The sequence below is a fragment of the Nothobranchius furzeri genome, chromosome 2, assembly GCF_043380555.1.
Source record: "Nothobranchius furzeri strain GRZ-AD chromosome 2, NfurGRZ-RIMD1, whole genome shotgun sequence".
In the NCBI taxonomy this organism is placed as follows: Eukaryota; Metazoa; Chordata; class Actinopteri; order Cyprinodontiformes; family Nothobranchiidae; genus Nothobranchius; species Nothobranchius furzeri.
In genome coordinates this window covers 89,265,292-89,375,158 of record NC_091742.1, presented here as the reverse complement: position 1 = coordinate 89,375,158, position 109,867 = coordinate 89,265,292, and the positions used below count along the sequence as shown (strand labels likewise).

Genomic DNA, 109,867 nt, shown 5'->3' with positions numbered 1-109,867 from the left:
TGCGCATAGCGGGTTTCTGTATCTGTCAGCGACCAAGATGAGAACGCTACAGGATGACTGTCTTGAGTGAGCACTGCACCAAGCCCATAGCTGCTTGCATCACAGTAGATTTCCACCAGCTGCACCGGTGTTCTGACTATCCGTGCTCCCCGTCGAAATGTGCTACTTTGGGGAAATGCACAGGCCGATTATTGCGTCACAGGCTGTTTACATGTCGAGACGCACTACCTGTGCAAGTTTACGTTTAATCTCGTCACTTATCTAGTTACTTTCAACTTGTCGAAGGTCACAGTAAGTATTTCTTTAAGTTGTTTTATTATTATTATTATTAATATATCATCTTGTTATCTTTTAGGAGACGTCTATGTTATTTCCCAACAAACAACAACTTGCTGGTTGAATAAAAGTAAGTATGTCAAAATTTGCAAGGGGTAGTAATAATTATGGGCAGCACTGTATATTAACAATAAAGTGAAAGCGTCTGCAGATACGATTCGATACAGTTTATCTCTGCTGACTTTTCATTTATGATTTGAACACGATTTTCGTTTCGATGCAATTCATGATGCAATTTTAAACAATTCCCACATCTGTTTTTTAAACATCATTACAGTTATTTTACCCTCTCCTCAATATTATCACTATTATTTATTAATCAATAAATAAACATGAAAAGAAAATACTCTTCATCGGTGATGTTTACATATTATATATATTTTTATTTCTACAATACTGAGTTGAATTAGAAGGGTTGAAATGAGGTTTAGACACTCTGCTCAGAAAATAAACCAACATAATTAGAAAATTATTAGAGTTCATCTCAGAAATTATTACAAAATAGCATAAGCATATGAAAATATTTCTAAATATTTTATTGATCCATATGGGGAAATATTAAAAGCTGTTACTGTCCGACCCTCGAAAGGGTTGAACTCTGGGAACCGGTAATGGTTGTACCCCATGTGCAGCAGTACCGTGACCAGAGTGAATAGGGTGTGTATGGGGAGCATGAGTGGGTGTCCGGCGTGCATTTTTGTAAGTCTTTGGTTGTATGTGTATATGTGAGCATGAGGGAGGGAGTGTGTGACTGTGTTTGTGTATGACTGTATATGTCAGGTGAGGCCTTTGACTCCTCCCTTCTCCTGGGACTTCTTTTGATGATATAGATCTTCGACTCCTCTCTCCCTGCCACACCTGGTGTGGAGGGCGGTGCCTTGGTCTGCCTGGGTCGTGGCTCCCGGGTCAGGGAGTTTAAGATTTTTGGCATCTGCCTGACCAATTCTGGTGGCTGCCTGTTGGGGTCTGGGTCCCTGGGCTCTGCTGGGTCCCCGGCAGGGCCGGTCGCCCCTGGGTCCCGGGCTCGGCCGGCTAGGGGGTGGGAGGCTGCGGGCGGGCCTGTGGGCTTGCCGCCAATATCTCCCGGGACTCTGCCGGCTGCTGGTTGTGGCCCCCCGGGGGGATCCTCTGCGCCTCTCGAGGGGGGTGGGGGCTTTTCTGGTCGCAGTCTCCCTGGGGTTCCTGTGTTCTGGGGCAGCTCCTGGATCTCTGGGATTTGGAGCTCCCTCCGTCTCCTACGCATCTTTGGGGGGCAGATCTGTGGCCCCTCACAGTCTCTACTGGACGCTCTTATAGAGAAACCTTACATAAACAAGCGTGTGTACACACACAGGTGCTCACATGGTGCTCTCATAAGTATGGACTTGGGCATGTTCAACATAGGTCTCAAGCAGTAGCTCAGGTGGTAGAGCGGGTTGCCTCATGATCGGAGGGTCATGGGTTCGATTCCAGCTCCCCCCAGGGGTATCCTGCTGTTGTGTCCTTGGGCAAGACACTGCACCCAACTTGCCTGTGTTAGTGGTGGTCAGAGGGACCGACAGCGCCAAATGGCAACCTCGCCTCTGCCAGACCTCCCCAGGGCGGCTGTGGCTACAAGTAGCTTACCATCACTAGCAGTGTGTGAATGTGAGAGTGTGTGAAAGCGTCTTTGGGTGTCTAGAAAAGCGCTATATAAGTTCAATGCATTATTATTATTATTAAGGCTATGGTGGGCACTTAATGCACTGTGATTTATTATCGTGTGATTGTTCAGTTAAACAATGTTGATTATTTATTTCTTCATCAAGTTAACACAGTGATAACTGGATCTTGTTGTAGCGTCCCATTTTTTTTGTTTTTCTTTCTTTCTGCAGGTCTAGAAGCAGACTCTTGTTCATTATTGTTTATTTTAGTGGAACCCCCCCCCCCCCCCCAGTAGATATTCTATTTGATAAGAGATACATACTGTATTATTGTCTTTATCTAAGCAAGGCTATAATTAATTCAACAGTTTAACTAGTAAATTAAAGAGTTGGACAATATTGGATATTGGTAAAAAAGCCAATGTTTAGCATCATGTAAATTAGGAAAAGGACTCCCAGTTTATTACCTTAGATCACTCTGGATCGACTTAGATGTGCATTTAAACACATTGAGTTACAGCTAGGGGCCCTCGATAGGCATGTTTCTACTGCTGGAACTTCTGTGTAAAATTTACCAGAAATTCTTGGTATGTGTTACGATCCCAGTTAATTGATTCTTCCATAATTGGTTTAATGTTCAAACGTTAGGGGAAACATTTACAAAAGTATCCTTTATTTAGGAGTAGAAAAAGGAGGATGTAGCACTCAGGTCAAATCAAGTATTTTTAATTCGTGCAAGTAAAAATAAAACAAAAGTTTTGACACTGCGGACTTCGTCAGATTTATTTATTTTGCAAAAGAAAGCAGTAGAAATCACTCATAGGGTTGGATATACGAACCAAACAAACATTCAAAATGTATTAAATTAAAATAATGAACAATGGAGTTACATAAACTATAACTAGAAGACTTAAGAACTGAAGAACATCCGGGGCTTAACACACGCGCACGCACACACACACGTGACACGCACTAGTCAACATCATATATGTCTTGTACCAGCGCCGGCGCTCCGCACACGCACACCACGCACAGCGCGTAGGGCACCACGCCGGGGAAGGGGCACCAAACGCAAGCTTATGAAATATAATATATATGATAAAGACAGATTTCAATTAGAAGATGTGCAAAGCAAGTTAACAGCATGTTTACAGAGAGAAAACAATACAAAAAGGAAAGGAGATGGACCGTGCCCACTTTTCACTCTCTGTCCGGACGTCCGGACTGGGGGTTCTTATATTGATGAAAATGTCCGGCTTTTCATCCAGGAGCAGGGATGGGGGAGCTGTATATCCTACACATCCAGGGGACCCGGAAGAAAGTTTTCTACCTATATTACATCATTTATGGACTCTTATGAGCAGAGAACACAGAGAGCGACACAGCGCTGCGTTGATGCGCAGCGATTCAGGCTGCTGCGTCCAGCGCACGGTCCATTCTCAAAGTGGCGCAGCCAAAAAACTATAATTAACCCACGATCGTTCAAGTCCGCTCATGTTCTCGACTTTCTGTCTTATTTGTGCCTGGCGCTCTGCTACTGCAGAGCTCATCACCTGTGCTGCGGTGATTTCACCTCACTGACGCAGCATCGAATCGCGCTCTCCGCTTTACGGTCAGGAGATCCCTTTGATCTGCTCAGAAGTAACTGATGAGGTGAAAAAGTAAGAATCCAGGCAACAGGTTTTCTGGAGAGTTTAGAGGAGATGCAGGAAGATGAGAGACAGACAGGACAGGAAATAGTTAAATAAAAACAAGAAAACAAAACAAAGTGTTGAAAAGTAAAATGTAGGTAGATTTATCTCCACTATGTGTTTCTACCTGTATAAAACAATAAGTTACACACATGTAATATTTATACATTTGATACAATTCAGATCACCTTCAAAACTCAGTCACACACCCAGGGCCATTTCAAGACATTTTGGGGGCCAAGGCAAAATGACCCCCCACCCCCCCACCCACCCCCCCACCCCCGCCCACACACACACACACACACACACACACACACACACTAAATATCAATCCTACTTTTTGGAAAATAATAAGCAGTTTGTGCATACAAGAGAATTAAAGAAAATTTAAGGTGTAGCGCTTGCACATACTGTGTTATTGTGTTGTTTTTTCTGTATGTGTGTGTGTGTGGGGGGGGGGGGGGGGGGGACCACGAAGCCTTTGTGTTTAGGGCACCAAAATAGCTAGCAACAGCCCTGTCTTGTACCACATAATTTTTAATCTGAAGCTACATATTAAGCATTTTCAGGGCAGAGTATTGTTCCTGTTAGTGTTTAGTGTGAGATGATAGTAAATATTCCCTTTCTTTCCCCAACCACTTTACCTGATAAGCTAACTTTAGGCAAACCAGCAGCACAACAAATATTTTCAAATAAGACTCACAAACCTGAGTCAGCACCAGTCTCATCAAAGCTGGGGTTCTGTCATTGTACTTTTTGTCTAAAAAACGTCCTTATGTCCATCGTCACACATGCGTTTCAGGCAGAGACTGCAGAAGAAGCCAGCTGCTGAAGGGCTTCTTCTTCAGTGGTGGAGGCTCAGGCAGGCTGTATACAAACTACTGCCAGCTGCTCCCTCTCTGTTGGACTTTGGTACTGCATGTTACTTCCGCGATTTAGATCCGGGGCTTTCCATGAAAGATCCGGGGCTTCAGCCCAAGTAGCCGGGCCTATCGCCGCGCCTGGTCAGGAGACTAAAACAAGGCAGTGAAGCTGGTACAACGAACTACAGAAAACATTGATGTCTAAGAGTAAAACCTAACAGAAATTCAATACTTTGCATAGCTAAAAATGCTAACAAGGAATTACTAAGTGTGAGATGACTATAACATGACTATATATGACTATAAGTAAGGCAGTGAAAACTGAAATATAATACAGAAAAACAGTTTAAAACTGACAGAATTTCAGTGCTTTGAATAGGTTGGAGGACTAGCCTAGAATTTACAATGAACTGCAAAAAAAAAAACCCTGTAAGGGACAGAGGCTACAGCATGATGGGGGAATTTAAATTTAGAACATAGGATTTACGCACAACCAATAAAATATTTTGCATTTCAGTTTGTGGGGTTAAGTTATGGAATTGTTTGGACGAAATGCTCGGGGAATGGCTTCTGTATATTCATTCTGTGTGTTGATTCATAATCATCTTCTTACTGCACTGTGACAAAAAAGAAAAAAAGATGATTATGCTCAGGGAATGTCCAAATACACTCAACAAAACTATAAAAGCAACACCTTTGTTTCTGCTCCGATTTTTCATGAGATGGGACTTAAAGATCTAAAATTCATTCCAGATACACAATATTACCATTTCTCTCAAACAATGTTCACAAATCAGTCTAAATGTGTTACAGTGAGCACCTGTGCTTTGCTGAGATAATCCATCCCACCTCACAGGTGTGCCACATCAAGATGCCGACCTGACATCATGAGTAGTGCACAGGTGTACCTTATACTGCCCACAATAAAAGGCCACCCTGGAATGTGCAGTTTTTTCCTTTATTGGGGGTCTGGGGACTCAGAACCGGTCAGTATCTGGTGTGACCACCATTTGCCTCATGCAGTGCAACACATCTTCTTCACATAGAGTTTATCAGATTGTCAATTGTGGCCTGTGGAATGTTGATCCACTCCTCTTCAATGGCTGTGCGAAGTTGTTGGATATTAGTGGGAACTGGTACACACCGTCGTATACGCCGGTCAAGCATATCCCAAACATGCTCAACGAGTGACATGTCCGGTGAGTATGCTGGCCATGCAAGAACTGGGACATTTTCAGCTTCCAAGAATTGTGTACAGATCCTTGCAACATGGGGCCGTGCATTATCTTGCTGAAACATGAGGTGATGTTCATGGATGTACGGCACAACAATGGACCTCGGGATCTCATCACGGCATCTCTGTGCATTCAAAATGCCATCAATAAAATGCACCTGTGTTCTTCGTCCATAACAGATGCCTGCCCATACCATAACCCCACCACCACCATGGGCCACTCGATCTGCAACATTGACATCAGCAAAGCGCTCACCCACACAACGCCACACACGCTGTCTGCCATCTGCCCTGAACAATGAAAACCGAGATTCATCCGTGAAGAAAACACCTCTCCAACGTGGTGGCCAGATGCCATCGAATGTGAGCATTTGCCCACTCAAGTCTGCTACGGCGACGAGCTGGAGTCAGGTCAAGACCCCGATGAGGAAGACGAGCCTACAGTTGAGCTTCCCTGAGAGGGTTTCTGACAGTTTGTGCAGAAATTGTTTGGTTATGCAAACCAATTGTTTCAGCAGCTGTCTTAGTGGCTGGTCTCAGACGATCTTGGAGGTGAACCTGCTGGATGGATGTGGAGGTCCTGGGCTGGTGTGGTTACACGTCGTCTGCAGTTGTGAGGCCGTTTGGATGTACTGCCATATTCTCTGAAACGCCTTTGGAGACAGCTTATGGTGGAGAAATGAACATTCAATGCATGAGCAACGGATCTGGTTGACATTCCTGCTGTCAGCATGCCAATTGCACACTCCCTCAATGCTTGTGGCATCTGTGGCATTTTGCTGTGAGATAAAACTGCACATTCCAGGGTGGCCTTTTATTGTGGGCAGTATAAGGTACACCTGTGCACTACTCATGTCGGATCAGCATCTTGATGTGGCACACCTGTGAGGTGGGATGGATTATCTCAGCAAAGCAGAAGTGCTCACTATCACACATTTAGACTGATTTGTGAACCATGTTTGAGAGAAATGGTAATATTGTGTATCTGGAATGAATTTTAGATCTTTAAGTCCATCTCATGAAAAATCGGAGCAGAAACAAAGGTGTTGAGTTTATATTTTTGTTGAGTGTATTAGACGGTTTGGTAAATGATAGGAAATTCTTTTTACGCTTTATAGAAATGATGAAGATGCATGCTTTAGAGTCGAAATTCATAAATTGTTGTAATTACTGTATGTTAACTGGTACAGTGGAGCATTCTTGGTGGTGTTATATGATTGATTATATGTTATATAAAGTGTAATGTTGCTATTAATAATTATTGCATTATTGATTGGAAACAAGATTGGATAATTATAGTTCATTAATAAAAATGGTGTTTGTCACTGTTTTTTTACTTTATCCCACTCCTTTTTGTATTTGTAAATTGATGAATTTGAAGTATGATTTCTTACTTTATTAATTAAATTACCCAATCCTTTTTTATTTCATTTTTTAATTCATTTGAATGTTTTCATTATTAAGTGTTTGCTTTTTATTTTCTTATTACATGTTTGAAAAACCATGTTCAATTCCATTTCAGTTCAACATTTATAATATAAAAACTAAAAACATAATTTTTGGTATTCTTGTAGTTAAATGACATTCTTATGTCCTGTGTGGGTGCTTATGACTGTTTAAATGTCTTTTGGCTAAATCTTTGTCCACAAGGTTCACAGTCAAAAGGCTTCTGTCCTGTGTGGACTCTCTTGTGATCGTTTAAATTGGTCCTTTGGCAAAAATTTTATTCACAGAGCTCCTAGGTAAAAGGATTACAACCTGTGTGGACAGTTATGTGGCTCTTTAACTGTACCTTTTAACTAAATGTTTGTCCACAGAACTCACAGACAAAAGGTTTCTGTCCTGTGTGGACTCTCATGTGATTGTTTAAAGTTTTCTTACTCACAGACAAAGGGCTTCTCTCCTGTGTGGACTCTCATGTGTTTTTTAAAATATATCTTTAGCCAAAAATTTTGTCAACAGAGCTCACAAGCAAAAGTTTTTGGTCTCTGTATGGACTCTCATGTGACTGTTTAAAGATGTTTATGAGTATATATTTGTCCACACAACTCACAGGTAAAAGGCTTCTGTCCTGTATGGGCTCTCATGTGACTGTTTAAAAGTTGTCTTTTGACTAAATCTTTGTCCACACAGCTCACAGATAAAAGGTTTTTGTCCAGTGTGGACTCTTATGTGAGTGTTTAAAGCTGACTTATCTCCAAATCTTTGTTCACAGAACTTACATGCAAAAGGTTTCTGTCCTGTGTGGATTCTCATGTGACTGTTTAAAATTGTTTTTTGGCTAAGGGTGTGTCCACAGAGCTCAGCGGCAAAGGGTTTGTGTCCTTGGTGGATGCTCAGGTGATTGTTCAAAGTTGACTAATGAGTAAATTTTTGTCTACAGAGCTCACAGGCAAAAGGCTTCTGTCCTGTGTGGACTTTCATATGCCTGATTAAATTAGATTTTTTACATTTCTAGGTAGAGTGTGATTTATAAAGCGGAGATTGTGTGAAGCTGTGCGTACTCCATGCTTTATAGGTCACAAACTTGTACTTGGCGTAAGTACATTATTTTGCTGAGCTTAAGTACGGTTTTAGCAAGGATTCAACGCAATGTTTTATAAATGAGACCCCAGGTGAGCTTCTGCAGAGCTTGATGAGCTGCTGATTATGAGAAAAGAGCTGCTGATTATGAGAAAAGCTTTTCTGATTCTGAAGCTCCGATTGTCACGAAGACCGCAGCATATCTTCTCTGGTTCTGGAAAGAACTCCACCAAGTTGTTGAAGAGGAGAAGAAAGTTTCCACAGCCTGGTGAGAAGATTTCTGCAGCAGCAGCAGTTAGTCGCTTTAGCGCTGAGAGGCACCTGGCTGCAGACCTCCACTGTCAGACTGCTTCCGGTGGAGGCTCCACTGTCAGGACGACCGCCACTGTCAGGACGGTCAGGACAGGAAATGCACGGGATACATTACAAAATAAAACGGCAAACGTACTTAAGGAAAACGGCAAACATACTTACGCTTGTAATTGATAGGTTTCAATATAAAATATTACGTAAAATCTATCAATTATTTCTCTATAGTTCATATGTAGTTGTCATTTAACATACTTACGGTTGTAATTTTTCACAATGAATTAACGAATGGTTTCAACATAAAATGCTAACATACGCTAACATACTTCCGGCCGTCACATTTCTGAATAAAATCCCAATTGCTGTTTCGGTTGAATCGCTCTCCTCAGAAACGCATTCATTTTTTAATATTACCTCTTAGATTATGACAGAATATATCATAATGACTACGTTGTGCAACACTAAACGAAAACACACAACAAAAATGACAAACAAAACTAAGGTTTACTAAATAAATGACAACTATATATGAACTATAGAGAAATAATTGATAGATTTTACGTAATATTAAAAAATAAATGCGTTTGTGAAGAGAGCGATTCAACCGTTGAAACCTATCCCAGCCATTCGTTAATTCATTTAGAAAAATTACAACCGTAAGTTTGTTAAATGACAACTACATATGAACAATAGAGAAATTATTGATAGATTTTACGTAATATTTTATATTGAAACCTATCATTTACAAGCGTAAGTATGTTTGCTGTTTTCCATAAGTATGTTTGCCATTTTATTTTGTAATGTATCCCGTGCATTTCCCGTCATGACAGTGACGGTCGTCCTGACAGTGGAGCCTCCACCCGAAGCAGCCTGACAGTGGAGGTCTGCAGCCAGGTGCTCTTGGATGGGCCAGGCGATACAGAGACTCTGAAGCTTGCAATGTCAAACTGAAGCAATGTGTTATGGAGCAGGAGCCGGAGGCGTGATTTTGAATCATAGGATGCCCCAGAGAGAGTGCTTTTAGAGTTTTAAAACAGATGTGGGACACATTTGCGTCGGTACTGATGGGGGAGGATAGCGTAGACATTTCTGCAGTAAAATGGTGGTGTTGCTGGAAATTTTGCTTAGTTTCATGGCTTTTTGTCTGACTCCGAACCAGGAAATGCAGTTATCTGTTTTAAATGAATGAAACCACTTTTAAATGGGAAACCATGAGTCTTTTTTTACACAGTTATTTAAAGTACTTTTAGAATTGGAGCTTTGTGTTTTTAAAATCCTTTTTTATAATAAAATCTGTTTGGATTTTTACCATCTTGCACACACACCTGTATGTTACACATTCGTCCTTCATTTTTAACATCAGCATGGGTCGTAACAAGGGTCAAGGAAATAACATAACTGAAAAAAGTAATAAGATTACTGGAATTGAAAGTCTAGAGAAAAAAAATGAAACTATGAAGCTGGGGACTGGACTGATGAATGTAAAAGAAGTAGTATATCTATATAGCACTTTTCACAGACACAAGTCACCAAGTGCTTCACAGACAAAAACAAACATATAATAAAAAACAAAACATTAATCCGGCTCAACCCTTTGCGTCCGTTTCACTGCCATGGGAGCGAGGAAGGGGGAAATAGTGCGCGGAACGCTTCAGTGCCGTGTGTCAACTGTGAGGGCGGGGGTGTTGGGGAGGGGCTTGATTTCATAGCTGCAGCACTAGAATTTCAGGTGTGGCGCAGTAGGGGAAACACTGCTTGTAGTTACAAGTTACTTCTGTCCTACGTGGACTCTCATGTGACTGTTTAAATGTGTCTTTCGGCTAAATCTTTGTGCACAGAGCTCACAAGCAAAAGATTTCTGTCCTGTGTGGATTCTTGTGTGATCATTTAAACTGGTCTTATGGCTAAATCTTTGTCCACAGAGTTCACAGACAAAAGGTTTCTGTCCTGTGTGGACTCTCATGTGACTGTTTAAATATGTCTTTCGGCTAAATCGTTGTGCACAGAGCTCACAGGCAAAAGGTTTCTGCCCTGTGTGGACTCTTGTGTGATTGGTTAAAGTGCTCTTATGGCTAAATCTTTGTCCACAGAGATCACAGGCAAAAGGTTTCTGTCCTGTGTGGACTGTCATGTGGTTGTTTAAATGTGTCTTTCGGCTAAATCGTTGTGCACAGAGCTCACAGGCAAAAGGTTTCTGCCCTGTGTGGACTCTTGTGTGATTGGCTAAAGTGCTCTTATGGCTAAATCTTTGTCCACAGAGATCACAGGCAAAAGGTTTCTGCCCTGTGTGGACTGTCATGTGGTTGTTTAAACTGGTCTTACGGCTAAATCTTTGTCCACAGAGCTCACAAACAAATGGCTTCTGGCCTGTGTGGATTGTCGTGTGGTTGTTTAAACTGGCCTTATGGCTAAATCTTTGTCCACAGTGTTCACAGGCAAAAGGTTTATGTCTTGTGTGGATTCTCATGTGACTATTTACATATGCCTTTTGTCTAAATCTTAGTCCACAGAGTTCACAGGCAAAAGGTTTCTGTCCTGTGTGGACTGTCATGTGGTTGTTTAAACTGGTCTTACGGCTAAATTTTTGTCCACAGAGCTCACAAACAAATGGCTTCTGGCCTGTGTGGATTGTCATGTGGTTGTTTAAACTGGTCTTACGGCTAAATCTTTGTCCACAGAGCTCACAAACAAATGGCTTCTGGCCTGTGTGGATTGTCATGTGGTTGTTTAAACTGGTCTTATGGCTAAATCTTTGTCCACAGTGTTCACAGGCAAAAGGTTTATGTCTTGTGTGGATTCTCATGTGATGATTTACATATGCCTTTTGTCTGAATCTTAGTCCACAGAGTTCACAGGCAAAAGGTTTCTGTCCTGTGTGGACTGTCATGTGGTTGTTTAAACTGGTCTTACGGCTAAATTTTTGTCCACAGAGCTCACAAACAAATGGCTTCTGGCCTGTGTGGATTGTCGTGTGGTTGTTTAAACTGGTCTTATGGCTAAATCTTTGTCCACAGTGTTCACAGGCAAAAGGTTTATGTCTTGTGTGGATTCTCATGTGACTATTTACATACGCCTTTTGTCTAAATCTTAGTCCACAGAGCTTACAGGCAAAAGGTTTGTGTCCAGTGTGGACACTCATGTGACGGTTTAAACTCTTCTTATTGCTAAATCTTTTTCCACAGTGCTCACAGGCAAGAGGGTTTTGTTCCATGTGGACGATCATGTGTCTCTTTAAGTGTGTATTTCTTCTAAATGTTTGTTCACAGAGCTCACATGCAAAAGGCTTCTGAAATGTGAGGACTGCCATGTGCTTTTTTAAATTTGCCTTAAGTCCAAAGCTTTTTCCACAGAGTTCACAGGCAAAAGAATTCTGTGCAGTGTGGATGATCATGTGTCTGTTTAAATGTGTCTTTTGCCTAAAACTTCTACCACAAAGCTCACAAGCAAAAGGCTTCTGTCCTGTGTGGACTCTCATGTGTATGTTTAAATATGTTCTTGTACCAAATCTTTTTTCACAGTCCTCACAACTGAATGTTTTTGGTTCTTTTTGGATTTTCCCGCTTGAATCTGTATGTTGCTTCACTCTAACATAGTTATTTTTAACCAAACAGCCTGAAGACCTTGCTGAATGACTTGTGACTCTCACATGTTTCTGGAGAGAACAACTTTTGAGAAAATGTTTACCATACTCAAGGCTGCTACAAGATTCGTTTGGAGTCTTAACATCTGACTCAGAACACCTGATCTCATTGCTGTCATTGTCTCCGCCTCTAGTTCCATACCTAGAGTATGACAAGCCAGAGTCTAGAGTCAAGTCAACATCTTCATCTCCACTAACGTCAGTCTCTGAAGAATTGGATGTCTGTTTATGATGGTTCAGATCTTGGTTCCCAACTGTTTCTGGTGTGATCTGATCAGCGGAGCTGCTGGTGTAGCACTTCTCTTCAACATCCTCACTCTTTATAGAAACTGCAGTGACTAGGAACCTGGCAACATCAATCTTCTCCTTCAAATGGAGAGGCTCTCTCTCCAAACTAGTCCAGAGTTCCTCCCGTTTCTCTTTTATTTGGTGGTAGTCCTGCTGGTCCATACCAGCACCTTGTTCTTCAGGAGCTTCTTCTTTAGCCACCACCATCTGTTGAACATCTGTAGGAAACACAGAAACACATTATACAAGATACTGGTTGGTTGCTTGCAGTCTCTCCTGCATAATTTAATTGACTACCTGGATCTTTGACCTTTTGATTTGGTACTTGAATTTAAGTTCTTTTTTGAAGGAGTGGAGAATAAAGTGAATTACTAAGCCATATTACTGATAAAAATGCCTCCTAAGCGCCAGCAGAAAGATCAAACGAAGGGCTCTGACGACGATGCTGCTGACGTGTCACTGGAAATCCTGAACAAGGAGACTCGGGAGTCTACTCTTCAAAAGTTTTTTGACAAAGCAGAAAAACATGCCAAGGATCGGTTTGATAGTCTTGATTCTCAACTTGACTCAATTCGATCTACACTTGACAAGCACACACAAGAGCTTGAAACTCAAAAGCAAATCACTACCTTACTCCAAAAAAAGGGTGCGGTGCATGGAGGACGCTTCCGTGGCTCAGAGCACAGACCTGCAGAAACTTCAGAGGAAGATTACTGCCCTCGATGATCAAAGTAGAAGGAATAATATCTGGATACTCAATTTAAAAGAGGGGATTGAGCTTAACAATGCTCTATCCTATCTTAGGAGCAACTTGTTGGTGTGGTTCCCAGAGCTGGCGGGATCTCCTCCTGATTTAACTCGGGCGGGTTGGACAACCCGGCGCGTCAGGATCTCCTCGGACCTTGGTGGTCTGTTTTCTACGAGCGAATGACAGAGATCGGATCCTGGCTCTGGCAAGGAAGTCTGAGGTATTGGTGGCTGGTAAATCAGTTCGATTTGCTGCAGATTTCAGTGATGAAACAGCTCGTCGGAGACGCCGCTGCTTCCCGGTTTTGAGCCGGGCTCGCGCCTTGGGACTACAAGCTTTTCTTCTTTATCCTGCAAACATCAAGATAATCTCTGATGGTGATCATCTGCTTTTTACAGACCCAGTGGCTGCTGAAAGTCACTTGGACTCTTTGGGTTGAGATGCCCTGAGATGCTTTGGGTGCACAAGCACCTGCGGAGGGCGGATTTATGACTTTCCTCTTTCTTTTATTATTAGATTCTGGCTCTTCCGCAGAGCAGGTAATTCCTTTTATTTTTTTTTTTTTTTTTTTTTTTTTTTTTTTTTTTGCTTCTCCTCTTGTTCAGTGAAGAAGTCAAACTTTGTCTAAGGTCCAATTATTCTTACTTTATTCTTATTTACTTATATTGATAAAATCCAGCCACCGTGTTGAGTTATGGCAATTTTATTAGTTTAGGCGGCTGTGCTTTGAGCAGGATGGAGGCCATGGGCTCAGATCTGGGACCTTTGCTCTTTGGACTGAGTGATAACTCATTTAATTTCTGTGTTATTTTATTAAATTTTGTTCTTTTTTTTCTGTTTATCGTTGTTTTAGATTTTTTTCTGTGTCTACCTGCTGTGAGGGTTATTTTTGTACCTCATTTTTCTTATTATGGGTAAAGGGTTACACATAATCCATCTTAATATAAGAAGCTTATTTCCTAAAACTGATTTATTAAAAGCATGGCTTGGTTATAATGAACCAAAAATAATTACGTTGTCTGAGACATGGTTGAATGAAAATATTTCTGACAATGATATTTCTCTTGACAACTTTGTTTTATATAGAATGGATAGAGGGACAAGTCCTCTAGACTGAAGTCTCAGGTTATTGTTCCGACAGTCAAACCACTTCACTTCGAAGCCATCTTTACTAAAATTTCTTTTAATGGAAATAAGCACATTATAATTGGCAATATCTATCGCCCCCCCCCCCTCCTACCCAAAATTTGAAGCAATACAAAATTTACTAGCTATGGTTGAATCGTTGGGGGACACAATGGAAATGATCTTACTTGGTGACTTCAATCTTAACTGGCTCGATGAATCTACTCTTCCAGAACGTATTCTTTTAAATAGCTCAAATCTGACACAGCTGGTCTCTGAGCCAACTAGGACTTGTTCCACAAACTCTTCTCTCATTGACTGGATATTAGTAACTCACCCAGATAGATTTTCTTATTACGGCGTTTTGCCCAACTGCTTTAGTGATCACGCTTTTATTTATTGTTTCTGTAAAATATCTTTACCTCATACACCAACTAAGACCATCAGAATTCGTGACTTGCATTCTTTTAACACTGATCAGTATTTACAGGAGCTGCATTCTATTAATTGGAATAGATTGTTTCTTATACCTGATGTTAATGATGCTTGGGCATTTTTCCACTCTCAGTTCATGCAGGTTCTTGATAAACATACGCCTTGGGTCAGTGTGAAAATTAAGGGCAGCCATTTGCCTTGGATTTCTCATGAACTAATTGCTTTATTTAAGAAGCGCGACAAAGCGTGGAAAGTTGCAAAACTTAGTAATCTGCATGAGCATTGGACAGTTTATAGAAAACTAAGAAACTTCTGCACTACCCAGACTAGGAATGCTAAAGCTAATTTTTATAAGAATGCTTTGCATAAGGATATCAATAACCCTAAGCACTTCTGGGATAAAATTAAAGACCTGAGGGGGAAAACTAAAATTAAAGTTAAAATCTCACATCTGAATGTTAATGGGAGTCTTATTAATGACCCTGCTGAAATAGCTGAAGCATTCAGTAAGCACTTTGCATCCTCTCCTTTCCTTGCCTCTGCAGGACCTCAAGGGTTACACCTTGCCTCACTGTTGCTCCACTGGATTTTCTTCCTCTGAAATTCGTTCAGAGGGAGTGCTTAAAGTTATTCTGTCTCTTTCTAGTGGGAAAGCTGCAGGTTCTGATGGCATAGAGAGTCGCTTTGTTAGGATAGCTGCTGATGCTCTAGCCTTACCATTATCAATTCTTTTTAATCACTCTGTTAACACATGTTCTGTTCCAAAAGCTTGGAAATGTACTAAAATAATACCACTGTATAAAGGAAATGATACATCTGAACCTAATAACTATAGACCAATTGCTATAATTAATACAGTTGTTAAAATATTTGAAAAACAGTTTTTTATCCAACTATCTAAATACTTAGAGGACAACAACCTACTATCACAGTACCAATCAGGGTTCAGAAAAAACTTCTCGACAACTACAGCACTACTTAAACTTTCTAATGACATCTATTCTGGTTTTGACAATAATTTAATTGGTGGTGCAATTTTTCTTGATTTAACAAAAGCCTTTGACCTCGTCAATCACTATCTACTTTTAGACAAGTTATATGCTTTTGGTCTGTCAAGGCCGTCTCTACTGTGGTTTAGTTATTTTCTTCATCATCGTTCTCAATTTGTTTCCTTTAATGGTTCTGAATCCAACATGCGTGGAGTCATTAGAGGTGTTCCCCAAGGCTCTTCACTTGGGTCGTTATTATTTTCAATTTTTATTAATGATTTACCACGGTGCTGCAGTTCCTGTTCTGTTCAGTTATATGCAGATGACACAGTCTTATACTGTACTAAGTCGTGTAAATCCGAAATACAAGAAGCTCTTCAGCCTAATTTTGACGAGGTGCAGCTCTGGCTAGCTCAGAACAAACTTCTTTTAAATAAATCTAAGACTTACTCCATGCTGTTTCATAGATGTGGTACTCTATCTGATATTGACAGGACTCTTAATCTTTATTTTTTGGATTCCTCGCCGGTACATTCTTCTGTTAAAATGAAATATTTAGGAGTCTGGCTGGAGCCAGAGCTGTCTTTTAAATTTCACATTCACACAACATGTCTTAAGGTCACACGGTGTTTACGAATCCTTTACAACTCAATAAATTGCTTTGAACCTATAGTATGCAAGCGCATTGTCACTCAGCTTCTGTTGCCGATTATTGATTATTCTGATATTTTGTACCAAAACTCAACAGTTTCTAGCCTGCGGTCTCTTGATGTCGTCTACAACAGTTTGTGTCGTTTCATTTTGCAGTGTTCTTTTAACACTCATCACTGTTATATGTATGAACGTCTTGGTTGGCTGCCTTTAAAAGCTAGACGACAATTTCATTGGCTGATATTTATGTTTAAGTGAATTTATTTTGATTTTCCACTTCATCTGAAAACTCTTTTGGTTCCCATTGATTCCTTGTATTCTACCCGTTTAACTACTAACTACTTTTCCATCATTTGTTGTTCCACGTTTTAAAAAGGAGGTGGGTAGACTTGCCTTTTGTGTTAAAGCTCCTCAGGACTGGAATAAATTACCCACTGAATTAAGATCCATCTCTTCAATTCGCCAATTTTCCCGCACTGTTTATGCTTATGTAAAGCCGAGCTGTAGTTGCTTTGTTTAATCTTTGTTATAATGATTTTGTGCATTCACTGGCTAAAATGCTGTTTTTTGTTGCCAATCTTTGTATTCAACTGGGATATTACTCCACTTTTGGTTTAAATACGATGTAATATTTTGTCCTTATTTCTTTTTGAGTGCCTCACAGCAGTTTTATTTAATTTAATTGTGTATATAGGTATTTATATACGTATGTACATGTGTGGGTATCTATGTATCCATGCATATGTGTATTTATTTGTGCGCATGTACGCATATATTCACGTGTGTATATATATATATATTTATACATATCGTTATTTTTACTGTTATTATTTATTTACTTTCCTTCTTTTTTCTTTTTTAAGTCTGTTATAACTTTCCAACTCTGCCACCTTATTTGTTATCGGTTGTGTTGTAGGAGGCCCTGCTCGAAAACGAGATGTTACATCTCAAGCAGTTTATCCTCCTGAAAAAACATAAGTTAAACAAATAAATAAATAAATAATGTGAATTACCAACTGATGTAACTTTCTATTCACACATACAGATGAAATTCAAAAAATGATCGCCTCGTCTCCCAAAGCTCTTAACCTTACCAGAACTAATGAGGTCGGCTGCTTAAACGGCTGTGCCTATACTCACAGAATCTGGAGTTATAATATGTAACCATCCTTCTACACTCACTGGCCACTTTATGGGGTACACCTTGCTAGAGGGGTTGGACCCCATTTTGCCTTCAGAACTGCCTTAATCCTTTGAGGCATAGGTTCAACAAGGTACTGGGAACATTCCTCAAAGATTTTGGTTCATACTGACATGATAGCATCACGCAGTTGCTGCAGATTTGTCAGCTGCACGTCCATGATGCGAATCTCCCATTCCACCACACCCCAAAGGTGTTCCATTGGTTTGAGACCTGGTGACTGCAGAGGCCATTTGAGTACAGTGGACTCTTTGTCATGTTCAAGAAACCACTTTGACATTATTCGAGCTTTATGACATGGTGCATTATCTTGCTGGAAGTAGCCATCAGAAGAAGGGTACACTGTGGTCATATAGGGATGAACATGGTCAGTAACAATACTCAGGTTAGCTATGGCGTTGCAACGATGATCAGTTAGTACAATATTTAACACATAAAGGACTAACTAGTGTTGTCAAAAAAATCGATACCCAGATATAAATCGATACTAAAAGTGGTATCTAAATTAGATATTCCATCCCTGTGGTATCGATATTATGGACTATTATACACAGCCTTCTTCAAGTACACCGACACGCACGACAGCCAGATGCCGTAAAGCAGCCTCCGCCTCCCAGACAAACAGAAGAAGAAGACGCCGCATGGCTACATTGCAATTTCCCACCCGAGTTGTCTCCGATCCAAGTTTTGTCTGCCAAATAAATAAACAAAAACATAAACAGCGAATTTGGGAGGCGCTTCACAGCCCAACTTCATTAGCATACCAAGTCCGACACGTAGTTGTATATTCACGCTTATGTGCTTAAAGGAAACTCCCGTTTATTGCAACCCGGACTTAATTTCTAGCATGCAGTACGTTTGTTTACTCACGCTGACAACTTTGGTGCTACTTGGATTCCCCGGGGTATTTAGATCCATCGGCGAATCGCCATCAGCGTATATCCATATAACGGGTGCGGACGGGCACCCATGGAGCAGCCTCGAAATAAAACATTATCTGCACCAAAACATCTCAATGTCGAAAGGTTTTGTTAGGAATCATTAACGTGATTCCCCTGTTCGTTTGGAGCGGGTCTGGGATTTCTAGGTGTAAACAGACTAGCTGCGGCTAATTAACCAGCACTTTTAATGACGTCACTGCCGTGCGCCAGTCTGTTTTTATTAAGATTACCGGTAGATGTACCTTTGTCCTACTGAGGAGAAATTCGTTTTCTCCCTTTATTGACCAACAGAGTTGTTCAAAAGTACAGAACAAAACATATGGCATTACATCTTATGACAAAAATGCACCTTAAACAGAGTTTAGGCAGCAAAACATCACTCTGCAAATAGTGTATATATAGTGAGACAATTCATGATTTAAAGTGTTAACTTTCGCCAGTTTTTGTATGCACGTTTTAAAAAATGCTGATACTTGAAAGGTTTAAGCACTTTACACACTTAATTCTTAACATTTAATTTTTGCAATATAAATTGAGGAATGTTATTTTTTAAATAAACTTTTTCAATAAATTGGTGTTTTAAAATAATATCGAAATCGAGTATCGATCCCCCCCCCCCCAGTATCGAATCGAGTTTGAAATTTTAATATCGTGACAACCCTAGGACTAACTTATATAAATAGTCCAATAGCCACTGCCTGAGAATACCTAGGCCACCAAATGGTCTAGGACCATCACTGGTCCCTGCACATTGATAGGGAGGTGAAGGGAAGCACAAGATGTGGTAGAAAAAAAGTGTACTAGCAACAGGGATCACTGCACCTTGGAGACAACTGTGCAGCATTTTGTTGGCATGCCTCATGACTGTAAGGTGCTATATAAATAAAGGTAGGGCTGCCACAAATGACTATTTTAGTAGTCGGCTAATCGCCAGTTTGTGGACGATTAGTCGATTTATCGTGTCATTCATAAAAGTTTAGCTTATTGCACCAGGATGCTCTAATATACCCATCATTAGCTATCAAACAACTTTTAATTTACTTTGCAACCTGTTGATACAAATGCTACAGTCAAATAGAGGCAGGCACCTAAAACCAAAAACAAATTTCACACAAAAATGACTTGTGTTCACAAAAGGCATGGTTGCAAAGTTAAAGCGCTTCATTTTCCAATCTAAACTCAGGAAACAGCAGGACACACCAAGGCACGCCTCTGTAGCACAGCTGATCCACACGTCAGTGGTCAGGGGACAATCGACAGCTCTGAGGGTCTGCTTTACCGTAAAGATAAAAGATATTAAAGTTTGCTTATTTACCAGATTAATAATTCTGTTATATCAAATAAAGAAGGTTAAGATTTAACGCAAAGAAATTGTTTTATGCTTTTAAAAATATTAGTTTCTTGATTGCTCAGTCAGCAATGTTTTTATCTCGTCATAAGATGCATTTTATTCTAATGTTTATTTTATTTGTATCCAGAGAGCAACAGAAACAAAGACGCGTCTCACGCGCACACACACACCTTAAAGGTGGTGAAATGGGATCAACCGGGTAGGTAGTTATCGTATCCTGGGTTGAGCTGTTTGATCATCTCTTTGAACCCTTGATCGCTCAGCATGGACAGGAGTCTCGTGACCAACATGCTCACAATGGCCTCGGTCAGGCCATGCTTGCTGAGGTGTGCACGTAACAAACTCGTCCACTGACGAGGTGCACTTTTATTAACACTGTAATGTAGCGGGATGAAATAAATCATTAGCGTTTGTAATTAGAGCAAAAATACGTGACATACAGGTACTAAAGGTAATAAAGTTGCCACAGCTACTGGTGTTGCCACACCTATGTATACAAGTAGCTCTCTGTTGATGTTAGCAGCTAACAAGAGGTAAACTTACTGATTATTTGTTCTCCGCCATGACGTGCTTCCTCTTAAGATGCTCGTGCATCTCCGACGTGCTCCCCTGAAAGGAGTCTCACTTTATATAAAGCTCCCAAACTTTTGAGCTACATTGCCGACTCGCCATGTTTTCTTTCTACTACTACTTTCTACCATTTTATTTGTCAACGTCGTTGTGACGAGCCGACTAATCGTGGCAGCGCTAAATAAAGGATGATGATTAGCGTCATTCTCTATCAGAAACACTGGTAGAAGAAGTAGTTTATTTATAGAGCACTTTTCACAGACAAAAGTCACTAAGTGCTTCACAGACAAAAACAAACAATAAATAACAAAACATAAAATAAAACAGCATTACAATAAACTATCAATTTTCAATGAAAGTGGTAGGTGACTTGTGGTGATCTGGGATTATGGAAAAACTAGGGCTGCACAATATATCGAAAAATTATCATCTGGATAACAGGACGTGCGATAGGCCCATCGCAAAGCACGTCAAAAATGGCGATAAATGTTTGGTTCAAACATTTCCATCCGTGTCATACATCAACTTTTTGTAAACCAGCTCTGTTTTTTACGCGGAAGTATTATTTGACCAATCAAATGTAGCCCTTCTGATATGCGGCGTAGACCCTTAGGATGGAAAGCAACACCTGAACTGAGTTAAGGCTGATTCATGCTTCTCCGTCAGTTCCGCAAGGGACAGACACGCACGGATTGACGGAAGCGTTTTGCTCTCATAATTCTCCGTCTCCTGTGGAGTGTTGCAAAGCAATTCCCCGCCAGGACAACAGAGGGCGTAGCGCTGTTCTGTTGTATCCTGTCATGTATCGGTCCAAGATAGTGTGTTTATATTATGTTTATTGTATATAAGAGACTTTTTAACACGGACACATTTGTCTCTCATTCTCCTCCACCTCTTCATGCACTCGCCACCTCTAAACCCACGTTTCCTGTTATTTCCGTCCACAAATAAAACGCTTGCTGCGTATCTTTTCACTCCTCCAGTCACGGGGGAATTAAACATTCATATTTTAGAGTTTTTTCGCAAGGCATTCTTCAAGCTTCTCCTTGTCTGCCGCTAGTTATCCTCGGCTCTTTATGTTTTTGAGGGCGCACTGGCGGCGGTGTAGACGACAGCGGTGTCCTGACCAATCACAAGCTTGCGTTCTTCATCTCATTCCACGGATGTTTTAAAAAGTGGACTTGCGTGCCTGCCGGCGCCTACGCAAGGACTGATAATGGCATTGCGTGTCTCCGCACTGACGCAGACGGAGAAGCATGAATCAGCCTTTAGCGGCGCCGTTCCCTTGTTCGTCATGCTGGCTCAGAGCAACGAACGCACTTTGTGCTGAGGTTTCTGGATTCAACGCTGCTTTCAAACGTGAACGTGAGTGCGTTCGATGTCGTTAATCATTTTTACCGGGCTGACTCCGACACGTGCAGGTGAACCAACTCACCTCCATGTCGCTAGTGTTCCACCGGGTGGTGATGTTAGCCCCAGGCTCCGGTTAGCTTCCAGCTAAAAGGCTACAGCACTCTCCTCCCAGTCCCACCCTGCTAAAGAGGGCCTGGAAAAGTTCCCCCACATCAAAGTGATTTTTCATTTATGAGCTTCTATAACCTTGTTAATCAGGATAGTTGATTTGCTGCTGCACATAAACTGTCAGTCAGAAGCTCTGCTAGCCGGTTATCTTGAGAGGAGCTAGTTCAATTTGTTAGCTTGTTATCAGAAACATAGTTACAGTTTCATCATCTGAGCTGCTTTTTAAGATCTAGGTAAACTTGTTCAATTTGGGGTTAAAAACAAACGTTTTCACATATTTTCCATGTAGTTTTTTGCCAGTTCCTCTTCTGAAATGTAGACAATTGTTTTTCTCTTTCCCTCAGAAAATCTTAATATTCTCCTAGTTTGGCCCAGCACAGTTCACTTCCCAATTACAGCAACAGCCTTATATCATAACCACATAAGTGGAGAAAATGCTCAGTAGCAATGAGAGAATTTGCTGTTGCATTTAAGTGATGTTAATTATTATTTAACATTTAAACTTATTTTCTGATATTTTTATTTATTGAAAAAACCCTGGTAAGGGATGTTTTTCTGTATTTGGAGCATCAGAAAAAGTTTTATGGTGGAGGTGATGTTTTAAAGTCACTGAGAAACTGCATGCATGCAGTTTGTTGTTTTGCTGCTAATACAGTAGCAGGTGCAGCTGCATGTTTTTCTCAATGAAAATGACTTGAAAAACTCTGTTAGCTTTGGGTAAGCATGTACCTAATGTCCGACTGATCTCCGGCTTCCAGAGAAGGAACCATCAACAATGGCGGACACGAGGATCTTTCACCGGGGTGGACCAGCGAAGCCCGATATCCTCAGACAGCTTATCTAGTTAGGATTTAGTTACCAAGCAGGCTGGAGGCGCCTTTACTTTGGAGTCGCTGCACACAGATGGAATCAGCTTCCTTATGATCTCAAATGTGCCCCAACTCTAGAAACTTTTAAAACAAAATTGAAAACCTTCATGTTTTCATCATCCTATGAATTAATGTTCTTATGCTGCACCTTCTGCACTGCACTTGCTCAACCTTTAACTTTGTTTCTTTTTCATTTTTAAATTGTAATTTCTGTCACATTGATTTTAATGTTCTTGCCAATAGAAAGCACATTGAATTGCCTCTATGTATGAAATGTGCCATTTAAATAAAGCTGCCTTGCCTTGGGTTAGGGTGCGATTTTTGGCCGTCGTACAGGATTGTTCATGTCACACTGTGAGAACTCCAGAGAGGTGGCACACTGTACGGCACAAGATTTCAGTGAGCCAGACTGCACAACGTCTCTCTCCAGCAGGACACGCTGCGTCACGAGCGCACCTCCTGGACACAAATCTAACCAGCAACTTTGACAGCGAGGTCGAGACTGGCTGCCGAAGAACAATCAACGAAACAACCTCCCTGCTGTTTGCACCTAAAACCTGAAGCTGCACCGGGGCTGGATCTTCCTACAAGACAACGACCCTAAACACTGCTCAACATCTACTAAGGCGTTCACGCAAAGGAACAAGTAGAACATTCTGGAATGGGTATCTCAGTCCCCAGACATGAATGTTATTGAAAATCTCTGATGTGAGTTAAAGAGAGCTGTCCGTGCTCGGAAGCGTTACTGAGCCATCTTGTTTGAAATTGTATCAATTTTTTTTTAAATATTGAGATATCACCCAGCCGTAACGTGTGGTTAAATAAATCTTAAATAGCTCATTTTTCTCTCTTGTGTATACAAAGTATTTCTACTTGATGTTAACTTGTACATAGTGTGTATGTGTGTGTGTGTGTGTGTTAGGTATTTTTATTAAATGTTCATTTTGTTTGGTCTGTGAAACTTTGTACTGCCTGAAGAGTCACCGGAATGTGGTAACCATGGTAACCCAGATGGGTCTTGTAACTCTGTAACCTGAGAAGGCTCCGCCTTCTCCATCCTTTGCTGAATAAAGCCCCTGGGAAACTGAGGACACGGGGGAGTGACGTGGGGTCAGCCTCGGAGGAGGTTCCTCTGCGTTAACTCCACATTATTTTGGGGACTCAGGGTAAAATGTCTCCTATTTTGTCATGTGTGTTTATTTCAGGTTCTAGGGTTATGGAGATTAAATATGACCCAATAATTAATTACCGAACAGTGTGTGTACAAGTAAACACACAGAAAGTTAAGTGTTTGCACCATAATGAAAAGGTTGCAGGTTTCAGCCCTGTTCAGTCTGTTGCAGATGTTGTGCCGTTGGGCAATACACTTTACCCACTTTTCCTGCTGGTGGGGGTCAGAGGGGCCGGTGGCTCAGAAGCCTAGCTTCTGTCAGAGAACCCCTGGGCAGCTGTGGCTACATTGTAGCTCATCATCATCATTGTGTAAACAGGTAAATGACTGGCTGTGTTACAAACCACTATTTTAGATATTGCACCTTATAAGAGACATACTCAATTTCTCTGTAAAGTTCCACTACACAGTAACAATTCATCCATCCACCAGTACCTGTGTCCATGCTGTCCAGGTCCAGGTGGTGAAGAACACACGATGAATCAGTCCCAGATCCTGAAGTGGTAGCAGGTTTTCTTTAGCCGTGTTTAGCTAACAGCTGCAATAGAAACAAAGCAGGAGAGCTGATTAAGATGCTGCTTCAGAACAACGCAGGAGATTAAAGATCCAACGCTTTGGTCCTGATCAGCTGAGGACAGATCCAGTCTGGAAAAGAGGACCTTTGCTCACCAGAGTTCACGGAGTAGAGCTAACCGCTTTTTCCTCCAGTCACATTCAGATTCGGGGCTTTTCCGTCGGAGAGTGTGAGCAGGATGGATCAGAGAGCGAGCAGCGATCCTGCATCATGACCAACTCAGAGGAGCGAGTCTGATAGAGGGAACCTCTTCAATCTGATGAAAGCAGCAAAACGAGCGCGTTTCTCAGAGAGGCCAAAGGAACAGCAGCAGATCCAGAGGGCAGGAAGTCTAGAGAAAAGCTTTTCTCACCCACAACCTGATTCTGGAGCTCCGATTGTCACGAAGACCGCAGAATATCTTCTCTGGTTCTGGAAAGAACTCCACCAAGTTGTTGAGGAGGAGAAGAAAGTTTCCACAGCCTGGTGAGAAGATTTCTGCAGCAGCAGCAGTTAGTCGCTTTAGCTGATCAACTCTCCCAGAGACTGAAGTGAAGACATTTTTACTGCAGAGCCTCAAATATTCTCCTCACACACCAGAACAACAAGTTAGCTCGGCTAGCACTTTCTGGTTTCTGCTTCTTCTGGTGGTTGGTGCCCAGCGTAAAGGTGCACTAGCGCCACCTGCTGGACTGGAGTGTGAAAGAGAATGGAGTACTATAAATTCCACCGACATTTGAGTTCAGTGTTAAATAAACCAAACCATGGACGTCGTGAGTTAGGTTTAACATAACTCACGATAACTTCTCTACACAATTACATTAAAGTAAATACAAGTTGTTTTTTCATCTGTTGTAATATTTTTTGTTATTTCCAACCAATTTCTTCAACAGCCCTGAAAAGTCAAACAGACCTTATTCTTTATGATGTTCCATTAAATCTGACCAGTAGTTTGGATGTAAACGTTATGACCTAAAACCAGCTTGAACAAGTTTAGTTGTTTGAAGTTCTACACTCGGGGCAAAGAAAACAAAGTGTTCAAAATTAAATAAAAAAATGAATAAATAATGCGTCATGAAATATGTATCTACATAAATAAATACTAGACAATTATGTAATCTGAAAACAAAATTGTGAAAAACCAGAATGTTATGTACAAATCTAAACTCAATATTTTAACATAGTTTTCATTCTTCTTGTAAAATGTGTTAATATAACACTTTATTTAAGAGGTAATGTTTACATAATACAATACCATAATTCAAATTATTGAGATTTAAAAAAAAATATTTTAATCTTATTGTCAGCAGTCACATCGTCAACGAATACAAGAGAACAAGTTCTATTAGCAGCCATTCATGCCCACATCATGACACTGCCACCATGTTTCACTGATGAGATGATGTTTAGGATCAGTTCCTTTCCTTCTCCATACTCTTCTCTTCCCATCACTCTGGTACGAGTTGATCTTGGTCTCATCTGTCCAGAAGATGTTCCAAGATTGGCAAACTCTAATCTGGCCTTCCTGTTCTTGAGACTTACCAATGGTTTACATTTTGCAATGAACCCTCTTTAAGCACTCTGGTGAAGTCTTCTCTTGATGGTTGACTTTGACACACATACACCTAGCTCCTGGAGAGTGTTCTTGATCTGGTCAACTGTTGAAGTGAAGGGTGTTTTCTTCACCAGGTAAAATTCTTTGGTCACCCACCACAATTGTTACCTGTGGTCTTCTTGGCCTTTTGGTGTTGGGCCACGCCTACTGTTTTAGCTATCTCTCTCATGGGTTTGTTTTATTTTTTCAGCCTAATGATGGTTTGCTTTGAATCTTATCTTAAGAGTTGACAGCGACAGATTCCAAATGTAAATAGCAATCCTGAAATTAACTCTGGACCTTTAATCTACACATTATTTTTAGGATAATGAGGGCATATCACACACCTGGCCATGGAACAGCTGAGAAGCCAATTGTCCCATTGCTTTTGGCCCCTTAAAAAGTGGGAGGCACAAATGCAAACTATTTGTCAGTAAATCTGTTAGACTGTTACTGATAGCAGTTACATTTAAGATTTTTAGTTTCTCTTTTCATTGTGATGCTTCGTGGTTCAGCATGTATGTGTAGATTCTCAGTCAACCAGGACATAAAACTGCTTGACTTTTCTGGTTATCCTGAAGCTGTTTTACCTCTAATCCTAGAGACATCTTCATTTGTAAACCTTGAGTTGTAAGCAGGAGACTTAGTAGTTGAGGTCAAAAACACAAATGTGCTGCAAGCCTTTTTAAAATAAAATCCTGTTTTTGTCTAAATTAATTCAGGCTATTTTAGGTGATGTCATCGGTCATTTATTCCCAGAACATTTATGGCCATCCATGTGGTTGGTATTGGTGAACAAGACTTCTGGAAATCGGTATCGGTGATAAGCGGCAAAAACACTGATCGGCGCATCCCTACTCGCAAACAAATGGCTTCTGTCCTGTGTGGACTCTCGTGTGTTTGAGTAAACACCTCTTTCTGCTATATCTTTTACCGCAAAGCTCACAAACAAAAGGCTTCCATCCAGTGTGGACTCTCATATGACAGTTTAAATTTTCTTTTTGGATGAATTTTTGTCCACAGTGCTCACAGGTAAAGGGTTTTTGTCCTGTGTGGGCTCTCATGTGGTTGTTTAAACTTGCCTTTTGGCTAAATTTTTTTCCACAGAGCTCACAGGTAAAATGTTTCTGTCCTGTGTGGATTCTCATGTGAGTGTTTAAATTTGCCTTCTGACTAAACTGTTGTCCGCAGAGCTCACAAACAAAAGGTTTCAGTCCTGAGTGGACTCTCGTATGTCTGTTTAAATTAGCTTTTTGGCTAAATTTTTGACCACAGAGCACACAGGTAAAAGGTTTCTGTCCTGTGTGGACTCTCGCATGACTGTTTAAATATGTCTTATTGCTAAATTTTTGACCACAGAGCTCACAGGCAAAAGGTTTTTGTTCTGCATGGACACTCATGTGTCTGTTTAAATTAGATTTTCTCCTAAACATTTTTCCACAGAGTTCACAGACAAAAGGCTTCTGTCCTGTGTGGACTCTCATGTGTTTGTTTAAATTTGTCTTTTTGCTAAATCTTTTACTACAAAGCTCACAAACAAAAGGCTTAAATTCTGTGTGGACTTTCATATGACAGTTTAAGTTTTCTTTTTTGCTAAAATTTTGTCCACAGATCTCACAGGTAAAATGTTTCTGTCCTGTGTGGATTCTCATGTGAGTGTTTAAATTTGCCTTCTGACTAAACTGTTGTCCGCAAAACTCACAAATAAAAGGCTTCAGTCCCGTGTGGACTGTCATGTGTCTGTTTATACTTGCTTTTTGGATAAATCTGTGTCCACAGAGCTCACAGGTAAAAGGTTTCTGTCCTGTGTGGACACCTATGTGTCTGTTTAAATATGTCTTATTGCTAAATCTTTGTCCACAGAGCTCACAGGTAAAAGGTTTCTGTCCTGTGTGGACACCTATGTGTCTGTTTAAATATGTCTTATTGCTAAATCTTTGTCCACAGAGCTCACATGTAAAGGGTTTCTGTCCTGTGTGGACACTCATGTGTCTGTTTAAATTGTAATTTCTCTTAAACTTTTTTCCACAGTGATTACAGCTAATTGTTAGTTTTGTCTTGACTTCCCTGCATGCGTCTACATGTTTCTTCTCTCTAACACGTTTCTTATTAACCAAACAGCCTGAAGACTTAATTGCTGAATGATTTGTTGCTCTCACATGTTTTTGGAGAGACTGCTTGTGGAGAAATTGTTTACCACATTCAGGGCAGCTAAAGGATTTGTTCACAGTCTTAACATCTGTCTCAGAAGAACTGCTTCTCCAGTCATTGTCTCCGCCTCCAATTACAGGGTCAGAGTTAAGATTCATATCATCATCCTCTTCTTCACCTACACTAACTTCAGTCTCTGAGGAATCAGGTTCATGAAGGTCTGTGGGTCCTCCGCTAGTTGCTGCTGTCATCTGGTCAGCTGAGCTGCTGGTTAGAAAATCTATGTGTTCTATTTGCTGCTGATCCTCCTCACTCTTTATAAAAACTGACATCAATGGAAACCTGGCTGCATCAGTCTCCTCCTTCAAATGGAGAGGCTCAACCTCTAGATTGATCCAGAGTTCCTCTTTTTCATCTTTTAGGTGAAGACGTTCTGGGTCCTGCTGGTCCACACCAGCACCCTGTTCTTCAGGAGCTTCTTCTTTAACCAGCAGCATCTGTTGAACACCTGTAGTTAAAACAGAAATAAAATGTGGATTACAGAGCACCGTATCTTTATATTAAAATTGTTTTGAACTTCTTTAAATGGTGTTTAAGGCACTGAATGGGTTGGCTCTGCTCCAATCTATTTGACTGAGCCAAGTTTCTGCTCGGGCACGCCGCTTTGAGAACCAGTTGCTCACTTTGGCTCCCAGAGCTCGGCTGAAGACAAGAGGGGACAGGGTGTTCTCAGTACCTGGACTAAAAACTATGGAACGTGCTTCTCTTAACTGTTAGGATCTCTTTAGGGTTGGGCATCGAGCATCGATTGGAACTGGGACCAATTATTAGTTTTTCCTGGGATCATTCAAAGTTTTTTATTTCGATTCCTAGAATGTCGACGGAAGAGGAATCCGCGGCTGATCTCTGTGAAAAATAAAGGTGATCTGCAAACTGTGATCAACACTTTTCAGAGCTGATCACACCAGCTGTCTGTGTGCAGCACCGAGTCCCCCCTCCCCCCACCCGGCACGCAGCGGCCAGATGTAAACAAACGCGTCTGCCGAACTTTTACTCCGTGATGTAAACTTTAACTCCTGCAGCGTAGAGGAAACTTGTTAAAATACATCAACACGGTGGATTTAATAGAAGCTTTAAAGAACAAACTCTGGACGGTGTGAGGTGAGTTTGTCTCACTGCAGAAATAAAAACACACGGAGCGTCAGCAGTCAGACGCAGCTGCTCACCAACGCTCATGTGTGTGTGTGTGTGAGCGTCAGAAGGCTGAACAATGACCTGTAGAATAATTAAAGTCATCATGCTAGAGCAGCTTTCTCTGTGGTGGACCACACCAGCTTCTGCCACAATAAATACTTAGAATAATAATAACAATAAATCACACACAAAGTTGTGAACATTTAAATTTCCTTTCTGAACTATTTTTCTTGAGAGTTTTAATGTTTAAATCTGTTAGATTGTTGCTGACAGCAGCTACGTTTAAGTTCCTGTTCTGACTGAATGCTGCTGCAGCATGGAGGTGTAGTTCTCAGTCATCCTGGACATGATCATCCTGAGAGTTTTAGCTGAAAACAGCTGGACGTTTCTGGATCTGTTGGAGACATTTAGCCTCTCATCCCAGAGGCTTCTTCCAGACTTTGGTTGTGGTCAGAAACAAACACACCGGTTGTGCTGCAAGTCTTTTTCTTTTTTTCTCCAAAACATGTTTTTGTCTAAATGAAGGTGATGCTGTTGTTCATGGAATTAAAATTCATGTTGAAGTTAAGATTATTTCATCAAGTAGGACCTGTGGTTAGCTGGCTCATGTAAAGCATGTCATGTCTTTAAAGAATCGGGAATCGATAGGAACCGGAATCGAAACGAGGAACTGGAATCGGAATTGTTCAAAATCAAAAGATGCCCAACCCTACCAGGGAGTCAACTTCCTGTGCTTAATAACCTTCTTTTTTAAATGGGCAACATCATCTAATGCCACACGTAAAGAAGAAGAAACATTATGAACTAGATCATCAATTTGTGAGGGGTTAGAAATGAAAATATTGCCCTCTGCTACGTTCCTCTGAGATACTGAGGACAGTAAAGATGGAACAGTTGATTTAAAAGATGCGACCGTTGTCAGATAGAGACCCACTATAGTGAAATTTACTTTCATGCCTCGAGACCTCAGTTATAAAAAAACTCAAAGGTTATCAGAAAGTGGTCCGAGAGGACTGGATTATGTGGAAAGATCGTTATTTCCTCACACTCTATGCCACAAGTCAGCACAAGGTCTAATGTATGATGGCAGGAGTGGGTGGAGCTATTCCAACCAAATTATTTAAAGTATGTGGCCAGATGCAAAATTCCTTTGAATGGCATGTGTAAAAAGTATTAATGGCATGTGTAAAAAGTATTAAAACCTCAGATGCAAAAGGTTTTGGGATTTTCACAGCTGGATTTTTAAGAAAATGTGCTGTTTTTGACTACCGCGACAAAAACATAAAACTGTTTCCGGTCTAAGCCCTGGGCAGCTGGTGACGTCTCACAGGGAGCTCTACTCAAACAGGTAAAGTAACCAAATATCCCCAACTCCGATTTATCAGCATTAGCATTAAAGCAGAGGACAATGTTTCATCAGTCAGAAAATCATAAAACCTCTGGTAAGAGGTCAGATTTTTTTTCTTCTCTGGATTACTACGAGGAGAATGGATATCGGAGAGATGCCGCTGTGTCACTCACCCTGTCTGACTTGGAGCCAGAAGCCGGTGTCAGAACACCAGTTAGCCTACGAGGCTAACACACAGCTGGACATAATCAAGACCCAGACGACATGCAGATTGATATGGACGCTGATGGCAAAGCCGACTAGAATGGTAGTGAATGTCTTCAGAACCAAAGTTAGTACCGTTTATTTACTTTTATTGTGTGCGTGATTTATCTCCGATAGGTCAACATAGCAGCTAACTCTGCAAGCCACATCAGGCTGTGCCAAAATATTTCAATAATCTACAGAAAAATAAAACAATTTGCTGCCAGTTTTACTGCTGCATGTACAGTGGAGGAAATAATTATTTGACCCCTCGCTGATTTTGTAAGTTTGTGCTAAAACGTGCGTAAACGTGGTCATCAATTACAAGAAACGTTTGACCTCTGTGCTTTCAAACAAGGGTGTTGCCACCAAGTATTGTCATTCTTCTTGGAGGGTTCAAATACATTTTTCACTCAATGAAATACAAGCCATTTTCTATCTTTTATTTAAAGTTAGGTATTGATGTGATATATGCCTCTGTTAAAAAAAAACTACCACCAAAATGGTACTTTTCTGAGACTTTGTCTTAGGACAAACTTCCAAAATTAGCGAGGGGTCAAATAATTATTTCCTCCACTGTATATAATGCTATACCTTTTTGCTGCAGCTGCACACGCAATTTTCCATAGCCGTTGAGACCACGAAGTTAAACAAAATACAGCTAATCACGAAGTAGCACCAGTGTTTACGAACGCTAATGCCTCCTGTTGTGTCTTTGAGTGACATATGCTAAAGACAGCTCTTCACTGTGTAGACGACAGATTTATGATTTTCTATAACGAAGAAATGGCTCAGGTGCTGATATTGACCTTGGCCCTTTGACCCCCTATGAAAAGAAAATAGTCAGTAATTTGGGGATAAATTTGACTAATCACTTAATCTTGACACTCACGTAAATACAGTGGTGAGGTCCTGTTTTTTTAACCTGAAAAGACTACCCAGGATCAGGCCTCTGCTGTCCAGAGCTCATCTGGAGTCTGTGTTGCATGCTTTCGTCCTGTCCCGTCTGGACTACTGTGACGCTCTGTATGCCGGTCTGGCCCAGTGCACGGTTGCACGGCTCCAATTTGTACAGAACTCAGTGGCTAGGTTCCTGACAGGTACTAGATGTCGAGAGCACATTACCCCAGTGCTGCCTGCTCTGCACTGGCTCCCGGTGCAATATCGAGCTAAATTTAGGATCTTAACTCTTGTTTATAAGGCCCTCCAGGGCAGTGCCCCCTCTTACATTACTGCACTTTTGCACAAGTATGCTCCATCTCGGTCTCTTCGCTCAGCTAAGCAGGGACGTCTGGTGGTCCTCCAGTCGAAATAGCGATCGAGGGGTTATCGTGCTTTTTCTGTTTTGGCTCCAACTCTCTGGAATGAAATGCCATTGAGCATTAGGCAGGCGCCGTCCCTTCAAATCTTTAAGACTCATTTTTATTTGATTGCTTTTCAGCGCTAGGGTTCATTAAATTGCCCTGACATTATGGTTTTTAATAGTTCTTTTTTTTGATCAGGATGCTTGATCTTATTTTGTCCACCATTTGTTTTTAATTGATTAGTCTCATTCCATTACCTCTCTGTATTTGTAATATTGCTTGCTTGTTATTTTATGATTTTATGTTTTTACCTTGCTTTTATGCCCAGGTACTGGGAATGTTTTTTATGATGATGCTGTTCAGCACCTTGGGCTTCTGATAACGTTGTGGAAGGTGCTCTACAAATAAAATTGATTGATTGATTAATGTCTAAATTCCTCAACAAAATAAAAAATAAAACATAGTTGATTTTTATATATCATTAGCAAAGTGTAGTTAAACTGAATTTCTACAATTTTAATGGAGAGTCTGGCTAATACCTTTAAAGAGGCATTTCCTTTGGTTACTGCCCCCATTGTACTGTACATCATGCTGCGTCACTGCCACCTAGGATTGACTGAATAGTGTTTGTTGTTAGCCTCAAGGGCAACCCGCTGGCTTCATTATCACTTGTAAGAATCAGAATCAGCTTTATTGCCAGTGCTCCAGCGTCCCAAAGCATAGGAACTTGACTCCGCAGCACAGCCTGACCAAAGTTACACACACACACATACATGTAGACAAAACAGATACAGGCAGACCACGAGAGCAGCCATAACGGCGCTCATTTCAATTAGATGAAAAAGGAATTACATGAGGATAAAATGGGGGAGGGGAAAAAAGGCATTCCAGAGTTACTCCCGACAGGGCGTAGCTTTGCTATGCAAAAAAACACCTCAAACATATAAGCACGAACATCAACAGTTCACAACATGAGACTCCAGAAGGAAGGAGGGGGGCCTGGGATCCTGTTTCCCCAGCGAGAGCAGCCATCTGAGGCGCTCAGCCACTGTATCCACAGGTGGGAGGGAGATCTTGGGAGGAGCGCAGAACACATTGACACCTGCAGGTTGATGACCTCGCCAGGCTGAAAGTCCACCAATCCGAAGGTGGGGGGTAGGTCGGGATTTCACAGCATCTGTCTGCATTCCTTCATGGGGGTTTGTTGTTAGCAACTCGAAGGCTGTTATGGCGTCAGATTCGGATAACAAGACTTTGTTTGGGTCAGGCTGAGATAATTTTCCTCTCTGCCTTCAGTCTGTAACTGATCATTCAAGTCCTTCAGTGAAGCCAATTTAGGTTTTTAATCTTGTCCATACCATCTGGTGACTCTCTCCGAGATGACATCCATTTTGCGCACTAATACCGGTATCGCAGCTAGAACATTGTCCAGCTCACGATTCACCTCGAGTAGCGTCCCAGTCTGTGAGGTCTCCACACGGACGGTGCTCTCCGTGGGTACGGGTCGCCCTCCAATCGCTCCCATCTTCCCAAATTTCCAGAAAACCAGATATCCTCCCACTCCAATCAGAAGAAATCCAGTGATCATCAGGCCGAACATCCGCATGTCTTCAACGTCCTCAATGGACAGCTGGGAGAGGCATACGATCTTCCACTCCTTCCAGGAATCGAGCATATATCCCGCCGGGTGTGTCCCTTGCGGACATGTGGGAGCCCCCTGCTCCGTCCTCATCGTTGAGAAAATCTTATCAATCGCGTTGAATGACCAATTAATTAAATCCATCATTAAAAAATAGGGTTTTTCAGAAGAAAGGCAGAGAAGCGCTCTGTGGGCAGACAGGACAAAGAGCCTTGGGGAAAAAAGATAAAGGAGCAAAAAGAGAAGCGTCTGTTCTCTGCGAGTGCCAGAAGAGACAAAGTGGCTATGGACAAACATGTCTGCTAAATACATAAACATAAACCCTTGGACATCCTCAGATTTTAGGTGTGCATGTCACACCCATGACCAGAGGCTTTGATTGGTGTGTAAGGAGATGATTTTATCCTGTAACTACAGAAAAGTTCAGCTTTATGAGGAGAGCCTTCACAATGTTGACAGCTGTACGCAGATGAGGAGGTTTCTCTGCAAGCTTGGAAAGTCAGACCCTCCACCTGCCACTAAGTTGGTAAACCATCAGAAAATATCAGTAATTAACACCGGGAAACGGCGGGGAGTTCCACACCGTAAGAAACAACCAAAAACACAAGAAATACAATTTCAAAATGGTTTTATACAGGGTTTGAATTGCAGGGGAGCTAAGGGGAGCCGGCTCCCCCAAATGCGTGACAAGCTCCCCTGGAAGCTCTCAAATTACACACCCAGGGGGAGCCCAAAAAATCCTGGTTCTACTTATTTTACATTATTTATGTGGACTCCACGGATTCTTTTGAGCGGAGAGGACACAGAGCACCGATCGTTGATGCGCTCCAGGTAGGTGCGTCCTGCGCACGGTCACAGTAACCCCGGCTTTCCATAGGAGCCGTCAGCAGCACGTTACTGCAGCAGCACGTCATAGCTGCTGATAGGAACCGCTGTGGTCAACAGAACCTTTTCCACTGGAGCCGTCAGCAGCGCGAGTCGGCCGCGTCTCAGGAGCAGCATGTCGCGGCCTTTACGCGCCGGTTCTATTTTCTACGCGCGACGCCTCTGAAATGGGTCAAGTTCGACATTTTTGGGGAAGGAAAGACAGGAAATCGGACGCGGAAATGGAGAGAAGCTCCCGAGATTTTCAGAATAAAGAAACGTATTGCCTTCCGGTTGCTTTACTTTTAAAAACAGTTACTAACTGTGCGTCCCCGTGAGAAGTTATCACCTAGCTAGCGGTCTCCTTTGTTTTGCAGGTCCGTATTGGCGATTATAAAACGGACAGAACATAAAACACAAACCATGTTGTAGTTTTCTCCTGCTCGTTGTTGTGTTTACTGACGAAGTCACTCGTGTGACTTCGTGCTCTGTCGGTGACAGCTGCTCCCCTGCTGCTTCGCGTCTCGTGGGAAGGGCCAAGCAGCAGCTTACGCGAGCAAGACGTGCTGCTGCAGTAACGTGCTGCTGACGGCTCCCGTGGAAACCCGGGGTAACATTCTCAAACTGTTGCCACCCCCCACCCCTCCCAAAAATAATAAATCAACATGTGATTGTTTATGTCATATACATATACATCCTCTGGTGCTTTATGTTTTTTATTTGTGCCTGATGCACTTCGCTGCTGCGGATAGGAGCGCATCACCTGTTTTCCCCTCCGGTGACTTCACCTAACTGTGCGGCCGGTGCACAGCACATACTCTACTATTTTTGCGGTCAGTAGATTCCTTTAAACTGCTTGGATGAAAGGTAACTCATGAGGTGAAAATATAGGAAGCCAGGCGGCAATTTTTGTGTAGGGTTGAGAGGAGACGCAGGAAGATAAGACAGAAAAGACAGAAAAATTGTCAAATAAAAACGGAAAGACAAAACAAAGTGTTTGAAAATGAAAATGTAGGTAAATTTATCGCACTACACGTATTTAACTCACTAAAGCAATCATTTATAAGAACGTAATATTTATTTATTTGATACAATTTAGATCTCCTTCAAAATTCTGTCCTGCACACAGGGCCGTATCAAGACATTTCGGGGGCCAAGGCAAGAATTTTCTGAGTATCTGATCTGGGGTAGGTACTCAGAATGGCCCAGTTAAGCGAAACCTTGGGTTAACTCACACTGATTGGTTGTAACTCTGTAGGAAATTACGGTAACATTTTATGATGTTTGTTATTAAACATTTAGAAGTCATCATTAACTCATTAACATAACATCTGAAAGGTCTTAGATGATGAAGAACAAATCATTAGAGTGGGTTGTCTAGAAATCGTAAAACTGCAGGTTCAAGCCCAGCCAGACCAAATAATGCTGCCGTTGTGTCCTTGAGCAAGACACAAAGATTGCTCCCCATGGGAGGTACTAATGTCACTGTAATGCCCCACTATACAGTGGTAATAAAATGCATTAATCAGTACCTGTGTCCATGCTGTCCAGGTCCAGGTGGTGAAGAACACACGATGAATCAGTCCCAGATCCTGAAGTGGTAGCAGGGTTTCTTTAGCCGTGTTTAGCTAACAGCTGTAATAGAAACAAAGCAGGAGAGCTGATTAAGATGCTGCTTCAGAACAACGCAGGAGATTAAAGATCCAACGCTTTGGTTCTGATCAGCTGAGGACAGATCCAGTCTGGAAAAGAGGACCTTTGCTCACCAGAGTTCACGGAGTAGAGCTAACCGCTTTTTCCTCCAGAGTCACATTCAGATTCGGGGCTTTTCCGTCGGAGAGTGTGAGCAGGATGGATCAGAGAGCGAGCAGCGATCCTGCATCATGACCAACTCAGATGAGCGAGTCTGATAGAGGGAACCTCTTCAATCTGATGAAAGCAGCAAAACGAGCGCGTTTCTCAGAGAGGCCAAAGGAACAGCAGCAGATCCAGAGGGCAGGAAGTCTAGAGAAAAGCTTTTCTCACCCACAACCTGATTCTGGAGCTCATATTATCACGAAGACCGCAGAATATCTCCTCCGGTTCTGGAAAGAACTCCACCAAGTTGTTGAGGAGGAGAAGAAAGTTTCCACAGCCTGGTGAGAAGATTTCTGCAGCAGCAGCAGTTAGTCGCTTTAGCTGATCAACTCTCCCAGAGACTGAAGTGAAGACATTTTTACTGCAGAGCCTCAAATATTCTCCTCACACACCAGAACAACAAGAAGCTAGCTCTGCTAGCAGCTTCTGGTTTCTGCTTCTTCGGTGATAGCGAGCAGCGTAAAGGTGCATTACCGCCACCTAGTGGACTTGAGTGGAACCGAATAAACACCAAAAACGTGTGTTCAGTAACGTGCGATATCTTACCCAGATAATTAAAGCAAACACAATCAGTTTTTTGTATTTTTACTTAACCAGTTTCTTCAACAGCCCTGAAAAACAAGTCAAATATACTTTTTCCTGTATGATTTTCCATGATCTAAATCTTACTTATTATTATTTTTTTTGCTTTCACTGAAAGTTTTCCGTTACTCACTGTTGAAGTGCAGGTAAACACGTGTCAGAACCATGCTGTGGTTTAAACCAACCTGATTATCTGTAGAAGTGATAGAACCACTTATCCTATCCAGCAGGATTGTCAACCCAACTCAGACTTTATTTGTATTGGCCTTACAGACATGAAACATGGCACCAAGGTGCTTCACATACAAAATAAAATCAATCAAAAACATAAAACCAACACTGGCAGAACAAAAGCAGCAGTATAAATCATGTACTAAAACTCACAATCAGTGGGAAAAGCCAAGTCATAAAAATTAGGTCTTCAGCCTTGTTTTAAAATCCGCCACTGAAGTAGAAGCCATTATGGATGGGGTGACCAGATCCCAACTTGCCAAATGTGGTACAGAGACTACTTAATGTGGGACAACATTAAGTTAATGACCAAAAAATAAATAAAAATAACGTACATTTTAGCCCTAAGATCACTGTTAAATATACATAAAATGATTATTCTTATTATCATCATAAATTTCTTGTATATGTTTTATTTGAATTCAACATGAACAAGCATGGGCTCACCTTACCGTGGTGGAGGGGTTTGAGTGTCTCAATGATCCTAGGAGCTAAGTTGTCTGAGGCTTTCTGCCCCATGGCAAACAGGTCCTAGGTGAGGGATCAGACAAAGAGCAGCCCGAAAACCTCTTATGATGAATTATATAAATGGGAACTGTGTTCCCTCGCCCGGATGTGGGTCACTAGAGCCACCCTCTGGAGCCAGGCCTGGAGGTGGGGCACGTTGGCGAGCGCCTGGTGGCCGGGCTTTCACCCATGGAGCCCGGCCGGGCACAGCCCGAAGAGGAAACGTGGGTCCCCCTTCCCTTGGGCTCACCACTCGTAGGAGGGGCCAAAGGGGTCGGGTGCTGTGTGTGACGGGTGGTAGTTGAGGGCGGGGACCTTGGCGGTCTGATCCTCGGCTACAGAAGCTGGCTCTTGGCACATGGATTGTCAACTCTCTGGTGGGGAAGGAGCCTGAGTTGGTGTGTGAGGTTGAGAGGTTCCGACTAGATATAGTCAGACTCACCTCAACGCATGGCTCTGGCTCTGGAACCAGTTTCCTTGAGACGACTCTTGTTGTGATTTGGCGCTACATAAATAAACTTGAATTGAAATGAACTGAATTGAGAGGGGTTAGACTTTCTACCACTCTGGAGTTGCTCCCACTGAGAGGTGCCGAGCAGGGGTGGGCATACTAGTTGCCCCCCATCTTGGTGCCTGTGTGTTGGGGTTTACCCCAGTGAATGAGAGGGTAGCCTCCCTCTGCCTACGTGTGGGGGGATGGGTTCTGACTGTGGTCTGTGCTTACGCACCAAACTACAGTTCAGACTACCCACCCTTTTTGGAGACCTTAGAGGGGGTGCTGCAAAGTGTTCCTTCTGGTGACTCCCTCATTCTGCTGGGGGACTTTAACGCTCACGTGGGCAACAACAGTAAGACCTGGAGAGGTGTGGTTGGGAGGAACGGCCCCCCTGATCTGATTCTGAGCGGTGTTTTGTTATTGGACTTCTGTACTCGTCATGGATTGTCCATAATGAACACCATGTTCAGACATAAAGGTGTCCACATGTGCTCTTGGCACCAGGATACCTTAGGCCGCAGCTCGATGATCGACTTTGTTGTTGTTTTGTCTGACCTGCGGCCGCATGTCCTGTTCCGTGCCTCCATTGTTGAGGCGTCCGACCGGAGCTGTGGTCGCAGGATCTGTCGTCATGGCAACCCCCGGACCCGCTGGTGGACACCGGCGATTAGGGATGCTGTCAAGGCGAAGAAAGAGTCCTATCAGGTCTTTTTGGCCTGTGGGACTCCAGAGGCAGCTGACGGGTACCGGCAGTCCAAGCGGAACGCGGCTCGGGTGGTTGCCAAGGCAAAAACCCAGGCATGGGAGGAGTTCGGTGAGACCATGGAGCAAGACTTCTGTACAGCTTTGAGGAGATTCTGGTCCACCATCCGGTACCTCAGGGGGGGAAAGCAGTGCGCTACCAACACTATCTATAGTGGGGACGGTGTGCTGCTGACCTCTACTCAGGACGTTGTGGATCGGTGGGCAGAATACTTCGAAGACCTCCTCAATCCCACCGACATGTCTTCCAGTGAGGAGGCAGAGTCTGGGGACTTTGGGTTGGCCTCTCAAATCTCTGGTGCTGAGGTAACTGAGGTGGTTAAAAAGCTCATCTGTGGCAAGGCTCTGGGGGTGGATGAAATCCGCCACCTTGATTCGGAAAAGGGTAGAATGCCTTCTCCGTGTCAGGGATGAGGTCCTGCCCCAAGTGGAGGAGTTTAAGTATCTCGGGGTCTTGTTCACGAGTGAGGGAAAACTGGAGCTTGAGATTGATAGGTGGATTGGTGCTGCATCTGCAGTGATGCAGGCGTTGTACCGGTCTGTCATAGTGAAGAGAGAGCTGAGTCAGAAGACGAAGCTCTCGATTTACCGGTCGATCTACGTTCCTACCCTCACCTATGGTCATGAGCTTTGGGAAGTGACCGAAAGAACGAGATTGCGGATACAAGCGGCCAAAGTTAGTTTTCTCCACAGAGTGGCTGGGCTCTCCCTTAGAGATAGGGTGAGAAGTTTGGTCATTCAGGAGGGGCTCGGAGTAGACCCGCTGCTCCTCCACATCGAGAGGAGCCAGTTGAGGTGGCTCGGGCATCTGGTCAGAATGCCTCCTGGACGCCTCCCTGGTGAGGTTTTCCGGGCACGTCCGGGAGGAGACCTAAAGGTAAACCCAGGACACGGTGGAGGGACTATGTCTCTCAGCTGGCCAGAGAACGCCTTGGGATTCCTCTAGAGGGGCTGGCCCAAGTGGCTGGGGAGAGGGAAGTCTGGGACTCTCACCTTAAGCTACTACCCCCGCGACCTGACTCCGGATAAGCGGATGAAATTGGATGGATGGATGGATGGATGGATGATGGATGAACAAGCATACAGCAAAAGCATTACTATTTCACAGTTCTTCTCAAGTTGCCACAACATAACTCAGGCTCTTTGGGCCTTAAAGTGGCTCTGATCATTTTGATAATACAGATAGGCCCACAGTAATAAAAAATGCAGGTTTAAGCAGCTTTTTCAGAGTTTTCATTGAATGTTTCCCACAACAGAATGACAGTAAAAGTACCAGTAATATATTTTTTTGATCTTTTATGTTTGTTTTTAAATAATTTTCCACTAAAATCAGCATCTCATTTAAAATATCCATAATTTTTGCTATTTTCTTCATTATTCAGAAACAAAACGTTTTTTTTCAACATGACAACAAATCTCTTCTTGATTTTAGGTGAGAGAATAAACATCAGATTATAATCTCTAAAAAATTCAGACCTAATTTAATAATAGTTTCTTAGAGTTACTTTTTGCCTCAAACTTCTGAGAATCAGTGATCAAAGCTTCCATTAATTCTCATTATTTCTTCACTGGGCTCAGCATGTATGCAGGTATCTGAAACCGCAGCATGTGTGACAAGGACAAGATGGCGTTGGTGGGAACCCCCTTTTTTGTTTCAGAATTGTACAGTATAAGAGAAATGGGCGGGCTATGTCCAGAGATATATCCGATCCTAACACACAGATCAGTGTTTTTGCAGAGACGGATTTGAGTCCAGTAGGGGGCGGTAATGAGCCTTTACGCTGGTTGATCACTGCCAAGAGCTTTAACAGAGAAAGGAAAACGGAAGCTATTAGCAAAGGTAGCTTCTTCTTGTTTTGGTGTTCACTTCAGTCTCTGGGAGAGTTGATCAGCTAAAGCGACTAACTGCTGCTGCTTTCTTCTCCTCCTCAACAACTTGGTGGAGTTCTTTCCAGAACCGGAGAAGATATTCCGCGGTCTTCGTGACAATCGGAGCTCCAGAATCAGGTTGTGGGTGAGAAAAGCTTTTCTCTAGACTTCCTGCCTTCTGGATCTGCTGCTGTTCCTTTGGCCTCTCTGAGAAACGCGCTCGTTTTGCTGCTTTCATCAGATTGAAGAGGTTCCCTCTATCAGACTCGCTCATCTGAGTTGGTCATGATGCAGGATCGCTGCTCGCTCTCTGATCCATCCTGCTCACACTCTCCAACGGAAAAGCCCCGAATCTGAATGTGACTCTGGAGGAAAAAGCGGTTAGCTCTACTCCGTGAACTCTGGTGAGCAAAGGTCCTCTTTTCCAGACTGGATCTGTCCTCAGCTGATCAGAACCAAAGCGTTGGATCTTTAATCTCCTGCGTTGTTCTGAAGCAGCATCTTAATCAGCTCTCCTGCTTTGTTTCTATTGCAGCTGTTAGCTAAACACGGCTAAAGAAAACCTGCTACCACTTCAGGATCTGGGACTGATTCATCGTGTGTTCTTCACCACCTGGACCTGGACAGCATGGACACAGGTACTGGTGTGTGTGTGTGTCAGGGCCAGATTAACACTTTGTTGTACCCTGGGTAACAATATTCAAGGGCCCCATCATCACGACCCAAGGATCACCATAATGTGGTCACATACAGAATATATTACTGTAATATGCAGTAAATATACTCAATACTTGAATGCCTGACATCACGTAACCCGCTCAGGTTAACCTTTGACCCACCTCGTGTGGACTGACCAATGAGGAGAGGGTCTTAACTTGAGGCCCTCTCTTCATTGGTCAGTCTGCATGAGACTGACTCTCAACTGACGTTCAGTCGTAGGCAGCGAAGCGTCTCTGTGCAGCGCAAAAGCCCGGGTGGACAGTTTGTTTAATAGGGTGATCATATTTCCATTTCCAAACAAGAGGACAGGGGATCTGTGCCTATGACGTCACACTATGGCAACGCCACACAACGCTGGGACCCATTTTTTGTAAGAACTAAATTAATATCAGATTCTGCCAATAAAAGGGCTCCAAAACAATTCATATGTAAATATTTAGCATATTTATTGCAAAATCTCATTTTTTCTGCTTTAGTGCTGCAACAAGGTTTTATTAATAATAAATTATTATACCTTTTGTTTTACTACAGCATCGGTAAGCTTCCTGTGCACAGATTATTAAGGATGCTTGTTTCAGCTGTGAGATTAGACGATAGAATCAATGAAAAAATAATTTGTCACACACTCCATGGAAACTTTCAGAGAATCCACAAATAGTGGCTTTCAAACGGTTTTGTTACTTTTTACAAGTTTAGAAAAGCAGCAGATGAGACAGCATGTCTGATCATTTAGTTTTTCATCTGATAATATTAGAACATGTCAGTAATGTCTGAGGGGCTTTTACAAACACTGTATAACTAATACTACTGGAGAGGGTATGAATTACACAGAGGCTTCTGGGGAGCCCAGTTATGGGGGGGGTCATTTTGCCATGGCCCCCAAAATGTCTTGAAACGGCCCTGGGTGTGTGACTGAGTTTTGAAGGTGATCTGAATTGTATCAGATGTATAAATATTACATGTGTGTAACTTATTGTTTTATACAGGTAAAAACGTGTAGTGGAGATAAATCTACCCACATTTTACTTTTCAACACTTTGTTTTGTTTTCTTGGTGGATACCTAGGCTGAGGGGGTTCAGCTTTTATTCTGACAGGAACCGTTGCAGCAGTTGGAACAGCAACGAATTTTCCAGCTTGTCGTTGGATCTTTTGGTTGAAGAGGAAAGTTACAGATTGGCCACTCCGACAACTTCTCTAGAACGCTTTGAACTGGCGTTGGAGATGACGTGGCATAGTTATATACTTCGGATGTTATGGTTTATGGTTTATGGTCGAATGAAAAGTTGAAAGACTTACCAAACACCATCAAAACCACGCCTTCGTCACATCTGGCAGATTCTGATTGGATCAGTGAAAGTAATCTGTCATGTCTTTTAACGCTACGTGAGATCAGTCCTATTGGAACATTTAAAGTCATAGTACCTTTATATTCTATAGGATTATAATAAAGTAATTAATATTTTGATTTCACAGATCGGTCACATCTTATTTATTGACTAACACTTCGCTTGATTAGCTTGTTAAACTATAGTTCTTTGATTATTTAAAAGAAGAGTCCATTCTTCATTCTTCTGTTGAGCTGAAAACAAGCAGGTTAGAAGCAAATGCATGAGACCTTGAGGCCATATCTCATGCAGACTAGTTCTGTGCAGAGGAGGGGGAAAACAGTCATTTCATTCTGTTACAGCTCCAAGGTTGTTTAAAGTGGTTGCAGTAACCAAATTTTACCACAGGTTGCCATTTTTACTTAATTTCTACTAGTGTTGTCAAAAAAATCGATACCTAGATATAAATCGATACTAAAAGTGGTATCTAAATTAGATATTCCATCCCTGTGGTATCGATATTATGGACTGTTATACACAGCCTTCTTCAAGTACACCGACACGCACGACAGCCAGATGCCGTAAAGCAGCCTCCGCCTCCCAGACAAACAGAAGAAGAAGACGCCGCATGGCTACATTGCAGTTTCCCACGCGAGTTGTCTCCGATCCAAGTTTTGTCTGCCAAATAAATAAACAAAAACATAAACAGCGAATTTGGGAGGCGCTTCACAGCCCAACTTAATTAGCATACCAAGTCCGACACGTAGTTGTATATTCATGCTTATGTGCTTAAAGGAAACTCCCGTTTATTGCAACTAGAGCTGAAACAACTAATCGATTTAATCGATTATAATCGATTATTAAAATAGTTAACAACTTTTTTAGTCATCGATTAGTTGTTTAATAATCATATTTTACCGCATAAAGTCTATTTTTTACCACAATCTGACATCGGTTACAAGCTGTTAAATTTGCCGCCAGTGTGTGGCAGTAATGAGCCACTGATCTACCAGTGGAGCCGTAGAAGAAGAAATGAGCCAATGGGTGCCCTCGGTTTTCATGACGTATCACGTTACTGACGCTCATCTTGCTGTGAGAGATGGCGGAACAAGAGGAAATACGGAAGAAAAATAGAAGCGACAAAACTGAAGAGAAACCCCGGACAAAAACCTCACGAGTATGGGAGCACATTTGAGACGAAAGCATGTGGGGGCTGATGCAGCAGAGGAAGAGCACCGCGGTCAAGTGAGCCGTCATTTGGAAGAGCCAGCCCGGTAAGTAACAGAAAATAAACAAGCTGGACTTAGTGTTTTAGCTGAGTTCGTTATACTGGATGTTAAACATGTTTTTTTGCCGCGTCAGTTTACGGTGTTCTACTTCTGATTGACTAGATGCAATCGTGAATCTCCTCCGTGTTGTGAACCATGCGCTTGCCAAATTTAGCACGTCTGTTTATAAGAATGTTCTCGTTAAGAGAAAAACGGCACAAACCCATAACTATGTTCCTCATTCAAAAAAGGACAACTCCGCGGAGAAAAATATACAGACAAGCTGTGTCCAGGTGAATATAACGCGGCATAGTTGTACACTTTCAATTTTTAAATACAGGAGAAATTCAGAAAAAGTCATTTTTTACTATTAAAAGGCTGTTTTACTATCTAACGCTGTAAAACGCCTCACAACACATTTTTATCATGTTTCTTAAACAGTATTACACAAAATAAACATTTTTCACATTTCTCTGGCTAATTTAAACACTCCCGACTCAAAGTAAAAACCTCATGAGCTTCTTACTTAGAGCTTTTTAATAGTAAAAATGTTTTACTTTTTTTCTGAATATCTCCTGTTGCGGGCTATTTTGTAGAACGTAACCCTCAAAATAAATGATCACTGTATATTGTTAATTAATTCAAATAATATAATATTGATTTAGTGTTGTAGTGTGTGTGCTGCTTTATTTTATATGTGTACTTATTTCAGTCTATTTGTGTTTCTTATGCAGAAAAAAACAAGCAACGATGGACAACTACATGGGGAAGAAGACACTCACCCCCCAGCAATTCATACCACTTACAAACTCTATTCTAAACATGCTGGTAAAAGACATGAGGCCACTATCCATGGTGGAAGGAGCAGGCTTCCAGCTAATGCTAAAAATTATTCTGGACTGATATTTTGCACTGTTTAGCTCATTTTATACTGCTGACTGTGTTCATGTGCAATAAAATAGATTGCAGTCAACTGCACAATTCTCTTATGTTTTTTTGTTCTTAACTGAAATGCATCCATCACTTGTATAGGTTAAATAGCTAAACAATAACAAACCGATTAATCGATTAATCGAAAAAATAATCGACAGATTAATCGATTATGAAAATAATCGTTAGTTGCAGCCCTAATTGCAACCCGGACTTAATTTCTAGCATGCAGTACGTTTGTTTACTCCCGCTGACAACTTTGGTGCTACTTGGATTCCCCGGGGTATTTAGATCCATCGGCGAATCGCCATCAGCGTATATCCATATAACGGGTGCAGACGGGCACCCATGGTGCAGCCTCGAAATAAGACATTATCTGCACCAAAACATCTCAGTGTCGAAAGGTTTTGTTAGGAATCATTAACGTGATTCCCCTGTTCATTTGGAGCGAGTCTGGGATTTCTAGGTGTAAACAGACTAGCTGCGGCTAATCTAACCGGCGCTTTTAATGAAGTCACTGCCGTGCGCCAATCTGTTTTTATTAAGATTACCGGTAGATGTACCTTTGTCCTACTGTGGAGAAATTCGTTTCTCCCTTTATTGACCAACAGAGTTGTTCAAAAGTACAGAACAAAACATATGGCATTACTTCTTATGACAAAAATGCACCTTAAACAGAGTTTAAGCAGCAAAACATCACTCTGCAAATAGTGTATGTATAGTGAGACAATTCATGATTTAAAGTGTTAACTTTCGCCAGTTTTTGTATGCATGGTTTAAAAAACGCTGATACTTGAAAGGTTTAAGCACTTTATACACTTAATTCGTAACATTTAATTTTTGCAATATAAATTGAGGAATGTTATTTTTTGAATAAACTTGTTCAATAAATTGGTGTTTTTAAATAGTATCGAAATCGAGCATCGAGTTTTTTTCCAGTATCGAATCGAGTTTGAAATTTTAGTATCGTGACAACCCTAATTTCTACATAACGCATCATTAACGGAAATTAACTGGTTAACTATGTACTTCCCCACCATCAAATCCATCAAACCGTCCTCTGTTCTCCGTGAACTGCTGTCTGTCCTCTGCTAGCAGAGCTGTGTGTGTGTGTGTGTGTGTGTGTGTGCGAGCGAGCTGTTGTTAAGCGTTTGCACTACTTATACAGCATAAGGATGAAGCCATCCTTAAACTGACCAAAAAGTAACTGTTATCTTGAGTACATTTTATTTAAGATATTTTTTACTTTTACTTGAGTTCAAATGTAAGCAAATACCTTTTGTTGTACTTGAGAAAAAAAACATTAAATAATTGGTACTTTTAATAGGTAGAAAATTTCAGTACTCTTTCCTCTCCTCTGGTAATTCACATAATGTGTTTCTGTGTTTCCTACAGATGTCCATCAGGTGGTGCTGGTTAAAAAAGAAGTTCTTGATGAACAGAGTGCTGGTGTGGACCAGCAGAACCCAAAACACCTCCATATGAAGGAGGAACAGGAGGAACTCTGGACCAGTGTGGAAGGAGAATATCTCCATTTGAAGGAGGAGACTGATGCTGCCAGGTTTCGGTTCACTGATATTTCTATAAAGAGTGAAGATGATGAAGAGAAACCTCTGTTTTCACAGCTTCATCAGCAGCAAATAGAAGACAGAAATGTTCCAACCACCAGTTCTGCTGACCAGATGACAGCAGACACTGGTGGAGGAGCAGAAACTAGCAGGAACCCAGACCTGAACCCTCATGAACAGATATCCGATTCTTCAGAGACTGAAGTTAGTGGAGATGATGAAGATGATGATGTGAATCTAAACTCTGAGCTGTCAGACTTTGGGGCTGGAACTGGAGATGGAGACGATGACTGGAATGAGAGCAGATCTTCTGTGTCAGATGTTAAGACGATTAACAAATCTTTTAGCTGTCCTGAGTGTGGTGAACAATTTCTCCACAAATGGTCTCTCCAGAAACATGTGAGAGTGACAAGTCATTCAGCAATAAGGTCTTTAGACTGTTTGGTTAAAAAGAAGTGTGTTGGAGCGACACAACAAGTAGAATCATGCAAGAAAGTCCAGACAAAAGTAAAATATTTTAGCTGTGATTTGTGTGGACAGGGATTTAACCAGAAGTCAACTTTAAACAGACACACGAGAGTCCACTCTGGACAGAAACCTTTTGCCTGTGAGTTCTGTGGAAAAATATTTAGCCAAAAGACAAGTTTAAACTATCATACAAGAGTCCACACAGGACAGAAACCTTTTGCCTGTGAGCTCTGTGGACAAAGGTTCAGCCAAAAGACAATTTTAAACATACATATGAGAGTCCACACAGGACAGAAACCTTTTGCCTGTGAGTTCTGTGGTAAAAGATTTAGCCAAAAGACGCATTTAAACTATCATATAAGAGTCCACACAGGACAGAAACCTTTTGCCTGTGAGCTCTGTGGACAAAGGTTCAGCCGAAAGGCAAGTTTAAACATACATATGAGAGTCCACACAGGACAGAAACCTTTTGCCTGTGAGCTCTGTGGACAAAGATTTAGCCATAAGACAACTTTAACCTATCACACAAGAGTCCACACAGGACAAAAACCTTTCGCTTGTGAGCTCTGTGGGCAGAGATTCAGTGGAAAGACAAGTTTAAATAGTCACACGACAATCCACACAGGACAGAAACCTTTTGCTTGTGAGCTCTGTGGGCAGATATTTAACCGAAAGACTAGTTTAAATCGTCACATGAGCATCCACACAAGACATAAACTTTTTACTTGTGAACATTGTGGAAAAATATTTAGCCAAAAGCCACAGTTAAACAGACACATGACAGTCCATACAGGACAGAAGCCCTTAGCTTGTGAGCTCTGTGGACAAAGATTTTACCATAAGACGGATGTAAACAGACACATGATCGTTCACACAGGACAGAAACCTATTGCTTGTGAGCTCTGTGGACAGAGATTTAGCCAAAAGACAAATTTAAACAGACATATGAGAGTCCACACAGAACACAAGGAAAATATTTAACTACAAGTGCTCTCAATTTTTTATGTCTTGCAACCCTCGTTAACTGTCCTTTAATCTAGATCAGGACCTGTGTGTGTGGACATAGCTCAATGAACAAAAAACAAGATAAAAAAAAAAAGTGCTCACAGAACCTCTGTGCCATCCTGGATTATTGCAAACAACGAGCTGAGCTCGCGAGCAGCAGCAGGAAGATTTATTTTGGTAAGCTATCTTAAGTATTTTCTGGAGTTAAATCATTATGTCCATGCAGCTGTAAATTTGGCAGCACATTATTTTTTTATCTGTATATTACTGAATTATATTGGGACAGTATGATGGAGCTAAGACCGGCTGAGAACATGTCAGCTTAGGGTTCCCGGTGGGAGCCCTACAAGCACAGAAATGAAATATTTAAAAGTAAAAAAAACTACTGATTTGGTTTTGAAGGTGAACAGGATCCAAATCAGGTTGCGCCTCTTCTGAGTCAAACGTTCCAAAACATGTCTGCACCTGCGGTATCCAGCTAGCGGGGTCGGAGTTCAGTCAAACTTCACCGGTAATCCAAAATCTGTTCTCGTCACCGTGTACCAGAGAAAATAGCAAATCTGATCGACCAGCAGAGGCTTCAGAAGCTACATCTGACTGACTGACTGACTGATTGACTGACACATTGTTCTCTGCTATAACACTAATTCAGAACCAGAACAGAGTACAGGGTTTCTTTCAATTGCTGATTCTGCAGACTTCCTTGTGAAACAACACCAGATGCCCAGGGCTTAGACCGGAAGCTAGTTTCTGTTTTTCCTGCGCCAGTCAAAAACATCAAATTTTCTTAAAATTCCAGCCGTGAAAATCCAAAAACCATTTTCATCTGAGGTTTTAATACTTATTTACAGATGCCATTCAAATGAATTTAGCCTCTGGCCGATATCTTTAACTTTGTTTCTTTTTAATTAGGCCCGAGCAGCGAAGCGCTGCGAAGGCCTATTGTATCTGCTCCGTTTATTAGGCCCGAGCAGTGAAGCTGCGAAGGCCTATTGTATCTGCTCCGTTTATTATTACGCTTTCTTTCTTTCTTTCTTTTTTCTTCCGCGTCTTTGACTGGCCTTTAGGGGGTCTTAGCATATCCAAAAAGTCACCAAATTCTGGCCCAATATAGAAAGTGCGTGAAATTTACGTATTTCACTGGCGATGTGAAAGTTCATAAAAAAATGGCTGAACAGCGCCCCCTAGAAAGTGAAAAATACCCCTCTCCATAAAGCTTAGTTTATCGTACAGTTATGAAATTTGGTACACTTGTAGAACTCAACAATATGCACAGAAAAGCCTCTTGCATCCATGGTCAATATCAAACAGGAAGTCGGCCATTTTGGACTAAAGTGGCCATTTTGACCCTGTTTCGGCCATTTCTTGGGTCTATATTTGGTTGAACAGTTTGGTCATTTTTCGCACGATCGTCTCAAAAATAGTGTGCGATCGAACAGAAGCGACGGACGATTAAAATGAGACAATAAAATTTACTTTTCGTAAATACTGAAGGGGCGGGACCAGGCCTCAAAGTTCGAGCACTCGCCAAAAAAATTCAAATTGCTATAATTTCATAAATGAAAGAATTACAGATAAAGTAACTTTCTATGGACAATCATCATCGCCCCCCGAAGACAAATGAATGGTCGATTGATGATGTCACATAAGCCCCGCCCCTTCAGGACTTAAAAGGTCAAGTTTTACTAGGAAATTTTCCAAAATTCGCCCTTTCGAATAATCATCCTAAATTTGTATCAGGTAACTGAAGACAAGTTGGGGTTGCTTGGCGTCACTTTATGGGAGTTTTCTGGAGAAGGCGGGGCTGTGGCGGCGCGGCGAACTCAGGCGTACCGCTTAGGCCTTACGTTTGCCTCCCATTTCGTCATTTCTAGAGATATCGCCACGAAACTTCTTGTGAGTGATCCTAGTCCGGCCCCCAAAAAAATCTGATGTGAAATTCCGGTGGGCGTGGTCTATTTTCTGAAATAGCGCCCCCTAGGACCATTAAAACTGACAGCCCCAAGCCATGCTTTGACTGAGGATTACGAAATGTGGTACACTAATGTGGTGTCTCAGGACCTACAAAAAAGTCTCTTGGAGCCAAGTGCAAAGTCGCACAGGAAGTCGGCCATTTTGGTCCAAGTGCGCGATTTAGTGGTTTTCGCACACGTTGTTTGGAGAGTGATGCTCCATCGCCCTTTTCACCAATCGCCTTCACACTTCTGCTATATACTCTTAAGACATAGATGAAAAAATTCAACCGTCGGATTTTAAATAAGTATAGAGGTGTGGGCGTGGCTAAGCCTCAAACTCTGACCTGTCGCCACGCCACTCTTTTTTTCACAGCTCCCTATTGGACTCCTTTTATCCAATCACCACCAAACAGTGGCAAATAGCAGCAGACAAGTTAAGGTCACTTGGTCTATAGTACTGGCAGGTTTCGAATAAAGGCGGAGCTTTGGGAGCATGGCGAAATTCACCATCACGCCATGGAAATACGTTTGTCTCTCATTTCTTCAATCATTGTGACATTGCCACACAATTTCTGATGAGTGATCCTACTCTGACCCCTAATATAACTGGACAGCTGAAGTTTGTGGGCGTGGCCTATTTTCCGAAACAGTGCCCCCTAGGTCCATTAAAACAGTCAGCCCCAAGCCATGCTTTGACTGAGGATCACAAAATTTGGCACACTAATGTAGTGTCTCAGGACCTACAAAAAAGTCTCTTGGAGCCAAGCGCAATGTCGCACAGGAGGTCGGCCATTTTGGTGCAATTACTCAATTTAGTGGTTTTCGCACACGTTATTAGGAGAATTATATCTCCTCGCCCTTTCCACCGATCACCTTCAAACTTCTGCTATATACTCTTAAGACATAGAGGAAAAAATTCAACCGTCGGATTTTAAATAAGTATAAAGGTATGGGCGTGGCTAAGCCTCAAACTTTGACCAGTCGCCATTACTTTATTTGACTTAACAACTCCCATGTGCATGATCAGATCAATTTCATACTTTGTCTGTGTGATCACTGACCACATCTGAAGACAGTGACAATGTGGACAGCTGACATCACCTAAGCCCCGCCCCCTGACTACAGGAAGTCTATTGTTTTATGGTGAACTTCCCATATTTGTCCCCTCTAATTTAGTCAAGATGACACTAAGGTCATGCACTGTCTTCATGATGTTGTAATGACCATTCAGATCTGATAGCTTTTCAGAAAGTGAGGGGCTTTGATGCCATGGCGATTTCTGGCGTGACGCTGTGACCTTACGTTTGACTGTAACTTCCACAAACAGCCTCCGATTTGCCCGAGACTGAACATCACATCACCAGTGTGGTAAAGATAGAGTATCTCCTAGGGGTGAGACATGTAATGGTGGGCTCAGAAGGGATGCTGAGTCAGGGTGAGGTGTGGACGAGGAGGCCTTTCACGGTTTCCGGTGTTGGGGTGGCTGACTTTCTGTTCCGCCAGGCATGCCCTGGTGCCCTCGGCAACCGGCCAGGATGGAAAAGCGCGGAGCCGGGTTTGGAGAGCGTCGGGGATGGAGCGGAGGGGGTGCGGACAGAGGGCGAGCAGCTTCGCTGCGAGGGCCGAACGACGCTGCTTGCAGCTTTAATTAGGCCCGAGCAGTGAAGCTGCGAAGGCCTATTGTATCTGCTCCGTTTATTAGGCCCGAGCAGTGAAGCTGCGAAGGCCTATTGTATCTGCTCCGTTTATTATTTTTTTTTTTCTTTCTTTTTTTTTCTTCCGCGTCTTTGGATGGCCTTTAGGGGGTCTTAGCATATCCAAAAAGTCACCAAATTCTGGCCCAATATAGAAAGTGCGTGAAATTTACGTATTTCACTGGCAACGTGAAAGTTGGTAAAAAAATGTTTCAACAGCGCCCCCTGGAAAATTAAAAATACCCCTCCGCTTTGACCTTTTTTCATAGTAGAGTGATGAAATTTGGTACACTTGTAGAACTCAACAATACGCACAGAAAAGCCTCTTGCACCCATGGTCAATATCAAACAGGAAGTCGGCCATTTTGGACTAAAGTGGCCATTTTGACCCCGTTTTGGCCATTTCTAGGGTCTATATTTGGTTTAACAGTTTGGTCATTTTTCGCACGATCGTCTCAAAAATAGTGTGCGATCGAACAGAAGCGATGGACGATTAAAATGAGACAATAAAATTGACTTTTCGTAAATACTGAAGGGGCGGGACCAGGCCTCAAAGTTCGAGCACTCGCCAAAAAAATTCAAATTGCTATAGATTCATAAATGAAAGAATTACAGTTAAAGAAATGTTCTAAGGACAATCGTCGTCGACCTCCGAAGACAAATGAATGGTCGATTGATGATGTCACATAAGCCCCGCCCCCTCAGGACTTAAAAGGTCAAGATTTACTGGGAAATTTTCCAAAATTCGCCCTTTCCAATAACCACCCCAAATTTGTAGCGGGTAACTGAAGACAAGTTGGGGTTGCTTGGCGTCACTTTATGGGAGTTTTCTCCAGAAGGCGGGGCTGTGGCGGCGCTGCGAAGTCAGGCGTACCGCTTAGGCCTTACGTTTGCCTCCCATTTCGTCATTTCTAGAGATATCGCCACAAAACCTCTTGGGAGTGATCCTAGTTCAGCCCCCCACAAAATGTGATGTGAACATCCGGTGGGCGTGGCCTATTTTCTGAAATAGCGCCCCCTAGGACCATTAAAACTGTCAGCCCCAAGTCATGCTTTGACTGAGGATTATGAAATTTGGCACACTAATGTGGTGTCTCAGGACCTACAAAAAAGTCTCTTGGAGCCAAGTGCAAAGTCGCACAGGAAGTCGGCCATTTTGGTCCAAGTACTCGATTTAGTGGTTTTCGCACACGTTGTTTGGAGAGTGATGCTCCATCGCCCTTTTCACCAATCGCCTTCAAACTTCTGCTATAGACTCTTAAGACATAAAGGAAAAAATTCAACCGTCGGATTTTAAATAAGTATAAAGGTGTGGGCGTGGCTAAGCCTCAAACTTTGACCTGTCACCACGCCACTCTTTTTTTCACAGCTACCTATTGGACTCCTTTTACCCAATCGCCAGCAATCTCTGGCGAATAGCAGCTGACAAGTTGAGGTCACTTAGTCTCCAGTACTGGCAGGTTTTGAAAAAAGGCGGGGCTTTGGGAGCATGGCAAAATTCACCATCACGCCATGGCAATACGTTTGCCTCTCACTTCTTCAATTATCGTGCCATCACCACAAAATGTCTGGTGAGTGATCCTAGTCTGACCCCCAATAGATTTGGACAGCTGTAGTTTGTGGGCGTGGCCTATTTTCTGAAATGGCGCCCTCTAGGACCATTAAAACTGTCAGCCCCTAGCCATGCTTTGACTGAGGAGTACGAAATCTGGTACACTAATGTGGTGTCTCCGGTCCTACAAAAAAGTCTCTTGGAGCCAAGTGCAAAGTCGCACAGGAAGTCGGCCATTTTGGTCCAAGTAGTCGATTTAGTGGTTTTCGCACACGTTGTTTGGAGAGTGTTACACCATTGCCCTTTTCACCAATCACCTTCAAACTTCTGCTATAGACTCTTAAGACAAAGGGGAAAAAATTCAACCTACGGATTTTAAATAAGTATAAAGGTGTGGGCGTGGCTAAGCCTCAAACTTTGACCTGTCGCCACGCCACTCTTTTTTTCACAGCTCCCTATTGGACTCCTTTTAACCAATCACCAGCAATCACTGGCAAATAGCAGCAGACAAGTTGAGGTCACTTGGTCTATAGTACTGGCAGCTTTCGAATAAAGGCGGGGCTTTGGGAGCATGGCGAAATTCGCCATCACGCCATGGAAATACGTTTGTCTCTCATTTCTTCAATCATTGTGACATCGCCACACAATTTCTGATGAGTGATCCTACTCTGACCCCTAATAGAATTGGACAGCTGAAGTTTGTGGGCGTGGCCTATTTTCTGAAATAGCGCCCCCTAGGACCATTAAAACTGTCAGCCCCAAGCCGTGCTTTGACTGAGGATCACGAAATTTGGCACACTAATGTAGTGTCTCAGGACCTACAAAAAAGTCTCTTGGAGCCAAGCGCAATGTCGCACAGGAGGTCGGCCATTTTGGTCCAAGTACTCGATTTAGTGGTTTTCGCACACGTTATTAGGAGAATGATGTCTCGTCGCCCTTTCCACCGATCACCTTCAAACTCTTGCTATATACTCTTAAGACATAGAGGAAAAGATTCAACCGTCGGATTTTAAATAAGTATAAAGGTGTGGGCGTGGCTAAGCCTCAAACTTTGACCAGTCGCCATTACGTTACTTGACTCAATAACTCCCTTGTGCATGATCAGATCAATTTCAAACTTTGTCCGTGTGATCACTGACCACATCTGAAGACAGTGACAATGTGGACAGCTGGCATCACCTAAGCCCCGCCCCCTGACTACAGGAAGTCTTCTGTTTTATGGTGAAATGCCCATATTTGTCCCCTCTAATTTAGTCAACATGACACTAAGGTCATGCACTGTCTTCATGATGTTGTAATGACTATTCAGATCTGATAGCTTTTCAGAAAGGGAGGAGCTTTGATGCCATGGCGATTTCTGGCGTGACGCTGTGACCTTACGTTTGACTGTAACTTCCACAAACAGCCTCCGATTTGCCAGAGACTGAACATCACATCACCAGTGTGGTAAAGATAGAGTATCTCCTAGTGGTGAAATGTGTAATGCTGGGCTCAGAGGGGATGCTGAATCAGGGTGAGGTGTGGACGAGGAGGCCGTTCACGGTTTCTGGTGTCGGGGTGGTTGACTTTCTGTTCTGCCAGACGTGCCCTGGTGCCCCCGGCTGCCGTCCAGGATGGACAAGCGCGGAGCTGGGTTTGGAGAGCGTCGGGGATGGAGCGGAGGGGGTGCGGAAGGAGGGCGAGCAGCTTCGCTGCGAGGGCCGAACGACGCTGCTTGCAGCTTTAATTTTTCTTTTTTTAGGCCCGAGCAGCGAAAGCGCTGCGAAGGCCTCTTGTTTTTGCTCTGATTATTATTATTTTTTGTTATTCCGTGCCCCCTTTGAACAGCTTTTTGGGGACCTTAACATACCCCAAAACTCACAATATTTTGCACACTTGTCAGGCCTGGTGAAAATTTTGATATTTTAAAGGTCCCAAAAAAATCGCAAAGAAAATGGCTGAACAGCGCCCCCTACAAAGTGGAAAAAAAACCCTCTCCATAAAGCTTAGTTTATCGTACAGTTATGAAATTTGGTACACTTGTAGTACTCAACAGTCCGCACAGAAAAGTCTCTTGCAACCATGGTCAATATCAAACAGGAAGTCGGCCATTTTGGGTTGAAATGGCGATTTTTTGCCGTTTTTGCCGTTTTTAGGGTCCGTCTCTGATTGGATTGCTCGATCATTTTTCGCACGATCGTCTCAAAAATTGTGTAAAATTGCTCAGAAGGGATGGGCGAACAAAATGAGATAAGGATTCTGAGTTTTCGTATATGTTGAAGGGGCGGAGCCAGGCCTCAAAGTTTGACTACTCGCCAAAAAAATTTAAATTGCTATAACTTCATAATTGAATGGAATAGAGTTACCAAACTTTCTGTGGTCATTTGTCATCGACCCACAAAGTAAATTGAATGGTCGATTGATGACATCACACAAGCCCCGCCCCCTCAGGACCAAAAAGGTCAAGTTTTACTGTGAAAGGTCCCAAATTGCCCCATTTCACTTAATCACCACAAATTTGGAGCTGGTAACTCAAGGCAAGTGGGGGTTGCTTGGCGTCACTTTATGGGAGTTTTCGGCAGAGGGCGGGGCTGTGGCGGGGCGGCGAAGTAAGGCGTACCGCCGTGGCCTTACGTTTGCCTCCCATTTCTTTATTTCTAAAGATGTCGTCACGAAACTTCTTGTGAGTGATCCTAGTCTGGCCCCCCAAAAAATCTGACGTGAACATCCGGTGGGCGTGGCCAATTTTCTGAAATAGCGCCCCCTAGGACCATTAAAACTGTCAGCCCCAAGCCATGCTTTGACTGAGGATTACGAAATTTGGTACACTAATGTGGTGTCTCAGGACCTACAAAAAAGTCTCTTGGAGCCAAGTGCAAAGTCGCACAGGAAGTCGGCCATTTTGGTCCAAGTGCGCGATTTAGTGGTTTTCACACACGTTGTTTGGAGAGTGATACTCCGTCGCCCTTTTCACCAATCACTTTCAAACTTCTGCTATATAGTCTTAAGACATAGAGGAAAAAATTCAACCGTCGGATTTTAAATAAGTATAAAGGTGTGGGCGTGGCTAAGCCTCAAACTTTGACCTTTCGCCACGCCACTCTTTTTTTCACAGCTCCTTATTGGACTCCTTTTACCCAATCACCAGGAATCTCTGGTAAATAGCAGCAGGCAAGTTGAGGTCACTTGGTCTCCAGTACTGGAAGGTTTTGAAAAAAGGCGGGGCTTTGGGAGCATGACGAAATTCGCCATCACGCCATGGAAATACGTTTGCCTCTCATTTCTTCATTTATCGTGATATCACCTCGACCATTGTTGTGAGTGATCCTAGTCTGACCCCCAATAGAAAAGGTCAGCTTAAGTTTGTGGGCGTGGCCTATTTTCTGTATTAGCGCCCCCTAGGACCATTAAAACTGTCAGCCCCAAGCCATGCTTTGACTGAGGATTACGAAATTTGGTACACTAATGTGGTGTCTCAGGACCTACAAAAAAGTCTCTTGGAGCCAAGTGCAAAGTCGCACAGGAAGTCGACCATTTTGGTCCAAGTGCGCGATTTAGTGGTTTTCACACACGTTGTTTGGAGAGTGATGCTCCGTCGCCCTTTTCACCAATCGCCTTCGAGCTTCTGCTATATACTCTTAAGACATAGAGGAAAAAATTCAACCGTCGGATTTTAAATAAGTATAAAGGTGTGGGTGTGGCTAAGCCTCAAACTTTGACCTTTCGCCACGCCACTCTTTTTTTCACAGCTCCCTATTGGACTCCTTTTACCCAATCACCTGGAATCTCTGGTAAATAGCAGCTGACAAGTTGAGGTCACTTGGTCTACAGTACTGGCAGGTTTTGAAAAAAGGCGAGGCTTTGGGAGCATGGCGAAATTCGCCATCACGTCATGGCAATACGTTTGCCTCTCATTTCTTCAATTATCGTGACATCGCCACAAAATGTCTGGTGAGTGATCCTAGTCTAACCCCCAATAGAAATGGGCATCTGAGATTTGTGGGCGTGGCCTATATTCTGAAATAGCGCCCCCTAGGACCATTAAAACTGTCAGCCCCAAGACAAGGTTTGACTGAGGATTACGAAAATTGGTACACTCATGTAGGGTCTCTGGCCCTACAAAAAAGTCTCTTGGAGCCAAGCGCAATTTCGCACAGGAGGTCGGCCATTTTGGTCCAAGTACTCGATTTAGTGGTTTTCGCACACGTTGTTTGGACATTGATGGCCCGTTGCCCTTTACACCGATCACCTTCAAACTTATGCTATGTACTTTTAAGTCAAAGGGGAAAAAATTCAACCGTCGGATTTTAAATAAGTATAAAGGTGTGGGCGTGGCTAAGCCTCAAACTTTGACCTTTCGCCATGACATTACTTGACTTAATAACTCCCATGTGCATGATCAGATCTAATTCAAACTTTGTCTGTGTGATCACTGACCACATCTCAAGATAACGACAATGTGGACAGCTGACATCACCTAAGCCCCGCCCCCTGACAACAGGAAGTCTATTGTTTTATGGTGAAATGCCTATATTTATCCCCTCTAATTTAATGAAAATGACACTCAGGTCATACAGTGTCTTCATGATGTTTTAAAGACCATTCAGATCTGATAGCTTTCCAGAAAGGGAGGGGCTTTGATGCCATGGTGAATGCTGGCGTGACGCCATGACCTTACATTTGACTGTAACTTCCACAAACGGCCTCCGATTTGCCCGAAACTGAATATGGCAATGAACAATCATGCCCTTTAGCCAATGAGGCACAAACGGTTGGTGAATGTTATATAATGTCACCAAAGCTGACCTCAATGGGACTTTTCTGTAGTTGGTCACAGCGCCACCTAGATAACGTTATCCTTCGATAACTTTAAAAAACATGGTCAGAATAGCATTAAAGTTGGTCACTGTCATCACACCACCAGTGTGGTAAAGATAGAGGATTCCCTAGTGGTGAGACATAAAATATAATGGTGGGCTCAAAGGGGATGCTGAGTCAGGGTGAGTTGCGGACAAGGTGGCCGTTAGCAGTTTCTGGTGTTGGAGTGGTCGACGTTTGTGTTCTGCGGACGTGCCCTGGTGCCCCGGGCTGCCGGCCAGGCCGGAGCGGCGCGGAGCTGCGAGGGCCGAACGACGCTGCTTGCAGCTTTAATTTTCTTTTTTTTTCTTCCGCGTCTTTGGGTGGCATTTAGGGGGTCTTAGCATATCCAAAAAGTCACCAAATTCTGGCCCAATATAGAAAGTGCGTGAAATTTACGTATTTCACTGTCAACATGAAAGTTGGTATAAAAATGTTTCAACAGCGCCCCCTGGAAAATTAAAAATACCCCTCCGCATTGACCTTTTTTCATAGTAGAGTGATGAAATTTGGTACACATGTAGAACTCAACAATACGCACAGAAAAGCCTCTTGCACCCATGGTCAATATCAAACAGGAAGTCAGCCATTTTGGACTAAAGTGGCCATTTTTACCCCGTTTTGGCCATTTCTAGGCTCTATATTTGGTTGAACAGTTTGGTCATTTTTCGCACGATTGTCTCAAAAATAGTGTGCGATCGAACAGAAGCGATGGACGATTAAAATGAGAAAATAAAACTGACTTTTCGTAAATACTGAAGGGGCGGGACCAGGCCTCAAAGTTCGAGCACTCGCCAAAAAAATTCAAATATCTTTAATTTCATAAATAAAAGAATTACATTTAAAGTAATTTTCTATGGACAATCGTCATCGCCCCCCGAAGACAAATGAATGGTTGATTGATGATGTCACATAAGCCCCGCCCCCTCAGGCCTTAAAAGGTCAAGTTTTACTGGGAAATTGTCCAAAATTCGCCCTTTCAACTAATCACCCCATATTTGTAGCAGGTAACTGTAGACAAGTTGGGATTGCTTGGCGTCACTTTATGGGAGTTTTCTCCAGAAGGCGGGGCTGTGGCGGCGCGGCGAAGTCAGGCGTACCGATGTGGCCTTACGTTTGCCTCCCATTTCGTCATTTCTAAAGATATCGCCACAAAACCTCTTGTGAGTGATCCTAGTCCAGCCCCCCAAAAAATTTGATGTGAACATCCGGTGGGCGTGGCCTATTTTATGAAATAGCGCCCCCTAGGACCATTAAAACTGTCAGCCCCAAGCCATGCTTTGACTGAGGATTTCGAAATTTGGTACACTAATGTGGTGTCTCAGGACCTACAAAAAAGTCTCTTGGAGCCAAGTGCAAAGTTGCACAGGAAGTCAGCCATTTTGGTCCAAGTACGTGATTTACTGGTTTTCGCACACGTTGTTTGGAGAGTGATGCTCCATCGCCCTTTTCACCAATCGCCTTCAAACATCTGCTATATACTCTTAAGACATAAAGTAAAAAATTCAACCGTCGGATTTTAAATAAGTATAAAGGTGTGGGCGTGGCTAAGCCTCAAACTTTGACCTGTCGCCACGCCACTCTTTTTTTCACAGCTCCCTATTGGACTCCTTTTACGCAATCACCAGCAATCTCTGGCAAATAAAAGCTGACAAGTTGAGGTCACTTGGTTTACAGTACTGGCAGGTTTTGAAAAAAGGCGGGGCTTTGGGAGCATGGCGAAATTCGCCATCACGCCATGGCAATACGTTTGCCTCTCATTTCTTCAATTATCGTGACATCGCCACAAAATGTCTGGTGAGTGATCCTAGTCTGACCCCCAATAGAATTGGGCAGCTGAGATTTGTGGGCGTGGCCTATATTCTGAAATATCGCCCCCTAGGACCTTTAAAACTGTCAGCCCCAAGACAAGGTTTGACTGAGGATTACGAAAATTGGTACACTCATGTAGGGTCTCTGGACCTACAAAAAAGTCTCTTGGAGCCAAGCGAAATTTCGCACAGGAGGTCGGCCATTTTGGTCCAAGTACTCGATTTAGTGGTTTTCGCTCACGTTGTTTGGACATTGATGGCCCGTCGCCCTTTACACAGATCACCTTCAAACTTATGCTATGTACTTTTAAGTCAAAGGGGAAAAAATTCAACCGTCGGATTTTAAATAAGTATAAAGGTGTGGGCGTGGCTAAGCCTCAAACTTTGACCTTTCGCCATGACATTACTTGACTTAATAACTCCCATGTGCATGATCAGATCTAATTCAAACTTTGTCTGTGTGATCACTGACCACATCTCAAGACAACGACAATGTGGACAGCTGACATCACCTAAGCCCCGCCCCCTGACAACAGGAAGTCTATTGTTTTATGGTGAAATGGCCATATTTGTCCCCTCTAATTTAGTGAAAATGACACTCAGGTCATACATTGTCTTCATGATGTTTTAATGACCATTCAGATCTGATAGCTTTCCAGATAGGGAGGGGCTTTGATGCCATGGTGAATGCTGGCGTGACGCCATGACCTTACATTTGACTGTAACTTCCACAAACGGCCTCCGATTTGCCCGAAACTGAATATGGCAATGAACAATCATGCCCTTTAGCCAATGAGGCACAAACGGTTGGTGAATGTTATATAATGTCACCAAAGCTGACCTCAATGGGACTTTTCTGTAGTTGGTCACAGCGCCACCTAGATAACGTTATCCTTCGATAACTTTAAAAAACATGGTAAGAATAGCATTAAAGTTGGTCACTGTCATCACACCACCAGTGTGGTAAAGATAGAGGATTCCCTAGTGGTGAGACATAAAATGTAATGGTGAGCTCAAAGGGGATGCTGAGTCAGGGTGAGGTGCGGACAAGGTGGCCGTTAGCCGTTTCTGGTGTTGGGGTGGTCGACGTTTGTGTTCTGCGGACGTGCCCTGGTGCCCAGGGCTGCCGGCCAGGCCGGAGCGGCGCGGAGCTGCGAGGGCCGAACGACGCTGCTTGCAGCTTTAATTAGGCCCGAGCAGTGAAGCTGCGAAGGCCTATTGTATCTGCTCCGTTTCTTCTTATTAGGCCCGAGCAGTGAAGCTGCGAAGGCCTATTGTATCTGCTCCGTTTCTTCTTATTAGGCCCGAGCAGTGAAGCTGCGAAGGCCTATTGTATCTGCTCCGTTTATTATTACGCTTTCTTTCTTTCTTTTTTCTTCCGCGTCTTTGACTGGCCTTTAGGGGGTCTTAGCATATCCAAAAAGTCACCAAATTCTGGCCCAATATAGAAAGTGCGTGAAATTTACGTATTTCACTGGCGATGTGAAAGTTCATAAAAAAATGGCTGAACAGCGCCCCCTAGAAAGTGAAAAATACCCCTCTCCATAAAGCTTAGTTTATCGTACAGTTATGAAATTTGGTACACTTGTAGAACTCAACAATATGCACAGAAAAGCCTCTTGCATCCATGGTCAATATCAAACAGGAAGTCGGCCATTTTGGACTAAAGTGGCCATTTTGACCCTGTTTCGGCCATTTCTTGGGTCTATATTTGGTTGAACAGTTTGGTCATTTTTCGCACGATCGTCTCAAAAATAGTGTGCGATCGAACAGAAGCGACAGACGATTAAAATGAGACAATAAAATTGACTTTTCGTAAATACTGAAGGGGCGGGACCAGGCCTCAAAGTTCGAGCACTCGCCAAAAAAATTCAAATTGCTATAATTTCATAAATGAAAGAATTACAGATAAAGTAACTTTCTATGGACAATCATCATCGCCCCCCGAAGACAAATGAATGGTCGATTGATGATGTCACATAAGCCCCGCCCCTTCAGGACTTAAAAGGTCAAGTTTTACTAGGAAATTTTCCAAAATTCGCCCTTTCGAATAATCATCCTAAATTTGTATCAGGTAACTGAAGACAAGTTGGGGTTGCTTGGCGTCACTTTATGGGAGTTTTCTGGAGAAGGCGGGGCTGTGGCGGCGCGGCGAACTCAGGCGTACCGCTTAGGCCTTACGTTTGCCTCCCATTTCGTCATTTCTAGAGATATCGCCACGAAACTTCTTGTGAGTGATCCTAGTCCGGCCCCCAAAAAAATCTGATGTGAAATTCCGGTGGGCGTGGTCTATTTTCTGAAATAGCGCCCCCTAGGACCATTAAAACTGACAGCCCCAAGCCATGCTTTGACTGAGGATTACGAAATGTGGTACACTAATGTGGTGTCTCAGGACCTACAAAAAAGTTTCTTGGAGCCAAGTGCAAAGTCGCACAGGAAGTCGGCCATTTTGGTCCAAGTGCGCGATTTAGTGGTTTTCGCACACGTTGTTTGGAGAGTGATGCTCCGTCGCCCTTTTCACCAATCGCCTTCACACTTCTGCTATATACTCTTAAGACATAGATGAAAAAATTCAACCGTCGGATTTTAAATAAGTATAGAGGTGTGGGCGTGGCTAAGCCTCAAACTCTGACCTGTCGCCACGCCACTCTTTTTTTCACAGCTCCCTATTGGACTCCTTTTATCCAATCACCACCAAACAGTGGCAAATAGCAGCAGACAAGTTAAGGTCACTTCGTCTATAGTACTGGCAGGTTTCGAATAAAGGCGGAGCTTTGGGAGCATGGCGAAATTCACCATCACGCCATGGAAATACGTTTGTCTCTCATTTCTTCAATCATTGTGACATTGCCACACAATTTCTGATGAGTGATCCTACTCTGACCCCTAATATAACTGGACAGCTGAAGTTTGTGGGCGTGGCCTATTTTCCGAAACAGTGCCCCCTAGGACCATTAAAACAGTCAGCCCCAAGCCATGCTTTGACTGAGGATCACACAATTTGGCACACTAATGTAGTGTCTCAGGACCTACAAAAAAGTCTCTTGGAGCCAAGCGCAATGTCGCACAGGAGGTCGGCCATTTTGGTGCAATTACTCAATTTAGTGGTTTTCGCACACGTTATTAGGAGAATTATATCTCCTCGCCCTTTCCACCGATCACCTTCAAACTTCTGCTATATACTCTTAAGACATAGAGGAAAAAATTCAACCGTCGGATTTTAAATAAGTATAAAGGTATGGGCGTGGCTAAGCCTCAAACTTTGACCAGTCGCCATTACTTTATTTGACTTAACAACTCCCATGTGCATGATCAGATCAATTTCATACTTTGTCTGTGTGATCACTGACCACATCTGAAGACAGTGACAATGTGGACAGCTGACATCACCTAAGCCCCGCCCCCTGACTACAGGAAGTCTATTGTTTTATGGTGAACTTCCCATATTTGTCCCCTCTAATTTAGTCAAGATGACACTAAGGTCATGCACTGTCTTCATGATGTTGTAATGACCATTCAGATCTGATAGCTTTTCAGAAAGTGAGGGGCTTTGATGCCATGGCGATTTCTGGCGTGATGCTGTGACCTTACGTTTGACTGTAACTTCCACAAACAGCCTCCGATTTGCCCGAGACTGAACATCACATCACCAGTGTGGTAAAGATAGAGTATCTCCTAGGGGTGAGACATGTAATGGTGGGCTCAGAAGGGATGCTGAGTCAGGGTGAGGTGTGGACGAGGAGGCCTTTCACGGTTTCCGGTGTTGGGGTGGCTGACTTTCTGTTCCGCCAGGCATGCCCTGGTGCCCTCGGCTGCCGGCCAGGATGGAAAAGCGCGGAGCCGGGTTTGGAGAGCGTCGGGGATGGAGCGGAGGGGGTGCGGACAGAGGGCGAGCAGCTTCGCTGCGAGGGCCGAACGACGCTGCTTGCAGCTTTAATTATTATTCTTTTTTCTTCCGCGTCTTTGGGTGGCCTTTAGGGGGTCTTAGCATATCCAAAAAGTCACCAAATTCTGGCTCAATATAGAAAGTGCGTGAAATTTACGTATTTCACTGGCGATGTGAAAGTTCATAAAAAAGTGGCTCGACAGTGCCCCCTAGAAAGTGAAAAATACCCCTCTCCATAAAGCTTAGTTTATCGTACAGTTATGAAATTTGGTATACTGATAATACTCAACAGTCCGCACAGAAAAGCCTCTTGCAACCATGGTCAATATAAAACAGGAAGTCGGCCATTTTGGGTTGAAATGAGGATTTTTAGCCGTTTTGGCCAATTCTAGGGTCTATATTTGGTTGAACAGTTTGGTCATTTTTCGCACCATCGTCTCAAAAATAGTGCGAGATCGAACAGAAGCGATGGACGATTCAAATGAGACAATAAAATTGACTTTTCGTAAATACTGAAGGGGCGGGGCCAGGCCTCAAAGTTCGAGCACTCGCCAAAAAAATTCAAATTGCTATAATTTCACAAATGAAAGAATTACAGTTAAAACAATTTCTAAGGACAATTGCCATCGCCCCCCGAAGACAAATGAATGGTTGATAGATGATGTCACACAAGCCCCGCCCCCTCAGGACTTAAAAGGTCAAGTTTTACTGGGAAATTTTCCAAAATTCGCCCTTTCAAATAATCACCCCAAATTTGTAGCAGGTAACTGAAGACAAGTTGGGGTTGCTTGGCGTCACTTTATGGGAGTTTTCTGCAGAAGGCGGGGCTGTGGCGGCGCGGCGAAGTCAGGCGTACCGCTTAGGCCTTACGTTTGCCTCCCATTTCGTCATTTCTAAAGATATCGCCACAAAACTTCTTGGGAGTGATCCTAGTCCTGCCCCCCAAAAAATGTGATGTGAAAATCCTGTGGGCGTGGCCTATTTTCTGAAATAGCGCCCTCTAGGACCATTAAAACTGTCAGCCCCAAGCCAGACTTTGACTGAGGATTACGAAATTTGGTACACTAATGTGGTGTCTCAGGACCTACAAAAAAGTCTCTTGGAGCCAAGCACCAAGTCGCACAGGAAGTCGGCCATTTTGGTCCAAGTACTCGATTTAGTGGTTTTCGCACACGTTGTTTGGAGAGTGTTGCACCATCGCCCTTTTCACCAATCACCTTCAAACATCTGCTATACACTCTTAAGACATAGATGAAAAAATTCAACCGTCGGATTTTAAATAAGTATAAAGGTGTGGGCGTGGCTAAGCCTCAAACTTTGACCTGTCGCCACGCCACTCTTTTTTTCACAGCTCCCTATTGGACTCCTTTTAACCAATCACCAGCAATCACTGGCAAATAGCAGCAGACAAGTTGAGGTCACTTGGTTTATAGTACTGGCAGGTTTCGAATAAAGGCGGGGCTTTGGGAGCATGGCGAAATTCACCATCACGCCATGGAAATACGTTTGTCTCTCATTTCTTCAATCATTGTGACATCGCCACACAATTTCTGATGAGTGATCCTACTCTGACCCATAATAGAAATGGACAGCTGAAGTTTGTGGGCGTGGCCTATTTTCTGAAATAACGCCCCCTAGGACCATTAAAACTGTCAGCCCCAAGCCATGCTTTCACTGAGGAACACGAAATTTGGCACACTAATGTGGTGTCTCAGGACCTACAAAAAAGTCTCTTGGAGCTAAGTGCAAAGTCGCACAGGAAGTCGGCCATTTTGGTCCAAGTACTCGATTTAGTGGTTTTCGCACACGTTGTTTGGAGAGTGTTGCACCATCGCCCTTTTCACCAATCGCCTTCAAACTTCTGCTACATACTCTTAAGACAAAGGGGGAAAAATTCAACCATCGGATTTCAAATAAGTATAAAGGTGTGGGCGTGGCTAAGCCTCAAACTTTGACCTTTCGCCATTACATTCCTTGACTTAACAACTCCCATGTGCATGATCAGATCTATATCAAACTGTGTCTGTGTGATCATTGACCACATCTCAAGACAATGACAATGTGGACAGCTGACATCACCTAAGCCCCGCCCCCTGACTACAGGAAGTCGATTTTTTCATGGTGAAATGCCCATATTTGTCCCCTCTAATTTAGTGAACATGACACTAAGGTCATGCACTGTCTTCATGATGTTGTAATGACCATTCAGATCTGCTAGCTTTTCAGAAAGGGAGGGGATTTGATGCCATGGCGAATTCTGGCGTGACGCTGTGACCTTACATTTGACTGTAACTTCCACAAACAGCCTCCGATTTGCCCGAGACTGAACATCACATCACCAGTGTGGTAAAGATAGAGTATCTCCTAGTGGTGAGACGTGTAATGGTGGGCTCAGAGGGGATGCTGCGTCAGGGTGAGGTGTGGACGAGGAGGCCGTTCACGGTTTCTGGTGTCGGGGTGGTTGACTTTCTGCTCTGCCAGACGTGACCTGGTGCCCCCGGCTGCCGGACAGGATGGAGAAGCGCGGAGCTGGGTTTGGAGAGGGTCGGGGATGGAGCGGAGGGGGTGCGGAAGGAGGGCGAGCAGCTTCGCTGCGAGGGCCGAACGACGCTGCTTGCAGCTTTAATTAGGCCCGAGCAGTGAAGCTGCGAAGGCCTATTGTATCTGCTCCGTTTATTATTATTATTTATTATTATTATTATTATTTTTTTTCTTCCGCGTCTTTGGGTGGCCTTTAGGGGGTCTTAGCATATCCAAAAACTCACCAAATTCTGGCCCAATATAGAAAGTGCGTGAAATTTACGTATTTCACTGGCGATATGAAAGTTCATAAAAAAGTGGCTGAACAGCGCCCTCTAGAAAGTGAAAAAAACCCCTCTCCATAAAGCTTAGTTTATCGTACAGTTATGAAATTTGGTTTACTTGTAGTACTCAACAGTCCGCACAGAAAAGTCTCTTGCAACCATGATCAATATCAAACAGGAAGTCGGCCATTTTGGGTTGAAATGGAGATTTTTAGCCGTTTTGGCCATTTCTAGGGTCTACATTTGGTTGAACAGTTTGGTCATTTTTCGCACGATTGTCTCAAAAATAGTGTACTATCGAACAGAAGCGATGGACGGTTCAAATGAGAAAATAAAATTGACTTTTCGTAAATACTGAAGGGGCGGGGCCAGACCTCAAAGTTCGAGCACTCGCCAAAAAAATTCAAATTGCTATAATTTCATAAATGAAAGAATTAGAGTTAAAGTAACTTTCTATGGATAATTGTCATCGCCCCCCGAAGACAAATGAATGGTCGATTGATGATGTCACACAAGCCCCGCCCCCTCAGGACTTAAAAGGTCAAGTTTTACTGGGAAATTTTCCAAAATTCGCCCTTTCGAATAATCAGCCCAAATTTGTAGCAGTTAACTGAAGAGAAGGTGCCGTTGCTTGGCGTCACTTTATGGGTGTTTTCTGCAGAAGGCGGGGCAGTGGCGGCGCGGCGAAGTCAGGAGTACCGCTTAGGCCTTACGTTTGCCTCCCATTTCGTCATTTCTAGAGATATCGCCACGACACTTCTTGGGAGACATCCTAGTCCGGCCCCCAAAAGAATCTGATGTGAACATCTGGTGGGCGTGGCCTATTTTCTGAAATAGCGCCCCCTAGGACCATTAAAACTGTCAGCCCCAAGCCATGCTTTGACTGAGGAGTATGAGATTTGGTACACTAATGTGGTGTCTCAGGACCTACAAAAATGTCTCTTGGAGCCAAGTGCAAAGTCGCACAGGAAGTCGGCCATTTTGGTCCAAGTACTCGATTTAGTGGTTTTTGCACACGTTGTTTGGAGAGCGATGCTCCATCACCCTTTTCACCAATCACCTTCAAACATCTGCAATACACTCTTAAGACATAGAAGAAAAAATTCAACCGTCGGATTTTAAATAAGTATAAAGGTGTGGGCGTGGCTAAGCCTCAAACTTTGACTTGTCGCCACGCCACTCTTTTTTTCACAGCTCCCTATTGGACTCCTTTTACTCAATCACCAGCAATCACTGGCACATAGCAGCAGACAAGTTGAGGTCACTTGGTGTATAGTACTGGCAGGTTTCGAATAAAGGCGGGGCTTTGGGAGCATGGCGAAATTCGCCATCACGCCATGGAAATACGTTTGTCTCTCATTTCTTCAATCATTGTGACATCGCCACACAATTTCTGATGAGTGATCCTACTCTGACCCCTAATAGAAAAGGACAGCTGAAGTTTGTGGGCGTGGCCTATTTTCTGAAATAGCGCCCCCTATGACCATTAAAACTGTCAGCCCCAAGCCATGCTTTGACTGAGGAACACGAAATTTGGCACACTAATGTGGTGTCTCAGGACCTACAAAAAAGTCTCTTGGAGCTAAGTGCAAAGTCGCACAGGAAGTCGGCCATTTTGGTCCAAGTACTCGATTTAGTGGTTTTCGCACACATTGTTTGGAGAGTGTTGCACCATCGCCCTTTTCACCAATCGCCTTCAAACTTCTGCTACATACTCTTAAGACAAAGGGGGAAAAATTCAACCATCGGATTTCAAATAAGTATAAAGGTGTGGGCGTGGCTAAGCCTCAAACTTTGACCTTTCGCCATTACATTCCTTGACTTAACAACTCCCATGTGCATGATCAGATCTATATCAAACTGTGTCTGTGTGATCATTGACCACAACTCAAGACAATGACAATGTGGACAGCTGACATCACCTAAGCCCCGCCCCCTGACTACAGGAAGTCGATTTTTTCATGGTGAAATGCCCATATTTGTCCCCTCTAATTTAGTGAACATGACACTAAGGTCATGCACTGTCTTCATGATGTTGTAATGACCATTCAGATCTGCTAGCTTTTCAGAAAGGGAGGGGATTTGATGCCATGGCGAATTCTGGCGTGACGCTGTGACCTTACGTTTGACTGTAACTTCCACAAACAGCCTCCGATTTGCCCGAGACTGAACATCACATCACCAGTGTGGTAAAGATAGAGTATCTCCTAGTGGTGAGACGTGTAATGGTGGGCTCAGAGGGGATGCTGAGTCAGGGTGAGGTGTGGACGAGGAGGCCGTTCACGGTTTCTGGTGTCGGGTTGGTTGACTTTCTGTTCTGCCAGACGTGCCCTGGTGCCCCCGGCTGCCGGACAGGATGGAGAAGCGCGGAGCTGGGTTTGGAGAGGGTCGGGGATGGAGGGTAGGGGGTGCGGAAGGAGGGCGAGCAGCTTCGCTGCGAGGGCCGAACGACGCTGCTTGCAGCTTTAATTAGGCCCGAGCAGTGAAGCTGCGAAGGCCTATTGTATCTGCTCCGTTTCTTCTTATTATTATTCTTTTTTCTTCCGCGTCTTTGAATGGCCTTTAGGGGGTCTTAGCATATCCAAAAAGTCACCAAATTCTGGCCCAATATAGAAAGTGCGTGAAATTTACGTATTTCACTGGCGATGTGAAAGTTCGTCAAAAAGTGACTGAACAGCGCCCCCTAGAAAGTGAAAAATACCCCTCTCCATAAAGCTTAGTTTATCGTACAGTTATGAAATTTGGTATACTTGTAGTACTCAACAGTCCGCACAGAAAAGTCTCTTGCAACCATGGTCAATATCAAACAGGAAGTCGGCCATTTTGGAGTAAAGTGGCCATTTTGACCCCGTTTTGGCCATTTCTAGGGTCTATATTTGGTTGAACAGTTTGGTCATTTTTCGCACCATCATCTCAAAAATTGTGCGAGATCGAACAGAATCGATGGACGATTCAAATGAGACAATAAAATTGACTTTTCGTAAATACTGAAGGGGCGGGGCCAGGCCTCAAAGTTCGAACACTCGCCAAAAAAATTCAAATTGCTATAATTTCATAAATGAAAGAATTACGGTTAAAGAAATGTTCTGTGGACAATTGTCATCGCCCTCCGAAGACAAATGAATGGTCGATTGATGATGTCACATAAGCCCCGCCCCCTCAGGACTTAAAAGGTCAAGTTTTACTGGGAAATTTTCCAAAATTCGCCCTTTCCAATAATCACCCCAAATTTGTAGCGGGTAACTGAAGACAAGTTGGGGTTGCTTGGCTTCACTTTATGGGAGTTTTCTGCAGAAGGCGGGGCTGTGGCGGCACGGCGAATTCAGGCGTACCACTTAGGCCTTACGTTTGCCTCCCATTTCGTCATTTCTAGAGATATCGCCACGAAGCTTCTTGTGAGTGATCCTAGTCTGGCCCCCCAAAAGATCTGATGTGAAATTCCGGTGGGCGTGGTCTATTTTCTGAAATAGCGCCCCCTAGGACCATTAAAACTGACAGCCCCAAGCCATGCTTTGACTGAGGATTACGAAATTTGGTACACTAATGTGGTGTCTCAGGACCTACAAAAAAGTCTCTTGGAGCCAAGTGCATTGTCGCACAGGAAGTCGGCCATTTTGGTCCAAGTGCGCAATTTAGTGGTTTTCGCACACGTTGTTTGGAGAGTGATGCTCCGTCGCCCTTTTCACCAATTGCCTTCACACTTCGGCTACATACTCTTAACACATAGATGAAAAAATTCAACCGTCGGATTTTAAATAAGTATAAAGGTGTGGGCGTGGCTAAGCCTCAAACTTTGACCTGTCGCCACGCCACTCTTTTTTTTCACAGCTCCCTATTGGACTCCTTTTAACCAATCACCACCAAACAGTGGCGAATAGCAGCAGACAAGTTGAGGTCACTTGGTCTATAGTACTGGCAGGTTTCGAATAAAGGCGGGGCTTTGGAAGAATGGCGAAATTCGCCATCACGACATGGAAATACGTTTGTCTCTCATTTCTTCAGTCATTGTGACATCGCCATACAAGTTCTGATGAGTGATCCTACTCTGACCCCTAATAGAATTGGACAGCTGAAGTTTGTGGGCGTGGCCTATTTTCTGAAACAGCGCCCCCTAGGACCATTAAAACAGTCAGCCCCAAGCCATGCTTTGACTGAGGATCACAAAATTTGGCACACTAATGTAGTGTACCAGGACCTACAAAAAAGTCTCTTGGAGCCAAGCACAATGTCGCACAGGAGGTCGGCCATTTTGGTCCAAGTACTCAATTTAGTGGTTTTCGCACACGTTATTAGGAGAATGATATCTCCTCGCCCTTTCCACCGATCACCTTCAAACCTCTGCTATATACTCTTAAGACATAGAGGAAAAAATTCAACCGTCGGATTTTAAATAAGTATAAAGGTGTGGGCGTGGCTAAGCCTCAAACTTTGACCAGTCGCCATTACCTTATTTGACTTAACAACTCCCATGTGCATGATCAGATCAATTTCATACTTTGTCTGTGTGATCACTGACCACATCTGAAGACAGTGACAATGTGGACAGCTGACATCACCTAAGCCCCGCCCCCTGACTACAGGAAGTCAACTGTTTTATGGTGAAATGCCCATATTTGTTCCCTCTAATTTAGTCAAGATGACACTAAGGTCATGCACTGTCTTCATGATGTTGTAATGACCATTCAGATCTGATAGCTTTTCAGAAAGGCAGGGGCTTTGATGCCATGGCGATTTCTGACGTGACACTGTGACCTTACGTTTGACTGTAACTTCCACAAACAGCCTCCGACTTGCCCGAGACTGAACATCGCATCACCAGTGTGGTAAAGATAGAGTATCTCCTAGTGGTGAGACGTGTAATGGTGGGCTCAGAGGGGATGCTGAGTCAGGGTAAGGTGTGGACGAGGAGGCCGTTCACGGTTTCTGGTGTCGGGGTGGTTGACTTTCTGTTCCGCCAGACGTTCCCTGGTGCCCCCGGCTGCCGGCCAGGACGGAGAAGCGCGGAGCTGGGTTTGGAGAGCGTCGGGGATGGAGCGGAGGGGGTGCGGAAGGAGGGCGAGCAGCTTCGCTGCGAGGGCCGAACGACGCTGCTTGCAGCTTTAATTAGGCCCGAGCAGCGAAGCGCTGCGAAGGCCTATTGTATCTGCTCCGTTTATTATTTTTTTTTTTCTTTCTTTTTCTTCCGCGTCTTTGGACGGCCTTTAGGGGGTCTTAGCATATCCAAAAACTCACCAAATTCTGGCCCAATATAGAAAGTGCGTGAAATTTACGTATTTCAATGGCAACGTGAAAGTTGGTAAAAAAATGTTTCAACAGCGCCCCCTGGAAAATTAAAAATACCCCTCCGCTTTGACCTTTTTTCATAGTAGAGTTATGAAATTTGCTACACTTGTAGAACTCAACAATACGCACAGAAAAGCCTCTTGCACCCATGGTCAATATCAAACAGAAAGTCGGCCATTTTGGACTAAAGTGGCCATTTTGACCACGTTTTGGCCATTTCTAGGGTCTATATTTGGTTGAACAGTTTGGTCATTTTTCGCACGATCGTCTCAAAAATAGTGTGCGATCGAACAGAAGCGATGGACGATTAAAATGAGACAATAAAATTGACTTTTCGTAAATACTGAAGGGGCGGGACCAGGCCTCAAAGTTCAAGCACTCGCCAAAAAAATTCAAATTGCTATAATTTCATAAATGAAAGAATTACAGTTAAAGTAACTTTCTATGGACAATCGGCATCGCCCCACGAAGACAAATGAATGGTCGATTGATGATGTCACATAAGCCCCGCCCCCTCAGGACTTAAAAGGTCAAGTTTTACTGGGAAATTTTCAAAAATTCGCCCTTTCAAATAATCATCCCAAATTTGTAGCAGGTAACTGAAGACAAGTTGGGGTTGCTTGGCGTCACTTTATGGGAGTTTTCTGCAGAAGGCGGGGCTGTGACGGCGCGGCGAAGTCAGGCGTACCGATGTGGCCTTACGTTTGCCTCCCATTTCGCCATTTCTAGAGATATCGCCACAAAACCTCTTGGGAGTGATCCTAGTTCGGCCCCCCACAAAATGTGATGTGAACATCCGGTGGGCGTGGCCTATTTTCTGAAATAGCGCCCCCTAGGACCATTAAAACTGTCAGCCCCAAGCCATGCTTTGACTGAGGAGTACAAAATTTGGTACACTAATGTGGTGTCTCAGGACCTAGAAAAAAGTCTCTTGGAGCCAAGTGCAAAGTCGCACAGGAAGTCGGCCATTTTGGTCCAAGGACTCGATTTAGTGGTATTCGCACACGTTGTTTGGAGAGTGTTGCACCATTGCCCTTTTCATCAATCGCCTTCAACCATCTGCTATATACTCTTAAGACATAGATGAAAAAATTCAACCGTCGGATTTTATATAAGTATAAAGGTGTGGGCGTGGCTAAGCCTCAAACTTTGACCTGTCGCCACGCCACTCTTTTTTTCACAGCTCCCTATCGGACTCCTTTTAACCAATCACCAGCAATCACTGTCAAATGGCAGCAGACAAGTTGAGGTCACTTGATCTATAGTACTGGCAGGTTTCGAATAAAGGCGGGGCTTTGGGAGCATGGCGAAATTCGCCATCACGCCATGGAAATACGTTTGTCTCTCATTTCTTCAATCATTGTGACATCGCCACACAATTTCTGATGAGTGATCCTACTCTGACCCCTAATAGAACTGCACAGCTGAAGTTTGTGGGCGTGGCCTATTTAATGAAATAGCGCCCCCTAGGACCATTAAAACTGTCAGCCCCAAGCCATGCTTTGACTGTGGATTACGAAATTTGATACACTAATGTGGGGTCTCAGGACCTACAAAAAAGTCTCTTGGAGCCAAGTGCAAAGTCGCGCAGGAAGTCGGCCATTTTGGTCCAAGTACTCGATTTAGTGGTATTCGCACACGTTGTTTGGAGAGTGTTGCACCATTGCCCTTTTCACCAATCGCCTTCAAACATCTGCTATATACTCTTAAGACATAGATGAAAAAATTCAACCGTCGGATTTTATATAAGTATAAAGGTGTGGGCGTGGCTAAGCCTCAAACTTTGACCTGTCGCCACGCCACTCTTTTTTTCACAGCTCCCTATTGGACTCCTTTTAACCAATCACCAGCAATCACTGGCAAATGGCAGCAGACAAGCTGAGGTCACTTGATCTATAGTACTGGCAGGTTTCGAATAAAGGCGGGGCTTTGGGAGCATGGCGAAATTCGCCATCACGCCATGAAAATACGTTTGTCTCTCATTTCTTCAATCATTGTGACATCACAACAAAATGTCTGATGAGTGATCCTAGTCTGACCCCCAATAGAAATGGACAGCTGAAGTTTGTGGGCGTGGCCTATTTTCTTAAATAGCGCCCCCTAGGACCATTAAAACTGTCAGCCCCAAGCCATGCTTTGACTGAGGATTACGAAATTTGATACACTAATGTGGGGTCTCAGGACCTACAAAAAAGTCTCTTGGAGCCATGTGCAAAGTCGCACAGGAAGTCAGCCATTTTGGTCCAAGTACTCGATTTAGTGGTTTTCGCACACGTTGTTTGGAGAGTGTTGCACCATCGCCCTTTTCACCAATCGCCTTCAAACTTCTGCTATATACTCTTAAGACAAAGGGAGAAAAATTCAACCATCGGATTTTATATAAGTATAAAAGTGTGGGCGTGGCTAAGCCTCAAACTTTGACCTTTCGCCATTACATTACTTGACTTAACTCCCATCTGCATGATCAGATCTATATCAAACTGTGTCTGTGTGATCATTAACCACATCTCAAGACAATGACAATGTGGACAGCTGACATCACCTAAGCCCCGCCCCCTGACTACAGGAAGTCTATTTTTTATGGTGAAATGCCCATATTTGTCCCCTCTAATTTAGTCAACATGACACTAAGGTCATGCACTGTCTTCATGATGTTGTAATGACCATTCAGATCTGCTAGCTTTTCAGAAAGGGAGGGGCTTTGATGCCATGGCGATTTCTTACTCTGACCCCTAATAGAATTGGACAGCTGAAGTTTGTGGGCGTGGCCTTTTTTCTGAAATAGCGCCCCCCTAGGACCATTAAAACTATCAGCCCCAAGCCATGCTTTGACTGAGGATCACGAAATTTGGCACACTAATGTAGTGTCTCAAGACCTACAAAAAAGTCTCTTGGAGCCAAGTACAATGTCGCACAGGAGGTCGGCCATTTTTGTCCAAGTACTCGATTTAGTGGTTTTCGCACACGTTATTAGGAGAATGATGTCTCGTCGTCCTTTCCACCGATCACCTTCAAACTCCTGCTATATACTCTTAAGACATAGAGGAAAAAATTCAACCGTTGGATTTTAAATAAGTATAAAGGTGTGGGCGTGGCTAAGCCTCAAACTTTGACCAGTCGCCATTATGTTACTTGACTTAATAACTCCCATGTGCATGATCAGATCAATTTCAAATTTTGTCTGTGTGATCACTGACCCCATCTGAAGACAGTGACAATGTGGACAGCTGACATCACCTAAGCCCGCCCCATGACTACAGGAAGTCTACTGTTTTATGGTGAAATGTCCATATTTGTCCCCTCTAATTTAGTCAAGATGACACTAAGGTCATGCACTGTCTTCATGATGTTGTAATGACCATTCAGATCTGATACCTTTTCAGAAAGGGGGGGCTTTTATGCCATGGCGATTTCTGGCGTGACGCTGTGACCTTACGTTTGACTGTAACTTCCACAAACAGCCTTCGATATGCTCGAGACTGAACATCACATCACCAGTGTGGTAAAGATAGAGAATCTCCTAGTGGTGAGACGTGTAATGGTGGGCTCAGAGGGGATGCTGAGTCAGGGTGAGGTGTGGACGCGAAGGCCGTTCACGGTTTCTGGTGTCGGGGTGGTTGACTTTCTGTTCTGCCAGACATGCTCTGGTGCCCCCGGCTGCCGGCCAGGATGGAGAAGCGCGGAGCTGGGTTTGGAGAGCGTCGCGGATGGAGCGGAGGGGTTGCGGAAGGAGGGCGAGCAGCTTCGCTGCGAGGGCCGAACGACGCTGCTTGCAGCTTTAATTATTATTCTTTTTTCTTCCGCGTCTTTGAATGGCCTTTAGGGGGTCTTAGCATATCCAAAAAGTCACCAAATTCTGGCCCAATATAGAAAGTGCGTGAAATTTACGTATTTCACTGGCGATGTGAAAGTTCGTCAAAAAGTGACTGAACAGCGCCCCCTAGAAAGTGAAAAATACCCCTCTCCATAAAGCTTAGTTTATCGTACAGTTATGAAATTTGGTATACTTGTAGTACTCAACAGTCCGCACAGAAAAGTCTCTTGCAACCATGGTCAATATCAAACAGGAAGTCGGCCATTTTGGAGTAAAGTGGCCATTTTGACCCCGTTTTGGCCATTTCTAGGGTCTATATTTGGTTGAACAGTTTGGTCATTTTTCGCACCATCGTCTCAAAAATTGTGCGAGATCGAACAGAATCGATGGACGATTCAAATGAGACAATAAAATTGACTTTTCGTAAATACTGAAGGGGCGGGGCCAGGCCTCAAAGTTCGAACACTCGCCAAAAAAATTCAAATTGCTATAATTTCATAAATGAAAGAATTACGGTTAAAGAAATGTTCTGTGGACAATTGTCATTGCCCTCCGAAGACAAATGAATGGTCGATTGATGATGTCACATAAGCCCCGCCCCCTCAGGACTTAAAAGGTCAAGTTTTACTGGGAAATTTTCCAAAATTCGCCCTTTCCAATAATCACCCCAAATTTGTAGCGGGTAACTGAAGACAAGTTGGGGTTGCTTGGCTTCACTTTATGGGAGTTTTCTGCAGAAGGCGGGGCTGTGGCGGCGCGGCGAATTCAGGCGTACCACTTAGGCCTTACGTTTGCCTCCCATTTCGTCATTTCTAGAGATATCGCCACGAAGCTTCTTGTGAGTGATCCTAGTCTGGCCCCCCAAAAGATCTGATGTGAAATTCCGGTGGGCGTGGTCTATTTTCTGAAATAGCGCCCCCTAGGACCATTAAAACTGACAGCCCCAAGCCATGCTTTGACTGAGGATTACGAAATTTGGTACACTAATGTGGTGTCTCAGGACCTACAAAAAAGTCTCTTGGAGCCAAGTGCATTGTCGCACAGGAAGTCGGCCATTTTGGTCCAAGTGCGCAATTTAGTGGTTTTCGCACACGTTGTTTGGAGAGTGATGCTCCGTCGCCCTTTTCACCAATTGCCTTCACACTTCGGCTACATACTCTTAACACATAGATGAAAAAATTCAACCGTCGGATTTTAAATAAGTATAAAGGTGTGGGCGTGGCTAAGCCTCAAACTTTGACCTGTCGCCACGCCACTCTTTTTTTTCACAGCTCCCTATTGGACTCCTTTTAACCAATCACCACCAAACAGTGGCGAATAGCAGCAGACAAGTTGAGGTCACTTGGTCTATAGTACTGGCAGGTTTCGAATAAAGGCGGGGCTTTGGAAGAATGGCGAAATTCGCCATCACGACATGGAAATACGTTTGTCTCTCATTTCTTCAGTCATTGTGACATCGCCATACAAGTTCTGATGAGTGATCCTACTCTGACCCCTAATAGAATTGGACAGCTGAAGTTTGTGGGCGTGGCCTATTTTCTGAAACAGCGCCCCCTAGGACCATTAAAACAGTCAGCCCCAAGCCATGCTTTGACTGAGGATCACAAAATTTGGCACACTAATGTAGTGTACCAGGACCTACAAAAAAGTCTCTTGGAGCCAAGCACAATGTCGCACAGGAGGTCGGCCATTTTGGTCCAAGTACTCAATTTAGTGGTTTTCGCACACGTTATTAGGAGAATGATATCTCCTCGCCCTTTCCACCGATCACCTTCAAACCTCTGCTATATACTCTTAAGACATAGAGGAAAAAATTCAACCGTCGGATTTTAAATAAGTATAAAGGTGTGGGCGTGGCTAAGCCTCAAACTTTGACCAGTCGCCATTACCTTATTTGACTTAACAACTCCCATGTGCATGATCAGATCAATTTCATACTTTGTCTGTGTGATCACTGACCACATCTGAAGACAGTGACAATGTGGACAGCTGACATCACCTAAGCCCCGCCCCCTGACTACAGGAAGTCAACTGTTTTATGGTGAAATGCCCATATTTGTTCCCTCTAATTTAGTCAAGATGACACTAAGGTCATGCACTGTCTTCATGATGTTGTAATGACCATTCAGATCTGATAGCTTTTCAGAAAGGGAGGGGCTTTGATGCCATGGCGATTTCTGGCGTGACGCTGTGACCTTACGTTTGACTGTAACTTCCACAAACAGCCTCCGATTTGCCCGAGACTGAACATCACATCACCAGTGTGGTAAAGATAGAGTATCTCCTAGTGGTGAGACGTGTAATGCTGGGCTCAGAGGGGATGCTGAATCAGGGTGAGGTGTGGACGAGGAGGCCGTTCACGGTTTCTGGTGTCGGGGCGGTTGACTTTCTGTTCTGCCAGACGTGCCCTGGTGCCCCCGGCTGCCGGCCAGGATGGACAAGCGCGGAGCTGGGTTTGGAGAGCGTCGGGGATGGAGCGGAGGGGGTGCGGAAGGAGGGCGAGCAGCTTCGCTGCGAGGGCCGAACGACGCTGCTTGCAGCTTTAATTAGGCCCGAGCAGTGAAGCTGCGAAGGCCTATTGTATCTGCTCCGTTTATTATTATTTTTTTTTTTTTTTTTTTTTTCTTTTTTTTTCTTCCGCGTCTTTGGATGGCCTTTAGGGGGTCTTAGCATATCCAAAAAGTCACCAAATTCTGGCCCAATATAGAAAGTGCGTGAAATTTACGTATTTCACTGGCAACGTGAAAGTTGGTAAAAAATTGTTTCAACAGCGCCCCCTGGAAAATTAAAAATACCCCTCCGCTTTGACCTTTTTTCATAGTAGAGTGATGAAATTTGGTACACTTGTAGAACTCAACAATACGCACAGAAAAGCCTCTTGCACCCATGGTCAATATCAAACAGGAAGTCGGCCATTTTGGACTAAAGTGGCCATTTTGACCCCGTTTTGGCCATTTCTAGGGTCTATATTTGGTTTAACAGTTTGGTCATTTTTCGCACGATCGTCTCAAAAATAGTGTGCGATCGAACAGAAGCGATGGACGATTAAAATGAGACAATAAAATTGACTTTTCGTAAATACTGAAGGGGCGGGACCAGGCCTCAAAGTTCGAGCACTCGCCAAAAAAATTCAAATTGCTATAGATTCATAAATGAAAGAATTACAGTTAAAGAAATGTTCTAAGGACAATCGTCGTCGACCTCCGAAGACAAATGAATGGTCGATTGATGATGTCACATAAGCCCCGCCCCCTCAGGACTTAAAAGGTCAAGATTTACTGGGAAATTTTCCAAAATTCGCCCTTTCCAATAACCACCCCAAATTTGTAGCGGGTAACTGAAGACAAGTTGGGGTTGCTTGGCGTCACTTTATGGGAGTTTTCTCCAGAAGGCGGGGCTGTGGCGGCGCGGCGAAGTCAGGCGTACCGCTTAGGCCTTACGTTTGCCTCCCATTTCGTCATTTCTAGAGATATCGCCACAAAACCTCTTGGGAGTGATCCTAGTTCAGCCCCCCACAAAATGTGATGTGAACATCCGGTGGGCGTGGCCTATTTTCTGAAATAGCGCCCCCTAGGACCATTAAAACTGTCAGCCCCAAGTCATGCTTTGACTGAGGATTATGAAATTTGGCACACTAATGTGGTGTCTCAGGACCTACAAAAAAGTCTCTTGGAGCCAAGTGCAAAGTCGCACAGGAAGTCGGCCATTTTGGTCCAAGTACTCGATTTAGTGGTTTTCGCACACGTTGTTTGGAGAGTGATGCTCCATCGCCCTTTTCACCAATCGCCTTCAAACTTCTGCTATAGACTCTTAAGACATAAAGGAAAAAATTCAACCGTCGGATTTTAAATAAGTATAAAGGTGTGGGCGTGGCTAAGCCTCAAACTTTGACCTGTCACCACGCCACTCTTTTTTTCACAGCTACCTATTGGACTCCTTTTACCCAATCGCCAGCAATCTCTGGCGAATAGCAGCTGACAAGTTGAGGTCACTTAGTCTCCAGTACTGGCAGGTTTTGAAAAAAGGCGGGGCTTTGGGAGCATGGCAAAATTCACCATCACGCCATGGCAATACGTTTGCCTCTCATTTCTTCAATTATCGTGCCATCACCACAAAATGTCTGGTGAGTGATCCTAGTCTGACCCCCAATAGATTTGGACAGCTGTAGTTTGTGGGCGTGGCCTATTTTCTGAAATGGCGCCCTCTAGGACCATTAAAACTGTCAGCCCCTAGCCATGCTTTGACTGAGGATTACGAAATCTGGTACACTAATGTGGTGTCTCCGGTCCTACAAAAAAGTCTCTTGGAGCCAAGTGCAAAGTCGCACAGGAAGTCGGCCATTTTGGTCCAAGTAGTCGATTTAGTGGTTTTCGCACACGTTGTTTGGAGAGTGTTACACCATTGCCCTTTTCACCAATCACCTTCAAACTTCTGCTATAGACTCTTAAGACAAAGGGGAAAAAATTCAACCTACGGATTTTAAATAAGTATAAAGGTGTGGGCGTGGCTAAGCCTCAAACTTTGACCTGTCGCCACGCCACTCTTTTTTTCACAGCTCCCTATTGGACTCCTTTTAACCAATCACCAGCAATCACTGGCAAATAGCAGCAGACAAGTTGAGGTCACTTGGTCTATAGTACTGGCAGCTTTCGAATAAAGGCGGGGCTTTGGGAGCATGGCGAAATTCGCCATCACGCCATGGAAATACGTTTGTCTCTCATTTCTTCAATCATTGTGACATCGCCACACAATTTCTGATGAGTGATCCTACTCTGACCCCTAATAGAATTGGACAGCTGAAGTTTGTGGGCGTGGCCTATTTTCTGAAATAGCGCCCCCTAGGACCATTAAAACTGTCAGCCCCAAGCCGTGCTTTGACTGAGGATCACGAAATTTGGCACACTAATGTAGTGTCTCAGGACCTACAAAAAAGTCTCTTGGAGCCAAGCGCAATGTCGCACAGGAGGTCGGCCATTTTGGTCCAAGTACTCGATTTAGTGGTTTTCGCACACGTTATTAGGAGAATGATGTCTCGTCGCCCTTTCCACCGATCACCTTCAAACTCTTGCTATATACTCTTAAGACATAGAGGAAAAGATTCAACCGTCGGATTTTAAATAAGTATAAAGGTGTGGGCGTGGCTAAGCCTCAAACTTTGACCAGTCGCCATTACGTTACTTGACTCAATAACTCCCTTGTGCATGATCAGATCAATTTCAAACTTTGTCCGTGTGATCACTGACCACATCTGAAGACAGTGACAATGTGGACAGCTGGCATCACCTAAGCCCCGCCCCCTGACTACAGGAAGTCTACTGTTTTATGGTGAAATGCCCATATTTGTCCCCTCTAATTTAGTCAACATGACACTAAGGTCATGCACTGTCTTCATGATGTTCTAATGACTATTCAGATCTGATAGCTTTTCAGAAAGGGAGGAGCTTTGATGCCATGGCGATTTCTGGCGTGACGCTGTGACCTTACGTTTGACTGTAACTTCCACAAACAGCCTCCGATTTGCCAGAGACTGAACATCACATCACCAGTGTGGTAAAGATAGAGTATCTCCTAGTGGTGAGACGTGTAATGCTGGGCTCAGAGGGGATGCTGAATCAGGGTGAGGTGTGGACGAGGAGGCCGTTCACGGTTTCTGGTGTCGGGGTGGTTGACTTTCTGTTCTGCCAGACGTGCCCTGGTGCCCCCGGCTGCCGGCCAGGATGGACAAGCGCGGAGCTGGGTTTGGAGAGCGTCGGGGATGGAGCGGAGGGGGTGCGGAAGGAGGGCGAGCAGCTTCGCTGCGAGGGCCGAACGACGCTGCTTGCAGCTTTAATTTTTCTTTCTTTCTTTTTTTTTCTTTTTTTTTCTTCCGCGTCTTTGGACGGCCTTTAGGGGGTCTTAGCATTTCCAAAAACTCACCAAATTCTGGCCCAATATAGAAAGTGCGTGAAATTTACGTATTTCACTGGCAATGTGAAAGTTGGTATAAAAGTGTTTCAACAGCGCCCCCTGGAAAATTAAAAATACCCCTCCGCATTGACCTTTTTTCATAGTAGAGTGATAAAATTTGGTACACCTGTAGAATTCAACAATACGCACAGAAAAGCCTCTTGCACCCATGGTCAATATCAAACAGGAAGTCGGCCATTTTGGACTAAAGTGGCCATTTTTACCCCATTTTGGCCATTTCTAGGCTCTATATTTGGTTAAACAGTTTGGTCATTTTTCGCACGATTGTCTCAAAAATAATGTGCGATCGAACAGAAGCGATGGATGAATCAAATGAGAAAATAAAATTGACTTTTCGTAAATGCTGAAGGGGCGTGGCCAGGCCTCAAAGTTCGAGCACTCGCCAAAAAAATTCAAATTGCTATAATTTCATAAATGAAAGAATTACAGTTAAAGTCGTTTTCTATGGACAATCGTCATCGCCCCCCGAAGACAAATGAATGGTTGATTGATGATATCACATAAGCCCCGCCCCCTCAGGCCTTAAAAGGTCAAGTTTTTACTGGGAAATTGTCCAAAATTCGCCCTTTCAACTAATCACCCCATATTTGTAGCAGGTAACTGAAGACAAGGTGGGATTGCTTGGCGTCACTTTATGGGAGTTTTCTCCAGAAGGCGGGGCTGTGGCGGTGCGGCGAAGTCAGGCGTACCGATGTGGCCTTACGTTTGCCTCCCATTTCATCATTTCTTGAGATATCGCCACAAAACCTCTTGGGAGTGATCCTAGTCCGGCCCCCCAAAAAATTTGATGTGAACATCCGGTGGGCGTGGCCTATTTTATGAAATAGCGCCACCTAGGATCATTAAAACTGTCAGCCCCAAGCCATGCTTTGACTGAGGATTACGAAATTTGGTACACTAATGTGGTGTCGCAGGACCTACAAAAAAGTCTCTTGGAGCCTAGTGCAAAGTTGCACAGGAAGTCGGCGATTTTGGTCCAAGTACGCGATTTACTGGTTTTCGCACACGTTGTTTTGACAGTGATGCTCCATCGCCCTTTTCACCAATCGCCTTCAAACTTCTTCTATATACTCTTAAGACATAAAGTAAAAAATTCAACCGTCGGATTTTAAATAAGTATAAAGGTGTGGGCGTGGCTAAGCCTCAAACTTTGACCTGTCGCCACGCCACTCTTTTTTTCACAGCTCCCTATTGGACTCCTTTTACCCAATCACCAGCAATCTCTGGCAAATAGCAGCTGACAAGTTGAGGTCACTTGGTCTACAGTACTGGCAGGTTTTGAAAAAAGGCGGGGCTTTGGGAGCATGGTGAAATTCGCCATCACGCCATGGCAATACGTTTGCCTCTCATTTCTTCAATTATCGTGACATCGCCACAAAATGTCTGGTGAGTGATCCTAGTCTGACCCCCAATAGAATTGGGCAGCTGAGATTTGTGGGCGTGGCCTATATTCTGAAATAGCGCCCCCTAGGACCATTAAAACTGTCAGCCCCAAGACAAGGTTTGACTGAGGATTACGAAAATTGGTACACTCATGTAGGGTCTCTGGACCTACAAAAAAGTCTCTTGGAGCCAAGCGCAATTTCGCACAGGAGGTCGGCCATTTTGGTCCAAGTACTCGATTTAGTGGTTTTCGCACACGTTGTTTGGACATTGATGGACCATCGCCCTTTACACCGATCACCTTCAAACTTATGCTATGTACTTTTAAGTCAAAGGGGAAAAAATTCAACCGTCGGATTTTAAATAAGTATAAAGGTGTGGGCGTGGCTAAGCCTCAAACTTTGACCTTTCGCCATGACATTACTTGACTTAATAACTCCCATGTGCATGATCAGATCTAATTCAAACTTTGTCTGTGTGATCACTGACCACATCTCAAGACAACGACAATGTGGACAGCTGACATCACCTAAGCCCCGCCCCCTGACAACAGGAAGTCTATTGTTTTATGGTGAAATGCCCATATTTGTCCCCTCTAATTTAGTGAAAATGACACTCAGGTCATACAGTGTCTTCATGATGTTTTAATGACAATTCAGATCTGATAGCTTTCCAGAAAGGGAGGGGTTTTGATGCCATGGTGAATGCTGGCGTGACGCCATGACCTTACATTTGACTGTAACTTCCACAAACGGCCTCCGATTTGCCCGAAACTGAATATGGCAATGAACAATCATGCCCTTTAGCCAATGAGGCACAAACGGTTGGTGAATGTTATATAATGTCACCAAAGCTGACCTCAATGGGACTTTTCTGTAGTTGGTCACAGCGCCACCTAGATAACGTTATCCTTCGATAACTTTAAAAAACATGGTCAGAATAGCATTAAAGTTGGTCACTGTCATCACACCACCAGTGTGGTAAAGATAGAGGATTCCCTAGTGGTGAGACATAAAATATAATGGAGGGCTCAAAGGGGATGCTGAGTCAGGGTGAGGTGCGGACAAGGTGGCCGTTAGCAGTTTCTGGTGTTGGGGTGGTCGACGTTTGTGTTCTGCGGACGTGCCCTGGTGCCCCGGGCTGCTGGCCAGGCCGGAGCGGCGCGGAGCTGCGAGGGCCGAACGACGCTGCTTGCAGCTTTAATTTCTAAATTGTATTTTCTCCCATGTTGATTTTAATGTTCTTGCTATTCTTACTAAGGTACTACATTGAATTGCCTCTGCGTATCAAATGTGCAATATAAATAAAGCTACCTTGCGTTGTCTAGTGTTTTGTATGACCACTGTGATTTTCAAGGACAGCTCAAAGGACTCATTGAATGAACAAGTTGGCAACATGTTGCAACATCTCTTTTTCCATTCTTCAAGAAGAACCTCTTTTAGAGCCTGGATGCTGGATAGAGAGTACATATATATATATGCTGGATTTTATTTTTTTTACTCACAAATCATGAACTATGTTTTTGGTGTAAACTAATCTAGGTTTCAAGAGCCTAGGTTTTGTGGTTTTATGATGAAAGATTATAGATGTAACAGAAGTGAAAAAATTGGTAAGATTTGCCCTTTCCTAATCAGAAACCAGAAATGGGAACCAACTTCAGCTTTGTCAGAGAGACAAACAGATAAACACCAGCAAAAATATAACCTCCTTGGCAGATTTAATTTGGGATTTTCATCCTTCCATCCATTGTCTGACACTTGTCCAGTGCCGGGTTGCGAGGGCAGTAGCTTAAGCAGAGAGGGCCAAGATGGCGTTGGTGGGAACCCCCTTTTTTGTTTCAGAATTGTACAGTATAAGAGAAATGGGCGGGCTATGTCCAGAGATATAGCCGATCCTAACACACAGATCGGTGTTTTTGCAGAGACGGATTTGAGTCCAGTAGGGGGCGGTAATGAGCCTTTACGCTGGTTGATCACTGCCAAGAGCTTTAACAGAGAAAGGAAAACGGAAGCTATTAGCAAAGGTAGCTTCTTGTTGTTTTGGTGTTCACTTCAGTCTCTGGGAGAGTTGATCAGCTAAAGCGACTAACTGCTGCTGCTTTCTTCTCCTCCTCAACAACTTGGTGGAGTTCTTTCCAGGACCGGAGAAGATATTCTGCGGTCTTCGTGACAATCGGAGCTCCAGAATCAGGTTGTGGGTGAGAAAAGCTTTTCTCTAGACTTCCTGCCCTCTGGATCTGCTGCTGTTCCTTTGGCCTCTCTGAGAAACGCGCTCGTTTTGCTGCTTTCATCAGATTGAAGAGGTTCCCTCTACCAGACTCGCTCATCTGAGTTGGTCATGATGCAGGATCGCTGCTCGCTCTCTGATCCATCCTGCTCACACTCTCCGACGGAAAAGCCCCGAATCTGAATGTGACTCTGGAGGAAAAAGCGGTTAGCTCTACTCCGTGAACTCAGGTGAGCAAAGGTCCTCTTTTCCAGACTGGATCTGTCCTCAGCTGATCAGAACCAAAGCGTTGGATCTTTAATCTCCTGCGTTGTTCTGAAGCAGCATCTTAATCAGCTCTCCTGCTTTGTTTCTATTGCAGCTGTTAGCTAAACACGGCTAAAGAAAACCTGCTACCACTTCAGGATCTGGGACTGATTCATCGTGTGTTCTTCACCACCTGGACCTGGACAGCATGGACACAGGTACTGATGTGTGTGTGTCAGGGCCAGATTAACACTTTGTTGTACCCTGGGCAACAATATTCAAGGGCTCCATCATCACGACCCAAGGATCACCATAATATGGTCACATACAGAATATATTACTGTAATATGCAGTAAATATACTCAATACTTGAATGCCTGACATCACGTAACCCGCTCAGGGTAACCTTTGACCCACCTCGTGTGGACTGACCAATGAGGAGAGGGTCTTAACTTGAGGCCCTCTCTTCATTGGTCAGTCTGCATGAGACTGACTCTCAACTGACGTTCAAAGTCATAGGCAGCGAAGCGTCTCTGTGCAGCGCAAAAGCTCGGGTGGACAGTTTGTTTAACAGGGTGATCATATTTCCATTTCCAAACAAGAGGACAGGGGATCTGTGCCTATGACGTCACACTATGGCAACGCGCCACACAACGCTGGGACCCATTTTTTGTAAGAACTAAATTAATATCAGATTCTGCCAATAAGAGGGCTCTAAAACAATTCATATGCAAATATTTAGCATATTTATTGCAAAATCTCATTTTTTCTGCTTTAGTGCTGCAACAAGGTTTTATTAATAATAAATTATTATACCTTTTGTTTTACTACGGCATCGGTACGCTTCCTGTGCACAGAATATTAAGGATGCTTGTTTCAGCTGTGAGATTAGACGATAGAATCAATGAAAAAATAATTTGTCACACACTCCATGGAAACTTTCAGAGAATCCACAAATAGTGGCTTTCAAATGGTTTTGTTACTTTTAGCAAGTTTAGAAAAGCAGCAGATGAGACGGCATGTCTGATAATTTAGTTTTTCATTTTGTGGCAAGGTGGATAAACAAGGGCCCGGGTGGGATTCGAACCCCAGACTCCCGGGTGAGAGTCATACGCTCTAACCAGTCAGCCAAAGGGACATCCCCTTGGCCAAGTAGCCGGGGCGCATGATCAATCAGGACATTGTGACAGGACACTCACACTGTCACAATCTGATAATATTAGAACATGTCAGTAATGTCTGAGGGGCTTTTACAAACACTGTATAACTAATACTACTGGAGAGGGTATGAATTACACAGAGGCTTCTGGGGAGCCCAGTTATGGGGGGGGGGTCATTTTGCCTTGGCCCCCAAAATGTCTTGAAACGGCCCTGGGTGTGTGACTGAGTTTTGAAGGTGATCTGAATTGTATCAGATGTACAAATATTACTTGTGTAGAACTCATTGTTTTTATACAGGTAAAAACGTGTAGTGGAGATAAATCTACCTACATTTTACTTTTCAACACTTTGTTTTGTTTTCTTGGTGGATACCTAGGCTGAGGGGGTTCAGCTTTTATTCTGACAGGAACCGTTGCAGCAGTTGGAACAGCAACATATTTTATCCAGCTTGTTGTTGGTTCTTTTGGTTGAAGAGGAAAGTTACGGATTGGCCACTGCAACAACTTCTCTAGAACGCTTTGAACTGGCGTTGGAGATGACGTGACATAGTTTTATACTTCGGATGTTATGGTTTATGGTCGAATGAAAAGTTGAAAGACTTACCAAACACCATAAAAACCACGCCTTCGTCAGATCTGGCAGATTCTGATTGGATCAGTGAAAGTAATGTGTCATGTCTTTTAACGCTACATGAGATCAGTCCTATTGGAACATTTAAAGTCATAGTACCTTTATATTCAATAGGATAATAATAAAGTAATTAATATTTTGATTTCACAGATCGGTCACATCTTATTTATTGACTAACACTTTGCTTGATTAGCTTGTTAAACTTGAGTTCTTTGATTATTTAAAAGAAAAGAGTCCATTCTTCATTCTTCTGTTGAGCTGAAAACAAGCAGGTTAGAAGCAAATGCATGAGACCTTGAGGCCATATCTCATGCAGACTAGTTCTGTGCAGAGGAGGGGGAAAACAGTCATTTCATTCTGTTACAGCTCCATGGTTGTTTAAAGTGGTTGCAGTAACCAAATTTTACCACAGGTTGCCATTTTTACTTAATTTCTACTAGTGTTGTCAAAAAAATCGATACCTAGATATAAATCGATACTAAAAGTGGTATCTAAATTAGATATTCCATCCCTGTGGTATCGATATTATGGACTATTATACACAGCCTTCTTCAAGTACACCAACACGCACGACAGCCAGATGCCGTAAAGCAGCCTCCGCCTCCCAGACAAACAGAAGAAGAAGACGCCGCATGGCTACATTGCAGTTTCCCACGCGAGTTGTCTCCGATCCAAGTTTTGTCTGCCAAATAAATAAACAAAAACAGCGAATTTGGGAGGCGCTTCACAGCCCAACTTAATTAGCATACCAAGTCCGACACGTAGTTGTATTCACGCTTATGTGCTTAAAGGAAACTCCCGTTTATTGCAACCCGGACTTAATTTCTAGCATGCAGTACGTTTGTTTACTCACGCTGACAATTTTGGTGCTACTTGGATTCCCCGGGGTATTTACTGTAGATCCATCGGCGAATCGCCATCAGCGTATATCCATATAACGGGTGCGGACGGGCACCCATGGTGCAGCCTCGAAATAAGACATTATCTGCACCAAAACATTTCAATGTCGAAAGGTTTTCTTAGGAATCATTAACATGATTCCCCTGTTTGTTTGGAGCGGGTCTGGGATTTCTAGGTGTAAACAGACTAGCTGCGGCTAATTAACCAGCGCTTTTAATGAAGTCACTGCCGTGCGCCAATCTGTTTTTATTAAGATTACCGGTAGATGTACCTTTGTCCTACTGTGGAGAAATTCGTTTCTCCCTTTATTGACCAACAGAGTTGTTCAAAAGTACAGAACAAAACATATGGCATTACTGCTTATGACAAAAATGCACCTTAAACAGAGTTTAAGCAGCAAAACATCACTCTGCAAATAGTGTATGTATAGTGAGACAATTCATGATTTAAAGTGTTAACTTTCGCCAGTTTTTGTATGCATGTTTTAAAAAATGCTGATACTTGAAAGGTTTAAGCACTTTACACACTTAATTCTTAAAATTTAATTTTTGCAATATAAATTGAGGAATGTTATTTTTTGAATAAACTTGTTCAATAAATTGGTGTTTTTAAAAAGTATCGAAATCGAGTATCGAGGTTTTTCCAGTATCGAATTGAGTTTGAAATTTTAGTATCGTGACAACCCTAATTTCTACATAACGCATCATTAACGGAAATTAACTGGTTAACTATGTACTTCCCCACCATCAAATCCATCAAACCGTCCTCTGTTCTCAGTGAACTGCTGTCTGTCCTCTGCTAGCAGAGCTGTGTGTGTGTGTGTGTGTGCGAGCGAGCTGTTGTTAAGCGTTTGCACTACTTATACAGCATAAGGATGAAGCCATCCTTAAACTGACCAAAAAGTAACTGTTATCTTGAGTACATTTTATTTAAGATATTTTTTACTTTTACTTGAGTTCAAATGTAAGCAAATACCTTTTGTTGTACTTGAGAAAAAAAACATTAAATAATTGGTACTTTTAATAGGTAGAAAATTTCAGTACGCTTTCCTCTCCTCTGGTAATTCACATAATGTGTTTCTGTGTTTCCTACAGATGTCCATCAGGTGGTGCTGGTTAAAAAAGAAGTTCTTGATGAACAGAGTGCTGGTGTGGACCAGCAGAACCCAAAACACCTCCATATGAAGGAGGAACAGGAGGAACTCTGGACCAGTGTGGAAGGAGAATATCTCCATTTGAAGGAGGAGACTGATGCTGCCAGGTTTCGGTTCACTGATATTTCTATAAAGAGTGAAGATGATGAAGAGAAACCTCTGTTTTCACAGCTTCATCAGCAGCAAATAGAAGACAGAAATGTTCCAACCACCAGTTCTGCTGACCAGATGACAGCAGACACTGGTGGAGGAGCAGAAACTAGCAGGAACCCAGACCTGAACCCTCATGAACAGATATCCGATTCTTCAGAGACTGAAGTTAGTGGAGATGATGAAGATGATGATGTGAATCTAAACTCTGAGCTGTCAGACTTTGGGGCTGGAACTGGAGATGGAGACGATGACTGGAATGAGAGCAGATCTTCTGTGTCAGATGTTAAGACGATTAACAAATCTTTTAGCTGTCCTGAGTGTGGTGAACAATTTCTCCACAAATGGTCTCTCCAGAAACATGTGAGCGTGACAAGTCATTCAGCAATAAGGTCTTTAGACTGTTTGGTTAAAAAGAAGTGTGTTGGAGCGACACAACAAGTAGAATCATGCAAGAAAGTCCAGACAAAAGTAAAATCTTTTAGCTGTGATTTGTGTGGACAAGGATTTAGCCAGAAGTCAACTTTAAACAGACACACGAGAGTCCACTCTGGACAGAAACCTTTTGCCTGTGAGTTCTGTGGAAAAAGATTTAGCCAAAAGACAAGTTTAAACTATCATACAAGAGTCCACACAGGACAGAAACCTTTTGCCTGTGAGCTCTGTGGACAAAGGTTCAGCCAAAAGACAATTTTAAACATACATATGAGAGTCCACACAGGACAGAAACCTTTTGCCTGTGAGTTCTGTGGAAAAAGATTTAGCCAAAAGACGCATTTAAACTATCATATAAGAGTACACACAGGACAGAAACCTTTTGCCTGTGAGCTCTGTGGACAAAGGTTCAGCCGAAAGGCAAGTTTAAACATACATATGAGAGTCCACACAGGACAGAAACCTTTTGCCTGTGAGCTCTGTGGACAAAGATTTAGCCATAAGACAACTTTAACCTATCACACAAGAGTCCACACAGGACAAAAACCTTTCGCTTGTGAGCTCTGTGGGCAGAGATTCAGTGGAAAGACAAGTTTAAATAGTCACACGACAATCCACACAGGACAGAAACCTTTTGCTTGTGAGCTCTGTGGGCAGATATTTAACCGAAAGACTAGTTTAAATCGTCACATGAGCATCCACACAAGACATAAACTTTTTACTTGTGAACATTGTGGAAAAATATTTAGCCAAAAGCCACAGTTAAACAGACACATGACAGTCCATACAGGACAGAAGCCCTTAGCTTGTGAGCTCTGTGGACAAAGATTTTACCATAAGACGGATGTAAACAGACACATGATCGTTCACACAGGACAGAAACCTATTGCTTGTGAGCTCTGTGGACAGAGATTTAGCCAAAAGACAAATTTAAACAGACATATGAGAGTCCACACAGAACACAAGGAACATATTTAACTACAAGTGCTCTCAATTTTTTATGTCTTGCAACCCTCGGTAACTGTCCTTTAATCTAGATCAGGACCTGTGTGTGTGGACATAGCTCAATGAACTAAAAACAAGATAAAAAAAAAGTGCTCACAGAACCTCTGTGCCATCCTGGATTATTGCAAACAACGAGCTGAGCTCGCGAGCAGCAGCAGGAAGATTTATTTTGGTAAGCTATCGGTTAAGTATTTTCTGGAGTTAAATCATTATGTCCATGCAGCTATAAATTTGGCAGCACATTATTTATTTATCTGTATATTACTGAATTATATTGGGACAGTATGATGGAGCTAAGACCGGCTGAGAACATGTCAGCTTAGGGTTCCCGGTGGGAGCCCTACAAGCACAGAAATGAAATATTTAAAAGTAAAAAAACTACTGATTTGGTTTTGAAGGTGAACAGGATCCAAATCAGGTTGCGCCTCTTCTGAGTCAAAAGTTCCAAAACATGTCTGCACCTGCGGTATCCAGCTAGCGGGGTCGGAGTTCAGTCAAACTTCACCGGTAATCCAAAATCTGTTCTCGTCACCGTGTACCAGAGAAAACAGCAAATCTGATCGACCAGCAGAGGCTTCAGAAGCTACATCTGACTGACTGACTGATTGACTGACACATTGTTCTCTGCTATAACACTAATTCAGAACCAGAACAGAGTACAGGGTTTCTTTCAGTTGCTGATTCTGCAGACTTCCTTGTGAAACAACACCAGATGCCCAGGGCTTACACCGGAAGCTAGTTTCTGTTTTTCCTGCGCCAGTCAAAAACATCAAATTTTCTTAAAATTCCAGCCGTGAAAATCCAAAAACCATTTTCATCTGAGGTTTTAATACTTATTTACAGATGCCATTCAAATGAATTTAGCCTCTGGCCGATATCTTTAACTTTGTTTCTTTTTCATTTTTAAATTGTATTTTCTCCCATGTTGATTTTAATGTTCTTGCTATTCTTACTAAGATACTACATTAAATTGCCTCTGCGTATCAAATGTGCAATATAAATAAAGCTACCTTGCGTTGTCTAGTGTTTTGTATGACCACTGTGATTTTCAAGGACAGCTCAAAGGACTCATTGAATGAACAAGTTGGCAACATCTCTTTTTCCATTCTTCAAGAAGAACCTCTTTTAGAGCCTGGATGCTGGATAGAGAGTACATATATATATATACATATATATATATATATATATATATATATATATATATATATATATATATATGCTGGATTTTATTTTTTTTTACTCACAAATCATGAACTATGTTTTTGGTGTAAACTAATCTAGGTTTCAAGAGCCTAGGTTTTGTGGTTTTATGATGAAAGATTATAGATGTAACAGAAGTGAAAAAATTGGTAAGATTTGCCCTTTCCTAATCAGAAACCAGAAATGGGAACCAACTTCAGCTTTGTCAGAGAGACAAACAGATAAACACCAGCAAAAATATAACCTCCTTGGCAGATTTAATTTGGGATTTTCATCCTTCCATCCATTGTCTGACACTTGTCCAGTGCTGGGTTGCGAGGGTAGTAGCCTAAGCAGAGAGGGCCAAGATGGCGTTGGTGGGAACCCCCTTTTTTGTTTCAGAATTGTACAGTATAAGAGAAATGGGCGGGCTATGTCCAGAGATATATCCGATCCTAACACACAGATCAGTGTTTTTGCAGAGACGGATTTGAGTCCAGTAGGGGGCGGTAATGAGCCTTTACGCTGGTTGATCACTGCCAAGAGCTTTAACAGAGAAAGGAAAACGGAAGCTATTAGCAAAGGTAGCTTCTTCTTGTTTTGGTGTTCACTTCAGTCTCTGGGAGAGTTGATCAGCTAAAGCGACTAACTGCTGCTGCTTTCTTCTCCTCCTCAACAACTTGGTGGAGTTCTTTCCAGAACCGGAGAAGATATTCTGCGGTCTTCGTGACAATCGGAGCTCCAGAATCAGGTTGTGGGTGAGAAAAGCTTTTCTCTAGACTTCCTGCCCTCTGGATCTGCTGCTGTTCCTTTGGCCTCTCTGAGAAACGCGCTCGTTTTGCTGCTTTCATCAGATTGAAGAGGTTCCCTCTACCAGACTCGCTCATCTGAGTTGGTCATGATGCAGGATCGCTGCTCGCTCTCTGATCCATCCTGCTCACACTCTCCGACGGAAAAGCCCCGAATCTGAATGTGACTCTGGAGGAAAAAGCGGTTAGCTCTACTCCGTGAACTCAGGTGAGCAAAGGTCCTCTTTTCCAGACTGGATCTGTCCTCAGCTGATCAGAACCAAAGCGTTGGATCTTTAATCTCCTGCGTTGTTCTGAAGCAGCATCTTAATCAGCTCTCCTGCTTTGTTTCTATTGCAGCTGTTAGCTAAACACGGCTAAAGAAAACCTGCTACCACTTCAGGATCTGGGACTGATTCATCGTGTGTTCTTCACCACCTGGACCTGGACAGCATGGACACAGGTACTGATGTGTGTGTGTCAGGGCCAGATTAACACTTTGTTGTACCCTGGGCAACAATATTCAAGGGCCCCATCATCACGACCCAAGGATCACCATAATATGGTCACATACAGAATATATTACTGTAATATGCAGTAAATATACTCAATACTTGAATGCCTGACATCACGTAACCCGCTCAGGGTAACCTTTGACCCACCTCGTGTGGACTGACCAATGAGGAGAGGGTCTTAACTTGAGGCCCTCTCTTCATTGGTCAGTCTGCATGAGACTGACTCTCAACTGACGTTCAGTCATAGGCAGCGAAGCGTCTCTGTGCAGCGCAAAAGCGCGGGTGGACAGTTTGTTTAACAGGGTGATCATATTTCCATTTCCAAACAAGAGGACAGGGGATCTGTGCCTATGACGTCACACTATGGCAACGCCACACAACGCTGGGACCCATTTTTTGTAAGAACTAAATTAATATCAGATTCTGCCAATAAAAGGGCTCTAAAACAATTCATATGCAAATATTTAGCATATTTATTGCAAAATCTCATTTTTTCTGCTTTAGTGCTGCAACAAGGTTTTATTAATAATAAATTATTATACCTTTTGTTTTACTACGGCATCGGTAAGCTTCCTGTGCACAGATTATTAAGGGTGCTTGTTTCAGCTGTGAGATTAGACGATAGAATCAATGAAAAAATAAGTTGTCACACACTCCATAGAAACTTTCAGAGAATCCACAAATAGTGGCTTTCAAATGGTTTTGTTACTTTTTACAAGTTTAGAAAAGCAGCAGATGAGACAGCATGTCTGATCATTTAGTTTTTCATCTGATAATATTAGAACATGTCAGTAATGTCTGAGGGGCTTTTACAAACACTGTATAACTAATACTACTGGAGAGGGTATGAATTACACAGAGGCTTCTGGGGAGCCCAATTATTGGGGGGGGGGGGGGGTCATTTTGCCTTGGCCCCCAAAATGTCTTGAAACGGCCCTGGGTGTGTGACTGAGTTTTGAAGGTGATCTGAATTATATCAGATGTATAAATATTACATGTGTGTAACATTGTTTTATACAGGTAAAAACGTGTAGTGGAGATAAATCTACCCACATTTTACTTTTCAACACTTTGTTTTGTTTTCTTGGTGGATACCTAGGCTGAGGGGGTTCAGCTTTTATTCTGACAGGAACCGTTGCAGCAGTTGGAACAGCAACGAATTTTCCAGCTTGTCGTTGGATCTTTTGGTTGAAGAGGAAAGTTACAGATTGGCCACTCCGACAACTTCTCTAGAACGCTTTGAACTGGCGTTGGAGATGACGTGGCATAGTTTTATACTTCGGATGTTATGGTTTATGGTCGAATGAAAAGTTGAAAGACTTACCAAACACCATAAAAACCACGCCTTCGTCAGATCTGGCAGATTCTGATTGGATCAGTGAAAGTAATGTGTCATGTCTTTTAACGCTACATGAGATCAGTCCTATTGGAACATTTAAAGTCATAGTACCTTTATATTCAATAGGATAATAATAAAGTAATTAATATTTTGATTTCACAGATCGGTCACATCTTATTTATTGACTAACACTTTGCTTGATTAGCTTGTTAAACTTGAGTTCTTTGATTATTTAAAAGAAGAGTCCATTCTTCATTCTTCTGTTGAGCTGAAAACAAGCAGGTTAGAAGCAAATGCATGAGACCTTGAGGCCATATCTCATGCAGACTAGTTCTGTGCAGAGGAGGGGGAAAACAGTCATTTCATTCTGTTACAGCTCCATGGTTGTTTAAAGTGGTTGCAGTAACCAAGTTTTACCACAGGTTGCCATTTTTACTTAATTTCTACTAGTGTTGTCAAAAAAATCGATACCTAGATATAAATCGATACTAAAAGTGGTATCTAAATTAGATATTCCATCCCTGTGATATCGATATTATGGACTGTTATACACAGCCTTCTTCAAGTACACCGACACGCACGACAGCCAGATGCCGTAAAGCAGCCTCCGCCTCCCAGACAAACAGAAGAAGAAGACGCCGCATGGCTACATTGCAGTTTCCCACGCGAGTTGTCTCCGATCCAAGTTTTGTCTGCCAAATAAATAAACAAAAACAGCGAATTTGGGAGGCGCTTCACAGCCCAACTTAATTAGCATACCAAGTCCGACACGTAGTTGTATATTAACGCTTATGTGCTTAAAGGAAAACTCCCGTTTATTGCAACCCGGACTTAATTTCTAGCATGCAGTACGTTTGTTTACTCACGCTGACAATTTTGGTGCTACTTGGATTCCCCGGGGTATTTAGATCCATCGGCGAATCGCCATCAGTGTATATCCATATAACGGGTGCGGACGGGCACCCATGGTGCAGCCTCGAAATAAGACATTATCTGCACCAAAACATTTCAATGTCGAAAGGTTTTCTTAGGAATCATTAACATGATTCCCCTGTTTGTTTGGAGCGGGTCTGGGATTTCTAGGTGTAAACAGACTAGCTGCGGCTAATCTAACCGGCGCTTTTAATGAAGTCACTGCCGTGCGCCAATCTGTTTTTATTAAGATTACCGGTAGATGTACCTTTGTCCTACTGTGGAGAAATTCGTTTCTCCCTTTATTGACCAACAGAGTTGTTCAAAAGTACAGAACAAAACATATGGCATTACTGCTTATGACAAAAATGCACCTTAAACAGAGTTTAAGCAGCAAAACATCACTCTGCAAATAGTGTATATATAGTGAGACAATTCATGATTTAAAGTGTTAACTTTCGCCAGTTTTTGTATGCATATTTTAAAAAATGTTGATACTTGAAAGGTTTAAGCACTTTACACACTTAATTCTTAACGTTTAATTTTTGCAATATAAATTGAGGAATGTTATTTTTTGAATAAACTTGTTCAATAAATTGGTGTTTTTAAATAGTATCGAAATCGAGTATCGAGGTTTTTCCAGTATCGAATCGAGTTTGACATTTTAGTATCGTGACAACCCTAATTTCTACATAATGCATCATTAACAGGTTAACTATCTACTTCCCCACCATCAAATCCATCAAACCGTCCTCTGTTCTCCGTGAACTGCTGTCTGTCCTCTGCTAGCAGAGCTGTGTGTGTGTGTGTGTGCGAGCGAGCTGTTGTTAAGCGTTTGCACTACTTATACAGCATAAGGATGAAGCCATCCTTAAACTGACCAAAAAGTAACTGTTATCTTGAGTACATTTTATTTAAGATATTTTTTACTTTTACTTGAGTTCAAATGTAAGCAAATACCTTTTGTTGTACTTGAGAAAAAAAACATTAAATAATTGGTACTTTTAATAGGTAGAAAATTTCAGTACGCTTTCCTCTCCTCTGGTAATTCACATAATGTGTTTCTGTGTTTCCTACAGATGTCCATCAGGTGGTGCTGGTTAAAAAAGAAGTTCTTGATGAACAGAGTGCTGGTGTGGACCAGCAGAACCCAAAACACCTCCATATGAAGGAGGAACAAGAGGAACTCTGGACCAGTGTGGAAGGAGAATATCTCCATTTGAAGGAGGAGACTGATGCTGCCAGGTTTCGGTTCACTGATATTTCTATAAAGAGTGAAGATGATGAAGAGAAACCTCTGTTTTCACAGCTTCATCAGCAGCAAATAGAAGACAGAAATGTTCCAACCACCAGTTCTGCTGACCAGATGACAGCAGACACTGGTGGAGGAGCAGAAACTAGCAGGAACCCAGACCTGAACCCTCATGAACAGATATCCGATTCTTCAGAGACTGAAGTTAGTGGAGATGATGAAGATGATGATGTGAATCTAAACTCTGAGCTGTCAGACTTTGGGGCTGGAACTGGAGATGGAGACGATGACTGGAATGAGAGCAGATCTTCTGTGTCAGATGTTAAGACGATTAACAAATCTTTTAGCTGTCCTGAGTGTGGTGAACAATTTCTCCACAAATGGTCTCTCCAGAAACATGTGAGCGTGACAAGTCATTCAGCAATAAGGTCTTTAGACTGTTTGGTTAAAAAGAAGTGTGTTGGAGCGACACAACAAGTAGAATCATGCAAGAAAGTCCAGACAAAAGTAAAATCTTTTAGCTGTGATTTGTGTGGACAAGGATTTAGCCAGAAGTCAACTTTAAACAGACACACGAGAGTCCACTCTGGACAGAAACCTTTTGCCTGTGAGTTCTGTGAAAAAAGATTTAGCGAAAAGACGCATTTAAACTATCATATAAGAGTCCACACAGGACAGAAACCTTTTGCCTGTGAGCTCTGTGGACAAAGGTTCAGCCGAAAGGAAAGTTTAAACAAACATATGAGAGTCCACACAGGACAGAAACCTTTTGCCTGTGAGTTCTGTGAAAAAAGATTTAGCGAAAAGACGCATTTAAACTATCATATAAGAGTCCACACAGGACAGAAACCTTTTGCCTGTGAGCTCTGTGGACAAAGGTTCAGCCGAAAGGAAAGTTTAAACATACATATGAGAGTCCACACAGGACAGAAACCTTTTGCCTGTTAGTTCTGTGAAAAAAGATTTAGCGAAAAGACGCATTTAAACTATCATATAAGAGTCCACACAGGACAGAAACCTTTTGCCTGTGAGCTCTGTGGACAAAGGTTCAGCAGAAAGACGCATTTAAACATACATATGAGAGTCCACACAGGACAGAAACCTTTTGCCTGTGAGTTCTGTGGTAAAAGATTTAGCCAAAAGACGCATTTAAACCATCATATAAGAGTCCACACAGGACAGAAACCTTTTGCCTGTGAGCTCTGTGGACAAAGGTTCAGCCGAAAGGAAAGTTTAAACATACATATGAGAGTCCACACAGGACAGAAACCTTTTGCCTGTGAGTTCTGTGGACAAAGATTTAGCCATAAGACAACTTTAACCTATCACACAAGAGTCCACACAGGACAAAAACCTTTCGCTTGTGAGCTCTGTGGGCAGAGATTCTGTGGAAAGACAAGTTTAAATAGTCACACGACAATCCACACAGGACAGAAACCTTTTGCTTGTGAGCTCTGTGGGCAGATATTTAACCGAAAGACTAGTTTACATCGTCACATGAGCATCCACACAAGACATAAACTTTTTACTTGTGAACATTGTGGAAAAATATTTAGCCAAAAGCCACAGTTAAACAGACACATGACAGTCCATACAGGACAGAAGCCTTAGCTTGAGAGCTCTGTGGACAAAGATTTTACCATAAGACGGATGTAAACAGACACATGATCGTTCACACAGGACAGAAACCTATTGCTTGTGAGCTCTGTGGACAGAGATTTAGCCAAAAGACAAATTTAAACAGACATATGAGAGTCCACACAGAACACAAGGAAAATATTTAACTACAAGTGCTCTCAATTTTTTATGTCTTGCAACCCTCGTTAACTGTCCTTTAATCTAGATCAGGACCTGTGTGTGTGGACATAGCTCAATGAACAAAAAACAAGATAAAAAAAAAAGTGCTCACAGAACCTCTGTGCCATCCTGGATTATTGCAAACAACGAGCTGAGCTCGCGAGCAGCAGCAGGAAGATTTATTTTGGTAAGCTATCTTAAGTATTTTCTGGAGTTAAATCATTATGTCCATGCAGCTGTAAATTTGGCAGCACATTATTTTTTTATCTGTATATTACTGAATTATATTGGGACAGTATGATGGAGCTAAGACCGGCTGAGAACATGTCAGCTTAGGGTTCCCGGTGGGAGCCCTACAAGCACAGAAATGAAATATTTAAAAGTAAAAAAAAACTACTGATTTGGTTTTGAAGGTGAACAGGATCATCCTCCGTGTCCAAATCAGGTTGCGCGTCTTCTGAGTCAAACGTTCCAAAACATGTCTGCACCTGCGGTATCCAGCTAGCGGGGTCGGAGTTCAGTCAAACTTCACCGGTAATCCAAAATCTGTTCTCGTCACCGTGTACCAGAGAAAACAGCAAATCTGATCGACCAGCAGAGGCTTCAGAAGCTACATCTGACTGACTGACTGACTGATTGACACATTGCTCTCTGCTATAACACTAATTCAGAACAGAGTACAGGGTTTCTTTCAATTGCTGATTCTGCAGACTTCCTTGTGAAACAACACCAGATGCCCAGGGCTTACACCGGAAGCTAGTTTCTGTTTTTCCTGCGCCAGTCAAAAACATCAAATTTTCTTAAAATTCCAGCCGTGAAAGTCCAAAAACCATTTTCATCTGAGGTTTTAATGCTTATTTACAGATGCCATTCAAATGAATTTAGCCTCTGGCCGATATCTTTAACTTTGTTTCTTTTTAATTTCTAAATTGTATTTTCTCCCATGTTGATTTTAATGTTCTTGCTATTCTTACTAAGGTACTACATTGAATTGCCTCTGCGTATGAAATGTGCAATATAAATAAAGCTACCTTGCATTGTCTAGTGTTTTGTATGACCACTGTGATTTTCAAGGACAGCACAAATGACTCATTGAATGAACAAGTTGGCAACATCTCTCTTTTTCCATTCTTCAAGAAGAACCTCTTTTCGAGCCTGGATGCTGGATAGAGAGTACATATATATATATATATATATATATATATATATATATATATATATATATATATATATATATATATATATATATGCTGGATTTTATTTTTTTTACTCACAAATCATGAACTATGTTTTTGGTGCAAACTAATCTAGTCTAGGTTTCAAGAGCCTAGGTTTTGTGGTTTTATAATGAAAGATTGTAGATGTAAAAGGAGTGAAAAAATTGGTAAGATTTGCCCTTTCCTAATCAGAAACCAGAAATGGGAACCAACTTCACCTTTGTCAGAGAGACAAACAGATAAACACCAGCAAAAATATAACCTCCTTGGCAGATTTAATTTGGGATTTTCATCCTTCCATCCATTGTCTGACACTTGTCCAGTGCCGGGTTGCGAGGGCAGTAGCCTAAGCAGAGAGGCCCAGATTTCCCTTTCCCGAGACACTTAGGCCAGCTCCTCCAGGGGAATCCAAAGGTGGCGAGCCGAGAAACATCCCTTCAACGTGTCCTGGATGTTTATGTCTCCTCCCAGTTGGACATCCCCAGGCATCCTAATCAAATGCAAAAGCCAACACGTGCCGAGAACGTAAGATTCGTACACATATAGGGGTATGTGCAAAAGGAAATCGATGGTTAGACAGCAGTATGATGGATGGATCAGGATCCAATCATTAAGAAACTAAAATTCACAGTGATTAGATTAGTCTTTCGCACGATTGTATGTTTCGGAGGTGACTGAAACCATTCATGTATCAACCAAATATGTAATTGCCATTGACATCTGTAGCGGAATATAGTGGGTATATTCTTACACTTTATTAAGGTCTAGAAATTAATCTTACCGTAGAATCAGAAGAGGTTGTTTTTACCACAGGGAGTTTTATTCAAACACTTTGTATTGACTTGGAGACAAGAAAAGAGAAATATGGGACGTTTAAGAATATCAATTTTTATAATTATTCGAAACAATCACCAGGACTAACTCTCTAATGATGGATGAAGATGAATGTGAGCTGAAGTGTTGGTGTGTGTGTGTCAGTTCAGAATCTCCATCTGGGCAGGCGAGTCTGAGTGTCAGATGTTGTTTTGACTAACTAACCACGAGGGACTTCAGGAGCACAGACATGAGACGCCATCTGTGCCGGATCTACGTACCGCTTCGGAGACTCCCGTGTTGGATCAGGAATGCCAGGTCCGCCGGACCTTCCTTTGGTGCTGGAACTGATGGATACAGCGTCTGCAGCACGACAAACCAGTCTACGGATCGAATCCCGGTAGCAACGGCAGATGTCACGTCAAGTAGAGAGTTCAGCTTTTATTTTGAAGGAACCGTTGTCTTGTTGATGAAACGACAGAATTTTCCAGCTTGACAGTTCTCAGCTTAAAGTAGAAAAGCTGGCCAGTCTGTACTTCACTTAGCGATGATGGTTTTGAGAGCTGGTCGAGTACTTGGTTGGAACCAAGTTGAACTACGTTGAAGAGCTTCGTTGGAACTCAGATGGAACTGAACTAAAATGGCGTGGTTCTGTTTTATTAAGATTAGATGTTTATGAATCTTAGCCAATCGGAGTGGACAGATTAAGTAAACACCTCAGAACTCTGCCCCGCAACAGAACAGAAGTTCTGATCGGACGCGTGAACAATGTCATGTGTTTGTCTTATGTGGGTCAGGGTGTCTAGTTCAGTTAGTCATGTGATTCATTAAAACACATAAATCATAACATTGTGATTTCACAGATCAGTCACCTGATTATTATTGACCAACAGTTGTTTTGATTAGCTTTATTAGAAATAAAGTTCTTTGATTAACTAATGAAAAGCATTCTTCGTCCTTCTTCTTTGCTGGAATGTAAACATCAGAAGCAAGCGCACGACCTTGGCAATTTATGCACACTCTCACTGTGTCAAAGGGCAGCTGTTAAGGGCAGAAAATAGCATGTTCATAACGCTACACATCTGAAGAGCATTTTAAGCAAAATGTTTAAAAAATGCTCCAGAATAACATTTACACCACTTTTAAAAGAAGCTAAATAAAAAATTCTGGATTGTTTATTATGTTTTGAACTTTCCATAATGGTCTCAGCTGATAAAACATGATTCAACCATGTGATTGACATGGGTCAGCTTTATCTAGCTGATCTGCATTCATTTGGACATGATGCCCATATAATTTCTTTGGATTTAAGAGTATTTTCTTTATTCTTTGTCAGCAGGCGTGTTTAGAAGTATCAGAAGCTCAAATGTGTACAGTCCACACTTGACTTAAAACGAACTCATGAAATATATTTGCTCATGTTTACAATGTTTAGGTGGTGGTGCGTTAAAAAGTTCAAAGGTCAAACATTTGCTGAGTGGAGAAAACTTTATTTGGGCAAAACATTCAGTCGGATGAAATTAAATCACTGCTGCCCCACAAGGTGCATCATCAGAGCATCACGCCTTGCTCTCCCGCCCACATCTCCTGTGTTTTGTGGCGGTGGGGGTGCAGCCACAGGTTCAGGGTATTCTGTTTCAGTCGTCCACACATTGTCATAATGCTCCCCGTGGCTCTCACACAGATTATGCAGGGCACAGCAGGTCAGAATCATGGAACGCACCAGACTGACACCACAGTCATTCCTTTTCAGCAGGCAACGCCACCTTCCCTTCAGCCTACCAAAGGCATTTTCAACCACCACACGTGCCCGGCTGAACTTCTTGTTGTAAAGAAGTTGCTGCTCTGTCAGTCGCCCAGTGTCTGTGAAGGGTTTCAGCAGCCAGTCTTGCAGCGGGTAAGCAGAGTCACCCAGGATGCAGTGTCTAAAGTCAACGCCAGCAATTTGGATGGAATGGTCAGGGAAGAGATTTCCACGGCTTGCCAAATCCCAGATGGAGGAAAGTCTCAGGACCCTCGCGTCGTGCATGCTCCCTGGAAGCCCTGCAAAAACGTTCCAAAACAGTCCCTTTCCATCAACCACAGCTTGCAAGATGAGTGAGTGCCACCCTTTCCGGTTGAAGTAGACTGTGTGAAAGGTTCTGGGTGCTATCATTGACGTAATTTTCACTTTAGAAGTGGGGGGGACACGGGGGCTGGGGGGTATCTTTACAGTATGTTCTCATGGGAAGCAGGCTTCAACACACATGGTTGTTTTCTGCTTGGTCCTAGAGCTCAACCAGTGTCAATTTAATATAGTGTAATATTGATTTTGGATGGTAAAAAGTGAAGGGGTCAAAACTTGACTTTGGAAAAAGTGGGGGGGACATGTCCCCCCTGTCCCCCCCCAAAATTACGTCCATGGGTGCTATGATGGGGATGTGTGAGCTATCAATAGCACCCACACACTGTGGCAAGCCCCACCTGCTCTCAAAATAGGATGCTATCTCCCGAAATTTCCCCTCATCGGGTAAATGAATCAGCTCTGGCAACAGCAATGCTTCTGCAGCAGCACAAAAGTCCTTCACACACTTGGCAACAGTTGAGATGCCAACACCAAACAGAACACTGATGGGTCTGTAATCTGAACCTGTAGCAAATTTCCACAAAGCAACAGCCACAATCTTCCTCAGAGGCACACACTCGCGGAAGAAAGTGTCTTTTCGCTGCAATGCTGGCCGCAGTTTGTTGCACAGGAACATGAACGTCTCCTCAGACATTCTGAAGTGCTTCAACCACTGCGCTTCCGTGTAACGAGGCACGTAATCATCCCACCAGTCAGAGGATCGGTTGAGTGACCAGATCGCGCGTCTGCGGCTGGAGCCTTCCAAAATAGCCATCTAAAACAAATGAAACGTATTTTATTAACTTGAAGTGTATTAAACACGCACGTCAGCATTGGACTTTTAGCAATTACCAGGATGCGTCGTCTGCGTTGTCGTAATCGCAGCGATGTGTTGTACTGCTTCAGAATGGCTTCCTGCATGGCTCGGCGATGCTTTGCAGATTTAATCCTCCTCTTATCCCTCCTCAGCTTGCGAAGCCGACACCTTTCGGCCTGTCTAGCGCGGAGTCTGGCCCCCAAAACGAGCCACAAGCGCAGAACCATGAAAAATATCACCACGAAGTTCTCCATTGTTCACAATGACTGATACACAGGTGTCAACACAGGGCGGCTTAAATAGTCGCTGATATATGACATCACTGACATCTTAGCGCCAGTTTCTCCCGCCGATTTCTGGGGACCGCCCCCATGCGGATGTGACTTGAGTCACGTCCGCATTCTGGAGCAGGGACGTGAGGAAAGGGAGGAAGCACCCAGGTCGGCCCCAGCCCGGGTCGACCAGGTACAGATGGGAATGGCCCATAATAGAGCCCGTTGGGGAGATTTAGGATATTGTGTAAAATCCTTAGTCTGATTGTTGGGGGCCTGCAGAAATGCAGACACATCATTGTTCTCCACATCTAATGTTGTGTCAACAGTAGCTCAAAAGGTGGAGCCAGTTGTCCAGTAATCAGAAGGTTGCAGTTTCGATCCCACCAGAGAATGCTGCTGTTGTGTCCTTGGGCAAGACAGTCAACACGCCTTGTCTGCTGGTGGTGGTCAGTGGGACCGGTGGCACCAGTGTACAGCAGGCCAGGTCTCGCCTCTGTCACAGAGCAGCTGTGACTTCATAGCTCACCTTCAGAGGCAGACTGAGACAGAACGCAACTGTAGATCTTTCATCCCCTCTGCTGTAAGAGTAGAACTCCTCAGTCTAAGCTGTACCGGCATTATCCTGTTACAAAATAACACCAATGCAATACTCAGCATGGGTTCGATACCGGATTTACATTGCATGTCTGTGTCTCTTGCAGTACGCTGCATTGTGTTTGAACCCAAGTTTTTATTCTCTTAGGTGTTGGTGCTGCTGTAACAAGTGGATTTCCCCACTGTGGGATCAATAAAGACCATTCTATTCTATTCTATTCATCATCACCAGCATGTGTGTGTGTGTGTGTGAATGAGTGGATGACTGATTGTGTTGTGAAGTACGGGGGGGGGGGGTTGTAGAATCCTATGAAAGCTCTATACAAATACAGACTATTTGTCACGAGTTGGTGGAGGAAGTTTAGGACCCAAGATGCAGATACCAGATGAACAAGGCAGGAGGTTGAAGATGAAATAATAATTGTTTAGGAGTAATCCAAGAAGGCAGGGAGCCACAAACCAAAAATCAAAAATCCAAATATCTAAACTGAGAAAATCCAAAACACTAGAGACCTAGAAACACTGGAAACACTAGAAGCTAGAGAGCAAACGAGACGAGACTGACACGAACAATGAACTGACACAAGACTGAGACACAGACAGGGTTTTATACACTGGGGAGGAAGAGAGGGAGATGAGCTGCAGGTGTGTGGGGAGAGAAATCAGGTGAACTCAATTACTAATCAGGGAGAGGAAAACAACATGACCTAAGAGTAAAAAACAAAACCTGAAGACAAGAAGATTAAGGCCTAGTCCACACGTAGCCGTTAAAAAAAAAAACGAATATCCGCCCCTCCAAAAACTTGCATCCACACCACCTCGTTTTAAAAAAAAACTCTGTCCACACGTACCCGGATAAATACGTTGTTAAGGACATGCCAGACCTGTAGGTGGCAGTACTTCCCCCGTTCTTAACCTCGTCCTTCGTCTGTGGTCTTCTGCAAGGAGCAGTAATTCCGCTTGCAAAAACAAACAAGCAAAAAGCGCTTGGACAATTAATAAAGCGAGCGCAGCTCTGAGGGCATCCATGCTGTCGGCTAGTGTAAACACAGGTCGCACACGTGATGTCAGCATTTTTTTGTCGCGGAAAGTGACGTTGCGGTCCTTAAAACTCCGGTTTTGTCTGTCCACACGCAGACACCCAAAACGGAGAAAACACAGATCTTCACTTTGGCCGGAGTTTTTAAAAAGATCCGTTTTCGTGTGAAAAAACTCCGTTTTCGTGTGGATGACAGGCCAAAACGTAGAAAAATATCTACGTTTTGGCAGATCCCCGGCTACGTGTGGACAGGGCCTCAGATAAACAACTAATGATCTGATGAGAACTAAAAACCCAGTGGAGAAAGTAACACACTAAAAGAGACTAAATGATGAACAGCTGAAACTAAAGGAAAACACTACAGAAAGAAAAACTACAGGGGCGTAACTAAGGGGGACCACGGGAGCATAGGACCTGGAGGGGGATACCTGGGGGGAGGGAACCTAGAGGGGCTGCAGATCAGGGGACACATGAGGAACACAAGGAGACACATGAGGAAGACGTGGACAAGGACACAAGAGGGCGCTAGGAGACACAAGAGAACTTAGAGAGGGATGGAGAACACAAGGAGACACATGAGGGGAGACGCAGACCATGACACTATTTACCATTCATCATTTTTCTCTGTATTATTAATACGTCAATCTTATATCTGGTTCAAGCTGAAGCCTGTACCTCACAAGTCATACCTTCTTTAGTACAGAAATATCTCCTACTCTTGTTAGTATCTTCATATTTTGTGTTTTCTCTAACGTCGAAAACCCCCATCTGGTCGAGTTTTCCTCCCCACTGTCGCTACATCCTTGCTTATTATGAGCAATTGGGTAAGTTATACATCTAATTTGATTAGGCTTTTTGGTTTTTCCGGCCCTTCAACTATCCAGAAACATTAGGGGAATCTTTAAGTCACATTTTTGCTTATTTTTCAATTTTCATTTTAGACAAATTTCAATTAGAAACAGCAAAATAACCTGTTGGTTCAATTAGAATGAAATTAATTCTTAGGAGAAGATACAGTGCTCATTCAGTGTTGAATGGGAATCAGGTTTGTATTTGGCCATTAATTGCTCCATATTTTAAGTAACAAACCATCACATGATTTATGTTATCAAACCATTGGACAGCCGTACAGTGATGTCGTTTATGATCATGAGGTAACACATACATGCTAAGTACAGCCCGGGATAGCTAGTGTTTACCACACACCTGCTGGTCTCAGAAGAGTCAACCAATTCTTTGTGAAGATGTCTTCCCTGGGAACAGCTACTGGGTGATGCAGGTTTTGTGGTTTCCTTTTATATCCTGATAAAAATATGACGGTAAAGCACACAGAAGGAAGACAAACTCATCTGATTATCTCCACTTTAGTTCGACCTGCAAGATTTTACCTCAGTGGGTTTTCTAACATCCCTTATGCCAAGTATTATTATGTCTTCTTAAGTTTTGTTTACATCATAACTGTTCTTGGAAATGTTTTTCTCCTTTCTGTTATCGATCCAACGGCTAAGTTGCTCTGGGTGATTTTGTTCCTGCCAGCCTCAAAAGTCTGGTAACCGGCGAGGCAGCACTCGCAGCCTACCACGCCAGCGCCGTGCATGGCTGTACCGTTAATGTCATAGTTGACGCCGCAGCCCAGGTTGATGTGTTCACACCTGTAGCCCGTCTTGAACTTGCCACCTTTCTTGCTGGCGGCATGACTAAGGTCATTACCCAGTATTTGGAGAGAAAGAGGACTCAAACGTAAGCTTCAGCCCTTTAGCCAACTTGTGGACAAAAGGAATGAAGTCAAATCTGAGAATGTGTCACATGCAGTGTAGACAGTCAGTTAAACACTTTTCCCACTTCAAACTCTGAAGACTGAACTCATGTTGTCCAGAGGTGATGAAAAAAGTAAAAAAATAAAATAAAATAAAAATAAAAAAATACAGATACAATGCATTACATCATATACTATAGACACTAATCTGGTGTTCATCACAGCGACGCAAAGCAAAATAGCCAACTACTACTGGGGCAGCAGTAGCTCAGGTGGTAGAGCGGGCTGCCTCATGATCGGAGGGTCATGGGTTCGATTCCAGCTCCCGCTAGGGGTATCCTGCTGTTGTGTCCTTGGGCAAGACACTTCACCCAACTTGCCTGTGTTAGTGGTGGTCAGAGGGGCCGACGGCACCAAATGGCAGCCTCGCCTCTGTCAGACCTCCCCAGGGCGGCTGTGGCTACAAGTAGCTTACCATCACTAGCAGTGTGTGGATGTGAGTGTGTGAAAGCGTCTTTGGGTGTCTAGAAAAGCGCTATATAAGTTCAATGCATTATTATTACTAGCATACAAGAAATAACTGACACATTCAGTGTGGATTTCAATATAAACCAACTGCAATCACTAACCTCAGACCTCAAAACAAAAATAAAATAGAAAAACAAGTAAATAATGTTAATCCATTTTAAAAATGCATACGATGCAACCAGAAAAAACTAAATGTAGAGTTTGATGAAAACAACACAAGCAAAGGCTGACTGTTGGGAGTTGTCCACTGCACTGTAGTATAAAAACTCACCACTAGATGGCAGCAGTCTTCTGTGCGTTCATACTGTATTTTGTCCGTAATCCACTTTTTAGTTCTTTTCTGACACAGATTAGTAAAAATGATTTGTTTACCTGACATGTTTCAGCTAGTAGCTGAAATATAAGTCAGACCTTTGTAACAGCAAACATCTCCACAAATGATTTTTACTAAACTGTGTAAGAAAAGAAAAAAATAAATAAAATAAAGATGGCAGCAATTTTCCAACCACGCATAACATTAGACCACTAGCTATGACTTTTAACATTTTCTAATACATCACATAAGCCTTTTAAGCTACTCTTTTTTTTAAACAAAACAAAACGGAACTAAACTAATAAGTAGAAATACATATGTTAAATTATAAAAAATTACATATAGCTAAATCTATATCTTACGAATTATTTTTAAATTTCTATTAGTACAAGGCATTGTTTACTTTTGTAAAGGGTATCGTGCACCACGGAACTTCAACCCTACAAAATAAGAGTCTCAAGAAATCACTCGTTCCTCATAAACAACTAAAGTTTTTAAACTAAGTTATCTTCTTAATCCTGTTGTCAGATAATACTGAGAGAACACGTTTAACAAAACAATGTACACGCCTAAGGTCTTTTCAGATGCGTGTTTTATGTTTCAGACTCTTATTGTGAAAAACTCTGCGTTCCGTTTCAGACGCTGCTGCGTGCAGTGGTCTGCGTCTGATTTGCATAATCAAAAGGGGCGGGGCCTATATAAAGGCTTAGTGACGTCATACACAGGCATATTAAAGGGCTGCACAGGAGCGTCAGGTCAGTCTACCGGAGTGTCTCCTAGAGAACGCGTCTCAGTAGAGGAAAGGTTTTACATACGCCGATAGCTTATCTACACACACATATTAATCATTTTTAAGACATTTAAACCACAGAAAAAGCATTAATGGATACCATAACTTTCCAGGAAGAAATTAACAGGCTGAACAACCTTTTGACCAAAGAAAAACAAGAGAAGGAATATTATTTCGAAACTATCAAAAAAATGGGTCGAGCTTCACAAGTGCTCATTAAGGCTTTTGAGGACGAACAAAAGTCCCACAAGGAAACCAAGAAGAATTATGAGGAGACTGCTGAAAAACTGAAAGCGAAAGACTGTCTCATAGTTTCTCTTCAGGAGGGCATTGCGACAGCAGAAGCGAAGGTTTTAGCCGCTGAACAACTGGCAAACCATTACGAACAGAG

General features: G+C 43.0%; 4 protein-coding genes across 11 annotated transcripts; 3 read left to right on the top strand and 1 right to left on the bottom strand.

Moving 5' to 3' along the window:
- Positions 1-9,837: 9,837 nt before the first annotated feature.
- LOC107374536 (zinc finger protein 493) lies at positions 9,838-37,278 on the bottom strand. Of its 6 annotated transcripts, XM_070548187.1 has the most exons (5): positions 36,994-37,278; positions 36,735-36,897; positions 36,501-36,603; positions 24,514-24,616; positions 9,838-12,724 (listed from the first exon to the last, which is right to left on the bottom strand). In XM_070548187.1, exons 4-5 carry the CDS (start codon positions 24,521-24,523, stop codon positions 10,347-10,349), a joined length of 2,388 nt encoding a protein of 795 aa, XP_070404288.1. In that variant the 5' UTR covers positions 24,524-24,616; positions 36,501-36,603; positions 36,735-36,897; positions 36,994-37,278; the 3' UTR covers positions 9,838-10,346. The 6 variants fall into 6 exon arrangements, with proteins under 6 accessions (XP_070404288.1, XP_070404287.1, XP_054603293.2 ...); XM_070548186.1 differs by having other exon boundaries at positions 36,735-37,278; XM_054747318.2 differs by lacking the exons at positions 36,501-36,603; positions 36,735-36,897; positions 36,994-37,278 and adding exons at positions 24,748-24,908; positions 25,005-27,073.
- A 3,789-nt stretch (positions 37,279-41,067) lies between these two features.
- On the top strand, positions 41,068-84,878 carry LOC129165079 (gastrula zinc finger protein XlCGF57.1-like). 3 transcript variants are annotated; one of them, XM_070548265.1, is made up of 4 exons: positions 41,068-41,417; positions 41,514-41,676; positions 41,808-41,910; positions 46,912-84,878. In XM_070548265.1, the coding sequence occupies exons 3-4, from the start codon at positions 41,901-41,903 to the stop codon at positions 48,531-48,533; spliced, it is 1,632 nt and encodes a 543-aa protein (XP_070404366.1). In that variant the 5' UTR covers positions 41,068-41,417; positions 41,514-41,676; positions 41,808-41,900; the 3' UTR covers positions 48,534-84,878. The 3 variants fall into 3 exon arrangements, with proteins under 3 accessions (XP_070404366.1, XP_054603308.2, XP_070404367.1); XM_054747333.2 differs by having other exon boundaries at positions 41,068-41,676; XM_070548266.1 differs by lacking the exons at positions 41,068-41,417; positions 41,514-41,676; positions 41,808-41,910 and adding exons at positions 41,973-44,592; positions 45,321-45,414.
- Positions 84,879-85,018: 140 nt separating this feature from the next.
- On the top strand, positions 85,019-92,471 carry LOC139066160 (gastrula zinc finger protein XlCGF57.1-like). The gene is made up of 4 exons (XM_070548267.1): positions 85,019-85,739; positions 85,836-85,998; positions 86,130-86,232; positions 89,800-92,471. The coding sequence occupies exons 3-4, from the start codon at positions 86,223-86,225 to the stop codon at positions 91,419-91,421; spliced, it is 1,632 nt and encodes a 543-aa protein (XP_070404368.1). The 5' UTR covers positions 85,019-85,739; positions 85,836-85,998; positions 86,130-86,222; the 3' UTR covers positions 91,422-92,471.
- A 249-nt stretch (positions 92,472-92,720) lies between these two features.
- On the top strand, positions 92,721-100,274 carry LOC129165078 (zinc finger protein 678). The gene is given in 3 exon segments (XM_054747332.2): positions 92,721-93,385; positions 93,776-93,878; positions 97,261-100,274. Coding segments are annotated over 2 exon segments (1,794 nt in total). The 5' UTR covers positions 92,721-93,385; positions 93,776-93,868; the 3' UTR covers positions 99,045-100,274.
- Positions 100,275-109,867: the final 9,593 nt, after the last annotated feature.